Source organism: Saccopteryx bilineata, chromosome 2, assembly GCF_036850765.1.
Source record: "Saccopteryx bilineata isolate mSacBil1 chromosome 2, mSacBil1_pri_phased_curated, whole genome shotgun sequence".
NCBI classification, from domain to species: Eukaryota; Metazoa; Chordata; class Mammalia; order Chiroptera; family Emballonuridae; genus Saccopteryx; species Saccopteryx bilineata.
The window spans coordinates 328,762,166-328,906,344 of record NC_089491.1 but is presented as its reverse complement, the minus strand read 5'-3'; the positions used below and the strand labels follow the sequence as shown (position 1 = coordinate 328,906,344).

Genomic DNA, 144,179 nt, shown 5'->3' with positions numbered 1-144,179 from the left:
GTGTGCGTACCCTCCTGATAGTCGAATTAAGATCGAGAGTCCCACAAAAATAATAAGATTTTGATATATCTCTTTTATATCATTCTAACCAGAATATTCTTTTTGTGACAGAAACAGAGACAGAGAAAGGGGCATATAGGGACAGACAGACAGAAAGGGAGAGAGATGAGAAGCATCAATTCTTCATTGTGGCTCTTTAATCTTCATAGTTGTTCATTGATTGCTTTCTCATATGTGCCTTGACCAGGGGGCTACAGCAGAGCAAGTGACCCCTTGCTCGAGCCAGTGACCTTGGGTTCAAGTCAGTGACCTTTGGGCTCAAGCCAGCGACCCTGAGCTCAAGCCAAATGAGCCCGCACTCAAGCCAGCAACCTCGGGGTTTTGAACCTGGATCCTCTGTATCCCAGTCAAACGCTCTATCTACTGTGCCACCACCTGGTCAAGTAATCTAATCAGAATATTTTAAATGACTCAAACTTACATATATGCTGCTATTAAAATAGCAGATGTTTTGATTACAAAATTCTAGATAATTGAATAGAAGAGGAAATTCACTCTCCCTCCTCTGTCATGTGATCTTCCTTTGCTGGGCCTTTAGAATATTCTTAGTCTTCTTATGAAATAACCTAATCCCCCGTGAAGCCAAAGGAAAGAACCTGAACACTACATGGGCAATGAGTGTGAAAGTCCCATCTGCACTTTGGGGGCCCTGAACTGAACGTGTCCTAGTTGCCTGAGCTATATAGCCCCCCTCCCTGATTTCACAAGTAGTTATAAACAAGGGACATGGGCAGATTTTGACAAAATGCTTAATCCTTTATTTTTATTTTTGTATTTATTTATTTATTTATTTATTTATTTATTTATTTATTTTGAGAGGGTTGGGGGAGGGGGAAGTAAGGAAAGCTTCCCAGAAGGGGCAACATTTCAGCTCAAGCCAAGAGGGTGAAGTGGAAGCAGTCAGGAGTAAGATGGAACTTGTGTTCAGGGGCTGTTCTGCAGGTGTGAGGTCTCATTTCATTATATGATTATCCTACAATCTACATGAAGGTAAAGAATAAAGGTTTTCATGATCATCAAGAAATCACACACAAATTGAGAACTTACAATGTGCGAAACAGAAACGTGAGGGGATGTGCAGTGACCCCTAACACATGGGTTGCTCATTTGTGTTTCTGCATCCTGGGCTTGTCAGTTGCTCTCACCATCACCTGCCTGGATGTTCTATGCTTTGTAAGTTGTCATGGCCGCGAGGCAGCCCAGTGCTGAGGTTCTACCATGAATCGTGAGTTACGAGCTCTGTCTTTCCTGGCGCAGCCGGCTTTGTGCAGCGTGACCTTAAAGCCAGCCATTATCCTCATGTGCTCCGTGTTTGGCCAAAACGAAACCCAGAAGAGAGGCTGTTGATGGAGGACCATAATTTCAACTCTAGTCTAAGTCAGAACAACTCCAGGAGGACGGCTTTCCATCAGCGGCATCAGTTATTTTTTTCTACACAGACAGGGGGAAAAATATCTTGTTATTAAGAAAAAAATTCTTAAAGCCTTCATTTTATTTTTGATTACAATCCTAAATATTGGTAGAAGATGTTGATTTATATCTGCCAGAAGCTAGTAAGAGAACACAAGTCATCCATCTCTGGTCTCTGGTTGCCTTATAATGGGCTTGCAAACTCTCCCTCGCTCCAAAGGAAGCCTTAACTAGCCCCAGAGGCAGCGCGGGGCATGGGGAGGGGAATTACTTTCCTCCCACACTTCAGCCATGAAAGTAAAGACAAGAATCGGGTACAAGACAACAGCTGCCAGGTACTGGTTCTTTTTGTTGCTTTCTTGGTGATGAGGCTGGGGACAGGACAGAAAGGGACAGAAGAGAGGAAGGGCATTTTCCAACATGTACAAATTACTAGTTAAAATGAAATGGCCTTTTAGCATTCTTGGAAGTGGGCCACTGTAAAAGGAAAAAAAATAATCTGTTTTCCTTTCACTTTTGACATTGCAAATGAATATCCCTTTAGGAAAAGTGTACATGGAAACTCACAGAATTCATTGCACTGTTCATTCAATGTGACAGGAACGAAAATGATTCTCCAGAAAACAAGGCAGTATGAGTCGGATTATATATATATATTGTATTGCTCATAACCTAAATTTCTTCCAATGCCAGGCTGGTAATATCTGTTAACAAATATTTATTAAGCCCCCATTGTGTTTTGTGCTTAAAGTAGCTAGATGGAGCTGGGAGGGAGATTGGAATGAAGACAGAACTAATAAGACTCTATTTGGTATCAAGGCATCTACTGTTTTCTTCTAACTGGCAAGCATATATCAGTGCATTTTTTCAAGACCTGGCCTTTACTATAAAGGAGACAGTTAATCCAAAACAAAGATAAAATAACCCCTTCAAAAAATAAAAACAGAGCAACAAAAAACAGATAGGAATATAGAGATAAGATCTATGTACATGGATATTACCAGACAATATGTAGAAACCATTATCATGTATAAATAATGGCAGAAATCTGAGCAATTACTGATTAGAGAATTAATAATTTGGCATTGCAATTTATATTTTATAAAAAAGTCATAGGTGATGTTAAGTTCTACCCAGCTGTTAAGGGGTTACATCTTTAAAACTGATTTGGAAAAGGAGGGCACAGGGCTATTGAACTGAACTATAGAAAGTCATTTCTAAAGGACATTATTTCCCACAGCCATATATTCCAGTTTCCAGAGAGCAGATATAGTTTAGTCTGTTCTCCCAGTAGAAGTATTCATGAATCCCTTTAACTCTCAAAAGTGTACCAATTTAGATAAAAAAAAAATAGTATCTACTCCTGAATCATCATAACTATCATGAAGTGGTCTCAATTTGAGGAAGATGAATCACTTTGCATTTCAACTCAGTTGCTTTATTGAGCAACCACTACAGACTCAACAGTGATGATAATAACAACATCAGCAGTACAATACTAGGCACTTTATGTGCATTAGCTCATTTAATTTTCACAACAAACTTACAAGGTAAATACTCTTCTTGCATGTATATATTAAAACGGAAGTACAGAATACTAAGTAATTTGCCAAAGGTCACACAGGGAGTGAATGCTGACATTTGATTTTAGAACTTATTTTCTCAACTACTTCTGTTACCAATAAGTTTACTAATTTAATATTTAGGTTAGGAAGTATGACATAAGCACATTAAATAGATAAAAGAGAATAATCAATAAGAAACAAAATGGAATGTATTGTCTGTTTCCCAATGATTTTTCCATCCCACTATACTTGCAAGTTTGTGCATGGCCAGAGGCAAGAAGAGTGGCAGCAAATCAATAAAAGCTGGATAAATGAATTATCAAACACCATCATGGGCCCAGATAAGATGGATGGGAACTGGGCCACTATGCATATTATTCTGAGTTGGGGACTATGCATGTCTGGCTGATACATGAATTTATAATTCCACATCAGAACTACAGTGTAGAAGCAGACAGGCTGGGGATGGATTATTAGTGGATGAATGCCAGGATATCAAGAGTGGTGCATGTGAAATGGTGGTGAGAATAGCACTGGAGAGGCCAGCTGTGGAGTAATGTGTCACTCACGCTGAGCAGGTAGAATCAATAAAGAAGAAAAAATTGATGATAAGATGGTTTAATGGCAGACTCACAGAATGCTAAAAGATGTTCAGATGTTAAGGAGAACTAGGTTAAGGAGTTATTGACGACCCAAGTTGAGGAAACATCATTTTCAAGATGCTGGGTGTTAGGCACTGAATATTCATGTCCCCCAAAATTCTTATGTTGATGACCTAGCTCATTATGTGATGGTATTGGCAAGTGGTTCATTTGGGAAGTCATGAAGGTGGAGCCCTCATGAATGTAATTAGTGTCCTTATGAGAAGTGACACCACAGAGAAGATTATTTCCTCCATTGTATGAGGATAAAACAAGAGGATGACCAACTGCCAACTGGAAAGAGAGGCCTTGCCAGAACCCCGCCAGCTTGCCACCCTGATCTCAGACTTCCCAGCCTCCAGAACTGTGAAAACAAATGTCTGTTATTTAAGACACCTAAGCTATGGTACCCTTCTTCTTCTTTTTTTTTTTTTCTTCAAATGAGAGGAGGGTAGATAGAGAGACAAAGTCCCGCATGCACTCTGTCCAGGATCTACCTGGCAACCCCCATCTAGGGCCACAGCTCTGCCTATCTAGGGCCATGCTTGCAACCGAGCTACTTTTAGTGATGAGGCTCCACAGAGCTATCCTCAGCACCTGGGATGATGCACTCAAACCAATCAAGCCATGGCTGCGGGAGGCAAAGGGAGAGAGAAAGGGGAGTGAGAGGGGTGGAGAAGCAGATGGTCATTTCTCCTGTGTGCCCTGACCAGGAATCTAACCTGGGATATCCACATGCTGGCTCAACACTCTACCATTGAGCCAACCAGCCAGAGTCCTATGGTATTCTGTATAGCAGCTCAAGCTGACTTAAGCACCGGGGATGTGTCTGCCCTGGTAACATCCAATGTTTAGCTAGGGTGGCAAATGACTAATGTGGCATGAAGATGAATAACTTCCTCTGGTATAGAGAAAAAAGAATGCTTGCTTCATAAACATATTGTGGGATTATCAAAATTATGCATGTAAGTGTTTAGTTAGCACAGTTTTAGGCACTGAGTATATATATATACTAAGTGATTGTTTGAGAAATGCTACTGAGGTGTGTGATGTGTCGATATCAGGCTGTTGGATTTGCATGGAACATGGAGATGCCAGGTAAGAAAGGCAAAGAGGAAAAACCTAAATGAGTTAATGAGGACATGCTGAGGACAAAGGTGGGTGGGCCTAGCAAGACAGAGCAGTAGAGCAAGAAGGACAGACGAGATGGGGGCAGTAGCAATGACAGGGAAGAATTTAAACAAGTGGTTGCTTGGAAAATAGAGCAAAATCCTTTGGGAAGTTTGCTTCTTTCTTTCCTACCAGCTGTCATTCACTTTCTCAGAACTGCTTTGGGTAATACATTTGCCCCTTTAAATCCAAATTGTATGCATGTTGAATTATATATATCCTAATATGTAAACAGTGGAAACATGTATAATACGTTCGTTCAAAGAACAAACAAAGGAAGTGGCTTTTGTTCATTTATATTCCTCATTGTTTTCTGGATTTCCTTTGATCATCCTCTACTCTGTTTGCCATGGGATGTGGGGAATGTTCTTAATTATCCTCTTCAAAATGATGAAAGAGTTTCATATCGCAGGTGTTGACAGCAAACAAAACCGGTTTCAAGAAAGAAAGCTCCAGTCTGAAGACAAATGGATGTTTACAAAAGCAGCATAGGTTTTGCAAGGGTACTATACTCGGGCTGACAGGGAGAACAGAACGTGGCCTGCTCTGCAGGCCGGGTTTGGGACATTCGCTGTGAGGAATGGCTTCCATTCTGAATTCAACCAGAACATTAACTGATCGCCTCTCACCCTGTATCTGCTGCTACAGTACAGACCTCCTTCACTTAATTGGATTTTGAAAGATTCAGAAAGGGCGCACTCCTGATCTGAGCTGTTTTCCTTGATGACACGATTGGGTTTTACGTTAGCAGCCTAGAGCCGAAACCCATCAGCCAATCTGCAAGTGTGTGCCGCATCCCTACTATGCAGTAATCAGAGTTTTTCAACTGTCAGTTGGTCAGAAATCTCATGCTAGTCTGTGAAAGAGTTAACCACCCTGATGTTGTATGAAGATTCTAGATCCGATGATCTTAGTTGAATTTGCTTATGCTCGGGGTCATTTCTGCCTTAGCAGTCTCTGAAATAATTCTGCCATTTTTGCCATTTCTTGAGAGTGAAAAGGTTGAAAACCACTAGTGCAAGGTGCCTTCTAGGAGCGTACAATTGAATAAGGAGGCAAAACCTACCCACATGAAATAGTAGGAGAACTGTGAAGACCAAAATGGGTGGAGCTGACTTTCAGTGAAATAGAAACTCAGAAAAAAGAGAGATCAATATGGATCAAACAGCAACCGTCTATTATTATCAATCACTTTCATTACAACAGCAGTGACTATTTATTGAGCATTATGTGCTTACCACATGCCAGAGACTGTGCAAAGCACTTTGTGTGCTTCCTCTGATTCAGCCCTTACAACCACCCTTTTTATTATTCTCACTTACAAAGCAAAAGCAACACTCTCGTTATTCTCATTTTATAAATGAGGATACCATGTCTGGAAGTGGTTATGTAATGCAACCAAGGTCACAGCAAGGCCAGGATCCACTGAATATGAGTTTGTCTGACCCCAAACCAGTATGCACATTACCACAATATACGCTGCTGGATTTCTGTAGAGGGATGAGCACATGACGTTAGTCATTAAAAACGTAGGTAGATTCCAAAAGTCAAGAGAGAAGAGGGAGGGCATTTCAACAAGAGGAATAGTATATATATACCAATAGTACATATATATGTATGTATCATGAGACAAGAAGGAGCATGCCATGGGTAAGGTGCCATGGGAAAGAGCATGTGCAGAGCACAGGGTCAGTGCCGTGGAGGACCGCAAAGTCTTGGTGGATCTCCTTTGCATAACGCTGTGCTGGGAATCCATACAACCCGTGATGTAGAGCTCGACACTGGGTCAGACAGGCAGCAGGTGGCACCATTCAAGAAATGAGAATAATATTAAATAGCAAAAACTTTACATCAGGCTACATGGCCAAGGGCTCAGATACACAGGGTCAAAGTAGTAGAACAATACAAAGTAGCAGAATGAATACATGCATTCATTCACACCCTCCATTTATTCACAGTGTGGTGGTATCTGAGCATGTACTGTACTCACAGAATTACACTAGGCATGGTAAAAATGAAAAGGCAAAAGATTTATGCAATCTGAAGAGAAACCAGAGTATGGTATGGTGGACATTAAAGAGACAAACTGTTTAAGGCAGTTTGCAGTCTAGATAGGGGGTGACTTGAGCTGGAGTTGTTCAAGTATATTAGAATCCGGAGAAGGTATAGAGGAAGAGGATCTTTGAAAGAAGACTTACACTTTCTGAGTGGCCAGAAGGTTCAGTCAGAGAAATAGTGTATTCATTCATTGATTTAATAACTAGTTTTTGACATACATTGACATACAAGATTATATTAGTTTACAATATTATATTAGTACAATATAGTGATGAGACATTTATATACCTTACAAAGTGATCGCCCTGGTAAGTCTAGTACCCATCTGACACCATACAGAGTTGTTACAATATTATTGACTCTATTTCCTATTCTGTACTATTTCATAGCTGGCAATTAGTACTTCTTAATTCCTTTTACCTTTTACACCCAACCCTCTCCCCATCTAGTGACCTTCAATTTGTTTTCTGTATCTATGAGTCTGTTTCTGTTTCGTTAGCTCATTTATTTTCACAAAAATGGAAACATATAGTATTTGTTTTTCCATTTATTTCTTGAGCACATATATTATACTAGGTTTTGGGGGGAATAGAAACTCCTCATAAAACTTAGATGTGGGTAAAAAACAGATATTGATAAAAATGAGCTTAGAGACGAATGTGGACAGAAAGGGTCCAGTATATATTTTGAGCTGGAGAAATGTCAGAAAAGTTGAGTGTAGGCAATAAACTTAAGAAGCCAAGCCTGGGGGGATGACTTGCAAAAACTGAGGGAAATTGCTAGAAGGCATGGTTGTTGCAAACAGGAGCCATGACAGACATAGTGATGATAGCAAACAAGAAGTTAGATCACATAAGGAAAAAAAATAAACAAAAATTAAGTGGCTGGCAAAATGACTTCTCTGTAAAATAGGTTCCTATAATAAATCAATGCTCTGTGAATAAACTTTAAAGAAGTGTACCCAAAACCCAGAAATCTTGTGGTTTGGTGTTATATCAAAGAAAGAAGAGGGAGGAAGGAAGGAAGAAAGGAAGGAAGGAAAGAAAGAAATCATAGACTATGGCTTGGGTTTTCAGGAAATTTGGACTTTATAGAGAAACTGGGAAAATTAATGGTACTTACAACTAAAATTTCTGAGCCTGAAGGTTTGATTTCTGGAAATCAGTCCCATGTAAGAAGAGAATTTTTTTAAACCCGGAGGCAAGAAATAATTGACGTGTTGTTGAAAATAATGTATAACTTTGCAATCACCCTTCAGTGCCCACTGAATAAGAAGTGTTCATATAAAGAACTACAACTTTTAACTTTTCATGTCCCAACTTTAAGTTGAAAAATAAAGTAGTAAAGTGGTAGGACCTGCAGATTGCAAGCAACTCAAAGACAAAATAATATATAGTTTTATTGCTAGAGTCTCTGAAGTATTTATAAGGTTCATCAATATTTCAAAGGCAACTTCTCCTCTTTGAGCAACTTTAATGAGAGCAGAACTTTGTCCGTCGGTGTACTACTGAGTGCCTGAATTATTGTATTTCTGGCATGTACTAGGTACTCAAAACATGTGTGCTGACCATGAACAAATGAGCCAGGATCTACCTGGGATTGGAATATGGGCTTGACTAACCTGTGTTGTCAACGCCTCTTCATAGGAAGCTCAACATCTTGTTAGAATTTGAAGCAGATGAGAGCCATTTATTCAGTGTGTTATCAGCCCAAAGTCTGTGCTCTGGAGGCTTTGAAAGACCAAGATTCAAAACATCAGAGTGTGGAGAAAGAAAATATTAATTGATTGATAAGTTACCAACTGAGAATATAGGAACCCTAATAGTTCCTCAAATTCACCTTAAGAAAGTACAGAGCTCAGGCTTTTTTTTTTAATGTCAAGGGACTAGAAAATGGGAGAGGCTCTTTCATAAAGACTCAAGCTCCAAGCAGAATTCCTCCAATGATAAGCAGGACTAAAGCAGGAGCTATTAGCCTGAAGGCCTTGGGAAGAACACAGGCTTGAGCAAGATGGAGTAGAGGGACAGAGACTTTCACTGTCACAGGTGAAATGTAACTTTTACTCTCAGTTTCCACCTCAATGACTGTGAGTGTTTGGATTCAAAGTCCATCTGTTTGACCCTGCTCTACAATGTGTCTTCATCCACTTAGCATCACCTCCAGGAGGACTTGGGTCCCCAAGTAACTCAGATCTCCCACTAAGTTGAGGATGTCACCTTGAGAACCTTGGATTTTCTTTCTAGGTTTTCACTTGGGGAATCATTATAACAACCAATGAGTATTGAGAAGGTATTGTGTGCTGAAGCTGTCCAAAGTGTCCAACATTATGAAAACGGATTTCTGAAGGCACCTATTATATAGTAAACAGTTATTTTATTAAATTTGTAAAAATAAAATAATATAGCTGTTTTTATAAGCCATATTGACACAGGATATTAAGAAGCTTGAAAAATTCCTTGGCAAGTAGATTAGGGAAACTGAGACTGTGGAATAAACTGGCCAAACAATTTACAGCCTGATACAGAGCATCACCTCCTCCGAGATTACATCCAGGTCTCAATTGCATTTTAGCTCCAGGCCAGGTGGGTGCTACCCAGCATGCCAGGTGCAGTGCTTTAACTCACTTGTTTCTCTTTTCTTTTCTTTTTTAAGTGAGAGGAGTGGAGATAGAGAGACAGATTCCTGATGCATCCCCACTGGGATCCACCTAGCAAAACCCACCTGGGGTCGAAGCTGTGCCCATCTGGGGCCCTGCTGCAACCCAGCTATTTTTAATCCCTGAGGTGAGATTCCATGGAGCCATCCTCAGCACCTGGGGCCAACATGCTCGAATCAATCGAGCCATGGCTGTGGGAGGGGAAGAGAGAGAGAAAGAAGGGGGAAGGGGAGGGTAGGAGAAGCAGATGGTAGCTTCTCTTGTGTACCCTGACCGGGAATCAAACCTAGGACTTCCACACGCCGGGTCAACTCTCTACCACGGAACCAACTGGCCAGGGCCTTCACTCACTTGTTTCTTATAATAAACTCATGTGGTAAGAGCTACTGTTGTTGTTATTATTATTATTATTATTAATTTTGAGAATGAGAGTACAGAGGCCATAAGTGGAATGACTAGAATGTAAACCCCCAAAAACTTCAATTAAGGACCTAATGCTTCTGAGCTCCCAATTCCAATGTGAGTGTGTTGGGTGGGGGGGAGACGTGGTTCCCACCAATAAACAGTTCTCGAACCCCAGCTAGGTGTCTGATCATTCAACTCGATCCTGACACTATCTATGCAGAGATAGCATCAGATGCCACAGGTAATGGGTTAGTTCTTACGAGACTGTCCTCCACTCCTTCCCTTCAGACACCAGTAGTAGGTCCAGGCTGTCACCTGTGCTTCTAATCCACCGATTACAGATTGGAAGTTCCTAAGGTTCAATTAATTTATTAGAGTGGCTCACAGGACTCAGAGAAACATTTTACTTACTAGGTCCCCAGTTTATTGTAAAACAGTATAAATCGGGAACAGCCAGAGGGAAGAGGTGTGCAGGACCAGGTGTGTGGACGGGGCGAGGAGCTCTCTCCCTGCTCTCTGCGCGCACCCCTCTCCCCAACTCTCCACGCGTTCACCACCCCAGAAAGCTCTCTGGGCCTTGCCCTTCTAGCTTTTTAAAGAGGGCTTCATTACAGAGGCACCTTTATTGCTCTCATCACTTAGGAAATTCCCAAGGTTTTAGGATTTCTGTGCCAGATTTTAGGGCACAGAATAAATAAGTATTTCTTGTTATAGATCACGATATCATAGGACCTTTGCTCACCATAAAATTATACTAATGTGCAGTTGTGACACCTTCCACCCCTGCACTGTGGGTAATACTGTTGTGACTGCCTACTTTGTGCAGAAGCCAAGCTTAGAGATAACCCTAATGAAAAACAGGGAAGGAAGTCCATGGGGCAAAGCAAGCAGCAAACGCACCAGCCACAGAGCCAGGGAAGAGAACAGCAGGGTGGTGGAGGAGGCGGAAGTGGAGTCGCTCTTTCTCCCCATTGGCAGCTGAGGGACCTGCACAGGCAAACAGTGAGAACAAAGACCACACTGTTAGGAGCTGATAAACAGACAGAAGTTGAGAAATAAGAGACAGCAAAAATACTCTTCCGCGAACCTGAGAGATACAGGGTTGAGAGCAATAGAATGTTGATTTTGAAGGTTAATTCAAGGTTAGGGGAACATAAGGGTGAATTAAGCATGCATGCACCTAGATAGAGACTGATAACACCAAAAAGAGGTATTAAGTGGTGAGGCTTGGACCAGTGGTGAAGTTGTTTGCTTTAGAAAGAGAACATAGGTGTCTCCCACCAACATCAAAGAGAGGGATGCAGAGGTGGGGATACCGAGGCATTTTTGAAGTGAAGAGAATAAGGAATCTTTGTTTTCTGAATATAACCTTAATATTGAAGCTATGTTTTATGGATATAGTATTTACTATATATAATTTAGTTAAGAAAAATGAACAGCTCATCTTCAAAGAGACTGTACAATAAAATGCAAACAAAACACCAACAATAGAACTACCCACCCACATATGTTGAGACATTGTGCCATCAAATATTTCTTCTTGACTCTAAAAGAGTCTTCTCCTATTGCATCCTTTCCTTCGCACATGCAGGCCTTCTATCCAAATAAATAAGGGACATGAAGCCCTGTGCTGCCCTCTTTGCTTCCCTGAGAGACACCATCTCACTGTCTCTGTTAGCTTATTCCCCATTCACCTTTTATCGTGCTGCACTCTGACCTCCACCCTCACATCCCAGGAAAGTGCTCTCACACGAGTTCCCTCATGACCTCCACCCAAGGACACATCTAAGGACTAATGCCTTTTTCACTCACCCTGTTCTTGACCCCATTCTCTCTCGGGTTCTTCTCCCATCTCTCAGTTGGATCTGTCTCTTCTTTTTTTTTTTTTTTACAACTGTAAGTTCTTCAATTTAATAATACTCAAACCTCTCCTGTTCCCCTGTTCCCAGGGAAGAAAAGCGAAGATTCAAAGTAAACATGACGCTAGATGGTTTACCAGTATTCCTTCTAAGAAGACATACGGTAGTTTTAAAAAATAAATGATAGTGACAATGGAAAAGAAAACTGAAAAGCCAGTTTTCCTTGGAGTCCTACTGTAGACCACAATCTGAAACATTATACATATGTTATGAACATAATCTAAAAGAAGCAATCTTGAAGAGGAGCCTAATACAGTGGTCAGGGACAAGAAGAAGAGGGGAGAGTATTGGGATGATGAAAATTCAGATACCTTTCCATTAAATAAGGTAGATTTAAACTGCATAGGAACTAATAATAAAGCCATAAAATAAAGACACAGAAAGCAGGCTAATCCTCAGGGTCACTGTGTAGCTGAACTGATGACCATGGACAAGGCTCAAGAGTTTCAGGTTTGCCCAGGTTGGGTCAGAAGACATGATTAGGTTTGCAAGTCCACACCTGGTTATTGCCACAGTGGTCAGTAGGGGTCCCAAACTCCCTCTAACAAGTGACATATTTTGGATGGTGGACTCTTTTGAGAATCTGATGAAAGTCTTATTCTTTCTAGAAAAAAGCACCAATGAACATGGATACAAATTCAAGCACTTCACAGGTCCCTACTCTAAAATATGGAAATCTTCCTCTTCTGTAGGCAAGTGGGACACCCTGCACATTAACCTATTTATTAATATTTGTATTTTTAGGCCCTGGCCGGTTGGCTCAGCGGTAGAGCGTCGGCCTGGCATGTGGGGGACCTGGGTTCGATTTCCGGCCAGGGCACATAGGAGAAGCGCCCATTTGCTTCTCCACCCCCACTCCTTCCTCTCTGTCTCTCTCTTCCCTTCCCACAGCCAAGGTTCCATTGGAGCAAAGATGGCCCGGGCGCTGGGGATGGCTCCTTGGCCGCTGCCCCAGGCGCTAGAGTGGCTCTGGTCGCGGCAGAGCATCACCCCCTGGTAGGCAGAGCTTCACCCCTGGTGGGCGTGCCAGGTGGATCCCGTTCGGGCGCATGCGGGAGTCTGACTGTCTCTCCCCGTTTCCAGCTTCAGAAAAATACAAAAAAAAATTGTATTTTTAAAATAAGTTTTATTTATTGATTTTAGAGAAATAATAAAGAGAAAAGAGGGGAAAGGAGAAGGAAGCATCAACTTGTAGTAGTTGTTTTGTGTATGTGCTTTGCCTGGGCAAGCCCAGGGTTTTGAACCAGCAATGTCTGCATTCCAAGTCAATGCTTTATCCACATGTCAGGCTATTTATTTGTATTTTGGCTAGAAGTCTCCACTGATTAATTTTTTAAAATGTGCTGCTGAAACAAGCATGATTAAATGTGTTGTTTGTTCTTAGCATCAGTTTTGGAAAAACTAAACTTTATTCATTTTATCTTTTCTCCAAACACTATCCCACTCTGCTGTTATACATTTAGTACAGAATGAATGTGGGGTTGTTCTACGTGTGTCAACTTCAGTTCACAATAGGTCTCAATCTAATTTCTCCCTCACAACCAAACAAGTTTGGAAAACTCTCTATATAACTAAAATACTGTTACATTATCCAAGAGGATAAAAAGCATCTTGAATTTGTCAATAATAGGTCACTAGAGATTTTTCAATGTCACTTTTTAAAGAAGTCACTGTCTTTATTAAAACATTCCTTTTCTACTTATATCTGATATAATAGTAGTCTGGTGTTGACATGTACTTACTTCTGTTCCTATGATGTGCATTCATCTACTCTTTCATTCAAAAACTTTTTTGAGCACTCACTAAATGCTCAGTTTTATCCCAGGTACTAAGAATAAGACAATAAGACAAGTCTTATTTCAAAGGCTTGTGCCATCCTAGCCAAGATAGACATGTCAATAGATGGTAAGGATATGGTCTATCTGCAGAACCAAGATTAGTACTGAGGGCTGGCAACTCCAAACCTGAGTCACTTTCCATCATATCACAGTTAATATTTTGTTTGTTAGATTATTTAAATTGTATGCAGCTAAGTAGATTGTTCTGATACATCTAGAATCACTTGTCTAGGAGCACTTTGAAGTTAGTTGTTTGTTTTTATAAAAACGAGGGAATCAAAAGATGAGGAATGGATTTTCCCGGCCACATGACATAGTTGGGCAGCACTGTCTAGATGAAAGGAATCTATGAAGTCGGATTTTGTACAGAGCTGAAGGGAACTTATTTACTCAGTAACTGCTTCCAAGAGGAAATGAACACCTACACTCCCTAAGTTCACTTATGAAAAAGAGAGGTCTCTCACTGCCCAAATTCCACTGATGAAAAAGAAAATGTTTTGGGTTATCCAACACAGGTCCCAAGGAAGAAGTAGTCAATATATAGGAGTTATTTCTTCACTGCTCTAGGTCCTCGCTCTCTGGGCATCTGGCCAGGAGGGAAGGTGTGCCTGTCAATCAAAGTTGACTCTACAAGCCTCGGGAGCATGTTCATTGGTTGCCAGTGTACTGGAAGGGATGGAACAGACCAGGGCCATCATCTTCCCACAAGATATTCCCCAGAAATTTATAGAATGCCTGCATGAGTGGAAAAAATTCATTGCAGACATGTGACCAATAGCAATTCATTCTTCCTGTCACTTTTCCTTATAGTCCAGACTGGTTAGATTGTAATAGCTATCCTCACAAAATGAGGAATGTTATCTATAGATATTATACTATAGATAACAGAGAGAAATGTTATCTATAGATATTAAACTGGAACATAAATTATGTGTTTAAATAAGTAAGTAAATAAATAAATAAGCTGATAACTAGATAGAACTAAATGCCAGGAACAGTAACATATGATGACTTGTTGAAAATGTTAATTATTTAATATTTCTCCTTATCTATGTCTTAAATTTGCAAAATATAATACATACTATTCCACAAAAAAGAAGTAAAATATTTAAAAAAAATTTTTTTATTTTTATTTATTCATTTTTCGAGAGGAGAGGGAGAGACAGAGGGAGAAAGAGAGAGGAAAGACAGAGAGAGAGAAGGGAGGGAGGAACTGGAAGCATCAACTCCCATATGTGCCTTGACCAGGCAAGCCCAGGGTTTTGAACCAGTGACCTCAGAATTTCCAGGTCGGCGCTTTATCCACTACGCCACAGGTCAGGCCAGAAAGTAAAATATTTTTGAGTGAGAGTGAGCATCTTGAGCTCTTGAATGTAGGATTTTATGAATACCTGATTATCTCATTTAGTCAGTATTGTTAGAAAATAAAAGAATCCAAAAAGCTAATCTCTAGATTACTAAAAGCAAACTCTTTAAATGTCAAAGTATACATTCCTGTTTTCACTTTCACCATTCTTTACTAAAATCATCCTTCTTTTTCCCACTTCTAGTGGGAAGAAGATTAGCATTCTCTCTGTCTCTCAAGACAAGGTCCCTATGGCCCTATTATATCTCAGATCCCTTAATCTAATATGTCTTCTGGTTCTATAGATTTTAAGTTCATAGATTTTCAAGTTCTATAGATTTCTATAGATTTAAAGTTTACATATTCAGTTTAAAAATTTTTTTTTTGTTTATTGATTGATTTTAGAGAAAGAGAGAAGAAAGGGGAGAGAAAGAAAGAGAGGAAGAGTGGGGGAGAGAAAGAGAGAAACATTGATTTGCTGTTCCACTTATTTATGCATTCATTGGTCGATTCTTGTATGTGCCCTGACCGGGGGATGGAACCCACAACCTTGATGTATTGGGGTAAAGTTCTAACCAGCATAATAGCTACCTGGCCTGGGCTACGTATTTAGTTTTGATTCCTCTTCTCCATTTTCACAGGCATCAGAGTTCATGTATCACCTGAATTATTGCAGGATATTCTGAACTCTCTGCATGGTTGTTTGCTTCCAACTCATCATGAACTCTATTGCAAGATGAGGCAGCCATCTGCTGTGACAACGTAGCACCTTTGGGCCAGGCTTGCAATGTTTGGCAGATTTCCAACATTATGGAATCCACCTTCCTAAGGTAGAACCCAGAAATCTACCTTGTCTGGCTGTTGGTAGCTAGGGCACAAGGAGGGGACCTGAGCTCTATAATTAGGCTCGCCCACGCAACACATGCGTTCAGAAGTGCCTGGGGGAGAGCGGCTCTATGGGCATCCCCTTTTGCTGACAGAGGTTGTGGGAGGAAGTCTGATTCTGGCAATAGAATCACTATAGCATCCAGTGCAGTAAAGCCTCTCCTATGCAGTCAGGTCTGAGCATGATTTAGGGTTTCACTCTTCAAAGTAGCCTTAAGCCAAGTTCCTCTTTTCTCCCAGGGGTCCTGGGAATCACCTTGTATCCTTTCAGTAAAGTCAACCCCTAATAACTCCAGAGCAATCTTTCTGAAAGGTACACCTGAATGCTGGCTGCTACCACACCTTTTCTAACAAGAGTAGTATTTTGGCTTTCTTTTTTCTGGGTTTTCCATCTCTCTTTCTTCTTGTTCCTTCCCCTACTTACTCTTTCACTAAAAGAAAATGTTTCTAAAGGAAGTGTGATTTAATATATAGTTTTAGGGGTGGATAGATGATAGATAGATAGATAGATAGATAGATAGATAGATAGATAATAGAGAGATAGATGACTCAGGATAATATAATAGAAAAAAAAATCTGACCTTAAAAATTACAAGAGGCTGAAAGTTAACAATTAGAGACATTAAAATAAGCAATTGAGAAATGACATATAATGAGAGAATTCAACTAATTAAAAAATCTTAAGACTAGAAGATCTCCTTTCTAATTCAGCCTGAAGCTGTAGCCAGCATTGGCATTCTATATCTTTAAATCACTTTGAAAGTATTTATGCTTTAAATCTTCCAAAACTCAAAATCTTAGCATAGCCTATAGAGCCCAGTTACTACTTGACCCCACCTTCCTTCTCGCCTAGGGAGCCAATAAGAGGAATATTCTTTTACATCAAGAGGAGCAAGCATGTCGTGGGTGTTGTTTACTGCAAAGTGGGTCTATGAGCAAGATGTTTGGGACATGACTGGAGGACCACAGGGACTGGGGTGAGGCAAAGGGAAGGAGTGGCCACACAGGCATTGAGAGCAGGTGTGGGTGAAACAAAGCCACCAAAACGCTGAATGGGAAGAGACCCAAACTGAAATAGGAGTTCCATATTTTACAGAACTTTACAGTAAATGCTGATCGACTTGGTCATTGGAAAACACAAGACTGGTGAAAGGGGAAGATATAATGGCATGTGCTGCTTGTGGACTTCAACAAACCTCAAAGGGGTGCCCGTCGCCCAGCAGCAGTGGAGAGAGAGCCAAGAGAAAGGGCAAAGTCATCTGTTCGTAGGAGGCAGTTCAGGCCATGGCTGGGTAGCTCAGCTAGTTAGAGCACGGTCCGACATGCTGAGGTTGCAATTTCCATCCCTAGTCAGGGCACACCCAAGCATCAACTAGTGACGGCATGAATAAGTGGAACAACAAATTAATAATTCTTTCTCTCTCTCTGTCTCTCTCCTTTCCTCTCTAAAAATCACTAATAAAAAAAAGAAGGCAGTTCAAGTCATAACAGCAGATAAGAAGAGTCAAGAAATGTAACCAAAATAAGGTAGAAAGCTGTAAAATGCATTATGAATGACAAAGAAAATAATGCAAATGAGATAAAATAAAAGCAACAGAAAGTCAAACAATAGTTACATTAAAAAAAAAAAAAACAACTTTAAAAGGTTTTAAATCTAGTTAATCATTTATTGGTCATGCATGTCTTGTCTTTCCAGTGGAGAAAGTGCCCATCGCATGCCAAAGCAGTTGGTCCCTGGAGCACCCATTATCTTGGGTCGCTGAGTCATTTGCTCTCCGCCTTTCCAGCAAAAACAGCAGTCACACGTGCACACGTGCCCGAGCTCAATGCTTGTGCTTTGAACCTGGCTGTACACAGGATGTAGGTCAAAGGGCCTTGCTGCAAACCACCATACAAGACTTGTTTGGCTTTCATTTGTATAGTGATATTTTTGAAGAGTTTTCAAAGAGAGCTTCCTAAGAGTTCATTTGGGCAACTGCAAAGATTTCAGGCTAAAATCGGTTGAGTTGAATGATTCTACAGTTGAATTTCAATCTGTTGTTTCCCTCTTCTCTCCCCCTTCCCCCTTTTTCTTTTCTTTAACTTGAGTGACTTAGGCACAGATGTTTACTCTCTCTAAAGCCGCTGGTGACAGGGGCATTTCCTGGATCACCTAATTCAGATTCTCCCGCACAAGCTAGTTTCAAAGTACAGACTGACCCAAATCTGTCATCAAATTCACTGGCTGTCAGGCCCTGGCCGGTTGGCTCAGTGGTAGAGCATCAGCCTGGTGTGCGGGAGTCCCGGTTTCGATTCCCAGCCAGGGCACACAGGAGAGGCGCCCATTTGCTTCTCCACCCCTCCCCCTCTCCTTCCTCTCTGTCTCTCTCTTCCCCTCCCACAGCCGAGGCTCCATTGGAGCAAAGTTTGCCCAGGTGCTGAGGATGGCTCTGTGGCCTCTGCCTCAGGTGCTAGAATGGCTCTGATTGTGGCAGAGCAACGCCCCAGATGGACAGAGCATTGCCCCCTGGTGGGCAGAGCATCGCCCCCTGGTGGGCATGCCGGGTGGATCCCGGTAGGGCGCATGCGGGAGTCTGTCTGACTGCTTCCCCGTTTCCAACTTAAGAAAAAAAAAAATTCACTGGCTGTCTCTGTCTAAACCCTTCAGGTCACAGAGCCCTACTGATACTATGATAACTACTCACCCTGTGGAAACACTGTTTCAGGTCCTGGATGATATGGATGGCTAACACTGGGTAACGTCGGCATCACAAACTTTTTCCTGTAAAAAGTAAATTATTTTGTTTAGCATGATCTTAATGTATATTATTATATGTGCATATAATTGACATGATTTTAATGTATAGTATTTATAAGTAAGGAATGGATGTAGGATACACCGTTGAGATGTTTGTACCTTACACTTGCATTATAATGTGATGTTAAATTACAGTGGTATAGCAACGAGAGAGAAACATTTTCTTAGTGTGACCATGGCTTAAGTCCTTTCTCATTCATGAAGCTCAGTTGCTCATCTCTGATATAAGGGTTTGTATTAAAAGTTGGAAATGGTTGCTACTTCAGTTTGACTTCTCTAACATTTGTTTAATTCAGTACTACAATACTAAATGCACCCATAAGTGCACTAGCAAGGATCAGTCACAATAGATTCATTTTATATTCTAGAGATCTCTTTGCTACAATGTATAATAAACTGTGGTTCTCTTGGGATACAAGGATACTATTGACCCTTAAATTGGACATGCTTTGATGTTTTCTCTTAATTAATGGTAATAGCTTGTGCTGTGAGTCATCCATACTCTCTGTGATGTGTGGTTGGCTAGGTTTAGATTTATCCTATAAGTCACGGGACAAAGTTTTGTTTGAACCATAAACACAATCACACCCATGCCTTTAATTCTACTAGTGTCACAATGAATCAGTTGCCAACACTTAAATACAGAACATTTCACATAAAACAGTATATTTCTACATTTTTGAATAATCAGAAAAGCCCAATAACCTAGGACCTGTGGTATCTCATGCCAACAAACTGGTCCTGAGTGGGCCATCTACTCTAATTTTTACTGATGTCTCCAGCCTGCCTTCCCTCCTGTATCAGACAGTCTGGTATCTGAAGGCATTTATGTTTGCAATCCTTGCTGAAAGGGTTGTTTCATTTGTTACCCAGTAAAAGACACAGGCCTTAATTAAAGTGGTCCTTTCTGATGGAAGAGGCATGGATGTCTCAATTACTCTCACCACAAATGCATTTTTTTTCTCTTTTAGAGCATTAAGCCCTGTGGCCTAAGAATTAGCAAATCTATCAGGATCACAGATAGCATTCTTCTTTAATAGAAATAGTCTTGTTACTCAAAATAATATTTGAGTGACAAGACTCTCATTATGCCAAAAAAATAGATTACTTCAAGTGTTTGAAATTCTTAGTTAATCCTAAAATTCTGTGATCTCTGCGGGATTGCCAAAAGTCCTCTGTGCCATGAACTGGTCCACTCAGGTCAGCTTCCATTCCTTTCCCAATGTCATTCCCTCTGACCAGATCCCTCTCCCCAGAACACTCTCTCCACATCCTCCAAGTATATAAAAATCTTTATTTCTTGAAGCAGCTTGATTCTCAGTTGCTGCTCTGGCTGAAGGGACCACATGATGCAATTTGCCTGGGTCAGTCCCACAATAATTATTAACAGCATCCTTTTTATTCTCAAAACTGTCCAGGTTGAAACAATATAATATAGAGTTACCCTACCCCTGGCTATGCCAATTCATAACGATATCTATGTGATTATCCTAACACAAAACAGTCCAAGTTATAGAATTTAGCAATTACAATTTTCTTAATAACAGCCTTTCTTCTCTGAGTACAAAGATGGCTTTTTATCAACATCAAATTTAATAGACACCTCTACCTACCTACCTCCTCATAGGACTAACTTCTTTCTAATAATAGAGGCTTATCTCATGTTTGTTTAATTCAGTGCTTCTCAAAATGTGGTTCGCTAAAACCCTTACGGAGTGTCTGCGAAATCAAATCAGTATTTGTGATTTTCCCACTCATTCTCCCACAAGTATACAGTGGAGTTTTCTGGGTGACATGACGTGTCATATGGCAGTAGACTGTAGGCTGAACCCAACAGTTTTGATTCTCTACTGAGATTTACAAAAAAAATTGTGTAACACTACCACTAGTCTCACAATTATTTTGAAAGTAAATTTATATTTCTTTTTTTTTTATAATAATTTTATTTTTTTTTAATGGGGTGACATCAATAAATCAGGATACATATATTCAAAGATAACAAGTCCAGGTTATCTTGTCATTCAATTATGTTGCATACCCGTCACCCAAAGTCAGATTGTCCTCTGTCACCTTCTATCTTGTTTTCTTTGTGCCCCTCCCCCTCCCCCTTTCCTTCTCCCATTCCCCCCTCCCCCCGCCCCCCCCCCCCCCTAACCACCACACTCTTATCAATGTCTCTTAGTTTCACTTTTATGTCCCACCTACATATGGAATAATGCAGTTCCTGGTTTTTTCTGATTTACTTATTTCGCTTCGTATCATGTTATCAAGATCCCACCATTTTGCTGTAAATGTTCCGATGTCATCATTTCTTATGGCTGAGTAGTATTCCATAGTGTATATGTGCCACATCTTCTTTATCCAGTCATCTATTGACGGGCTTTTTGGTTGTTTCCATGTCCTGGCCACTGTGAACAATGCTGCAATAAACATGGGGCTGCATGTGTCTTTACGTATCAATGTTTCTGAGTTTTTGGGGTATATACCCAGTAGAGGGATTGCTGGGTCATAAGGTAGTTCTATTTGCAGTTTTTTGAGGAACCACCATACTTTCTCCCATAATGGTTGTACTACTTTACACTCCCACCAACAGTGGATGAGGGTTCCTTTTTCTCCACAGCCTGTCCAACATTTGCTATTACCTGTCTTGCTAATAATAGCTAATCGAACAGGTGTGAGGTGGTATCTCATTGCAGTTTTGATTTGCATTTCTCTAATAGCTAAAGAAGATGAGCATCTTTTCATATATCTGTTGGCCATTTGTATTTCTTCCTGGGAGAAGTGTCTGTTCATATCCTCTTCCCATTTTTTTATTGGATTGTTTGTTTGTTGTTGAGTTTTATGAGTTCTTTGTATATTTTGGATATTAGGCCCTTATCTGAGCTGTTGTTTGAAAATATCATTTCCCATTTAGTTGGCTTTGCTTTCTGTTTATTTTGTTATCAGTTTCTCTTGCTGAGCAAAAACTTCTTAGTCTGATGTAGTCCCATTCATTAATTTTTGCCTTCACTTCTCTTGCCTGTGGAGTCAAATTCATAAACTGCTCTTTAAAACCCAGGTCCATGAGTTGAGTACCTATGTCTTCTTCTATGTACTTAATTGTTTCAGGTCTTATGTTTAGATCTTTGATCCATTTTGAGTTAGTTTTAGTAAAAGGGGACAAACTGTAGTCCAGTTTCATTCTTTTGCATGTGGCTTTCCAGTTTTCCCAGCACCATTTATTGAAGAGGCTTTCTTTTCTCCATTGTGTGTTGTTGGCCCCTTTATCAAAAATTATTTGACTATATATATGTGGTTTTATTTCTGGACTTTCTATTCTGTTCCATTGGTCTGAGTGTCTATTTTTCTGCCAATACCATGCTGTTTTGATTGTCGTGGCCCTATAATAGAGTTTGAAGTCACGTATTATAATGCCCCCAGCTTCATTCTTTTTCTTTAGGATTGCTTTGGCTATTCGGGGTTTTTTATAGTTCCATATAAATCTGATGATTTTTTGCTCTATTTCTTTAAAAAACATCATTGGAAGTTTGATGGGAATTGCATTAAATTTGTATATTGCTTTGGGTAATATAGCCATCTTGATTATATTTATTCTTCCTAGCCAAGAACAAGGTATATTCTTCTATCTCATTATATCTTTTTCGATTTCCCTTAACAATGGTTTATAGTTTTCATTATATAAGTCCTTTACATTCTTTGTTATGTTTATTCCTAAGTATTTTATTTTTTTGTTGCAATCGTGAAGGGGATTATTCTTTTGAGTTCGTTCTCAGTTGTTTCATTGTTGGCATATAGAGAGGCTATTGACTTCTGTATGTTAATTTTGTATCCTGTGACCTTTCTGTATTGGCTTATTGTTTCTAGTAGTCTTTTTGTGGATTCTTTGGGGTTTTCGATGTATAGAATCATATCATCTGCAAAAAGGGATACCTTTACTTCTTCTTTTCCGATATGGATGCCTTTTATTTCTTTGTCTTTTCTGATTGCTCTGGCTAGAACCTCTAGTACCACATTAAATAAGAGTGGAGAGAGTGGACAACCCTGTCTTGTTCCTGATTTAAGGGAGAAAACCTTCAGTTTAGTGCCATTTAGTATGATGTTAGCTGATGGTTTATCATATATGGCCTTTATCATGTTGAGATATTTTCCTTCTATACCCATTTTGTTGAGAGTCTTAAACATAAAATTGTGTTGTATTTTATTGAAAGCCTTTTCTGCGTCTATTGATAAGATCATGTGGTTTTTGTTCTTTGTTTTGTTGATATGGTGTATTACGTTAACCGTTTTACGTATGTTGAACCATCCTTGAGATTCTGGGATGAATCCCACTTGATCATGATGTATTATTTTTTAATATGTTGTTGTATTCGATTTGCTAGTATTTTGTTTAGTATTTTAGCATCTGTATTCATTAGAGATATTGGTCTGTAGTTTTCTTTTTTTGTGCCATCCTTGCCTGGTTTTGGTATGAGGGTTATGTTGGCCTCATAAAATGTGTTTGGAAGTATTGCTTCTTCTTCAATTTTTTGGAAGACTTTGAGTAGAATAGGAATCAAGTCTTCTTTGAATGTTTGATAAAATTCGCTGGTATAGCCGTCAGGGCCTGGACTTCTATTTTTGGGGAGGTTTTTAATGTTTTTTTCTATTTCTTCTCTACTAATAGGTCTGTTTAGGCTTTCTGCTTCTTCTTGACTCAGTCTAGGAAGGTTGTATTGTTCTAGGAATTTATCCATTTCTTCTAGGTTGTTGAATTTAGTGGCATAAAGTTTGTCATAGTATTCTACAATAATTCTTTATATATCTACGGTGTTCATGGTGATTTCTCCTCTTTCATTTTGGATTTTGTTTTATATGAGTTCTTTCTTTTTTTTCCTTGGTAAGTCTTGCCAAGGGTTTGTCAATTTTGTTGATCTTTTCAAAGAACCAGCTCCTTGTTCTATTAATTTTTTCTATAGTTTTTCTGTTCTCTAATTCATTTATTTCTGCTCTGATTTTTATTATCTCCTTTCTTCAGCTGGTTTTGGGTTTTCTTTGTTCTTCTTTTTCTAGTTCCTTAAGGTGGGAAGTTAAGTGGTTCACTTGGGCTCTCTCTTGTTTGTTCATATATGCCTGAAGTGATATGAACTTCCCTCTTATCACTGCTTTTGCTGCATCCCATAGATTCTGATATGTCATACTGTTATTTTCATTAGTCTGTATATATCTTTTGATCTCTGCACTTATTTCTTCTTTGACCCATTCATTTTTTAAAAGTATGTTGTTTAGTTTCCACATTTTTGTGGGGGTTTTTTCCTCTTTTTTGCAGTTGAATTCTAGTTTCAAGGCTTTATGATCAGAAAATATGCTTGGTACAACTTCGATTTTTCTGAATTTGCTGATGTTGTTTTTGTGGCCCAACATATGGTCAATTCTTGAGAATGATCCATGTACACTGGAGAAAAATGTATACTCAGTCACTTTGGGATGAAATGTCCTGTAGATGTCTATCATATCCAGGTGCTCTAGTGTTTTGTTTAAGGCCACTATGTCTTTGTTGATTCTCTGTTTGGATGACCGATCTAGAGCCATCAGCGGTGTATTGAGGTCTCCAAGTATGATTGTATTTTTGTCAGTTTTTGTTTTAAGGTCAATAAGTAGCTGTCTTATATATTTTGGTGCTCCTTGGTTTGGTGCATATATATTAAGAATTATTATGTCTTCTTGATTCAGTGTCCCCTTAGCCATTATGAAATGGCCATTTTTGTCTCTGAGTACTTTTCCTGTCTTGTAGTCAGCATTATCCAATATGAGTATTGCTACACCTGCTTTTTTTTTGGATGTTATTTGCTTGGAGTATTGTTTTCCAGCCTTTCACTTTGAATTTGTTTTTATCCTTGTTACTTAGATGAGTTTCCTGTAGGCAGCATACAGTTGGATTTTCTTTTTTAATCCATTCTGCTACTCTGTGCCTTTTTATTGGTGAGTTTAATCCGTTTACATTTAGTGTAATTATTGATACTTGTGAGTTCCCTATTGCCATTTTATATCTTGCTTTCTGTTAGTTTTGTGTCTTGTTTGATCCTTCTCTTTCGTTTTTCTATCTTTTGTTTTTATTTGGTTGTATTCCATACATCTTTCGTCTGTTGCTATCTTTTTTATCTCATGTGCTTCTGTGGTGGTTTTTTCAATGGTGGTTACCTTTGAGTAATGAAAAGGGTCCCTACCCTGTTCATTGTAGCAAACTATTTTGTGAGTACTTTTGCACTCCATCGTCCTTTGCTATTGTTAATCTCCATCTTCTCCCCCCCCCCCTTTCTTTTTGTTGTTGTCATAGTTTAAATTTGGCTTTATTGTGTTCTTCTTGGAGCTTTTACTTGTGGCTCTGTTTTTTTTTTTTTTGTTCTTTGTATCTGATTGGAGAACCCCCTTTAGTAATTCCTGGAGTGGGGGTTTTCTGATGATAAATTCCCTCATCTTTTCTGTATCTGTGAATGTTTTTATTTCTCCTTCATATTTGAAGGATAGCTTTGATGGGTATAGTATTCGTGGCTGAAAGTTTCTCTCTTTCAGGACTTTAAATATTGGGGTCCACTCTCTTCTAGCTTGTAGAGTTTCTGCTGAGAAATCTGATGATAATCTAATGGGCCTTCCTTTATATGTTGTATTCTTCTTTTCCCTGGCTGCCTTGAGAATTTTTTCTTTGCTGTTGGTTTGTGTCAATTTCATTATGATATGCCTTGGAGTAGGTTTGTTGGGGTTAAGAAAACTCAGAGTTCTGTTTGCTTCTTGAACTTGAGGCTTTAGTTCTTTCCACAGGCTTGGGAAGTTCTCATCTATTATTTGTTTGAGTATGTTCTTCATTCCATTTTCTCTCTCTTCTCCCTCTGATATACCTATTATTCTTATGTTATTCTTTTTGATGGAGTCAGATAATTCTTGTAGGGCTATCTCGTTTTTTTTAATTTTTGAGTCTCTTTCTTCTTCTCTCTGTTGTGCCTCAAGTTGCTTGTCTTCTATTTCACTAATCCTCTCTTCTATCTGACCTGTTCTATTAGCTAAGCTTGTTACTTCATTTTTCAGCTCGTGAATTGAGTTTTTCATCTCTCTTTGATTTGTTTTTATAGTTTTAATTTCCTTGGATATATATTCTTTGTGTTCATTGAGTTGTTTTCTGAGCTCCCTAAATTGCCTTTCTGTGTTTTCTTGTATATCTTAGAGGATTTTTAGGATTTCTATCTTGAATTCTCAGTCATTTAGCTTCAAGGTTTCCAATATATTAAGTTTTTTCTCCATAGATTTTTCCTCATCTAGCTGTGTTACCTCTCTTTCTTTTGTATCCATGATATTTGATTTTCTCTTCCTTACTGGCATCTGAGGGTGGTTTTGTTGATAGTATTAATGAGATTTAATAAAGAATAAAAAGTTAAAAAAATGAAAAATCAAAAAGAGTTGTTTTTTTTAAAAAAATTAATAATGAAATAAAGAAAAATAAAATAAAATAAAAATTTTTTTAAAAGGAAATTATATCCCCCCTCCTTTTTTCCTCTCCTCTCCTCTCCCCTCTTTCTTGAGAAAAACTTGTGGTGAACTGTGAATTATAACAAACAATGCCTGTAATGGAGGGCCTGAATTGGGGAAAAGTAATAAAGGGGCAAAAAAAAAAGATAGAAAAAAGAAGGGGGTATGGACCCACAAAAAGCAAATAAGGAAAAAATTTGGGTCAAAAATAAAATGATTTGCTTTTAGTTGTTGGTTGACTAAGAGTTATGATGAGAGGAGTAAGAGGAAAACAGAAAAATGGGGGGGGGGGAATTAAAAAATTACTATTGTATTTAGTGGAACAAGAACTAGATAAAATGGAGAGCCAGGGATGGGAGCACTGCTAGTGAGTTAAAAAGGTGAAGTAGAAACCCCCCAAAATGCCACAAACATAAGTTTGAGTCCCAGATAAGATAATTTGTTTGTTATTGAGGTTTGAATGAGAGGAGATGTAAAGGAGAAAGGAAGAAACTAATATAGAGGGAGAAAAGAAAGAGAGAGAGAGAAAAAAGAGGGAACCACTAAAAGAAGAAAAAAGAAAAAAGAGGAGAGAGAGAGACAGAGCGAGTTAAGGGTTTTGGAATGCAACCCTCATAGAGAGAAAGGAAGAGGAGAGAAAAGATAATGGGAGATGTAACACTTATGGGTAGTGTAGTTCAAGGAGAGGAGAGAGTAAGACCGGCAGAGAGTTAATTGGCCAAATTAGAGGAGGAAAAAAAATATCAAGAATGAAGATAAGAGAAACAAACGAACAAATATAATAAAATGGAATAGGTTATAAAGTCTGCAGATTATTCTTGATTTTGAGAAGTTATCTTCTTGCTTTTTCTTTTCTCTCCCTCTTCCTGGTCGGTGACTCTGTACCCTGGGTTCTGCCCCTTTGGCACGCTCAGGTAGAGGTTTGCAGTTGATAAGACTCTATGGCGATGTCATGTATTGTGCTTTAGTCTCGTTGGCAGTCGAGGTTCATTAGCATTTATAGGCTCCGACAGTGAGAGAGTCCATGTTCCTGGAGCCTTTCTCCTAGTCTTTCCTTCCTCAATTAGTAGCCTGATAATCCAGCTATGGGGTTGCTGCTGCCTCTGCCTGGATAGTAAGAGGCTTAAAGAGCTGGCAACTCCCCACTCTATTTCCACTCAGCACAGGGCTCTGGGTAAGGCTCAGTCAGTCAGAGCTGCTAGCATAATCAGGCGGGGTTTCCGCCCACTCAAAGACATCTGGCTCTGACACTTTGTCCGGTAACGTAGGCTGGCGCCCACTTCCGAGGCGTTTGGAGGAAACTCTCACTCACTATCTGTGCACGTGGACCAGGATATCCGGCCAGCAGTCTCACGCTCTGAGTGAAACCCCCAACCTCATGGAAAAGTTTCTGCGTTGGAATTGGCTCTCGCTCCGTCCCCATGCGTGGCTTTTGCAAGGCGCTGGGGCGGCTCGAGATTCCGCTTTGGCCCACACAAAGGCCCCTGACTCAGCCCCTCTGTGCGATAACACGGGCGCACACTGCCGAGGCACTCGGAGGAATCTCTCGCTCACTATCTGCGCGCGCAGACCAGGATATGAGGCCGGTCACGTTTCCCTCTGAGTGAATCCCCTACCAGCATGGAAAAGTTTCACCGTTGGAATTAGTTCTCGCTCCCTCCCGTGCGCGGCTTTTCCAGGGTGCTGGGGCTGCCCAGAGATTCCGCTTTTGGCCCACAGAAAGGCCTCTGACTCTGCCTCTCTGTGGGGTAACATGGGCACCCACTCCCGGGGCTTAGAAAGAAATTTCTCGCCCACTATCTGCGTGCGCCGACCAGGAGATGGGGAAAAATGGCTGCCCTGCTTGTCTTTCTTTGTTTGGATTTGGCGCGAGTGTTAGCTTGTATTGCCTGGGTTGCCACAGGATTAATTTTTCCTTGGCTTGGATCTCCGTGCCACAGCCTGGTTCAGCCATTTGTGCCGCGGCCTGGATCTATTCACCCCCTTTGCCCGCCTCAGTTTCTATATTCACGGATCCCAGAGAAAGCCGCCCTGTTTAGGTTAGTGAGGAAGGCGGAGCATTTCTTACTCCCTATTTCCTTTGGGGTTTGGTTATATATTTAGCCAATTTTTCGCTCGACCATACCTTCGCGTGTATTGCAAAACATCTGGAGGCTCCAAGGATAGGTTTTTCTGTTTCTGGTTGAAGATCTTGTTGAGTTTTGGGGGAGATTTATCGGTATTGCTTCCTACCCCGCCATTACTCTGACGTCATCTCCAAATTTATGTTTCTTAAGAATGTTATTTATGTTAGCATCTACTTTCTGTCTGTGAGGAATTGCTCATCCTGGGCATGCAATATGTGGTCTTTTGTGTCTGGCTTCCTTTACTCGGCATAATGTTTGCAAGGTTAATCCATGTAGCATGTATCTGAATTTTACTTTTTATGACTGAATAATATTCCACTGTATGGACATACCACCTTTTGTTTATCCATTCATCATTAGATGGACATTTGGGTTGTTTCCAATTTTCAAAGATATTATGGAAAAAGATGCTAAGAGCATTTGTGTATAAATTTTTGAGTGCAGAGCTGTTTTTATTTCCCTTGGGTATACACCTAAGACTGGAATTTCTGTGTCATGTAGAAGCTCTGTGTTTAACTTTTAAGGACCTCCCAAACTGTTTTCTGGAGTGGCTGCACAATTTTACCTTCTTAACAACCATGTGTGAGGGTTCAATTTCTCTACATCATTCCTCACATTTGTTGTTGTCTTTTTTGATAACAAATAAAACAAAATTGTCTGTTTTGATAACAAACAATCAGCAGGGATTGTAAATACAAAGGCCTTCAGATACCATCATAGCCATCCTAGTGGATATGATTTACATATGTCTTTGATTTGCATTTGCTTGCTGTTCAATGAACTTGAGCATCTTTACATACGTATGCTGGTCATTTGTATATCTTCTTTACAGAGATGTCCATTCAAATCCTTTGCTCATTATAAAAATTGTCTTATTTGTCTTTTTAGTGTTGAATTGTAATAGTTTTTTAATATAGTCTAGATATTTGACCCTTATTGATAGATAATTTGCATATATTTCTCTCATTATGTGGGACACTTTTTCACTTTTTTAACAGTTTCTTTGAAACACAGAAGTTTTTAATTTTGATGATGTTCAATTTGTCTGGTTTTTCTTTGGTTGATTGTGTTTTTGGTGTCATAGCTAAAAAATCCAATGCCAAATCCAGGGTCCCAAAGATTTAAAGCAATGTTTCTTCTAAGAGTTTTATTTGTTTGTTTATTTGTTTATTTTAGAGAGAGACAAGAAGGGAGAGAGGTGAGAAGCATCAACTCATAGTTGCGACACTTTAGTTGTTTATTGAATGCTTCTTATATGTGCCTTGACCAGGGTCTCCAGCCAAGCCTATGATCCCTTGCTCAAGCCAGTGACCTTTAGCTCAAGCCAGTGACCATAGGATCATATCAATGATCATCCCATGCTCAAACTGACAACCTCGTGGTTTCAAACCTGGGACCTCAGCAATCCAGGTCAAGGCTATCCACTGAACCACTACTGGTCAGGCAAGAGTTTTATAATTTGAGTTCTTACACTTAGTTTTTTTTTTTTTTTTTTTATCTATTTTGAGTTAATTTTTGTATGAAGTGTGAGACAGGTCCAACTTTCTCATTTTTGCATGTGGATATAGTTGTTCAAGTTCCACTAAGTTGGAAAGACCCTTCTTGCCCTTGGTCCAAGTTAGTCTCTTTTTTTGAGAGAGAGAGAGGGGGGGGGACAGACAGGAAAAGACAGGAAAGGAGAGAGATAAGAAGCATCAATTCACTGTGGCATCTTAGTTGTTCATTTATTGCTTTCTTATATGTGCCTTGACTGGGGGGAGTGGTCCAGCTGACCCAGTGACCACTTGCTCAGTCTAGCAACCTTGGGCTTCAAGTCAGAGACTTTGGGGTTTCGAAACTGGGCCATCAGTGTCCCAGGCTGGCACTTTATTCACTGCACCACTGCCTGGTTATTTTGACTATTTGTGCCTTTCCCTCAAGTTCAAAGTGCATTTTTCCAGACAAAACAGTGTCTGCCAGGTAATTAGTGAAAACATTTGGCAAAGAAGTCAAATCTGAAAAACAGTTTACTTAATGTCTATGCAACCATCTTCCAGGATGAATGATTGTAGCAGGTTCCTGGGTCTATAAGGGGATGATGATTCTGTGTAAAATCGTCTTAAATTTTCCTCTATGCTAGCTATGTAGGTCAGATTTCCTGAGCTTCTATACAGCAAGGTGGCAAATCTATTGATTGCCTTTTTGAATTGACTTTGAATAATTTCTTTTATATTCTCAATATTACTTTTTTATTTTTAAGAGAAACAGCATCAAAGATTAGAAATCTCTAGATTTTTCTAGGAATTTTTGAGAATTCTACATTTATTGAAAGGAAAATTTTAATCTATGTACTGAGAAGAAATTTTGGAAATACAAGTAAGTCCTGGAATATAAACTGTAAATGCTGGAAGAGAGATGAGATTGTATAATGTAAATTTTTAAGGAGAGAATAAGGAAGCCTACAGGGATAAATTTATTTATCTAGGAGATGGTCATACAATCAGGCAGTGGAGAAAATGTGGTAGGAGGTTATAGTTAAGGTCTAGAAAAAGTTGAAAGATGAAAGGAACTCTCAAACTTTTAGTAACTATCCAGATATAATATTTCTTTGAGTATCTGTCTATGTAGTAAACAACTGGAGTGCTTCTCTCAATATGAAAGAGTTGACCTGTCAGCTCTCATGATACAGTCACTAACCAACAGGAAGTAGGTTAAGATGAAAAGAGGTACTATGTGGCTGTCAAACCAAGAGTGTATCACCATAAGAGACAAAAATCAAGCAGTAGTCATTTATTGTGCGGTGAGGACTCACAAACAGCTGCGTGGAATGTTTTACATATGGAGAGCATCTTGAAGTTGAGAGAGACTCAACTGGCCATTGAAAAACAAATTTTATATGAGGCCAAAGCTTAGAATAAAGCTCTAAGTGAAGGAAAATCAGATGCAGAGACTTGACGGTGTACCAGAACATAGGTTTTGCAGGGAGGAAGACTACAGGTTGTTTGCTGGGGGGAACCGCTTCACAGAAAAACATCCAATGTGAAGCAGGACAGTGCAGGAAGATGAGAACATAGGCTATAGGGCCTTTTAAATTATCTATGGCTACTGGGCAGGTTTTTTTTTTTCCAGAGTAGAGGGCCATTGATAGGTCCAAGCAGGAAAACAGTGCGGTCTCATTTATTTGAGAAGACCTCTCTGGCAGCCTTGTGGAAGATGCATCATGTGGTAGGTGTCAGGAGTGGAGACAGAGACCAGACAGGAGGCAGGAACAGGAAGAGATGGTGAGAGCCTGAACGGAAAGCACTGGTGGTGAAGATGGGGGAGGTTAGGGAAGCGGAGAGCATTACAAACAGTAAAATGGGGTGGCCTTGATGATGGGTGGAGTGAGGACTGGGAATGGGAAGACAAAGTCAAGATAATGCTTAGATCTCTGGTTGATGAGGACTGGGATTCTTACTGGTGTTACAACAGGGTGACCATACATTTCAGTTTGCCTAGGATTCTCCTAATTTTAACACTGAAAGTCCCATATCCCAGAAAACTCTCAGACCATGCACAGTATGCTTCCCAACAGCCTAATACACTGTCCCCTTAAGTCCCCACCACCAGGCACTTCCCTGGCCATGAAGCTATCAGCTCACACCCAAACTCTGTTAAGTTTCCTATTTTTTTTTTTTTTTTAAATAAGAGAGAGACAGACAGACTGGAAGAGAGCGAGATGAGAAGCATCAACTTGTAGTTGCGGCACTTTAGTTGTTCATTGATTGCTATCTCATATGTGCCTTGACGGGGAGGCGGGGGCTCCAACTGAGCCAGTGACCCCTTGCTCAAGCGACCTTGGGCTCAAGCCAGTGACCTTTGGGCTCAAGCTGGTGTCCATGGGATTTTGAACCTGGGTCCTCATCATCCCAGGTCGATGTTCTACCCGTTCTATCCACTGCACAATTGCCTAGTCAGGCACTAAGTTTCCTAACTTAATGCATCTGCACCGCAGTCTCAGTTCCTGCTCTAAGAACAAGGTTCTCACCTGAGCGGGACAGCTGTACTGACTGAAGTGTACTCAGCCAGGTTGCTTTAGCCTAGGGACACCTCCCAGCGGCAGCACCTTGTTTCCCACATTTTGGCAAGAAATAACCAACAAGACTAGCTATTCAGAAGTCACTGTAGCTCTTCTGTTTTGAGCTGTCCTCACCTTTAGAGCCTTATGCTTTGTGCCCTCCCACTAGACCCTCAATTATATGAAGTCAGAGTGAGCTGTGAGCCGGGAAAAGAGAATCAGCTTTGGAGTGAAACAGATCTGAATTGGATTTCATTTGAGTCACCTCAAGCAAGTTAGCTAACCTCTTGAAGCCTTATCTGTAAAAATCAGATTACTGTTGGAAATCAATATGACAAATACATGTAGAATGCTAGCCGTCAGGAATTTGATTTTTTTTTTCTTGGGTCTTTGGAATTTCAGGTGAGGCTTCCTCCCCTGAAGGAAGACTCTGAGTTCCAATCCTTTCAGCCTTTGTCTTTTCTGGTCCAGAGTCTGTCTTTCCCCAGCAGTCTCTGCTGAGATCCTTGAGTGGCTAATGCTGAGTCTATTGGGAGTAACATCCCAAGAGGAGAAAAGAGAAGAAAGTGACCAAGAGGAAGTACAGCCACCAGTGGTTTTGGGTACTGCTGGTTTCACACCTGTGCTTGATATCTGTTTATAGAGTCATGCATATGCATTTTCTTTCTAGAAAACAGTAATGTTTCTTGTCTTTGAATAATTATTGAAGGATAGTCCTCTTTCTTTGGGTAAATCAATGCTACAATAAGTAAAACTACTAACTTTTCTTCTCTAGAGAGATGCATATTTCAAAGTATAGAAGAAGACTTGGTTGGCGAAGTTGAAAAGAGCTGATATCTTAGGAAAAACTGTTTTTGTCTTTTTTGGTTTTTATATTATCCAAGGAGTGGAAAGGTAGATATAATCAGATATGTAATCAAAATTGCTGGTAAATTTAAACATTTTATAGGATTTGTGCACAAAAAGAGGAGACAGGTAAATGCCATTCTAATTTCAACAGTCAAACTTGTTGCTACTAACTGTACATCTGTGAGTTAAATGTCAGTCTTTTTAAAAATTTTTTATTTATTATTTATTTTTTTTTGTATTTTTCTGAAGGTGGAAACGGGGAGGCAGTCAGACAGACTCCCGCATGCGTCTGACTGGGATCCACCCGGCATGCCCACCAGGGGGCGATGCTCTGCCCCTCTGGGGCATCGCTCTGTTGCATTCTAGCGCCTGAGGCAGAGGCCATAGAGCCATCCTCAGCACCCGGGCCAACTTTGCTCCAATGGAGCCTTGGCTGCAGGAGGGGAAGAGAGAGACAAAGAGGAAGGAGAGGGGGAGGGGTGGAGAAGCAGATGAACGCTTCTCCTGTGTGCCCTGGCCGGGAATCGAACCCGGTACTCCTGCATGCCAGGCCGATGCTCTACCACTGAGCCATCCAGCCAGGGCCTAAATGTCAGTCTTGAATCAAAGTCTAGACTAGACTACTAAAAGGAGACCATTCAGTAGATGTGCGTGGATGATAGCATCCAAAAGCTACTTCCTATTGTAAGCATGTCAACTTGAAGGAAGGCATCTGGAGAAAGGAAACTGTGAAATGTGTCATCAATGATTTTGGATAGAAATATGAAAGGCACTGTCATTAAATATGTGTATAGCTTGTATGTGATGAATGACAAATGTCGTGACAATGTAAAGCATGTGTGAGAATTTGACAGAATGGAAATTACTAGGAAACTTCTGACATATATATCAGGATGACAGGATAGAGATCACCTAGCTATAGTACATAGAAAAAGATTTGGAATCTTTATTAGATAATAAGCTCAAACTATGACAGCAATGTAATGGAAAATACAAAAAAGTTTTTTAATGCAGCCTGCATTACTATAAGCAGCACATCCGGAACAAGACAGGTGATGGGCCAGTCCTGCTTCTCTCTACCAGACAGCGTCTGCAAGAGAGCTGAACTGAGAAGCCAAGCTGACATATAGAAAAATATTACTCCATATTCTTATTTACTTACTTACTTACTTATTTATTTATTTATTTACTTACTTATTTTTAAGTGAGAGCAGGGGAAATAGTGAGACAGACTCCTACATGTGCCATGACCGGGATCCACCTGGCAACCCATCTGGGGATGATGTTCAAATCAACAGAGCTAATTTTAGTGCCCGAGGCTGACATTTGGACCAACTGAGCCACTGGCTGCAGAAGGGGAAAAGGAAGTGAAGGGGGAGAAGGGAGGGTGAGAGAAGTAAATAGTTGCTTCTCTTGTGAGCCCTGACTGGGAATCAAACCCAAGTATCAGTACACTGGGCCAACTCTCTATCCGCTAAGCCAACTGGCCAGGGCCTTATTCCATGTTCTTTATCAGAGGAGTGTCCAGGATAGTAAGGAGTCTGAAAATTTGAGACACGAAGAATAATAGAAACAGATGGATAAGAGGAGACTTCAAAGACTTAAAGACTGTCATATGGAAGAGTAGTTTTATTTTTTATCCCAGTGATCCCCCAAAGCAGAATTAAATTAAAACAGTAAATGGAAGCTACAGAAAGACAGGTTTTGATTCAATGTCAAGGAAAAAATTTAAAGGAGAGGGGTGATTACTTAAATATAGAATGGGGGATGAGTCAACCATTATTAGAGGCATTCAAGAACAGACTGAGAATGAATGGACTTTTGGGCACAAGTATTTCATGGAGGAGGAACACTTTTTCCATTGATGTGAGAGAGGGGAGCGAGAGAAAGAAAGAGAAAAGCGAGCAAGAGAGAGAGAAAGAGAAGAAAAGCGAGTGAGAGAGAGAAGCATCAACTCATTGTTCCACTTAGATGTTCCATTTTTAGCTGTACACTCATTGTTTGCTTCTTGTATGTGCCCTGACCAGGATTGAACTCATGACCTCAGCGTGCCAGGATGCTCTATCCACTGAGCCACCTGGACAGGGCTGAACAATTTTTAAACCAGAGATTCTGTGATTCTCCCAAACTAGCGAATGACACATTAGGTCAAGACTCTTGCCATGAGAACTTATAATTAGTTATTTTGGGACTATGAAAATGGAAATTGTTATGAAAAATAACAGAGCAGTTGGAATTAATTGCCTTCCAGAGCCCATGTCTTTTGCTCTGCTAAACCGCTAGGAATTATATGCTGTGAGTGTACCGTCTTCCCCACTGGATGGCCATGTCAAGCTCCCTCGTGAAGGCACATTATCTTATTCACATCAATTCACTCACTAGATTTTTTACCTGAGTACACTCTTATTAGCCTCATTTTTTAAAAGCCTTCCAGAGTTCAAATGACTCCTCACCACTATCATTTTATACCATGTTTATCAATGCTAAATGTGTACAGTTAGCCATGTCCTCAGCATCTGTCAATCATATGGTCTAACTGTCAATTATATCAATGGAGAAGAATACCGTATATCTTCTGTAAATGTACCTCTGTGGCTCTGTGGTAAATAAAATGTACAAAAATGTGAGCATAAATAACTTGGAATAAATTTTGGGGTCTTTTAATAAGGTCATAAGTAGTCACAAGGAATATATTTCTTTCCCTTGATCAATGAATTTCCTCTATAAGTAACCATTCTGAACCCAAAACCATCAAGCCCAAATAATACAGAAACCAAGTGGTGAAGAATAGTGAATGTCGTAGCTATGCCAACAGAAAATTTCTGCCAGAGAGCAGCATAACTTTCTATGTTCATGTTTATGACAGATGGTCATTAGGTAAAAAGTAATTTCCAAAGAAGACGGGTCAGCTTGACAGTAAACTGCGTTGTGTCAATGTCACTTACTTTGCTTAAAATGAAATCACCATTAGAAACTATGTTAACATTTTATCTTTTCATTGTTATAAAAGACAAGAGATGTTCCAAGCTCAAAGTGACAATATTTTGGGTGGGAAAAATGGTGAGAGAAACACCTTTCTTTCTTTCTTTCTTTTTTCTGAGAGAGAAAAATGAACACATTTGTCTGCGAGCAAGAGTGAATTTGTGGCAGAACTGAGATTACCAGGGCAGATTTTTTTATATCACTCATTTCTTTACCCTGGCCTCTCTAGCTATACCCAAAAGCAGTTTCTGGCTGACTAATTTGAACTGTATAAAATTTACAAGAGGTGTGAACACTTGGATCAATGGGGATCACATGGCAGTTCTATATGATCTATTTTGGTGGATCCTTGGCTTCCATTTTTAAGAATCTTATAGTCATAGTGATCCTCTCAGAGCACCTTAAATTCTGGTCTACTTTCCCATCTGGATGCTGACAATAAGTGCTACATCCAAGAGTACTAGGCTACCCGTTAACCCCCTTAAAATTCTCATGAGAATCACAGTACCTTCTCATGTGTCCAAACCGCTGGCCTATGACTATTACACAAGGTGACTGAGCAGGGGAGTGAAGGATGAGCAGGGAAAGCAGCAGGAGTATACAGGGCTCCAGAAATTTTAAGGCTGCCTTATTCAATTTCCTTTTCTTATGGTGTGCTATATATTCCAGAATGTTCTTCCACTTCTCCCCTCCTTCCCAACATCCCTCCCCCTTCCATCCCTGAATATTCCTCTTTCATCTCCCAGAGGGCCGGAGATAAAGACATGGTCAGGCTTGTTCAAGGGAAAACATGCCCCCCACCCTGACGGAGGGTGTGAGCAGTTCTGTCTGCGCTCCTGGGCTTGGGTGTCCTGGCAACCCCTGCTTTTGCTGAAGGTGGGTCCCCTCATTTGGAATCTGTTTTGATCCTCAGTTCGTGGGAGTTCAGGTCTTCGCCTGTGTCATAGGACACAGTTCAATCTTCATCTGTTCGGTCAGTCATTTACTTTACAGCATTGGAAGAATGATTATTGAAGTTGTGGTTAATAATAAATGACAACAATTTAGGTGTTTAAGGACTTGTGCATGAACAATGGAGTCTCTAAGGTATATTATATTCTACCTTGGAAAAGAACTATTTTTTAAAGCTACTTTATCTAGGAATATTCTTTCTTTTTAATTAAATGTATCGGGGGTGATATTGGTTAATAGAATCATATAGGTTTCAAGTAGATAAAGACCGTATCCTTTATTTAAGGGAGTGAAAATGAAAGCTAATACAGTTAATTGATGAGGGCTTGGAAACTTCACTGTATACATTATCTGTGCATTTCACTTTCATCAAGAAGACTCATCACTTTTTTTAAAATTCTGTTTCTTAATTTTATTTTATATTTTGCTTTATATTTTAGAGAGGGGGTAGGGAGAGAGAGAGGAGGAGAGAGATGAGAAGTATCAACTTGTAGTTGTTTTACTTTAGTTGTTCACTGATTGATTCTCCTATGTACCTTGACCATGGAACTCAAGCCAAGCCAGTGACCCCTTGCTCAAGCTGGCAACCTCAGGGTTTCAAACTGTGGCCCTCAGAATCCTGGGCCAATGCTCAATCCACTGTGCCACCTCCAGTCAGGCAAGAAGATTTACCACCTTAAGAAATAGAGAAGCAAACAGGAAGACATTGAAAACATTAAACGGTGCCAAGGTAAATGACTCTGGATGCCAGTTAAAAAGAGGGGGAAATGATCTCATTTTTATAGTATTTAAAAGTGCTTTGGGCACAACTCACATAGGGCCCTCAAAGAGTAAACCTTCCACAGAGCGGTGTCTGGAAGTTATAGAACTTATGAAGGTAACCTGAATATGTAAGTGAGGGTTCACCATGAGTGAGCTTCAAAATTAGTGACTTGTCAAGGCTAAGAAACAAATGACTATCAGGAGAAAATCTGACTTAAATGTCTTGGCTCAATTATATCAACAATAGTAATCGACTAAACCTGACATACTTCTTGAACTCTAAAAACTATGAATGAAAGTAGGAGTGCCTAATTGAAGCAAATGCATGTCTTTTTTCTTTGTGTGTGTGTGTGTGTGTGTGTGTGTAAATTAGAGTTGACATTCAACAATGTATTTGTTTCAGGTATACATCACTGCGGTTAGACATTTACATACTTACAAAGTGATGCCCCCATTGATATGTCTAGTGCCCCTTTGACACCATTCATAGTAACTATAATATTATTGACTACTTATGTACAAATGCACCTGGCTGCTTTCACCAAAAGTAAAAGCACTGCAATTCTTCCCGCACCTTAGACAAAGTGTATACTGAATATGCACACTTCCTCATTTAAGTGTTTATGGACAATTTTGCAATGGAGCAAGTAGTCCCTCACTGAACAAGCCATATCTCTTTGCAAACTTGAAAACTTTATTGATGAACTGCTCTTGTAACCTATAATATATAAGCAATGAAGCTAATTGGTTTCCATTTATTTATATTTATAGTTAACTTTTCATTGAGTATTCACTTGTCCCTGGCACTTTGCTAGGGGCATAAGGGAAGGAAATTAATGTCCCCTGTATTCAAAGAGTTAGCAATCTTATTGAGGATGTAAGACTTACATGCATTATTAAAATAGCAAAATATATAAGTCAGTCTACTCACGGATCAAAATGTGCCTTACAGATACTAACTCAATGATTCTTATGTGTTAGTGCACATAAAACTGTGAGGAAAGCCAATGAAACATGAAGATTCCCAATCCACATGTTGATCTAATTTGGCAGAAAAAAAATCTGCATTTTTATCAAGCACTCAGATTATCCCTAATGCAGTTGAGCCAAGGATCCTCCTGAGTAGATGTGCAGAGACTCAGGAATTGGAGGTTTGGGCAAAGACTGGAATTGTCAGGATAAATTTACAGACAGCAGGAGATTTGAGATGACGCTGCAAGGTCTAACTTCAAGGATGAATGGAATTTAAAGACACAGAAAAGAAGGATATTCTTGGAAAAGGGAAAGGACTAGAGAAAAGCCCAATTTTGGGACTAAATGTGGCCTAAGAGAGGAACAGCAAGAAAATAAGCCTGAAAGAAACATCTAAGTTGGCCACATAAACACTGGTATCCAACTCCCTCATGTTGATGGTCCACACAACTTAAGCATCTTGGACAACCTAACCTCTTTAAGAAGGTAGCCAGAATATATAAAGAAAGAATCTTTCTTTTATGCTTAATCCTGAATTTCACATAAGTTATGTCTAATTATAAAGTTCCATGAACATTAAAAAAGCAAGCTCTAAGACCTTGGCTGGTTAGCTCAGTGGTAAAGCATCGGCCGAGCATACAGATGTCCCAGGTTTGATTCCAGGTCAGGGCACACAGGAGAAGTGACCATCTGCTTCTTCACTTCTCCCCTTCCTTCTTTTCTCTGCCTCTCTTTCCTTTCCTCCCACAGCTATGGTTCAGTTGGCTCAAGCACAGTGGCCCCTGGTGCTGAAGATGGCTCCATGGACCCTCTGCTTCGGGTGTTAAAAATAGCTCAGCTGGGAGCATGGGTTCCAAATGGGTAGAGCATCGGCCCCAGATGGAGGTCGCTAGGTGGATCCTGGTTAGGACGCCATGTGGGAGTCTGTTTCTCTATTTCCCCTCCCTTCCTTAAAGATAAAGCTAGCTAGATCACAGCTCATAACAGGAGGGTCCACAAGCCTTTGTCTGGTGAGAAATGGGGACCAGAGCAGGGAAACTAGGACACGGAAAGGAGGCCCTGAGAAATGTCAAGTGTTTTTTCTTTAGGCACTCCAGTTTGAATACTGTTGTTCCCCAGTATTCACTTTAAATTCCCCATTTCTATTGAATGTCTCTCTAAATGCCTTTTTATTTTTGATGTCATGTCACAAAGTAAAATTCTCTCAGACGAGAAAGTGAGGCTTATTGTGTCTTTACCAGGTGACTGAGGGAAATCTGACAACAGAAATGGTTTCTTCAGAAAATAGTTTTAAAAATGTAATTATGTAGAAAAATATAAGTATTGGAACTGCTTTGGATAATTCATTTCCTTTAATATGCTTTTAATTTTTATTTTATTCTTCTCAAATGAGAAGCAGGGGAGGCAGACAGACTCCTGCATATGCCCCAACAGAGATCCACCTGGCAAGACCCCTGAGGGGTGATGCTCTGCCCATCTGAGGCCATTGCTCCATTGCTCAGCAACCAAGCTATTTTATTGCCTGAGGTGAGGATATAGAGCCATCCTCAGCAACCAAGGCCAACTTGATCCAACTGAGCCATGGCTGCAGGAGGAAAAAAGAGGACTAGAGAAAGAGAGAGAAAGGAGAGGGGGAGAGGGGGAAGGGTGGAGAAGCTGATAGTTGCTTCTCCTGTGTGCCCTGATCAGAAATTGAACCTGGGACATCCACACACTGGGTCGATGCTCTACCGGCCAAGGTATTTAATGTGATTTTAAACACAATTTATTATTACTGCCTCTTTGTTGTTGCCCACTATTTTTTTTTTACTAATGTTATTTATAATTACCCTCTCTTTTTGTCTGAGAAATTCTAGATATAATGTGCCTTTCTGGTTTCAAGACATTTTCTGCTTACTATTATAATTTTCCTGAATCACTATATTTAGAAATTTAAACTTGTAGAGGAAAATAATGCTTTTTCATTTACATTAAAAATACAGTGAGTGCTGGTGAAAAGAATTCTTTTCCTTAACAGGAAAAGAAGGCAGAGTACATTAGTATGGAATTAGAGATAAGGTCCAAATGCTAACCATAGATTAGATAGAAGTGAAGTTATTTGTGGTGAAAGAAACAGATTATAAATTATAGAAGAAAATGTGTTTTGTTTATAACTAGGGCTGGGGACATAGTTATTGCTTAGTTGAGGTTTATTAGAGGATTAATTTACAACACAATAGGAAACACACCCAAGTCCCTAGCCCTGAGGAGTTTCAAACAGGTCCTTTGTGTTGCTGTCAAAACAGTCCCTATTGTCACAAGTGCACATGTGTGCATGCACACACCCTCGTGGTTCATTCCGTTGTGGTTATCTAGTCAGTATCAGCACAATAATATCAACTCAGTCTTGAAAAAGTCTTGCAGGGGGTTGCTTAGATAAGGCTTTAAGCAGGGGTCCCCAAACTTTTTACACAGGGGGCCAGTTCACTGTCCCTCAGACCGTTGGAGGGCTACCACATACAGTGCTCCTCTCACTGACTACCAATAAAAGAGGTGCCTCTTCCGGAAGTGCGGTGGGGTGGGGTGGGGTGGGTGGATAAATGGCCTCAGGGGGCCGCATGCGGCAGGGCTGTAGTTTGGGGACACCTGCTTTAAGGTAACTTTTGGTTTCTTATGAAAAGAGTCAACAGTGTCACAGAAACTTGCTTTCAAATTGTGAAGGAATCATTGGGCAACTGAGTGTGGTATCAGGGAGAATGAACGCTACTCGATTTTGGAAGCAGCATTACCTTTTCAGTGTGAGTCAAGGATTCCTGAATTAGAGAGGTCAGGAGTTCTTCTACGGGTCAAACTTCACGTGGCCAGTGGAGAAATTTGCCTCATACATTATCTGAGAAGTTCCCGAAAAATCCTGTGTACCAAAAACTTACCCCTGCAGCGAAATGCTTACTGTTGAAATTGCTTCTATTCACACATGGAAAATGTGCTTTCTCAGGAAAGGCACCAGAAACACCCAGTCAAGTATTGCTCGAGGCACCACCTAAGGGTGGTGCTTCTGTTGGGAAGCCCACAAGTCAGCGAACATCGAAAGGGGTAGGGGCCCTTCATGGTGGGCAAACTCAACCAGCCTTACTATTTTGTCTCCTCCTTGGAGATATACACTTGGCCAGTCTATGTTTCAGTTATTGTGAATACTGAAAACAGGGGGAAATAAAAAACAATTCTACCTTTCTAAAGCCATCCCAGCAAATGGTCTTTGATTTCTTGCAAATGTTTGGCTTATCACTTTATGTTAATTGCGACAGTAAAACAATAAAGACTGGGGTTTAATTTTAACTCTTGCCGGTCAGTCTAGGGCAATAGGGGAAGATGAGGAGCTGGAGAAATATTAATCTAGGCTGATTATTTAACTTCAGCTCTATTTTGAGAAGAACACTATGATAGATGCCCGCTCAAGACAATGAGTCTCTTCAGTTGTATTTGGGTTTATCGCCGGTTTCTCCTCATTCTTTTCACTCCATTGATTTTACTGCCCCTGCCAGTCATCCTCCAAAGCAAGGTAAGTGCCACTCTGGAGAACAAACTGGTGGATTTCCTGATTTATTTCATCGTCCTTTATTGTTGGCCCAGGTTTTAGTTCATTCTGGTATACTTCTAAGCATTTTTCTGTTTGCTTCTAAGTGTGGTCAGTGTATAACGCCCAGAATGACAAACTCAGTGCAGTGGCAATCTCTTAGTAAAATGACTTGAATCAGTACATACTTTGTGACTGCCTTCTCTGTGCCAGTCATGACGAATGTCACCGGCTGGTAAGAGGACAGGCGCCCTGCTTCGAGTCCCAGGTTGACCACTTACAAGCTGTGTGGCCTGGGTGAGTTACTCAAGCTCTCAGGGCCTCTGTTTTGTGAGAATCAAATCAGTGAGCACTTATCATCCCCAGAGCCTGGCACACAGGGAGTAGGGCGGCGTGGGTCTGCCTCGTGCGTTGCCTTCACAGCAGGTGCAACTCCCACGATGATGCCGTTTCTCTGAGTAGAGAGAAGCAAGGATTAATCAAGGCTATACCATTCCGGATTAAAAGAGAATCTCTGTCATTCTAATACCATGGGTCCAGCAGCCACCTGCAGAAGTTGGCCACCAAGCTGGGAATCCCTGAAAGAAAGCCATGGGAGCCAAAGAATTGTCGTTTTTGATTCTGCTGAGGTTCCTTCTACCTGCATAGCCGGCAAAGGGACCAGCCTCTGCTGCCCAAATGCAGGTCATCTGCTCTCAGGGCAACCGGCCAGCTGGGCATCCCCTTGCGTTGAGGCCTCCTGGTCCTTTGTGGAGGGAGGGGAGAACCCCATCCTCACTCCTATTGGTCCAACATTGTTCTGAACCCCCAGATTTATACAGAATTTCTAGTGAAAACAGCAGACACAGTCAATTGTTTTTGGTTGGGTTGGTTTTGTTTTGCAAATCCCGTCCGTGTGACTAATCCTGCTTCTCCTTCCTGCCCCTCCCACTCTCCTGGCTTTGAAGCTCTCCTCAGGAGTGTCCGGCATCCGTTAGAGCAGTGGTCCCCAACCCCCGGGCCTCGGACCTGTACAGGTCCATGGGCCATTTGGTACCAGTCCGCAGAGAAAGAATAAATACTTACATTATTTCCATTTTATTTATATTTAAGTCTGAACAATGTTTTATTTTTAAAAAATGACCCGATTCCCTCTGTTACATCCATCTAAGACTCACTCTTGACACTTGTCTCGGTCATGTGATACATTTATCCATCCCACCCTAAAGGTCAGTCTGTGAAAATATTTTCTGACATTAAATCGGTCCATGGCCCAAAAAAGGTTGGGGAACCACTGCTTTAGATGACAAATTGGAGTGTCAGACATGGGGCTGTAATTTGAATGCCCACCCTCTACCCTCTTTGAAGAGTTGTTACTTCACCTAGCATATATGACGTCTTCTCGTTCCAACCTGGTCCTGAGGTCCCCCACACCCAGCTGGATCCTACTGTGAACCCATCCCGGTTCCTAGACGGACCCCTGCTATCGTGTAAGATCTCTTTGTTAGTCTCGGCATAGGTCCTGACTGTCCAGCCGTGGAAATAGGAAACCACGCTTGTTAAGACAAACTCAGGCCACAGCTGCTTACCATCTGGGCTGCTTCTTTGACGTATAAACCCAGAACACTCAGACTATCATCCATCCTTTTCAGAGAAAACAAGTAAATAAATAAACAGCCATGACTTCAGCGCATGGTTCATTAACTGAAAAGTACATTCTTGCTAAGAAAGGCAGTCATTGATTTTTTCCAGGTGCTGTGATAAGAGGACATTACGTCTGTGGGGACACTAAGGGCCGGGCATTTAATGAACTGTGTTTCTCTTTCCTTTCTCTCTAATCAACTTATTTGTTAAAACTCAAGTAATGTTAACAAGAAGATTTTTTCCTAGTACAATAACAAAATTTCATTTTTTGGCTACTCTGAATGCATAATCATTTAATCAACTGCCCATTAAATTCAGAGTATTATTTTAACTGTTGCTCACAATGAAAGCAGAATTTTTTTCCCCCAGAGAATATGGGCCTTTGGAGGGTATAAAATTTAAGTAGAGACTTGCTTTGACACAAATCCAAACCAATTTATTAAAACTTAGGTTACCAAACTGGAGAACCTTACACTTCTAAACACACAGTAACAGAAAAACTAAAGATTCACACAAAACAAAATGTTAGTTTTGCTTTGTGGGAATAAAATAAATCTACATGATCTAGAACCAACAAGCAATAAATTATTGACTGGCGCTTTTATTTTTTTCAATTTCCTTCTAGTTATTGAGTTGTTTGTATACACCAGGGGTAGTCAACCTTTTTATACCTACCACCCACTTTTGTATCTCTGTTAGTAGTAAAATTTTCTAACCGTCCACCGGTTTCACAGTAATGGTGATTTATAAAGTATAGAAGTGACTTTACTTTATAAAATTTATAAAGCAGAGTTACAGCAAGTTAAAGCATATAATAATAATTACTTACCAAGTACTTTATGTCAGATTTTCACTAAGTTTGACAGAATAAATTTTTATAAAACAACTTACAATAGTTAAGTTAAATCTATCTTTTTATTTATACTTTGGTTGCTCCGCTACCGCCCACCATGAAAGCTTGAATGCTCACTAATGGGCGGTAGGGACCAGGTTGACTACCACTGGTCTAGACTGACCTTTAATTCCATCTCAGGTCAAAATGTGGCATCAATAATGAGAGCTCCTCAGTGGTTTTTTTAATGCAATGTTCAAAGAGGGAAAGAAGAAGTCCACTCTGAGGAGCTTGCTTCTGTTCCAAGCATTCTGCTGGTTGCTTTATCTAAATTATCTTATTTCAGTTATAAATAATAAGATAATCGCCTCTGTTCTATCACTCTCTCTTTCCATTTGAGGACAGTGATGCTCAAAGGCGTGGGACAACAAAGGTCACACGAATTTTGTAGAAACCAGATTTGAACTTGGGTTCTATCAGAACCCTTAATGGACCCTTCCACTGTGGTTTTCTTTTGGTCTTCTTGATATTTTATACTTTTGATGATTTACCCCCTATTTTGAAGAGTTACTTAGTGTGGCTTGATAATCATTTATCAACAGCTCGGGCATTTCTCTTCATGATGATGCTTAAAACAGGTCAGACCACAATACGCAATACTGTAACCATTTTCCCAATTGACCTCATGCTATCCAATATCTTTAAGAAAGAAAATTGCAGCGATTCTAGTCACTGGGGATGGGCCTTGCTAACCAGAGGAGAGGTTCAGGCTGTAATACAGAACATAAGGCATTTATTTTAGCAAATAATTTGCCATCAGGAGAGGCAGATTCAGGTAGCAACTCAAACTGTGCTCTGGAGAGAACAAAATGTAATTGTCATGCAAGTGAAGGATTGCTGACTAGGTTAACAGGAACTGGTTAGTTCCAACATGCAAAGAGGGGAGATGCAAATTACAAGGAGGAGGTAAAGTCCATGTCGCCGGCCGTTGTCATTCCAGGATGTTTATGACTGAGCCTTGAGCTGAGGTTAGCAACAGTTTAGCAACTTACTATAATAGCAGTTTTGAGAACTGAGGCACAAGTCTTGTTGGTCCCACTTCCTTAATAGTTTCCTGACTCTGTTTCAAAGCGATTCTCTTAGCAATACATATTCTACACTGCTCACAAAAATTAGGGGATCAGGGAACGTGCAGAAAGAACGTCCAGTGCTTCCAGCCCTTTGTATAGAGCATTTTCACCAATGAAATAAGTTGGTTTTGATTCTCATTTGCATAATTGAACAACTTTCTTTGACTTGTTTTTTGATATTCTGCAGTTCTTGTTTAATAAAAAAAATCAAATGTTTCTTTTTTTATCGCTTCATTTTCATTTTGAAATATCCGCTAATTTTTGTGAGCAGTATATTTTATTTTTTCGTTATCAGCCCATGAGAACTGAAGTAGCTGTTGGTCTTCTTATGTGTGTCATTTGAATCATGTCCCAGGGTGCTTCCCAGCTGTACAAGCTCTTGTCAGTATATGGTGTCCTCTTCCCTTCCATATTAAGTGTTCTCCATGAGTCACGGCATTCATTAAGTTGGTATCTTAATATTCTTAAGTTGGAAGAGACCTTAAAGCTGTGTGTTTTATTTTTCATGGAAATGATATTTTATAGCGAAGGAGAATATGCCTCACCCCAGAAGCTCATGGGCGTAAATTAAACAGAAACTGAAATTTAATCTTTTAGATTTTATTATTAGTCCAATTTTGCAGATTAGAAACAAAGACAGAAATAAGTAAATAGGTTGCCAAATGTGACTATTAAGATGTTTCTGTAACTGAGCTCAAGAGGTTGGCCACTTGAGGTGCTCTATTCTTAGTTTTTACTTATTTTATTCTTATTTTTTAAGTGAGAAGAGGAGAGAGGAGATAGACAGACTCCTGCATGTGCCCGAACTGAGATCCACCTAGCAACCCCTGTCTGGGGCCATTCTCAAATCAAACGAGCTATTTTTAGTACCTGAGGCCGGAACAACTGAGCTATCCTCAGTGCTGGGGTTGATGCTCAACAAATCTTCCCACTGGCTGGAAGAGCAAGAGGGAGAGAAGCAGACAGTTGCTTCTTTTGTGTGCCCTGACAGGGAATCAAACTTGGGATGTCCACATGCCGGGCCAATGCTCTATCCACTGAGCTAGCCAGCTATTCTAAAGTGAGCTGTGGTTGTGGCAAGGTAGTTTCATTTACTTATAGGGAGCTCTGTGTACCTGAAGGGAGACTTAGCCATTCCTTATATACATTGGCCAATTAGCTGTTGATTTCTTTTTTGGAGCTGGCTACACTTACCAGGTTGGGTTCCTATCTAGTTGATCCTGTTTAGAGCTGATCTGCAAAATACTGTGCTACATTTTAACATTTAGCAAGAATAGTATTTAGTAAGTACATTCCAGACAATTGAAGACTGAGAGGCCCATGTCCTACCTAACATATCCAACCAATATCTGTCCAACTCTAGAGCCAGTGATCTCAACCACAATTGAGTATCTGTATCTTATAACTTCCAGAGTGGTAATAAGTATACCCTTAATACATTGGTGCAAATGTCACTTTACTAATAGAATCTTATCTTTTTTATTGCTTAATGCTAAATCATCAGAAATGCTGTCTTTTTAATTGTTACCTAGATATCATGGTAGTTTTCCAATTAGTAGTTACTGATCAGTAAAACAAGCCTGTAATATGATTATTATTTATGTAAATATTTGAATGAAGTTAATAAGTACACTGGATTTTTCTCATTTCAGAAAGGAAATTTCTTAAATATTCCTAGATAAAAACTTGTTACAACTAGCTTAGGCTATGTTTCTAGTTCCAGTGGTATTCTCATGCAACACTGTTCTTCTGTGACTATTTCCAACATCTTGTTTATTGTTACTCTTCTCAGTACTCTGTGCTGTTTCTTCACTTCTTTTTCCAGTTCTTGGATTTTCTTTGCATTTCTATAATGAAACCAAAAGATAGAAAAGAAAGCCAGGTTTGTTTGAGGAGAAGTAAGAGAAGGATATTGTACAATGCTATTTTTTGTTTGTGGAGAACATTTCTTCCAGGTGTCTCCATCTGTCTAGTATCCATTAATTAGCAGCCACAGAGTCAGTAAGCAGCATTCTCTAGTTGACTAGTTGTAAATCCAAGACCTGATTTCAATTTTCTCTCCAGTATTTCTGGATTTCTCTAGAAAACATTTTACACCAAGAGAGACTTAAAAGAAGAGAATGTGAGAGTCAACATAGCAGGGCAGGACAAAGATGGGAAGAAGCCAAGCTCCATCCCTTAGCCCTAAACCCAGACAATTCATGTAAGAAAGTGATTCACCAGACGGCATGGCTCAGGGAGGGAGGAAATCCAGTGTGAAGGGCTGACTCTATTTCATCTGCTGTTCCCCTCACAATATATTCATTTTCAAGATCATCAATTTCCTAATTTGAGTAGAAATTATAATAAATAAAAGAAATGATACATAATGAGAGGCTTATGGTGCCGAATCTAAATAAACTAAACAGATGGGAGAAACACAGTGCTTGTAAAGAACTGTAAACTTTAAAGGGATAAAGGACCTACCTAGAAGTCTGATAAAGAAAATAAAAGTGGGTGGGAAGAGATTTAAAAATACTACAAGTGAAAGAAGAGGAAGGGGACAAATGCCAAAGAAACATAAAGAACTTACTTTTTTATTATTCTTGATTGATTTTTGGGAAACACAGAAAGGGAGAAAGAGAAGGAAGCATTTATTTTTTGCTCCACTTAGTTATATGTTCATTGGTCACCTCCATTATGTGCCCTAACTGGTGATCGAACCTGCAACCTTGGTGTTTTGGGATGATGCTCTAAAACCGACAGAGCTAATTAATCAGAGTCAAATAATAAAGAACTTTTAAAGGGCCAAATCAAATATTTTATTAGAAACATTTGACATCATTTTAAATGTTGCTTTAAAATATTGTAGGAATAAGCCCTGGCTGGTTTGCTCAGTGGTAGAGTGTTGGCCTGGTGTATAGGAGTCCTGGGTTTGATTCCCGGCCAGGGCACACAGGAGAAGCGCCCATCTGCTTCTCCACCCCTCCCCCTCTCCTTCCTCTCTGTCTCTCTCTTCCCCTCCCGCAGCCAAGGATCCATTGGAGCAAAGTTGGCCTGGGTGCTGAGGATGGCTCTGTGGCCTCTGCCTCAGGTGCTAGAATGGCTCTGGTTGCAACAGAGCGACGCCCCAGATGGGCAGAGCTTCGCCCCCTGGTGGGCATGCTGGGTGGATCCTGGTCGGGTACATGCGGGAGTCTGTCTGACTGCCTCCCCGTTTCCAACTGCAGAAAAATACAAAAAATAAAAAATAAATAAAATATTGTAGGAATATAAGATGAAGGGGGAAATGCCATAAACTCTAGGAAAGTGACTATTTTGAACACAAGAAAGCACCACAATGATGGAGGGCAAGAGAAAATAGAACTCGTGCTAACAGTAATGAGATAGATGAACAAAGCCAAAAAAAATCCAGATTTGATATATTTTTATCATATAAATATTTTCTTAGAAGTTGCTAAGCCCAAAGTGTTGTGCTAAAAACTATGAAATCTAAACAGAAGTCTAAATTAATGTTCATACCTTCAAGTAGCTCATACAATGGCTGAAAAGTCAATGGATACTAGGGCAAATATGACTCACACAAGAAGGCTGTGCAGTAATAAAAATCATGCTTGTGTTACAGATGTGTAATCAACAGGTGAATAAACCTTTAACAGTTCCACTTGCCCATGACCTGCTGCTCCTATTTTCTTTTCTTTTCTTTTTTTATTTAAGTAAGAGGAGAGGAGGAGAGACAGACTACCACATGTGCCCCGACCAGGATCTACCCACCAAACTCTCTCTGGGCCCATGCTCTGCCCACCTGGGGCCATGCTCACAACTGAGCTATTTTTAGCATCTGAGTCCAATGCACTAGAACCAATCGAGCCATGGTTGTGGGGGAGGAAGAGAGAGAGAGGGAAAGAGAAGAGGTAGGGGGAGGAGTGGAGTAGCAGATTGTCACTTCTCCTCTGTGTCCTGACTGGGAATCAAACCTGGGACATCCACATGCTGGGCTGATGCTCTACCACTGAGCCAACAGGCCAGGACCGCCTATTTTCTTTATCTTAAAGAATATGTCCAGTTGCTAGGCCTGAACCTAGGTATTGTCTCAATAGCTTTATCTTGGCTCCCATCACTCCATCTGTGTTGATTTACATCTTCTATCCCTGCTCCACCCATCTGCTTCCCCATCTTCTTTCTAGAAGGCCTTGCTTGCTTGAGGCTGACCTCATCTCTTTCTCTCATAGACCATGTTCACACTCTTCCTCCAAAGTCTTCTGCCAGAGTACTATTTTTAACATGCCAACCTGATCTTATCATACCCCTGGTCAGACTTCTTTAAGGGCTTCCTTATGCACACAGGGGGGAAATATCTAAACAAACATGCATATATTGATGGATCTTTAAAATTTTGCCATTTATTTGTCCTGACAATCCTCCCCCAAACCCCCAATACCTACCAGCCCCATTCAAATTTTCCACACTAGTAGTATTTCCCTCTTTGCAGTCCCTAGAATCCCCAAGATCAGTGCCTCTGTCTCTGCTCATGCAGCATCCTTTTCCTGGAATACCCTCTCCTTTACCCTGTTCTTGGAAGAGCAGCTCAGGCTGGTATGGAAACAGTCTCATCGTACTCGTTCTCATTGCATCACGGATACACTGGCCTCTATTAGAGTATACAGTGTATATATTCCACTTTGCTTTTATCCTTGCTTCCCATATAGACTGTAAATACCTAAAGAGTATGGAATATAGTATTTATTTTCTGTTTCTTCCAGCCCCGAACACAGTGACTGTCACATGGTAGATAGTTGATAATTCTGCTGAATAGATAGACTGATGATCTTTCATGATAGAAGGGTGTGGAGAATGAAGCCAGATCTTCTAGGAAGGCCGGGATGCAGGAGACAGGGGTAATAAAATGAAGCAACTTCAAACAGAGTGAAAAGAGCTACTAAGGGACAGACAAGGATGTTGGTGTAACGACAGCAGGGTGTGTCTTCCACCAGCTCTTCTTTTCCTTTCATAGTACATTTTTATTATATATTTAGTTTGGTCACAATAATAAATGTGAATGTCCACTATAAGCTTCATAATAACCATTAGAAATAGTCAATAAGTCAATATTATCATCCCTATTTTACAGATGAGTAGAGACTCAAAGAGGTTAAGTAATTTGCCCAGAGTCACGTAGTCTATAAAGGGAGAAGAAGGATTTAAACACAAGTCTGATTCTCAGTGCCGCCATTTGCATTGCTTATTTCATGGTCTTTATCGCCTATCTTTAGAAGTGTGTGCATGGGTTGCCTTGCTCTATTGTTCCTGCATTTGCAATTACCATAGTGTATTGTATATTGAGATGAGGCCCCCCTCTGCCTGGATTACTGAGCAAGACATAAACCTGGGTTGTTTAAACTGTTGAGATTTAGGGAGTTTTGCCACACTGTACCCTCATTCATTTACCATATTCTGAAAAATGCCCCAAGTGATTCTGTTGTGTTCCCTCGGCCCATTTCCTCATCACTAAAATGAACGGGGCTCTTAAAAGAGTTTGAAATGCTATCTGTGTGCATCAATGGCCTCAAATTTGCCTGGGATATGTATTTAAAACCACAGCCTCTGGGTGTGAAGTCCAGGATGCTGCAGACTCAATGTTTTGGAAGCAGTTAATTCCGTGGATTGCATTTTGGTCAAAGCCTAATGCACAATGCACTGTGTGGCTGGAGAACTAAAGGATCTATGGCTATTTCTAGTTCCACTGTGTGCATAGGGAGTAAAGATAGAACAGCTTCATTGCTAATTAGTTACAGAGATTAAATGAAAAGAAAGAGTTAAAAATTTCTCAGTAGCCTGAACTGTGGTGGTATAGTGAAGCATCCACCTGTAATGCTGAGGTCGCTGGTTCGAAACCCCAGGCTTGCCAAATCAAAGCACATATAAGAAGCAATTACTATGAGTTGATAGTTCCTGCTCCTCCTCCCCCCCCAAAATCAATAAGTAAAATCATAAAAAAAAATCCCAGTAATGGGCATAATCCAGCCACCAATTACCTTTCCCTGATCTCCATATGGGCTAAAAAGAAAAGGACCAGAAAGTGCTAGTTAATTTTTCTTGGCTTTGTAGTTTAGCCCCTTCTTACTCTCCATCTTCCCAGAGGAAGATATTTCCAGTCATTTCAAGCCTTGCTGTGTACATAGATTAGGTCTTGAGAAATCATTGCAGCATTATTGGTAGGTGTATTATGTACCAAGCAAAGCTTGTTACAGGCTCTGTCAAATAATGTGTTTTTCTTCTAACACAGATTTAGAATGCATGATTTTTTCCCTTTATTAATTTCTTTGTGTTCTCTTTAGAAAATCAACTGCAGCCAGTGGGGTTTGTGATTGGTCCCACCTACTCAAGCTGTGCTGAGAGATCATATTCATATACGTACTAAATCATCAGCCAAATTACTTCCTTGTATTAGTGTGTCATTAAAAACGGAGGGAAGGGTGAGAGAAAAAAACACCTCTGTATTTTAAAACCTAATTTATATTTCAATTCCATCTGGAGCTATAATTTAAAGTAGAACCAAGGTGATTTTTAAGTATAATCAGCCAAGATAATTTGACAGTCAGAACTTGGTGGAGGGGTGGGGGAGGGGCAGCCCTTCTCCAAACTGCCTCGTCATAGCTTCATGCGCCTTTTCCGCGTGTGCAGCAAGCTTCCTGGCAGTGTGGAGTTGAGGTGCTTAAGACAAGACATATAGTTTAAATGGGGCTTGGGGAAGTGGGAGAAATGTCAACTATGGGATATTCGCCAATGCAGGTAAAAATTTCCGTTCCAATTCTAGTTTATTGCCAAGAGACATGTTACCTCCAGGGAAAAAGGAAAGACATTCACCCATTGGAGTGAGGGTCAAGATTTCCAGTGCCAGACAGGTAGGAGAGAAAACAGAAAAGAAAACAAGGCAGAAGAAAGAAGTTTATAAGCTAAAGAACTTACGCCTAGCATAGTGACTGTTTTATATAGGGGTCACGATATAGGAATAAAAACAATTGTAGAAAGAATACAGAGAAGAAACATTTGTTTATTTATTAAATATTCCTGAGCATTTACTACATATTGGGCACTGTTTAAAGCATAGGAATAGAGCAGCAAATGAAATGAGGTACACTCTCAGGGAGTTTATGCTTGGGTTGAACCCCAACTTTACCTCCTACTAGCAATGTGATAACTGATCCTTAGTTCAGCATGGCATTTTGGAACCGCAAGTGTTGTATTTGGCATGTTGTAGGCATCATAAATGTCATTTTTTCGTACTCTTACTTAATCATAAGTCAGAAAAAATATTTGTTTTACTTGGAAAACATCTTCACCTTTTTTTTTTTTTTTTCTATTTTTCTGAAGCTGGAAACAGGGAGAGACAGTCAGACAGACTCCCGCATGCGCCCAACCGGGATCCACCCGGCACGCCCACCAGGGGGCGACGCTCTGCCCACCAGGGGGCGATGCTCTGCCCCTCCGTGGAGGGGCCGCTCTGTCGCGACCAGAGCCACTCTAGCGCCTGGGGCAGAGGCCAAGGAGCCATCCCCCAGCGCCCGGGCCATCTTTGCTCCAATGGAGCCTTGGCTGCGGGAGGGGAAGAGAGAGACAAAGAGGAAGGAGGTGGGGGGGGGGGTGGAGAAGCAGATGGGCGCTTCTCCTGTGTGCCCTGGCCGGGAATCGAACTCGGGACTTCTGCATGCCAGGCCGACGCTCTACCACTGAGCCAACCAGCCAGGGCCACATCTTCACCTTTTAAATAAGCTTTTCTATCTATAAAAGCTATGATCAGCAGTCTAAATAAATGTTATACAATCAGGACCCCCTTCCCACACACAAACTCCCTTCTCCACACTAACTTCAAAGCAAATAAAAATTTCTGTTGATCAGAATGGCTCAGAAAAGCAAACGAGTGGAGGGAAGGTAGGGAAGGTGGGGAAGGTGGGGAAGGTGGGGAAGGTGGGGAAGGTGGGAGACTGTGGTCTCAAGTGCTCTCACGTCATTCTGGGGTCAGAGTCGGGTTCAGTGTCACAAACTAAGGGCCAGAGAGAGGTTTTGTGCTGTCCTGGCAGGACAACACTTCAGACTGCCAAGGTAACATCTTCCAGACAGGGATCTAGGGACTAGTGGGAGGCAATTATAAAACTTCTAGATAAAGAATAAGGAGTACAGAAAGAAAAAACATAAAAGGGACAACTGCCACCCAGGATAAACCTGAAAATTAAACCTTAAGTTACAATAGGACAATTAGGAAAGACTGACAAGGAAATCAATACTGAGATGAAAACACTCTAAATAAAACAAAAATGTTAGGGAAATCAGTGAGAAAGATAATAAAATCCACAAAATAATAAACTATTTTTTACAAATAGAGATATGTTAACTAACCACTAACAAAATGGATGACATGGAAGAAATAGATAAATTTGTAGAAACATATAACCAATCAGATTAAATATAAAGAAATAGAAAACCTAAACAGTACTAATAATGAGAAAAGAGCTTGAATCAGTAATCAAAAACCTCCCAATTCATATGCAAAAATATGAAATGTGGCCCTGGGTGGTTGGCTCAATGGTAAAGCATCGGTCCTGGGTTTGATTCCCAGTCAAGGCACACAGGAGAAATGACCATCTGCTTCTCCACCCCTCTCCTCTTCCCATCTCGCTCTCTTCCCCTCCCACAATCATGGCTCAATTGGTTGGAATACATTGGCCCCGGGTGCTGAGGATGGCTTCATGGAACTTCTGCCTGAGGCTCTAAAAATAGTTTGGTTTCAAGCATGGCCTCCGATGGGCCGAGTATCGACACCAGACAGGGGTTGCCAGGTAGATCCCAGTCCAGGCTCTTGTGGGAATCTGTCTCTGTATCTCCTTTTCTCTCACTTGGAAAAAAAGAAGAAAAAAAAAAAGAAATGTACATAAGTGATTGAGGGAAGGCTCCACAGACAAGATATAAATCAAACTGCACATTGAGGGATGGGCAAGTTTTCAAAGTAAGTTATGAATCTAGCTTGGGCAGAAGGACACTACCTGGAAGCAAGTTTCTGTTTGAAAATTGAGTACAAAATTAAAGATAAAATGGAGGTCTGGAAGAAGTAGCCATTCTTCTCAAACTTTACCCTATAAAAGAGACCACTTCAGGAACTTGCTGGCCCTGATTCAAAATGTTGGGGGAAGGCCTGAGACTGTGCATATCTCACAGCTTGGGGCTCATGGGATCATGCTCATGTTTCTGGTCCATGGACCACTGAACAGGTTTACAGGGAAATTCAAATGAGCCATCTAAGTGTTGATTCTAGGATGCAAAAGCAAGATTTGTGAGGCAGAGCAAGTGGGAAGTGTTTTTCTTGTCAGAGATTTTACTTGGATGCATAGAAAGACCAGGCAGGTAAGAGAATACATGAAATGGAGTGGTGGTGTTGCACACAGAATCGAAAAATACACACCAGTCTCTAAAGGGCAAGCTTTTCTCAAGTCTGGGGAATTGTTGACATGGGAGAATCTGATCCCGAAGTTACCAAATTTCTTCATTTTCCATGAGAAGCCAGAAATGTCTGTCTTCTTTTTAATATGAAATCTGCTGGGTTTCAAATCCTGACTTCAAACATACACATACCATTGTGAGTCAAATAAATGGTGTTTTGTTGCTAGACTTTGCCATCAGCTTGCAATTTCTTCGTCTAAAGAGTCAAACTAGGTCAGAATTCAAGAGTCCACAATAGGGTCAGAGGCAGTGGTAGGTGGGGACCGACTGGTGTGACTGCCTGGTTGAATATTATGGACTAGAGTTCAGTGAAGGAGTGCATAATCAGACCAGAGGTCAGAACACAAATTTCAAGCTTGGTAACAAAGACTCTTTAAAAATAAAGTTGATATCAGGAAATAGTGGAGTGTTATTATGGTTAGACTGATGGTGACCTTGAATGCAAGAGGAGGATTTTGAATTGTTTTCAATCAACTACTGAAAATCACTGACTTGATTGTTTTAAATCAGGGCTGGGCCTGTTAAAATATGAAAGTATTCCAGGCAAGCAAATAATTTAATACTAGAAGTTTTGCTTTTTATTTCATCCTCCTCAAAGTTGCCCTAACTGAGCATGATTATGACTGTCTAGTTGAAGTAAATCCATGTTGAATTGAAATTTCACCCCTCATGGGATTATGTGTGGTGAATAGAATAGCACTGTTCTCTTTCCTTCTTCCTTCCTTCCTTCCTTCCTTCCTTCCTTCCCCTCTCTTTCCCTCTCCCTTTCTCTCTCTCTTTTTCTTTCTTTTCTTTTTCTCTCTCTCCCCCCCCTTCCTCCTTCCCTTCCTTCCTTTCTTTCTCTCTTTTTTATTTTTCTTTTGTTGTTTTAGCAGTCCCTTATGGGTGAGTGCTCCAGATTGAATGTCAGGAAGGCTAGCCCCTTAATCTGGCTTTATGCAAAGAAATGACAAAATCAAAGTGGGTTCTTAGAAGATGATCTGGTTTTGGAACAAGCTTGCCTGCTGTGAAAGAAGTGGGGTCAAGGCTGAAGGGCAGATTTGAGAGGGAAAATGATAGGAGGTAGAGGAGAGGACCAGGAGACTGATTGGTTGTGCCTGGAGAGCAAGGTAGTAAAAGGTCTCTTTTATCTTTGATATTGAGGTCCTTGATACCTTTCTATGGTAGAAAACATAAAGTCATCAAGAGGAGCTCTTAGGTTATTCTAGTAATAGAATTACCACGGTGAGTCAAATAAATGATCTTTTGTTGCTTGACTTGGCCATCGGCTTGCAACTACTTCATCTGATGAGTCAAACTAGGTCAGGATTCAAGAGTCCAAAATAGGGTCAGAGGCAGTGGTAGCTGGGGACCGACTGGTGTGACTGCCTGGTTGAATATTATGGACTAGAGTTCAGTGAAGTAATGCATGATGAGACCAGGGATCAGAGCACAAATTTCAAGCTTGGTAATGAAGACTTTTTTAAAAAAGAGAGTTGATATCAGGAAGTAGTAGGGTAAGTCTTATTATAGTTAAACTGATGGTGGCCTTGAAGGGTTATTCATGTGTGTTCTAAAAAGCAAGGCAGGTCATCTAAAGGGTAAGCATTTATCAAATCTGGAGAATTGTTGACATGAAAGAATCTGATCCCAATGTTACCAAATTCCTTAGATTTTCAGGAGAAGTGAGGAATGCCTATTTTCTTTTTAATGTGGAATCTGCTGGGGTTTAAATCCTGACTTCTATTAAACACACACACACCATAGTGAGCCTTTCTGAAAAGCAAGACAGAAGCTTCCTCACCTCTGTGTCAATGTCCCTGAGGGGCTAATGCAGTCTCACCCATGCTAAGTGAGTTGGCACTGTCCTCCTTTCTGTGAAACAAAGCACAGCAAAAAAGTTCTTCTAGGTTGATTTCCCCTTTAGTAGAAGGAAAGGAAGGCAGGCATGCCTGGGATCCAAACAACCCGGTTCCGAGGGATGCAATTCAAGGCAAGGGTCCTGCCCCAGGGACATTTCTACACTCTGAAAGAAAATGGACGTGCAGCATTTCATTAGCAAAGTAAAGGTGGGCAGCAGCATCCATATACATTGACAGGAGCTCAGAAAGTTAAATATATGTTGTTATCTGTTGAAGGAAATATGAAAGAAACTTGACGAATGAGGATTTGTTTTTTAATGTCTATGGTTTTTTCATGTGCATTTAGTTTTGGCTCTTGGAACCCCTACGAAATGAATTCACTGCCCAACTCAAAGCACAGAGGCCTTGGAGTTTCTTCCTACTTTCTCCGTGACATGGCTCCACTCACCAAATGTGGTTGTGATTTGAACAATGACTTCCCAGCCTCACTGTTTCACTGTGTGTTTTGCTCTTTCCAGGAAGCACAATGTGCCTACATACTCTTCATTGTCGCCGTATTTTGGCTTACAGAAGCTTTGCCTTTGTCCGTATCAGCTTTGCTGCCTGCCCTAATATTTCCATTGTTTGGGATCTTGCCTTCTAAGAAGGTAAGTTCTCTAGCAAATGTTTGTAATGATTAGATTCCATGTCTTGTGCTGATATTTACACAGAGAAAAGTTATATTTAAAGGTAGTGATAATCCTGTTAATAATGCTTCCACATAAGTCTTCCAAATTTCCAGTTGTATCTCTTCCCTTGAATTTAGCACATGTGTGTCAACCTTCAGGTGGACAAAACCAAACACAGGCTGTGGGTTCTTGGACTCTGTATGTCAGTAGAAGTGTGTGTTCTGTATCCCCAGGGTGACATCTACGTCTGATGCTTCTCTCCCAACAAAAGGGCCAATTCTTCCACAGCTGGCGTAAGCTTTTTGTGTTTAGCAGAATTCAGTCTCACACAGTGTTGGAAAGCAAATTTTGTTTTTAATGAAGAAGAAGCTTCCCCGTTTTCTTTTCCAGAAACCTGCCATCTCAAAATATAAAGCCAAATTAACTTCGCATGTATTTCTCTTTTGTTCTTGCTGAGAGGAGTTTATTCATGCTGGGGGGTGCTTCGTACCTTCATACAGTCTAAATGTACCCATCTGAAGAAAACGAGTTTAGTTTCCTATTAAAACCATGAAAGTCATTGAATCCAGAACATCTAGCTCCACGTGGTCTGCAGCCACCCAGCACACAGCAGCCTAAACCACAGCGGACACATTCTCAGGATAGGTGTCAAGATGCCAGTCCATGCAATTTCTCACCTTTGGGCTTCTTTCTTCTGCCAGGTTCCTATATTACTGTCATGAAGCTCATCTGTCTTATAATGTAGGTGAAGATTGTCCTTTAAATTTTTAAAAAATTTGTTGATTTTTAGAGAGAGAAAGAGAGAGAGAAACAGCAATGCTGTTCCACTTATTTCTGCATCCATTAGTTGATTTTTGTATTTGCCTTGACTAGGGATTGAACCTGCAACCATGGCGTATGGGAATGATGCTCTAACCCAGTGGTCCCCAACTCCCGGGCCGCGGACCAGTACCTGTCCGTGGGCCATTTGGTACTGGTCTGCAGATAAAGAATAAATAACTTACATTATTTCCATTTTATTTATTCAATATATCTAAGTCTGAACGATGTTTTATTTTTAAAAAATGACCAGATTCCCTGTTACATCTGTTTAAGACTCACTCTTGACACTTGTCTTGGATACGTGATACATTTATCCATCCCACCCTAAAGGCCAGTCCATGAAAATATTTTCTGACATTAAACCAGTCCATAGCCCAAAAAAGATTGGGGACCACTGCTCTAACCAATTGAGCTGCCAGGATAGGACCTGGAGATTTTTCTTTTTAACTAACCCATGATAAAGGGGTTTTTTTTGTTGTTGTTGTGTTTTTTTGTTTTGTTTTGTTTATTGTTGTGGGTTTTTTTTTTTCTGTGGGAGAAACTATTATTTTTTCCCTTATTTTCATCTTGCTCTTCCTTATTTTGGAGTCTTAAAAAAAATATTCTTTTTGCATTTTTATTGCATTTCTAATCTTTTCTGCTCCTCTTCATACTGCATCTTTTCCTCCCTCATAACCTTGACTCTTATCTTTCTAGACACCATTGATTTGGAGGAATGTAATTGGGGCTGCATGGTTAGTTCCTCTCACAGACAGAAGCTTTGCTGCCCACAGAATCCAGGAGCTATAAACTAAGGAGTTCTCAAATGTTCCAACGTGCTCTATGGCAAAGGAAATATAAAAGGAGTTGGTTAGTCTTAAAAAATAGAGTGTCAAAATAGTAACTCCTGTCTTGCTGGCTTGTGGGGTCCCACCGCCAGAGATAATTAAATTGATGGTCACATATTGATCTCTTATACTTTAATAATAATCAAACCAGCTAAATTCACATTTTATAAGAGCCTTAAACAGGAGCAAGATGAACTAGAATCATGGGGCATTTCTGTAGTAAGCAGGCTGGAGGGAGGAAGGCAGAAAAGAGTACCTGGAAGGCCTGGCTTTGTGGGAACTGACAAGAATGACTCTGCCTCTTTTTAGTACATGAAGGCCCCAAGAGAGGCAGCAGAATTCTAAGCTCCAGGGCCAGTTGCATTACTCAAGCTGCTGTTAGCTGTCCGAGTCCTTTACCCCTGAAGTGTCAGCCTCAAGCTAATTTAACAGTAAAGGAATCTTGGACTTAGAAGGAAGTTCTTCTGAGTCATTCTATCCTGGACAAGGATTCTCCTCCACAGTATCTCTTACAGGCGAGATCACTCAGGGGGTGCTTAAAGGCTTTCTCGCTGTGGGCGTGGAATACCGCAAAAGAATATCCAAACCATTTTTGAATAATTTTGACACTTAAGTGACTCAGCTTTATTGAGCCCAACTCTGAACCTCACTCAGTCACTTTGAGTCTTTAAACTTTTCTTGGACAGCTAAGATTCCACAAATAAGCCTCATCTTTCTTTCACAAGCTAGTGCTGCTTGGCTTTGAAAATAAATATTATCTCCTCTTTAAGTCTTCTCACCTCCAGTCTTTATGGTTTTCAGACCTTGACCCTACCACCTCAACCTCCACCATCACCACCATCTTCTTTTCTCTTGCTGAACCTACCTCTGGTTTGTCAGTGGCACCGAAGGATTAAATAGTTAATAAATGCAATGTGTCACATACTAAGCACTCAATACATGTTAGTCAATATTAATATTATTATTTGTACACTGACAAAAGTGAATAGATCACTTTAGAGATATTCTGGGGGTTTTTTTGTTTGTTTGTTTGTCTTTGTTTTTTAAAGATTTTATTTATTCATTATAGTGAGGAGAGAGAGAGAGAGAGGGAGAGAGAGAAGGGGGGAGGAGCAGGAAGCATCAACTCCCATATGTGCCTTGACCAGGCAAGCCCAGGGTTTTGAACTGGAAACCTCAGCATTTCCAGGTTGACGCTTTATCCACTGTGCCACCACAGGTCAGGCCTGGTTTGTTTGTTTTCTTTGCCCAGATAAGATTTTATTTTGAAAATTATTTGAAAGACAGTGAGGACTCAATAGATGTAAATTCTAAATTTCTACTCTGTCTAATCCCCACCATTGTCTCTGTCAAGCTAGAATGTTGCTTTCTTTGCTAATTTCTCTTTTTAGCTTCCTGGAGAAAAAAAAATCTTTTCCCAGAAACCATCGTGTGTGTGTGTGTGTGTGTGTGTGTGTGTGTGTGTGTGTGTGTAGAGTAGAGCTTTATTTCTAGAAAGTCACAAGTTTGTTGGAGATGGGTATTTTTTAAAACAACATCTAGTATATTTAATATGTTCACCAAAGTGGTCATGGCTCAGCCGGAGGTGTAGTGGTAAGGTTCTCTAGCATTTACTTATCATTTGCTGCAGGCAGAAATCCACAGGTGGGAGTAGCATCCAAGTGCACGGTCCTACACAAAGTCACCCTGTCTTTGTGGCATCAGTACTAACCATGGGTACCATTAAAGCTCACGCAGCATGGCCCTGCACCTGACCACAGTCTTAAATTTCTGCATGGTTCATGTTGTGACAGCAATGCCATAGGCTATTGGAAAGTGGTTTTTCATTTTCTTCCAGGTCATTTAATTCTGTTACATATAATGTCACTAAGTGAATATCATCTTGTCTGTCAAATTTATTAAGAAGTTGGTGGTCAGTTTTTGTGACAACTGCCTATCATCCCCAAAGCTACCCACGAGGTGTATACTTCCTCCACACTGAGCATGATTGGAAGAGGGTTTTATGGTGTGTGTGCAGGGGACCTCAGCTTTGCTGTAGGTTCCATCACAGTGTGCAAGCAGGTAGCCCATTATCTGTGTGCCTCAGGGCCATCATGTGACAAGCACCGGCTTCATCAGAACCCAGAATGGAGATGATGCCATCCCATCCTTTGGGGGGGGTCTCTGCTAATTTTCTTTACTGAACATACAGAAGGCCCTGGGGTCCCATTTGTTGGACAGACTGACCTCTGAGAAGTCTGGCTCTTTCCTCCAGAAGAGGGTGAGCTCAGATGAGGTCCCCTGTGGAATGCCACAGCCGCTCTCACAGTCCCTCAACCAGCAGAGGCATCCTGGGGGCCGGCACCTCTGCACACTCCCCACCCCCTCCTAGAAACACTCTGATGGTTGCAAAGTTAAAGTGAGTCCATCACGTCCCTTCTGCTGTTTCACCCTAAATTTGTTTTAAGCTTTATAACATTTTTCAGCTGTTAAACTTAACTGGAGCTTGAAACAAATCCAAGTCCTTAGGACTTTTAGTGGAGAAAATGGCTTTCTAGTCTTGTGATCCTCTGTCCAGACAGAACAACTGACCTTTTACTAGAAATAGCAGACCCAAGCTGCAAGATAAGGGCTAGAGATTTAATCAGAAGACCTGAGCTGAAAACCTGATATTCACCAATAGTTAACATGCCTGAGCCTGACCTTGTCTCATCTGTAAATGGGGAATGATAATGCCACACAATCCAAGGGTTATAACAATCAAATTAAATAATATATGTGAAACAATGGTTCAAACTAAGCATCAACTATTCTTAGGTGTCTTAATATTCACATTTAAAGTTTGTTTGATAGTGTTAAACTATCATTCCAGCCTACTGCAGCATTTTGGAATCTCAACTCTGCTATTAAAGTGAATAATATCTCTTTAATATCTTTATCTAAGTTAAGAGCCCTACACATCTCTCTTTGCTGCATAGTTTTAACCTTATTTTTTTTACTTATCAAGCGAGTGCTAAGTACCTATATCTAACTGAGCCCTTTGTTGAAAAGGAGAATATCAACAAGTATTGAATTCCCTCATCTGTTGAATAAAATTTGAAATGCTAAATATTTTGTGTGCCTAATGATATATCCCAAAATGGATTTATTATTATTATTAAAAAACATTTACATACAAATTTTAGATATATAAACACAAAGATGTACATTACAATAAGGTGTTATATTACATATTTACATAGTCATTTAATAAATATTTATGAGATAAGTCTCAGCCAGGCATGTTAGAATACATCAATGAATAAAAACCAACAAAAAGCCCCTGTCTTTCTGGGAGAAAAGAGACAAACAAACAACATGCCTTAATGAATAAGTAAATTACTTAGTGAGTTAGAAGGTAATTAGTGTTATGAAAAAAATGCAACAGGAGAATGAGGATCAAGAGAGGGCTGTATTTTTGGTTTGGTTTTGTTTTGTTTTAGTGAGAGAGAGAGAGACAGGGACAGACAGACAGGAAGGGAGAGAGATGAGAAGCATCAACTCACAGGTGTATCACCTTAGTTGTTCATTGATTACTTCTCATCCATGCCTTGACTGGGTCTCCAGCTGAGCCAGTGACCCATTGTTCAAGCCAATGACTTTAGGTTCAAGCCAGTGACTTTGGGCTTCAAGCCAGTGACATTTGGGCTTAAGTCAGTGACCATGGTGGTCATGTCTATCATTTCACGCTCAAGCCAGTGACCCCATGCTCAAGCCAGCAACCTTGAGATTTTGAACCTGGATCCTCAGCAGCTCTGGTTGATGCTCTATTTACTGCGCCACCAACTGGTCAAGCGAGGGATCTGTAGTTTTAAACAGAATTATTGGAGTAGACCTCACTGAGGTGTCCATACCTGAATTAGCCTCTTGGACATATGGGGAACAACCGTTGCTGAAGGGGAAACACCCAGTGCAGAGACCTTCAGGCAGGTTTATGTCTGCAGTATGATGGAAGCGGAATGAGTGAAGGAGAGAACGATGAAAGATGAGGTCAGAGAGATAATATGTTGAGAAACTGGATCATGTAGAGCCAAAGTAGGCCACAGGTTTTAACTTTGAACAAAGTAGAGCCTCTAAAGAGCTTTGAGTAGAAGTGTGATATGAAGGATTTTACTTTTACTGTGAAAGGATAACATGGGCTGCCATGTTGAGAAACAGGGTAGAAAGGCAACTGTTTCCTGGGAGGTTTTTTGCAATAATCCAGGTGAGGGGCCATGGTAGTTCAGACCAGGGATAGTAATGGGGATCTTGGATATATTATACCTATTTCTATTGATATATCTCATCAATAATATCCTGAATGATTTGCTGTGGCATATGAAAGAAGGAAAGGAATCTAGGAGCCTCATAGCATTTTATTTTTGAGTTTTTAGATATTTGTAGGAAGTTCAAATGGAAATGTCTAGTTGGATACACCAGTCTGGAACACAGAAGAATGATCTGTCTGAACATAAAGATCTTTGTATCATCAGCATTAATTCAACAAATTTGTATTGAATGTCTACTATATGCTAGACATTATTTTAGTCACATAAGGAGAGAAATTGAAATCATAAGATTCAACCACTGGATATATAAACAAGAAGACTACAGACAAAACCCTGATTGCACAAATATCTGCATTTAAGAAAAAGGCAAAAGAAGCCCTGGCCGGTTAGCTCAATTGGTTAGAGCTTTGTGCTGCAACACCAAGGTTGTGGGTTCAATCCCTGGTCACAGCACATACAGGAAACAACCAATGGATGCACAACTAAGTGAAACAACAAACGAATGCTTCTCTCTCTCTTTCTCTTCCTTTCATTCTCTGTTTCTCTAAATCAATCAAGCAATATTTTTGAAAAAGAGAAGAGAAGAAAATAATTTTCTGCAAGGACCAAGAAGAAAAATTTATAGAGGCAGGGATAAAACCAAGGAGCAAAAAATGGTTCACAAATGTGGAAACACTGGTAGAGTAAGAAATTGAAAGAATACTTATACTGAGAGTTAAGGCTGAAGAAGTAAGGAGAATAGAATTTTAGAAACAGAGTGTAGACAGTTGGGACTTCGGAGCTCTGTGACCATAGCTGATTCATTGATTCCCTTCCTCATGTATCCAATACTATTGACTGAACTCCTACTCCCTAGCAGGAATCTGCTAGGTGCCAAATACAGTGGCTAGCAAAACAGCATGTGTAGTGCAATAGAGAAGACATGTAACAAGCAGATAAACAGACAGTATTTACATATTGTGAAGTGCTGAGAAGAAAAGACATAGGGCTCTGCAATTATGTAAAATAGTCGTATCTACTTAGGAAAGTTTGATATTTGAGCATTAAAGAGTTGGGAGGCCCTGGCCGGTTGGCTCAGCGGTAGAGCGTCGGCCTAGCGTGCGGAGGACCCGGGTTCGATTCCCGGCCAGGGCACACAGGAGAAGCGCCCATTTGCTTCTCCACCCCTCCGCCGCGCTTTCCTCTCTGTCTCTCTCTTTCCCTCCCGCAGCCAAGGCTCCATTGGAGCAGAGATGGCCCGGGCGCTGGGCATGGCTCTGTGGCCTCTGCCTCAGGCGCTAGAGTGGCTCCGGTCGCAATATGGCGACGCCCAGGATGGGCAGAGCATCGCCCCCTGGGGGGCAGAGCACCGCCCCTGGTGGGCGTGCCGGGTGGATCCCGGTCGGGCGCATGCGGGAGTCTGTCTGACTGTCTCTCCCTGTTTCCAGCTTCAGAAAAATGAAAAAAAAAAAAAAAGAGTTGGGAGGAGGAAAACTGTGAAGCATTTATACTTATATCCCCTGCTCATATAGCACTTTTGGCACATGATCAATGCTTATTCAATGTTAGAGTAATTGATAAATGAAATAATAAGAAAATCAATGTAATTATTTACTTTCTATTATGCAATTACTACTAAATGTAAAGAGATAAATAAAAACTTTGAAAGCATGATGAATTGACTTTTCATAAAACATGAAAATATCCACTTGTCCACTTCTATGCAAGAATAATTTTTAATTTTTTCTTTTTTTTAAACCAAGCCCAAGCTTAGTAAGCTATATTAAAAATGCAGATGCAGTTTAAAATAGCAAAATCACCATGAGAATTGATTGTCCTATTTAAATGGTTTCATAACATTAGCATAGTTTTGTTCTAGTTCTTCCATTCTTTACCAGATATTATTCGATTTTTTTTCTAAAAAGGGATAATATAATCCTTTCTTTCAACACAGCCTTGTGATTCAGTTTAGCTAAGCATTTCTTAAAGTCAGTTCTAGAATATCAGTCCCATAAGGTACATCACTTCAAAAAAATTTTTTTAAGTTTCTACCATTAGATAAATTTGAAAAATGTGTTGTGTATGTAATCCCACCCTTTGGCAGTGAGAATATATGTTAATATTTAATGGGTTTTTTTATGAGGCTTACAGAAAAGAATATTCTAGTATTTCAAAGTTCTGATTTCTAAACTTATTTGACCACAAAATATATATATATAGTTTTAGAAAAATATTATATATCTGACATACTTCAAAGTATTCTTTGGTAAATACTGCAGCAAATGGTTTTCCAAAATGTCTGCACACTCCACTAAATCTAAATAGTGTTAGCTAAAAATGGCTTAAAATGTTGACCCCATTCAAGGGAATTTATTTTATTTTATTATTTTCTTAGGTGAGAGGAGGGGAGATAGTGAGGCATACTCCTGCATGCACCCTGACTGAGATCCACCCAGCAACCCCCATCTGGGGATGATGCTTGAATCAACCAAGCTATCCTTAGTGCCTGAAGTTGATGCGCTCGGACCAACCAAGCTAATCTCAGTGCCCAGGATGTGCTCCAACCAATCAAGCAACTGACTATGGGAGGGGAAGAGAGAGAAAGAAGGAGGAGAGGGAAGAAAGGAGAAGCAGATGGTTGCTTCTCCTGTGTGCCCTGACCATGAATTGAACCCGGGATATCCATACGCCTTGCCAATGCTCTATTCACTGAGCCAATATCCAAGGCTAAGGGTATTTATTTTACAATAAATAATTTTGAAGGTAAAACCATTTAAAATACAAATGGTAGTGAAGATATTGATGAGTTGGAAGCTTGACTCAGGACTTTCCCAAATCCCAGTCATTGACATTCTACGATAGGAGCATAAACCAATTAACCGCGGTTTACAGATGGAGAAGTTAAAGCATAGAAGGCCTTGTCTGATGTTACTCAGCTGTTTAAAAACCCGAAATCCTGGGTACTTTTTTTTTCTGTATATTATCCCTTAACACGACTATTCCTGGATAAGAATATAAAACATGTTTAAGTTTGTAGTCAAACACATGCACCTTTCTCTCAGCCAAGTAGAAAGATCAAAGAGCAATGAAATAATGCCTTTCTTGTGCAACGTTATTTCCTCCCCACCAACCTAAGTCATCGTGGTTTCATTGTAATTTCAGGTAGCATCTGCTTATTTCAAAGATTTTCACCTACTGCTAATTGGAGTCATCTGTTTAGCAACCTCAATAGAAAAATGGAATTTGCACAGAAGGATTGCTCTGAGAATGGTGATGATGTTGGGTGCAAACCCAGCTTGGTAAGCGCTGTTTTGCTGTTCAAGATTTCCTTTCGGATCATTCTTTGCATGTAGAGAAGATAACCAAAAAGTAATGCATAGCCAGGCGATCATTTGTGCTGCAGCATAGTTCATGACTTCTTTTTTCCCTCTGAAACATGTCAATGATATAGAGTGTATTTGAGTTTCAGGAAAAGAAACAACTTTCCTTTCACAGACAGTCTAATTACAGGGAGACTGCACACGATGCTCTCACCTTTTATGTACCATAGGAGTCAACGCTGAGGGAAGTCTTGAACCTCAACAGACAAGACTGATAGACTTCAGAGTAGCTTTCATATCATCTTGTTTATTTGGCTGATTAGACATTCAAGACTTGTTCAAGAGCATCTTTAATCCCAGGGAGGTGGTTAGGAACCAAAAACAAAGACATTATTGACAAAATACAAATATGTGCAGAAAAATTCCAAGGTGTAAATTTTTCTTTTTAAAGAAAACTGTTTTTAAAGGCACTGTTGCAAAGTGAAATAATCAATGAAGAAACTTCATCTGCAGAATGTGAACTCACTCGTTGGACTGATATTCCTCAATGAGATGATTTTCCCCCATTAAATTAATTGGCTATTTTAGTTTTAATTCCAGCTCCTAAGAATGTAGATATAAGCTTAAAAACAAAACAAAACAAAACAAAACAAAAAAACCTCCCCCGTTTCAAAATTATCTGCATAATGGAATTATGCTTTACAGCCTTGGATGGTTCTTCCCTCCTCATCTTTCTTTGAAAATGAAAAAATTGTATTGAAGTCTGTTGCATAATTCATTCCAGAGTATAAGCACATCTGTGTTTACCATTTATGGAGCAAATTGTTTTGTTAAATACAAAAAAAAAAATTAAATAGCTCAGATGAGACAAATTTAAAAAAAGTTTACTTAAGGCCCTGGCCGGTCGGCTCAGCGGTAGAGCGTCGGCCTGGCGTGCGGGGGACCCGGGTTCGATTCCCGGCCAGGGCACATAGGAGAAGCGCCCATTTACTTCTCCACTCCCCCTCCTTCCTCTTGTCTCTCTCTTCCCCTCCCGCAGCCAAGGCTCCATTGGAGCGGAGATGGCCTAGGCGCTGAGGATGGCTCCTTGGCCTCTGCCCCAGGCGCTAGAGTGGCTCTGGTCGTGGCAGAGCGACGCCCCAGAGGGGCAGAGCATCACGCCCTGGTGGGCAGAGCCTCGCCCCTGGTGGGCGTGCCAGGTGGATCCCGGTCGGGTACATGCGGGAGTCTGTCTGACTGTCTCTCCCGTTTCCAGCTTCAGAAAAATACAAAAAAAAAAATTAAAAAAAAGTTTACTTAAAAATATTAATATATGCATTAAGGGCATTTCATATCTTTAAGAGTGAAATGGTGTTCCATGCGTCTGGGGGCGTTATAGAAACGAGTCTCTTTTCCTCACCCCAGGGGATGGGGTCATGCACCTCACTGCGGAGCACTGTTCATTATGCTACTAAATGGCTTTTCAAAATAAGGCATTTTTTTTCATTTAATCATTTTATTTAACATTCATGCCTTTAGAACACTGTGCCAAACACTGGCAAGGCAACCTTTAAATGTCTATTTATTTATTCTAAGTAACTTGACAATTATTACAGTGATTGTGTAGAAAATAAGGCATTTTTATCACACAGAAACCTTAGCTGATCCCAACCATTTTTTATTCAAAGATTTTGTCTTGCCAATGCATTATGTTAAAAGTGTTTCTAGTTGTCTTTTATTTTTTTCTTGAATTTATCTGGGTGACATTGGTTAATAAATTATGTAGGTTTCAAGGGTACAATTCCACAATATACCATCTGTATGCTGTACTGTGTGTTCACCACCCCACGTCAAGTCTCTCTCCATCACCATTTATCCCCCCATACCTTCTTCTCATTTTATTTTTATTAAGAATCATTTCTTGTCTAAGCAGACTTCTAAAACATTTTCTTTTATTTTGCTTTTACACATAAGAAATATTCACCTTATCTAAAGTTGAAACTTGCAGTGTAAAATTTTTCTTGCAGATCTATTTTTAAAGGCAGTCAGCGAATTTAATAAATGGTTCTATATGGAAAGATGTGCTTCTGAATAATTTTTGGGGGACCACCTACTCAAAAAAGATCATATTTTATCCCAAGTATGATTTTGAAAACGTATAGACATGGTTCAGAATCCTATAATTTTAGTTATGTTATTTTTAAGGAAGAAGAGCTACTCTCTTTATAAAAGAAGACAATGTGATATATTCAGTCCTGACAACAGGCAGGAACGTCAGATTCAGGAGAGCATGAATAACAGAATCTACAGAAAATTCTGAAACCTCATTTTAGCCATTGATTTTAACCATTTCCTTCACCCACTACATATTAAACCCAAGAAGCGCACAAGTAAAAGGCAGATTTATAAATATTAGTCTTTCTCCTTGTCTTTTTGCCTCCTTGGCAACATACTAATAAACAGAGATATGACCAAAAGATAAAAGGAAGAATAAGCAATAGTAAATTCAAAAGTTGATTGCATCTTATCTTACTAGGATTTGAAGGTGTCCTCTATGAAGGGCATTCGAATATTGGCATAATATTAGAACCTGTTATACCGTCTCGCAACTCGCAGTCTAGTTATACATTTAATTATTATTCTCTTTTGGGAGAGAAGACTTTTGCGGTTTCCCGGGAGACAAATTTTGCTGGGACTCCACTTCTTACCTCTGTCACTTTGATTTCTATGGGCTGTGACTGTCCTCAGAGTTTGTCATCTGGGAGGAAACCTAACCTTCAATGTTTCGAAAAAAGAAATTCCCAACTCATAAACAGCATCCTTACAGTTCAGTAATAGAATAGTGAAGCTATGAGCACAGTTTATACTAAAAGTCCTCTCATTTCAGGCTGTCATTGGGATTCATGGTCTGTACCGCCTTCTTATCTATGTGGCTTAGCAATACCTCGACTACGGCCATGGTGATGCCCATCGTGGAGGCTGTGGTACAGCAGATCATCAGTGCTGAAGCACAGGTCAAGGGCAATCAGATGACTTATTTCAGTGGATCAACCAATCTCGGACTGGAAATGAACGGTATCACATGTAACTATGGCCACAGGGGGTCTAGTCATATGAGTAATAGGCATAAACTCAAGAATTCTGGGTTCTATTTTGAATGAACTGTCCCTATACGCATGATGTAAATTTAAAGTTCCTCTTTCTATATTTCCCAATATTTATACAAGGTAATTATGTCACCTAAATATTTACTTTAAATTAATGGTTGAATTGACTGTCTTAAGCAAAAGAAGAAGAGTGCCCTGTCCATCCCGCAGCCAGTCTAATGGAACTCTGTCTCGTATCTTTATCAGTAGACCTCCGGGTTACTCTTTTGTAATGAAATTATGTTCCTGCATAATATTGGAAATTTTTAATTCCTACGTTTTGTTTGGAATGAGCATCTCACTAATTCTGCCTCTGATAAACTGCTCTAATGCAGTGAAAAATGTTTAGGAATATTTGTATTTATAAAATATGTTATTGGCCCTGCCTAGTGGCTTAGTTGATAGAGCATAGGCCTGGTGTATTGACATCCCAGGTTTAATTCCTGGTCAGGGAACACAGAAGAAGCAACCATCTGCTTCTCCTTCTTCCCTCTTCTCTCTTTCTCCCCCTCCCGCAGACAGTGACTTGACTGGTTCAAGCATGGCTCTGGGCACTGAGGATAGCTCCATCACAGTGCAACAGCACCAGGCACTAAAAATAACTTGGTACTCAAGCATCAACCCCAGACAGAGTTGCCAGGTGGATCCTGGTCAAGGTGCATGCGGGAGTCTGCCTCATTGTTTCCTCTCCTCTCACCTATAAAAAGAAGTTATTGAGATGAATACTATGTCAGTCTGGGTAAAAAAAAAAAAATTTACTTTTCCAAAGTTAGAAGCAGGGAGGCAGTCAGACAGACTCCCACATGCACCCGACCGGGATCCACCCAGCATGCCCACCAGGGGTGATGCTCTGCCCATCTGGGACATTGCTCCATTGCTGCTGGAGCCATTCTAGCACTTGAAATGGAGGCCATGGAGCCATCCTCAGTGCCCGTGCCAACTTTGCTCCAATGGAGCCTTGGTTGCGGGAGAGGAAGAGAGAGATAGAGAGGAAGGAGGGGGGATGGAGAAGCAGATGGGTGCTTCTCCTGTGTGCCCTGGCCAGGAATCGAACCCAGGACTTACACACTCAGGGCCTACACTCTACCACTGAGCCAACCGGCCAGGGCCCTCAGTGAATTATTTTATTTTCTGTTTCTAGTAATGCTTCCATCACACACACACACACACACACACACACTGATAACCCTTCATTGAAATTATTTTTGTTTAATGTTTTGCAGAATGTGCTAATGGATATGAGACAAATGAGAAGAAAGAGAAAACAAAACCAGTTCTACGGTAAAGAATATTGACATTTTGATTAAGATTTTCCAAATTACATTTTAATAATATTATAAACTTATTTTATAAGTTTATATTATTATCAAAAAATATATTATCAATTTATTTTTCAGACACAGTAATGATGCAGCAAAAATTTCAAGCAAGATGGAGTTGGAAAAGGTACTTTAAGTTTGATTTTTTTCTAAATAATTATACATAAAATTTATTAGATCTATAGTTAGATATGTATGGATTTTAGAAACTCTTACTCGCTTCCTTGTCTACAAATTACTGTGCTTACCAAAGTCAAAGCACGGCGTAATGGTCCTCTTTTTCTTCTAAATACTTCAGTGTGTATTTTTTAAAAATCAAGAGCATTCTCTTACATAACAAGCACACAAATGTGTCAAAATCAGAAAATCAACATTGATAAAGCACTGTTATTAGACCCGTGGACCTCATTCAGAGGTCGCCCATTGTCCCACTTGTCCTCTGTAATAAGAATTTTTCAGGTCCAGGGTCAAACCAGTATCACCTGCTGCCTTTTGGTTACCATGTCTCTTCAACTTTCCTTCCCCTGGGTCAGTTTCCATCCACTTTTCTTTGCTCTTCTCCACTTTGACATTTGGAAGGAATGGGGTCAGTTACTTTGCAGAATGACCCTCGTTCTGGGTTCATCTGATACTTCATTATGTTCAGGTTATGCTTGGGTGGCAGTAACACTGTGTTCTTCTCATTAACCCTATCGGGCGGCAGGTAATTGTGACTTCTTCCCACATTGCTGATGTTAACTTTGATCAACAAGTCCTGGGCATATCCTCCAAGTTTGCAGTTTTCCCTTTTGTAATTAATAACCAACCTATGGGGAGGTTGTTTGAAGATTTGTGAATATACTCTTCCTTGTAGAAATTGATAACTCTAGCCTGAACCAAATTACTATAATGATTGTCAAATAAGTTATTTTTTTACCTCTGTCATTCCTTCTGCATTTATTAGTTAACACTTTAGTGTAAGAGTATTTGCTTTTCCCTTATTTATTATTTACTTCTGTCAATATAAACCTAGTGATTTTTATTTTATTCAGTGGGTTGTAATTCATTACTATCATTACTTATTTATTTTTTCTTCTTTTCCAAGTGAGGGAGAGAAGATAAAGAAACAGAGGCCCGATGTGCCTCAACTAGGATCCACCAAGAAAACTCCATCTGGGGTGATGCTTTGCCCATATGGGGCCATGCTCACAACTGAGCTATTTTTAGCACCTGAGATGGAAGCTCCATGGAGCCATCCTCAGTGCCCAGGGCCAATGCACTTGAATCAATCGAGCCATGGCTGCAGGAGGGGAAAAGAGAAAGAAACAGAGAGAGAGAGAGAGAGAAGGTGGTGGGAGGGGGCAAAGAGAGAAGCAGATGGTCACTTCTCCTGGGAGCCCTGGCTGAGAATTGAACCCAGTACATCCACATGCCAGGCCAAAGTTCTACCATTAAACTAATTGGCCAGGGCCTCATTACTTATTCTGATACTCAAATTGTCCCAGATATGGTCAGTAGGGGCTTCCTTCTTTAAGTTGGCCACCATTCTTCCTTGCGCACAGATGGTCCATGCTTCCTCTCCCAGCCCCAGCCCTGGATTCAGTCATCCTAAATACCCCTGGTTCTTTCAATGGGTTGTGATATTAGAACTCAAGATCTAGAAGCTGCCTCATTGTCAATGTGGTGTTGTTGCCAGGTCTTTTCAGTGGACACACTAGGAAAATTAGCTATTTCCTATCAATTCTTGCCTTTCCTCATCTTTTATTTGTAACTTTTCTCTCACTATCAGAAGCCTAGATCCCAACGAGATCATTCTATTTACTCCTTTGCTCAATTCTGTAATATACATAAATTTGCTTCAGAATTACTACACCCACACCACTGCTAACAATAAGCCTACTGACCTATTAAGTTAAATTTAACTGCTGTTTGTAGTTCTCTTGATCCTTTTATCTTCAGACTGTGGGTAGTGAAAGTACTCTATCTAGCTCAAAGCTACTTGGCTTCTTTTTTCTACTTTTCTTTAATGTGGTTGTTACCATTTGCTAATACAGGGGGTTGGAAAAAGTAGGTTTACAGTTGTAAGCATGCAAAACACCGTTTATTCTTGTATTATTTATTAATTATTGTATTATTTTCCATACGAACAACTGTAAACCTACTTTTGCCCACCCCTTTAGTTGAGTTTGTTTCTGCTTGTTTTCAACTCTGAAGTTAAAACAAAACAAAACAAAAAAAGACTTATTCATTTAAGTTTTGGTATTTTAATTATGATGTGTCTTGGTGTGGGCCTATTTGGGTTTATCTTGTTCAAAACTCTCTGTACTTCCTGGACTTGGAGATCTATTTCTTTCACCAGGCTGGGGAAGTTTTCTTTCTTTAAATAAGTTTCCTGTCCCCTTCTTCCTCTCTTCTCCTTCTGGCATCTCTGTGATTTTATTGTTGGTACACTTGTAGTGTCACAAAGTTCCCTTAAAGTATGCTCATTTAAATTTTTATTTTTTGCTGTTCTGATTGGCTGACTTTTAATTCTCCTTTTCTTCCAGATCACTGCCTTATTTTGAATCAACTTATCTGCTGTTGACTTTTCCTCGTGTATTTTTCATTTTAGTTACCATATTCTTAACTTCTGACTGGTTATTTTTTATGGTTTCTATCTCTTTGTTGAAGTTCTCACTGAGTCTATCTATTTTTCTCCAGAGTTCTTTGGGGTCCTTACAACCAGTGTTTCAAACCCCTTTTCTGATACATTTCTTGTGTCTGTTTCATTTAGTTCTTTTTCTGAAGTTTCGTCCTAGTCTTTCTTTTGGAACATATTTCTCTGTTTATTTTGGCTGTCTCTCTGTGTTTGTTTCTATGAATTAGGTGAAACAGCAACCTCCCCTAGTCTTGAAGGAGTGACCTTGTGTAGGACCTACCCCTCTGTAGACTGCAGAGCATTTTTGGGCAAAAGATAATTGGGGGCAAGCTTTGTTTGGGCCTGGAGCTGGAGCTGGAATGGGCATGGGCCAAGGGAAGTCTAGGAGGCAGGTTGCATGAGCTGTGTTGGCAGGACAATAAAGTCGTAGCTGAGTGGGCTCTATCTTCAGGTAGTCCTGGGGGCAGACGAGTCACATCACTACCTGAAGCAGAAGTGGGCGTGTCTGGCGGAAGTCTTGGGGACAAACGCCAGCTGGACAGGAGCTGTAGCTAGAGGGGGTGTGAAGCTGGGGACAGTCCCAGATGCCAGTTGCTCCTGCCAGAAGCTAGAGCTGGAGCAAACCAGAAGGAGACCTGGGACGAACGACATTGTGGGCAGTAGCTGTAGCAAGGCTGAGTGCAAAGCTGAGGAGTCCTGGGGGCAAGTAGCACCTGTGCAAATGCAGCCTTGGCAGGCTGGCTGGAACCTGGAGCTGGCGCAGGCTGCAGAGAGAGCCGGGATAAGCGGCAGATCCGCGATGGGCCTGGGGACTGGGCACTGGCACGGCATGGGACTGCAGCGAGAGCACCTGGATCGAGCTCCTGCCCTTGTGATCAAAGGGGAAGGGGAGGGCCACAGATGGCGCTCTGGTGGCAATGTGCTGGGTGTGGTGTCTACAGTGCAGTGTCTCCGGCTCTCGTACCCATTTCTGTGTGGTCTGCATTTTGTATGTCGTGCAAAATCTGCTCAGTAAGCTCTTAGTTCTTCAAGGAGAACGGCTCTGTCTGTAAGAGTAAATTTGATGTATTCTGGGAGGAGGCAAGCTCACCCTCCTTTTACCCTGCCATCCTGGACCGAAGGCTGTCAGTGTAATGGTTTCATAAGCCTTGGTGGATAGACCCAAATCACCATCCTGACAGAAAGCATTTCATGCTCTGAAAATTAGCATCATCATTTTCTCCATTTCCTAGGTTCTTGATGATGGCATTTAGCATATGTAGTTGAAAGAAATATAATTCCAGCCTCAGAATAGTGTTTCATTCTTTTTATTAAAATATCGCTGACCTGACAGCCTGATTTTCATTCAAGCCATCCTCATTTCTCCCAGTTTATGAACTTAGAGCTACTCCTATTCGTGTAGTCACAATCCAGTTATCTTTAGTGCCCCCATTGCCACTGAAAAATTCAATGCAGAATTCATGAGTTGCTACTGTCAAATGAAGATGAGAAAGCCATTGTAGCCATTCTATCAATAGTTATCAAAGGAAGGATGGAGACTCTTGTAACTATCCCATAGAATTTATTTCACTGGAATAAATCAATGTTAAAATGTTATACTAGGTTGTATTGGGAACAATATATAAAAAATAATATGGTTTTTTTTTGTAATCTAGCCCACTGAAAAATAATCTTGTATAGAAATAGTCCTAAGGTAACCATGGCATTAGGAATAGCAGGGTGAGGCATATGTTCCTTCCTCGGGCTGTAATGCATTACTACTAATTCAATAGGGAAAGAAAAACCCTCATTATTTACAGAAATCTTCAAGGAAAGAATGATTTCTATGTCAAGAGAAAATGAATACAAAGATATATTTTAAGCCACTAGTTAGAGTGTACAACGAGGGTTTTAAAGTTGAGAATTTAATATATATTTATGAAAACATCAGCTTTAGGGATAGAAGTAATTCTTTGAAAACAGGAACAACTAACCAATAGCCTTTTAAAACCATTATGAAAATTGGAAGCCTAAACAGAAACAATAACCTTGCACTCTGGAATTTTCTGTGGTCATCTTTAAACACTCAGTTCTCTGGCACGGTGCCTAAATTTCGGGTTAAGCTCCTTCAAATTGCTTTGACATCCAACACTGTCCTAAGTGTTATCAGAAGGTCCATTAATGAAAAGGCCTGCTCCTTACCCTAAGGCGCTCAGAGTCCAGTGTGGAATATCCACTTAACTAGCTCCATCTGGGCTTATTGCAGTGGGGAGTATGAGGTGAAGAGAGCTGGGTGTAGAAGGCAGGCCGCATACGCAGTCAGAAAAGTGGGTTCCATGCATGCAGGGACCCTGTCAACTCTGTTCACCATTCAATCCCCTGGCAGTCCCATTGCCAGGCACAGAGAAAGTATTTGATAGGTGTTTTTACTTATTAATTGATGAATGAGTGAGAAAAGGAAGAGGTATTCTATTCAGAGAATACAATGAAATAGAAAAACCAAGTACAGTATGTAGAGAACAAGGCTTTATTCAGGAGCCATCTCCTGCAGGTGCTAGAGATGTGTGTTGGTGTGGGGAGTGAAGCACATGGATAAATTGGGCCAGGTTACAGGTTTGTAACATGCAAAGGAGTTTAGTTCATCTCAGGGGAAACAGAGAGCTTCAAAGCTGAGGAAGCAATGTAAGTTCTGTCCTTCGAGGAGCTTACGGGGGCAACATTGGGAAGGGGGAGGGGATGAGGATGAACCTAAGTGGACTTTTTGATTAAGCAGACTTTGGGGATGAGAGACAGGGAGGTATAGAAGATGCTTCTGCTACAGTGGACTGGGGATTTATTGGTTCATCATGATGCTACTGATTGAGATGGGGAATAGGGAGGGGGAAATAAGCTTTCAAAAGAGAGAAGTAAGATACTTTGGGTGCATTTTAGGCAATAAAGACTGAGATTTGAATTTGGGAGAGAAGAGCAAGGCCTTTGAGTGATGAATCTATTTTTTTTTTCTAGAACCCAATGCATAAAAATTCAGCGTTATATAAAAAAATAAATAAAGGGAGATCTTTTTACTCTACGAAGTAGTCTTTATAAGAAATATCATGAAAGTATTTTACACATTGTGCATTTAAGGTACATTTATTTGATTTTTAATAATTATAAATCTCTTCTCAGGAATGAGCAGATTATATGGTTTGTGTTATGATTATAATAAAATTGCACCTGTTCTTGGCTAGGTTTTTACAGTAGGGAATTTAACACAAAATGATTATGTTGAAAAATCTGTGCCTATTTTATCTTGTTATAAAAAGAAGAAATATTTACATTTACAATGTTTTGGTTTATATTCTTCTTGAAATAGATGGCACATTCTATTGAATTAAAATAAATGCTGTGAGGTTTGGCTTTGAATTTGAACTACAAATTTTAAAAAAGGATTTAAACATTACTACTTCTGAGGGGGTATAGTTTCAAATAGATTTCAAAAACAAAAATAATAGGAGGGGTTAGATTTTGGGGGAATTGGCATCACTTTGCTGTGTTCCTCCTTAAAATATTAAGTTTGATTTCTAATGAAAATTACTACAATGTCATGCATTTGAATCACCATTTGCTTAGTAAAAAAAATTAAAGATTTTTGTTAAATTTAATTAAAATATTTTGCTAATATAATCAAATCAATCAAAGATGACCAATAAGCTTATTAATTCATCTTTTAGAATTATATGCTTACTTAACTTTTTAAACAAATACAGTATATATTTATCTCTAAAGGCAATAACATTCATACTGATTTATATAAAGTTATATATGTCACAAGCAGGAAGTTCCCAATAGTACAAAAAAATTAAGAATTATTCCCAAATAAGTTCTAAAGTTAATGATTATAGTAATATATATTTAAGAAATATATATTTAACATTTGCTCAGATATTACCTTCTTTATGAGGTCCACCCTAACCACCTATTTTTACTGTAGTCAATACATCCCTCCTCCTAATCCCCCTAAACCCACCCTGTTTTCCAAAGCATGGAAAACACCTTCTTACAAACTATACAATTTACCTAGTTTTTAATTTTTTTTAATTCTTTGTTTTCTCCACTAAAATCATGGTCCATTTGCTGATTTGTATCTCAAATATCTAGTTAATTGCCATAGAATAAGCATTTAGTAAATATTTTCTGAGTGAATGAATAAGTTGAGCAATATTTTTCTTAAATAATTACAATTAGATTAAAACAACTCATTCTGAATATAAACAATAGTAATAGAAGAATCAAATTGATAAAGGTTAAAGGTAAAACCATGTATCAGATTAATATCACTGTTTTACAGTTTTATTGAATTATAATTGCCACATAATATTGTGTATGTTTAAGGTGCATAACATGTTGGTTTGATACTCTTACATGTTGCAGAATGATTCCCACCATAGTGTTAACACCTCCTTCATGTTACATAATTAATTGTGTGTGTGTGTGTGTGTTGAAAACATTTAAGATCTACTGTCTTTAAAACCTTCAAGTATATAAGTATTATTATATTGTTGTTTTATAAGACAATGTATACCACTCACAAAATACTGTATTATAAGAACGTACTCATCTTATAACTGGAAGTTGTACCCTTTGAATAACATCTTCCTGTTGCCCCCACCCCCAGCCCCTGGTAACCATTGCTTTACTCCATTTCTAAGAGTTTGGCTTTTTTAGACTCGACATATAATGATAATGCAGTATTTGTCTTTCTCTGTCCTCTTAGAATAATGCTATTATAACGATTGCCATTCTAACAGCTGTGAGGTGATATGTCATTGTGGTTTTGATTTGCACGTAATACCTGATGATGAGTGATTTTGAGCACCCTTCCACGGATTGGTTGAGCATTAGTATATCTTCTCTGTGAAAATCTGGCTTTTGTTTTGTTTTGTTTTACTATTGAGGTGTTTGAGTTCTTTACATAGTTTGGATATTAACCGCTTATCAGATATATGATTTGCAAATCTTTTCTTCATCCCATAGGCTGCTTTCCCACTTTGTTGATGGTTTCTTTGCTGCAAAAGTTTTTTAGTCTGACGAGGTCCCACTTGTTAAGTTTTGCTTTTGTGCTTGTGCTTTTGGTGTCAGATCCAAAAAAAAAAAAAATCTTTGTCCAGACAATGTCAAAAAGCTTTCCCCCATGTTTTATTCTAGAAGCTTCCTGGTTTCATTTCATAGTTTAAGCTTATAACCCATTTCAAGTTGATTTCTGTGAGTAGTGTAAGATAAGGGTCCACTTTCATTCTTCTGCGTGTGCCTATCCAGTTTTCCCAACACCACGTATGGCAGAAACTATCTTTTCCATATTGAGTATTCTTGGCTTGCAAATATTAGTTGACCACATATGTGAGGGTTTATTTCTGAGCTCTTGATTCTGTTTTGTTGATCTATGTGTCTATTTTTATGCCAGTACCAACCTGTTTTGATTACCATAGCTTTTTAAATTTGAAGTCAGGACATGTGCTATCTCCAGCTTTGTTCTTTCTCAGGATTGTTTTGACTGTTTGGGAAGATTAATTTTATTTTTATGGAAAGAAAATAAAGGTTTAAAAATAAATTTATCAGCCCTAAAATTCTTGATAGAATGGCAAAATTCTGATCTAGATGATAATAACGAAGACAATTTTGCCATTGCTGCTGCTGCTACAGCTGATGGTGATAATCATGTGTTGGTTTTGAAGATGATGAGTAGTCAGTAGCTCCTATTCAGTAATTCCAGGAACTGATTAAGGAGGACTAATATCTAAGAGTCTGATTCCTATGAGCACACCTAGAAAAGTGATGTTATTTATTACCCGCCAGTTGCCATAATCCAAACAGTAGCAGGACTCTTTACTTATGCCAGAATAAAAATGGTGGGTAGATATATAGCCCTTAGATCCTGCAGTACTCCAAAAGTAGCTAAATCACTTTTAGAGAAGAAAAGCAGAGCAAGAAAAAAGGAACCCCCCCAAAAGGGACATGGGGCCATGTATTTGTCAGGTTCCAGGGGGGAAACAAAGACCAACTACCACTTATATTACATCCATGAGAAATTAATTCCAGGTATAAAAAACTTAATATTTTCATACCCCCCCAAAAAAAACCCAAGTTGCTAGATTTTCCCCTTTCTTATAAGCACTAGTATTTTTCAAAGATATACCCCAGAGTTTTTCACTAGTTCAATTTCTAAATTTTCAGCCATCCTCAAATAAAAGGAATTGAAAAATCAACATGCTTTTAATGAAAGGGCTGAGATCATTGTTTTCCTTTCATCCTATATCATTTGTAGTTCCCCAAGGGAAAAATTTCAAAGGAAAATTTTTGTGAATGAATTGAAATCTTGCTTTTAATTAGGTATTGTTTAGTTTTAAGATTAAAATTCTTATTCTTTAAAATTAAATCCTATAAGATAGGACTTATAAATGTTCTTTGAGAATACACAGAACCATATAACAGTAATAAGCATGGTTCAGAATATCAGAGATGAGAAGCATTAGTTCTTTTAAGTAAGACAATATCAGTTCTAGTATCTGGCCTGCAGATCAAACATGGAAAAAGGTATTTTAGGTAAGGCCAAACAGGTACTACAAACAAAAGTTAATTCTTGATTACTCTTTTCTTCCCCTAGACTGGGTGAAATTGTGTGGCAAAGCCAGCGTTAGCGCGGCTCAGTCCTCACCTGGCACAACCTAGCTGTCTCCTTTTCCTCATGCAGCCAAATCCTATGGTTTATAGAAAGGTGATGAGACATGCACACACATGTACACACACACACACAGACTACCCCACATTCTTTAGGAATCACAAGAGCAACACAAAGACAAGGGACAACAAATGCTGGTGAGAATGTAGAGAAAAGGGATCCCATGTAGGTTGATATAGTCACTATGGAAAACAGTGTGAAGGTTCCTCAAAAAATTTAAAAAAAAAAGAACTACCATCTGATTAAGCAACCCCACTTCTGGGTATTTATCTAAAGGAAATTAAATCACTATCTCAAAGATTTATATGCATAACATTACATAACATTATATGTAGCAATGTTTCTTGTAATATTATTCACACTAGCCAAGATATGAACACAATCTAAGTGTCCACCAAAGGATGAGTGGATAACAAGATGTGACATACATTTACAATGGAATATTACTCAGCCATGAGAAAGAAGGAAATTCTGTCATTTGTAATAACATGGATGAACCTTAAAAACATTATTCTAAGTGAAGTAAACCAGACAGAGAAAAGACAAATACTACATCGTATCATTTACATGTGTAATCTAAAACTAACTAACTAACTAAAGAAAGAAAGAAAGAAAACTCATAGAAACAATGATGAGACAAGTGGTTGCCAGGGGCTGGTGGATTAAATAAATAGGGAGAGGCTCATAATAGGATACAAACTTTTGTTTATAAAGTAAATAAGGTCTGAGCATCTAGTGTAAAATGTGGTGACTACAGTTGATAACACTATTGCATGGCTGAGACTACACTTAATAACACTATTGCATGGCTGAGACTACACTTGATAACACTATTGCATGGCTGAGACTACACTTGATAACACTATTGCATGGCTGAGATTGACGAGGGGAGTAGTACTTGAATATCTCAATAATTTAAAAAATATGGTATGTGAGATATGTGGGTGATGAATGTTTTATTGGCTTGATGGGGGTAATCTTTTTTTTTTTTAAAGACTTTATTCAATTTTTAGAGAAGAGAGAGAAAGAGAGAGAGAGAGAGAGAGAGAGAGAGAGAGAGAGAGAAGGGGGAGGAGCAGGAAGCATCAACTCCCATATGTGCCTTGACCAGGCAAGCTCAGGGTTTCAAACCAGTGACCTCAGTGTTTCAGGTCAACACTTTATCCACTGCGCCACCATCACAGGTTAGGCAATGGGGGTAATCTTTTAATAATGTATACATGTGTCAAATCACTATGATGCTCACTTTAAATATATTACAATTTTATTTGTCAATTATACCTGAATAAAGTTAAAATAAATTGTGGGATATTTAAAGTGTACATCATGGTGATTTAATGGATTCGTTATAAAAGGATTTCCCCATCTATATAGTTGATTGACATACACATCACCTCATTTATTTGTTTGTTTGTTTTGGTGAAAATTTTGAGTTCTACTCAAGTCTTGAGAGATTTCAGTCATGCAGAGTAGTATCAGCTGTAATGATCATGGTTTGCATTGGACCCTCAGTCGATGTTCAGCTCCGAGCTGGAAGTGTGGGGCCCTTGACTTGATCTTTTTGAACCTGGCAGTTCTCTGTGCCTCTAAGACCACAAAGTGAAGTTGAACTTTTAAAAGAAATCATAACTCATCTACTCATTAATCCAACTATGAGAACTTATTCCATTCAACTGAGAATTTAGAAGCCTCATTTTCAATAGTATTATATCAGGAGAAATGATTAAATTTCTGACATAGAATGGAAATCCAGTATGATCTGCAAAGGGTCTAAAGTGCAGGTAAATGCCTGGATATAGACAAGTGTTTAAAACCTAATCCATCTGAAATTCTGCCAGGTGTATTTTCTAAAACAAGAAAGAAGTGGGTGGCAACAGTTGTGACATAAATTCACTTTTGAATAAAGGTTTTATTTAACATTCATTAAGAAAGGGAACTGTAGAAGCAACCAGTAAACATCACCTCACTCCAGATTTCAATTTTTATTATAGTCAAAGCCTAACTCCATTGATGGCTATAATTAGCTGTGTTTCCACAAACATTTTGTCCTTAAAGAAATGATTGACTGTTGATGATATCTAGTCTTCATAAATCTTCATGCAAATAACATAAGCTCAGCCATGTTGGAAGCATCTGTACTTTCCTCTAATTATACAGTAAACCTCCCACACTAATGTATTCTAATACCGTATTTTGTTCTTAAAATCTCAGCAACGTTTTTCTATGCATCTTTCAATGGCATTTCTTAACAAGGAAATGCATTTATTTTGTCTCCAAATTGTTTTATATATATTAATTATGAAATATTTTATACTTATTTATAAAATGTAATAATAATTTTTAAGAAATAATAAAATGAGCAAAATGGGATATATCATACCTCAGCTTAAGAAATAGAATAGCCAGCCCTGGCTGGTTGGCTCAGTGGTAGAGCATTGGCCTGGCATGCAGGAGTCCTGGGTTCGATTCCCGGCCAGGGCACACAGGAGAAGCGCCCATCTGCTTCTCCACCCCTTCCCCTCTCCTTCCTCTCTGTCTCTCTCCCCCTCCCCCCACAGTCAAGGCTCCATTGGAGCAAAGTTGGCCCAGGCGCTGAGGATGGCTCCATGACCTCTGCCTCAGGCGCTAGAATGGCTCTGATTGTGGCAGAGCAACGCCCCAGATGGGCAGAGCATCGCCCCCTGGTGGGCATGCCAGGTGGATCCCGGTCGGGCACATGCAGGAGTCTGTCTGACTGCCTCCCCATTTCCAGCTTCAGAAAAATACAAAAGGGGGGGAAAAAAAGAAAGAAATAGAATAGCCAGAGGGAAATGAAAGGGGAGGGAAGGCAAAGAGGGTTGAATGGGGGTAGAGAAACTTTGTATGGGACCTGTGGGGGCATGATGTAGTATGTAGAGGGTGTTATATTGAGTGGGACATTTGAAACCATTAAAAATAAAAAAAATTTTTTTTCTTTTTTTTTTTATAATAAATTTTTATTAATGATAATGGGATGACATTAATAAATCAGGGTACATATATTCAAAGAAAACATGTCTAGGTTATTTTGTCATTAAATTATGTTGCAAACCCCTCGCCCAAAGTCAGATTGTCCTCGTCACCCTCTATCTAGTTCTCTGTGCCCCTCCCCCTCCCCCTAAATCTCTCCCTCCCTCCCTCCCATGTCCTCCCTCCCCCCCACCCTTGGTAACCACCACACTCTTGTCCATGTCTCTTAGTCTCATTTTTATGTTCCACCAATGTATGGAATCATGTAGTTCTTGTTTTTTTCTGATTTACTTATTTCACTCCTTATAATGTTATCAAGATCCCACCATTTTGCTGTAAATGATCTGATGTCATCATTTCTTATGGCTGAGTAGTATTCCATAGTGTATATGTGCCACATCTTCTATATCCAGTCTTCTAGTGAAGGGCTTTTTGGTTGTTTCCATGTCTTGGCCACTGTGAACAGTGCTGCAATGAACATGGGGCTACATGTGTCTTCACGTATCAATGTTCTGAGGTATATACCCAGTAGAGGGATTGCTGGGTCATAAGGTAGTTCTATTTGCAGTTTTTTGAGGAACCACCATACTTTCCTCCATAATGGTTGTACTACTTTACAGTCCCACCAACAGTGAATGAGGGTTCCTTTTTCTCCACAGCCTCTCCAACATTTGCTATTACCCGTCTTGTTGATAATAGCTAATCTAACAGGAGTGAGGTGGTATCTCATTGCAGTTTTGATTTGCATTTCTCTAATAACTAATGAAGCTGAGCATCTTTTCATATATCTGTTGGCCATTTGTATCTCTTCCTGGGAGAAGTGTCTGTTCATGTCCTCTTCCCATTTTTTTATTGGATTGTTTGTTTGTTTGTTGTTGAGTTTTATGAGTTCTTTGTAAATTTTGGATATTAGGCTCTTATCTGAGCTGTCGTTTGAAAATATCAGTTCCCATATAGTTGGCTGTCTGTTTATTTTGATATCAGTTTCTCTTGCTGAGCAAAAACTTTTAATTCTGATGTAGTCCCATTCATTTATCTTTGCCTTCACTTCTCTTGCCATTGGAGTCAAGTTCATAAAATGTTCTTTAAAACCCAGGTCCATGATTTTAGTACCTATGTCTTCTTCTATGTACTTTATTGTTTCAGGTCTTATATTTAGGTCTTTGATCCATTTTGAATTAATTTTAGTACATGGGGACAGGCTGTAGTCGAGTTTCATTCTTTTGCATGTGGCTTTCCAGTTTTCCCAACACCATTTGTTGAAGAGGCTTTCTTTTCTCCATTGTGTGTTGTTGGCCCCTTTATCAAAGATTATTTGACCATATATATGTGGTTTTATTTCTGGGCTTTCTATTCTGTTCCATTGGTCTGAGTGTCTATTTTTCTGCCAATACCATGCTGTTTTGATTATCGTGGCCCTATAATATAGGTTAAAGTCAGGTATTGTAATGCCCCCAGCTTCATTCTTTTTCCTTAGGATTGTTTTGGCTATTCGGGGTTTTTTATAGTTCCATATAAATCTGATGATTTTTTGTTCCATTTCTTTAAAAAATCTCATAGGGATTTTGATGGGAATTGCATTAAATTTGTATATTGCTTTGGGTAATATGGCCATTTTGATTATATTTATTCTTCCTATCCAAGAACAAGGAATATTTTTCCATCTCATTGTATCTTTTTCGATTTCCCTTAACAATGCTTTGTAATTTTCATTATATAGGTCCTTTACGTTCTTTGTTATGTTTATTCCTAGGTATTTTATTTTTTTTGTTGCAATCGTGAAGGGGATTATTTTTTTGAGTTCGTTTTCTAATATTTCATTGTTGGCATATAGAAAGGCTATGGACTTTTGTATGTTAATTTTGTATCCTGCGACCTTACTGTATTGGTTTATTGTTTCTAATAATCTTTTTGTGGAGTCCTTCGGGTTTTCGATGTATAGGATCATATCATCAGCAAAAAGTGATACCTTTACTTCTTCTTTTCCGATATGGATGCCTTTTATTTCTTTGTCTTGTCTGATTGCTCTGGCCAGAACTTCTAGCACCACGTTGAAGAAGAGTGGAGAGAGTGGACAACCCTGTCTTGTTCCTGATTTAAGGTAGAAAGTCCTCAGTTTTATGCCGTTTAATAGGATGTTGGCTGATGGTTTATCATATATGGCCTTTATCATGTTGAGATATTTTCCTTCTATACCCATTTTGTTGAGAGTCTTAAACATAAAATTGTGTTGTATTTTATCAAAAGCCTTTTCTGCATCTATTGATAAGATCATGTGGTTTTTGTTCTTTGTTTTGTTGATATGGTGTATTAAGTTAACCGTTTTGCGTATGTTGAACCATCCTTGAGATTCTGGGATGAATCCCACTTGATCATGATGTATTATTTTTTTAATATGTTGTTGTATTCGGTTTGCCAGTATTTTGTTTAGTATTTTAGCATCTGTATTCATTAGAGATATTGGTCTGTAGTTTTCTTTCTTTGTGCCATCCTTGCCTGGTTTTGGTATGAGGGTTATGTTGGCCTCATAAAATGTGTTTGGAAGTATTGCTTCTTCTTCAATTTTTTGGAAGACTTTGAGTAGAATAGGAACCAAGTCTTCTTTGAATGTTTGATAGAATTCACTAGTATAACCGTCTGGGCCTGGACTTTTATTTTTGGGGAGATTTTTAATAGTTTTTACTATTTCCTCCCTGCTGATTGGTCTGTTTAGGCTTTCTGCTTCTTCATGACTCATTCTAGGAAGGTTGTATTGTTCTAGGAATTTATCCATTTCTTCTAGATTGTTGTATTTGGTGGCATATAATTTTTCATAGTATTCTACAATAATTCTTTGTATATCTATGATGTCTGTGGTGATCTCTCCTCTTTCATTTTGGATTTTATTTATTTGAGTCCTGTGTCTTTTTTCCTTGGTGAGTCTTGCCAAGGGTTTGTCAATTTTGTTGATCTTTTCAAAGAACCAGCTCCTTGTTTTATTGATTTTTTCTATAGTTTTTGTGTTCTCTATTTCATTTATTTCTGCTCTGATTTTTATTATCTCCTTTCTTCGGCTGGTTTTGGGTTGTCTTTGTTCTTCTTTTTCTAGTTCCTTAAGGTGTGAAGTTAAGTGGTTTACTTCGGCTCTCTCTTGTTTGTTCATATAGGCCTGAAGTGATATGAACTTTCCTCTTATTACTACTTTTGCTGCATCCCAGAGATTCTGATATGTCGTATTTTCATTTTCATTTGTCTGTATATATCTTTTGATTTCTGCGCTTATTTCTTCTTTGACCCATTCATTTTTTAGAAGTATGTTGTTTAGTTTCCACATTTTTGTGGGTTTTTCCCCCTCTTTTTTGCAGTTGAATTCTAGTTTCAAGGCTTTATGATCAGAAAATATGCTTGGTACAATTTCAATTTTTCTAAATTTGCTGATATTGTCTTTGTGGCCCAACATATGGTCAATTCTTGAGAATGTTCCATGTACACTAGAGAAAAATGTATACTCTGTCGCTTTGGGATGAAGTGTCCTGTAGATGTCTATCATATCCAGGTGTTCTAGTATTTCGTTTAAGGCCACTATATCTTTATTGATTCTCTGTTTGAATGACCGATCTAGAGCCGTCAGCGGTGTATTGAGGTCTCCAAGTATGATTGTATTTTTGTTAGTTTTTGTTTTAAGGTCAATAAGTAGCTGTCTTATATATTTTGGTGCTCCTTGGTTTGGTGCATATATATTAAGGATTGTTATGTCTTCTTGATTCAACTTCCCCTTAATCATTATGAAATGACCATTTTTGTCTCTGAGTACTTTTTCTGTCTTGTAGTCAGCATTATTAGATATGAGTATTGCTACGCCTGCTTTTTTTTGGGTGTTGTTTGCTTGGAGTATTGTTTTCCAGCCTTTCACTTTGAATTTGTTTTTATCCTTGTTGCTTAGATGTGTTTCTTGTAGGCAGCATATAGTTGGATTTTCTTTTTTAATCCATTCTGCTACTCTGTGTCTTTTTATTGGTAAGTTTAATCCATTTACATTTAGTGTAATTATTGACACTTGTGGGTTCCCTACTGCCATTTTATAAATTGCTTTCTGTTAGTTTTGTATCTAGTTTGATTCTTCTCTTTTGTTTTTCTATCATTTGTTTTTGTTTGTTTCTGTTCCATACTTCTTTCCTCTGTTGCTACCTTTTTTAAGTCAAGTGTTTTTGTGGTGGTTTTTTTAAGGGTGTTTACCATTAAGTAATGAAAAGGGTACCTACCATATTCATTGTAGTACCCTATCTTATAAGTATTTCTGCACTTCATCATCCTTTGCTACTGTTAATCTCCATCCTCTCCCCCCTTTTTTTCCTTTGTTGTCACAGTTTAAGTTTGGTTTTATTGTGTTCTTGGTGGAGCTGTTACTTGTGGTGTTGTATTCTTTTGTTCTTTGAATCTGGTTGGAAAACCCCCTTTAGTATTTCCTGGAGTGGGGGCTTTCTGTTGATAAATTCTCTCATCTTTTCTGTATTTGTGAATGTTTTTATATCTCCTTCATACTTGAAGGATAGCTTTGATGGGTATAGTATTCTTGGCTGAAAGTTCCTCTCTTTCAGGGCTATAAATATTGGGGTCCACTCTCTTCTAGCTTGTAGAGTTTCTGCTGAGAAATCTGATGATAATCTAATAGGCCTTCCTTTATATGTTGTACTCTTCTTTTCCCTGGCTGCCTTGAGAATTTTTTCTTTGTCATTGGTTTGTGTCATCTTTATTATGATGTGCCTTGGAGTGGGTTTGTTGGGGTTAAGAAAACTTGGTGTTCTGTTTGCTTCTTGAATTTGAGGCTTTAGTTCCTTCCACAGGCTTGGGAAGTTCTCGTCTATTATTTGTTTGAGTATATTCTCCATTCCATTTTCTTTCTCTTCTCCCTCTGATATACCTATTATTCTTATGTTATTCTTTCTGATGGAGTCAGACAATTCCTGTAGGGCTTTCTCGTTTTTTATTATTTTTGAGTCTCTTTCTTCTTCTCTCTGTTGTGCCTCAAGTTGTTTGTCTTCTATTTCACTAATCCTATCTTCAATCTGGGCTGTTCTGTTAGCTAAGCTTGTTACCTCATTTTTCAGCTCATGAATTGAGTTTTTCATTTTTGTTTGATTTGTTTTTATAGTTTCAATTTCTTTGGTAATATATTCTTTGTGTTCATTGAGTTGTTTTCTGATCTCCCTATATTGCCTTTCTGTGTTTTCTTGTATATCTCTGAGTATTTTTAAGATTTCTATTTTAAATTCTCTGTCATTTAGCTCCAAGGCTTCCAATATGTTAAGTCTTTTCTCCATAGATTTTTCCACATCTATTTGTGTTACCTCTCTTTCTTTTGTATCCATAATATTCGATTTCCTCTTTCTTATCGGCATCTGAGGGTGGTCTTGTTGATAGCACTAATTAGAATTAATAAAGAGTAAAAAGTAAAAAAAAAAAAACACACACACACACACACACAAAAAACACACACACAAAAAAGGTAAAACAGCCCACAAAAAAAAACAGTAATAATTTATTATTTCCCCCTTTTTTCTCTCTTCTCTTTCCCTCCTCTCCCCTCCTCAGGGAAATATCGTGCCTATAATGGAGGGCCTGATTTGGGGTGAAGAGTTCAAGGGGCAAAAAAAAAGGGAGTAGGGACCTACTAAATGCAAAAAAAAAAAAAAAAAAGGAAGAAAATCTTAGACAAGCATAAGATGATTTGCTTGTAAGTGATGGTCAACTAAGAGATATAATGAGAGGGATAAGAGGGAACCAGAAAAAAGGACCAAAAAAGAATAATAAAGAAGAAAAAATAAAAATAATAAGTAAAAATCTGTTGTATTAAGTGGAGCGAAGACTAAATACAATGGAGACCTTGGGTTGGGAGGACCCAAAATGCCACAAAAATAAACAAACAAGAAAAAAAAAATAAAAACAAAAGCAAAAAAGAGAAATAAAGCCAAAAAAAAGCCTTGAGTCCCAAATTAATTTGTTCGTGATTGAGGGTTATATGGGAGGAAAGTAAAATGAGAAAAGAAAAAATGAATAGAAAGGAAAAAATAAGAAAAAGAGAAAAACGAAGGAAGAAATAAAATAGGAAGAGAAAAAAACAAAATAAAGCAAGACAAAAAAAAACAAAAGAGGAGAGAGTGAGAGTTAAGTGTTTTGGAGTATAACCTTAAAGGAGAGTGAGGATGAAGAAGAGAAATAAAATGCAACACTCATGGGTAGTGTAGTTCAAGAAAGGGGAAGCATAAGATGGGCAGAGAATAGAAGGACCAAGGTGGAGGAAATAAAGGCAATAAGATAGAAGAAACAAACAACAACAAAAAAAAAATTAGTGGATCAAGTTGTAAAGTCTGTGGATTTTTCTTGATTTTGAGAGGTTAACTTCTTCCTTTTTCTTTTCTCTCCCTCTTCCTGGTCGGTGACTCTGTACCCCAGGCTTTGCCCCTGTGTCACACTTAGGTAGGGATTTGCAGTTGATGGGATTCTATGGCAATGTCATATAATTGGCTTTAGTCTTGCTGGAAGTCAAGGCTTGTTGGCGTTTGCAGGGTCCAACGATGAGAGAGTTTGCTTTCCTGGATTCTCTTTCCTAGTCCCCCCTTTCTGAATTAGCAGCCTGGTGATCCAGCTATAAGGCTGCAACTGCTTCTGCCTGGGGAGTAAGAGGCTCAAAGAGCTGGGAAATCCCCACTCTATCCCCACTCAGTGCAAGGCTTTGGGAAAGGCTCTGAGAGTCAGGGCCTCCAGTGTAATCAGGCGGGGGTGGGAGTCAATTGTTGTCAAGGTGACTGTTCAGCGCCTAGCATTCAGTTGGACCTCTCAACCCAGGCTTTCCACACTTTGTAGCCTGTTTTTGCAGGGAAGAAGAGGCACTAGTCTCTGCTTGCGACTAGTGTAGTATAGACCTTATTATCTGCCAAGTCCTTCTTGTTAGCGTTTATCCCTGAATATGGAGGCTCTATCAATCAGAAGTTGCCCCCGCCCCTTTAGCAAGAGGCACTAAAAAATATCACGCCTCTTGTCTTGGATCGCTGAACTGAGAGAGATCTTATCAATTAGAACCGAGGGTGCGCAGATTTCATGGGTTAAGCTAATTTCAGTGATTGGGTCGCAGCTGTGCTTCCGAAGGTATTTTAGGCTGCCTGCGCGCGCCCCTCCCCCAACGCTTGATTGTTAGCTTGAATGGCTGGGTGAGGTGCCCCGCCCATGGAGAGAATCTCCCAAGCCTCTCCCGCTCGCCCCACCGCTGGCGGCTGGACCGCACCAGGCGCAGGATAATGGAGCACCCTGGGTGTGCGGGCCAGCAGGGCGCCCTGGGCGCGTGGAATGCCCAAGGCACGCGTGCGAATGGGGCGCTCCGGGCACCGGTGGCCAGCAACCCCCACTCGCAGTGTGCGGGCCGCTGGGAACGTCAGCGGTGCTCAACAGGACCAGGCGCACGCGCGCGGCTGCTCGGGGCGGCTCGCTGCGGCGGCGGCTCGTGGCGGCTGCTCGAGGTTCCCAAGTATGGGCTGACTCACCACAGGCGCACTTCCTCGCGGTTTGAAAGAACGTCCCTGTGGTAGATTCCTCCACACCCTCGTCTCTCAGATTCAAGTGATAACAGTCCTTTCGCTATCAGTTTGTGTGGAACTCCGGAATGCTCCGAGGATAAATTTTTCTGTTTCTAGTTGATAAATTTGTTGTGATTTAGGGGAGAGCTGTCGGACGCGCTGCTCATGGTGCCATTTCCGTGACGTCACTCTAAAAATAAAAATTTTAAGTTAAGGCAATGGCAAGTTGGCTTAGTGATAGAGTGTAGGCCTGGCATGTGGATGTCTGGAGTTTGACTCCTGGTCAGGGCACACAGGAGAAGTGACCATCTGCTTCTTTCCCCAGTATTTCTTCTGGATCTGTCTCAGTCTCTTTTCCATGCTTCCTAACATCTCATTTCTTCTCTGTCTTGCGGGACTACACTATGAAGAATAACTTCAGATCTCTCTACCAGTTCATTAATTTTCCCTTCGTTTATGTCTATATTGCTATTTAACCTACCCACTGAGTTTTTAAATTCAGTTATTTAAATTTTAATTTCTATAAATTTTTATTTATTTATTTATTAAGAGAGAGAGAGACAGACAGACAGACAGGAGGGGAGAGAGATGAGAAGCATCAACTCAGAGTTGCAACACCTTAGTTGTTCATCGACTGCTTTCTCATACGTGCCTTGACCAGAGGGCTCCAGATGAGCCAGTGACCTCTTGCTCAAGCCAGCAACCCTGGGCTCAAACCATTGATCTTGGGCTTCAAGCCAGTGACCAAGGGGTTATGTTTATGATCCCACACTCAAACCCATGACTTTGTGCTCAAGCTGGTGAACCAGCACTCAAGTCAGTGACCTCAGGGTTTCAAACCTGAGTCTTCAGTGTCCCAGGCCAATGCTCTATCCACTGTACCACTACTTGATCAGGCAATTCCTATAAATTCTATTTGTCTCTTTTTAAGATTTACTTGGTAATTTTTATAGTTTCTTTCTCCTTACTCATACTTTCCATCCTTTCTCTAACTATGTTAATCATAAATAAATTGACTTATATTTTGTATCTAACTGTAGTGTTTGAAGTTCTGTGGATCTTTCTCTTTGGCTTATTTTTGTTTCCTGTTGTTTCTTACTTTTGTTACCTTATTTTCTTGTATGCTTTGTGCTTTTAAATATTGAAATGTTCATTTTCCTTGAAACATCTATGGGAATTCCTCAAGTCCTGAGTTGCAGCTGCATGGAAGAGTTTTGAATTATATTACTGTTTTGTTGTTGTTGTTGTTGTTTTGGTTTTTTTGTATTTTTCTGAAGCTAGAAATGGGGAGAGACAGACAGACTCCCGCATGCGCCCGACCGGGATCCACCTGGCCCGCCCACCAGGGGGCGTCACTCTGCCCCTCTGGGGCGTTGCTCCGTTGTGACCAGAGCCACCCCAGTGCCCGGGGCAGAGGCCAAGGAGCCATCCCCAGCACCCAGGCCATCTTTGCTCCAATGGAGCCTCGGCTGTGGGAGGGGAAGAGAGAGACAGAGAGGAAGGAGAGGGGGAGGGGTGGAGAAGGAGATGGGCGCTTCTCCTGTGTGCCCTGACCGGGAATCGAACCCGGGACCCCTGCACGCCAGGCCGACGCTCTACCACTGAGCCAACCAGCGAGGGCCTTTTTTTTATTTTAATACACATACCAATTAAGGTTAAAAAATGCTCGTGGCTATGAGTTTTCAACACATATTATGTTTTCCCTGAAGTCAGCGTGAGATTTTCTTGCTGTCTACTTCAAAGGACACCAGCTTTGGGAGTGTTTTCCTGTCCGGTCCCCTGGACAGGATGGACTTGAGGTATCATCTGCTGTGTCCCACTCTGCCTGCACAAGAGTAAACTGAAACCCTCAGGTCACAAAGGTGCCTGTTCAGTCATTGAGATGCCACTTCCACTTTTTTGCGATTAAGGCTGATTTCTTACCTGTGTATCAGTTTAGTGTTACATTTTTAAAGACACTTTTAAATATTTTAAAGAATGGTTCATTTACCATGGAATTTGACTTATCATGTAGCTGGATAGAGAAACCTGCTACATTATTTAGATACTATTTCAGTCATTTTTACCACTATAGAAAAAGTAAGCTGTTTCCCGATATCAGATATATTTTTACTGTCTGCTCTTCACTAAAAAATTACAAGTGAAGCTTCTAAATATTTAACATTTAGAATAACATGATTTTGGCAAATAAATCTTGAATTAAATTGACTTTCAACATGGTTGAAAAAGTAGAATTTTTTTATGAAGAGTCCTCATGCCTGGAGTGTTAAATTTTTAATATCTATCTATTCATCATACTCGAATTATATAAATGACTATCCCATCTCACCCTATGCAACATAATTCTTTATTAACTACAGTGACTATGACTCACATTTCAAGGAGCTTTATAGATAACGTCAATTTTGTCACCACCTTCTCTGAGCTGTTCAAGTTGTTACTGATCACAGCCTCACCAGATCTTTATGAAGAGATTGTGTCAAGAGCAAAGGACTCTCCTCTTATATTTTCTGCTGTTTGCTTACTTATTCTCTTCATTCTTGTTTCTTTTCATAAATCACTTCCTGTAGAAATCATTTAGAGCCATGTGCCTATCATGAGAGAGTTGGCTTCATTAAAATGAGAAAGCATAACCTGTTAGCCACTTACCCAATACCCTGTAAACCCAATAAGCCGACAGCTGCAAAGAAGATAGGGCCAGTGTCAGCCCCTCTGCACACTGGGGGCTTTTCCTCTCCACTCCCCTTTTACCTACATCATTGTCCAATGAATTGACCGCCAAACTCTGTGCAACACTTACTAGTTAATGTTCACTTATTTCTTGGTCTTTTTTAAATGTTAAAAGAGAAATATTGCAGATTGAATAGGCCCATTTATCTTCACTCTATCCTGAATCTCTATTAAAACAAGAACAGATGAGCCTTTTAAGTCATAACTCACAATTAGCTAAATGTCAAGAGCAGAGAAGATAGCAGGAGCATTTTGGAAGCTGGAAAGTAAAAGAATGGGTGGGAAATGATCCAGTTAGCCCGCAGAAGTGGCATCCCAAGCCAGCAGTGAGGAATGACAATAACCCGATTTAAATGGCCGTAGCCTTCCAAGTTTCTAAAATGCTGAAAAGTAGGGGTAGGTAAAAAATACTTATGAAACAGTTAAATATCTAAATCTCTTCCCCAACTTAACATGAATACAACTGCTCCTCCCCCACCTAAGAGAAGTGTAGTCTTTAGACATGATGAAGCAGAGAGTAAGGAGAACAAGACACAGTTCAGGGCTGGGGAAAGGTTTCACAATGAAAATAAGGGCATTGAGTGACAGTTTATATGCTGAACAGTGAGAACCCTGACTTGGCACTCCACCTGCTCTGTTAACTAGGCCTACACCCTGGAGGTGTCAAAGGCAGGAGATTATAAATTTCTTCCTTAAAGGATACAATGCACACAAGAGATAAGATGAAAATATATAGCATTGGGTTTTCTCACAAAAAGGTCCAATCAGATGATAATGCACTGAAGCCTACAGTCAACATCAAATCCCAGCATTGGTCCAAGATGAGGTTGCCAGGTGAGTTCTGTTCGGGCACATGTGGCAGTCTGCTTCACTATGTCCCTTCCTCTTACCTAAAAGAGAGAGAAAGAGAGAGATTTCATAATACTGTGGGTGATGTGAAGACCCTAAAAGTTTCTGGAAATGGGGAAAAACAGATTCCTTAAAAAGGATAAAAATATAAATGGCTGAAGACTTCTCTATGGCAACACTTGAAACTCAGAGACACTAAGAAAAAAATACCTTCAAAATTCAGAGTGACATTTATTTCCAATCTATAAATCAATATTCATGAAACTATCAATGAAGTGAGAGGATAAACTAACATGTAGATAGCCCATTGCAGGTCTAGAGGGAAGAAAATAACCAGGTGTAGAGGCAGGAAGGCTCTGAAAGAGGTGTGTTCTCAACTATGGAGCTGTAGACTATTTGACATAGATTAGGTATCCTATCACTTAACTAGTCTGAGAAAAAAATCCAGTGATTTAGTGAAATGTATTTAGAAAACTAAACAATTAAGGAGGTGAGGAAAATGCAAAATAAGAAAAGTAGTATATAGCCAAATGCTAAGATGATAATAGACTTTAGACAACATTCTGAGCATTAAACTCTGCGATAAGTACTATCTAGCCATAATGAGAAGATGAATGAGACATGATATGTGTGAGTGTGTTTGGTGGAGAAGGCTGTGAAAGGAAGCTCACGTCACATTAACTGTAATGCCTACACCTTAGAAATCAAGGCGTAGTATCGTATGAATATTATTATGATAAGTGCAAATAAATATCCAATAAGAGCTAGAATATTTTAAAGTTGCTGTCTTTGGCAAGCAGAATGTGATTAGCAGGAACTAATATTTTGTGAAATTAGCCTTACATAATTATTTAAATATAAATAAGAACCCAAATGTTGTCATACCATATTCACCCAAATGAATTATTTTCTAGAGCGCTGTGGAGACCACTGGTTAAGGCCATGATTCACGTAGGTGTTTTTAGCCCCTGAGGTGGGAAATGCTGAACGTGGTCCTGGAATCTGCAGTCACTGCCGCCAGGTGGCAATAGTGAGTTACCTCTGGACTTGCAGAAGTTTTGTTTTGAAAGGTCCCTTGAACACCATCCCATGTGACGATGTAATAAGATTCTGAATTTGGTCATGTCCTAGACAAAATTTTTTAACCACTTAGGAGAATTTGTGGAACTCGTTCAAAGTCTAAGATTTTTTATGTGAAATACAAATGTCTGACACAATGAGGATTGAATACAAATACAATAGGTTACAATTGCCTGGATGAATGCGGTGTGAAATGCAATTAAATATCAAGTCTTAGATGTAGTTTTAAACACTCACATAGGTAAAAAAAAATGCTCTGGGAGGCGGGATGATAGAAGAAAAATTATCGAGAGTGAACTCATACATGGCTTCCCATTTCAATCTGCGGTCACCAGCTATGTCAAAACTGAGACTCATTCTGCTGTTCTGACAAGTTAGGCCTCTGTATCAGATAATATCTAAATATCTCTCTGCTGTAATAGTCTATGATTCTTTCATATATTAAAAAACTTTTTATGATTGTGGAAGATACAAAAAATATCCAGAAGGTAGTAGATATCCCTCCCCATAATCCCATTGTTAAAATTTTAACATATTTTATTTCAGTCTTATTTCTAGTTTCTAGGCACATTATATACATGTATGTGGAAAAAAGTCTCCATATATGTAATATATGTATGTGCATATATTTTTATTTTTAAAAATTACATCACTCTGTATATTGAGTTCCATGAAACATACCAGAAAAGCACGTCCACTCACAGTACATCCATGACAATGTGCCTTGGGTACCAGCACTGGAAACTTTTTCTGGCCAGTTCACCTCTGACTGTCTAGATATTTTGCTTCTCCTTCTTACTTTTTCTTTGGATTTTTTTTTCTCTCCTAAACTCTTAGGAGAAAACATCTCTCTCTCTCTCTCTCTCTCTCTCTCTCTCTCTCTCTCACACACACACACACACACACACACACACACACACACACACACTTTCTTTTCCACTTTTGAAGAATGTAGTCATTATCAGTCATTTTTTTGTTGTGCTGTTATCTGCAAATATATGCCGTGAGAGTCAAGGTCTTACTTTCTACCCCCAAAGACTGATTCCACCTCCCTCTTATGCTAGGGTCAAAGCCTTAGTCTCATATCAAAACTACTGCCCTGTGGAGCTGAAGACTAATCTGCTGAGGACCGTCCCGCATTCCACATTCCTTTCTGGAGCTCTTGTGCCATATTTGGCTCAATCAGCACCTCATCTCTGGCTCACTAAGCGCTCTATTTTCCTGCCCACTGCCCTCTACTGCTGGCCCCTTGGTCCTCAATCTTTACGCCTTATTACAGTATCATCTCTTTAACTAACTTAGCCTAGCAATCACCTGCCCTAAGCAAAAATAACACTAGAATTGACTGTGTGGGACTCACGTTGACTGGTTAGATAAAACCAGGAAAAAGTAGTGCACCCCATCCCACCTCCCAGACAACTCCACTTAAATGGGGATGGTGACATTAGTACTACACTGTACTACAGAATTTGAATTTATCTTAAGTTTTTAATCTGTGCCTAAGTTGTCTGTGTTATTTTCATAGACATCACCTAATGTGAATTAATGTATGTTTTAGAGATCTTTATAAAAGAAAAAAGTGTAGAAAATCCATAAGGGGTAAAGCATGGCAAATAAATTAATATTTTTTCTATTTTTATTTTTAATTTCATGTCTTCTGGTGCATTTCATCATTGTTATAGATGTATCTATATGCACATATTTGCCATTAAGTTTTTATATAAAGTAAATTTTTCCTTTGTATTTTTGAAAGTTTTAACGTGATAGTGGGAAATTATATACACATTACATCTTTAAATTTTTATTCTTATTATCAACTTAATAATATCCAATCTATACATTCCTTTCTGGCTTGTGTTTGAAGTGTTATAATAAAGTAATATTTAAACCTTAAATTTCACTCATAAAAATTTATAAACTTATTTTGCTATTTTATTTACTTACCATTTATTTTTCAAATTCTCAATGGAAACTTTTATCATAAAGAATACAAATCATTTTTATCTAAGAAATATAAGGCAAAGGAGACATTTGTAAATTAATTTATTTGGAGTAAAGAGTAGATACCCCTGGGAGAGATAACCTTTAAGTTAATTAGAAAGTAAAAGGCAAATTACAATTCAATTCACATGACCCTGTCGTGCTAAATGCCATTCAAATATCCAAATGGCTTTTAGTGAGAAGAAACATTTTTCCTATCATGAGTTCTCAAAAAGATCTTTCAGTTCCAATGTCACATTCAGCAGTGGAGTAGGGTGAGCCTCCTGTTTGTATATTTCTTAAATGCATCTAGACTTTTTTAGAAGACTGTAATGTGCAGAACAGATCTGAAATAGGCCAGAATTGATACAAGGAGGCCCACAGGGAGGCTATTACAGCAACCCACAGAGATGATGGTCTAAGTCTTAGACCAACACAGTAATGACAGCAGAAAAAAAACAGAGTCCAGAAACACTTAAGTAGATAAATTTGAGAGGGCTTGGTGGGATGAGAAAGAGAATGAATTCAGGGAGGACAAGCAATTTGGTGTAGTGGCTGAGCTCTACCTGCTTTTGTAATCTAAACCTGCCATTCCAGCTCTGTGACCTTGGTCAGTCATGTAACCTCTCTAGGCTTCTACTATGTCTTCATAGTAGAGTGAGACAATGACAATACTAACCTATTGTGTTGTGAGAATGACATGAATTTAATCACTTATTCAATTTTAACTTTAAATATGTTTATTACATGCTAAGCACACTGTGTTTGTAATTATGGGATAGAAGTAACTCAACAGCAGAGTTGGGAGAAGAAGCTGCGGTGAGGGAGCAGACTTCTCTGTCAGTAAGATGGTGAAGTGAGGCCCTTCCTAGCCCCGGGGAACTGCAGTACCAAGTCTTCCCATACTGCACTTACATAGGACTTGCAAAGGGAATGACTAAACATCAGTTTAGGTGCTTAAACTTAGCATTGAAAATTAAAGAAGGCTGACAAATAGTCTTCCTTTAGAACAAGTTGGAATACTTTCCCCAGTGCCCTCTAACCTGCATCACCAAGGAGGAGGGAACAGAAGAGCCTCCCACTTACCTCAAGATGGTGAGATGGAGAAACCACCACTTGGAGAACTTCAATCTATTCTTTTGACTTAGAAGAGGTCAATGCACTAGTATTTGACACACACTTGAAAAATTTGAAAGTGAAAGGCCATGACTGAATTTCCCTTACCTAAGGGAATTTCAGATGCACTTTTACTGCCTACAGGGAAGAGGTATCTATTTTCCATGGACCAAATGTCAGAAATATATGGGAGAAGTGGTGTTTGGGGTCATTTGAAAAACCAGCTTTCTCCAAGAGAATTTCTTGACAAGGCAAGTTGACCTAAGCTTGAAGAGATTTGAGTGGACCATCATATGCAGAAACCACAAGTGTGTCATAAACAATCATGTGAAAAAGATACATTATCTGCAAAGGAGAGACGTGACTCTAATGTTATTATTTCAGTGATTGAAATCTCTTAAGAATCCATAAAAGATCCTGACCAGGCAGTGGCACAGTTGATAAGAGTGTTGGCCTGGGATGATGAGGACCCAAGTTCAAAACCCTAAGGTCACTGACTTGAGTGCAGGCCTACCAGCTTGAGCACGGGGTTGCTGGCTTGAGCATGGGATCATAGACATGACCCCATGGTCACTGGCTTGAGCCCAAAGTTCACTGACTTGAAGCCCAAGGTTGCTGGCTTGAGCAAAGGGTCACTGGCTCATCTGAAGCCATCTGGTCAAGGCAAATATGAGAAAGCATTCAATGAACAATGAAGGTGCCAATACTGTGAGTTGATTCTTCTTATCACTGTTCATTCTTTTCTTTCTGTCTCTGTCTGTTCTCTCTTTCTCTCTCTCCTTAAAAAAAATCCATTTAAAGCCCATCAGATGTAGGAGTCATTTGGACCAGTCATCAAACCTACAGAGTACTAATGTCATGTCTTCATCATACCAGTCAAACAAGACCTCTCCTAATCCTCACCACCCCTCTCCTAGTCCTGTCCATCCTCTGCATAGGAAGGGTTTAGGAGTTGACACTAGCAAGTTATGGAAGGAACTGAAGCTAGAAGAGAGAAATAAAGCCAATCTCCTTTCGACTATGATCCTTACAGCAGGTGAGATCTAAGGGAGAAGGTTTGAGATCTTTACTATTCAATGGAGAACTGTATATTTCAACTACTCAAATGAGGTTGCTGTTTGTTTTAACTAAATGTGATTGAAAGACTGTATTAAACAAGTGACCAGAAAAGTTATAGATTCTGCCCCAGACTTCACCCCAGGGACAACAAAAATCAGACCAATAGGAAGTGTTAATATAGCTCACGGGCAAGAAAAGAAATGAAGTTGCTTTTGTCTTTCACCCTAAGAAGTCCTATTCTGAAACAAAATGCATGAGAATTAGTGATTCCCAAGACGGAGTCATTTGAGGATATGTTGCTGTCCAGAGTGGAGCTATAGGAGAGGGTGACTGAGATAGAAGAGTTAAAGGTTTCTGGAAATAAGGTTAAAAATAAAAAGATCTATAAGGCCAAGATATTGAAGGACTATTCATCAGCATGTGATAGTTATCCAGCCACCAATATAGGGAAACACTCCTAGAAGAATCTTAGGGATGTACCACCACGTAACACCAGGTCAGCAGAAAAACAGTAGAGAGATTTGGGAGTGATAGTGAGAAGGAAAGAACAGAAGAAAGGGTTGGTTCAGGAATAAGAAAGAAGCATGAGCAAATGAGTAAGACTGTGTTTGTAATATATCTCAGGGGTTTCAAGTTAAATATTTTTATTGTTACATTTCTATTGATGGAAAGATACATGCTGTACTACCAGGCTGTCATAGCAAAATACTATAGACGGGTGGCTTGAACAACATGAATTTATTTCTTATAGTTCTGGAAATAAATGTCTAAGATCAGGGTGCAGCAGGATTGTTATCTGGTGAGGGCTCTCTCCTTGGGTTGTGGGTGTCGCCTTCTTTGTGTTCTTAGATGGTGAAGAGAGATCAAGCTCTCTGTTATCTCCTCTTAAAAGAGCACTAATCCTATTAGACCAAGGCCCCACCATTATGATCTTATGTAACCCCAATTACCTCACAGAAGCTGCATCTCCAAATAGCATCACATTGCAGGGTAAGGCTTCAACATATGAAATTTGGAGAAACAAACATTCTATCTGTAACAAAGCTATTACTGCTTGTCATGACTGCAAATAGAGCTGTTCTCACAGTCCATTTTCTTGTTGGACAGAATGCAGTCACAAGAACCAAATACCGAACAAAGAAGGACCACATGATGTGTAAACTTATGTGTTTGTGCATTGCTTACTCATCTACCATTGGTGGGCTGACAACGATCACTGGTACTTCCACCAACTTGATCTTCGCTGAACATTTCAATACGTAAGTAATATACTGGATTAGTGACTTAATAATGGACAGCACACAACTGACCTAATTTAGAGACTCCATGGACAAAGATGCTGTATTGGGTTAATACTCTTCTGATCCCTATCAGGCTATTCATGGGTCTAGAGACCTTCCCTTCTACTGAGAATTAAGTATGTAGGACATAGTAAATTAACAGATGCCTACAGATTCCCCAGGTCAGCTCAGAAGAGATCATTTCTGGCTGACCATTCTAATCAAACAAGGAATATATTTTAATTACAAATAATACAGCAAATGGGAGAAGTAACAAAAAGGGATTATTTGTGTGGGACAGTTTATATAAGGTTTGGGAACTGGCATTTAAACTTAAATGATGAATGTCAAATAGTGGTACTAATTGTAAAAGGCATGGCTTTGAATTCAAAAAGATTTCAAGAATTAAGCAATTATAAGAAATGGCAGCTTGACCAGGCAGTGTCTGGCAGATAAAGTGTTAGCCTGGGACACTGAGGACCCAGGTTTGAAACCCCGAGGTCATCAGCTTAAGAGCAAATTTACCTGGCTTGAGTGTGAGCTCACCAGTTTGAGTATGGGATTGGTAGCTTGAGCGTGCAGTCATAGACATGACCCCATGGTAGCTGGCTTGAGCCCAAGGTCACTGGCTTAAAACCCAAGGCTGTTGACTTGAGCCCAAGGTCACTGGCTTGGGCAAGGGGTCACTGGTTTGACTGGAGCCTCCTGGTCAAGGCACATATGAGAAAGTGATCAATGAACAACTAAGGTGCTGCAATGAAGAATTGATGCTTCTCATCTCTCTCCCTTCCTGTCTGTCTGCTCCTCTCTCTCCCTCTCCCTTTCTCTCTCTCACTCATTTAAAAAAAAGAAAGGAAGAAAAAGAAATGGCAGTAATAAAGTATTCTAAGGACAGATGTATGACTCTAAATATAAGTTTGGAACTGAGTTATCACTCCATTGCAGAAATGAAGAACCTGTGGATATAGTCAGAGCATTTGGGCAAAATATTTTACAGTATTCAGTCACTTTCTTTGTGAATTTGAAATATAAAAAAGTACATTCCACTCCAAGAGTTAATTTTTTTCATATCTAACATAAGCAAAGTTTATATGATTATTGTGAGAATTAAATGAGACGACTCTTTAAAAATACTTGACATTATACTTGAAACAATAGTTTAAAACACCGTGCTTTAATGTGAGAACTCAAACTGATTCTGCTTCCAAGGTATATTTTTAAGTACGACTAGTACAAATTATTGTCAGAGTTCCAGGAAAGTGGGCACCACCGTGATACTCTGAAATAGGATTTAGGACCTTATCACAGAAAAATTTAGGTGCAAAGGCAAGGAAGGTATACTCGAAGAAGCGGACTCACAGACTATGTGTGAGCTTTCTAAAATTATTCTCTAAATGTTCTGTCTGCATAACTTTTCCAAGAAATCCAGGACTCAAATATATCACTCTCTGCTCTGGGAAGAATGAGAACTTTCATACCAAGAAAACTGGAATAGAAGTTAAGGGACCATACCACGGAGACCTCCACGTGCACATATGCTTCTATGAGTACACATTCATTGTGTATATTCAACAGGCGGCTTAGAAACGAACCTTTGAAAGACATTAGGCCTATGGTGAGGCATCTGAAATTCACAGTGCCAGAGAGCGTTTGCCCCCTAATTCAAGACAGGAAATGTGGCCCTGGCCGGTTGGCTCAGCGGTAGAGCGTCGGCCTGGCGTGCGGGGGGGCCCGGGTTCGATTCCCAGCCAGGGCACATAGGAGAAGCGCCCATTTGCTTCTCCCCCCCCCCCCCCCGCCTCCTTCCTCTCTGTCTTTCTTTTCCCCTCCCTCGGGCACATGCGGGAGTCTGTCTAACTGTCTCTCCCCGTTTCCAGCTTCAGAAAAATACAAAAAAAAAAAAAAAAAAAAAAAGACAGGAAATGTAAGCAGTCCCTTTCTGAAAGTAGATTTCTGTTCTTTGTCATGAATTCACCAAAGAAAGATTTTCCACATCTTAGTCTCTTTGGTAAATCTCTTCTAAGATTTAGATCAAATGTTTGGTTCATGGATGTTGATGTTAGAGAAATACTGCTTTCCACTATTCCCGTGAAGTTACTTAATACCATCAAAGGAATTCATATTGAGCTTACCCTTGGTTTTGGTTTTCTTGCATAATGTACTTACCAAATTTTCTTTCTTTTAGTTAACTGTTCCCTGGACTTTTTGAATGCCTTATTCTATTTGCAGCGACAGATTGAGAACATTGTAGTACTTTGAGCAAAACGTTTCAGTAACTATTTTTTCCTAATTGTCTAATCTTCTAATTCTCCTAGTCATGGGAATTTGGCCAGTATTCTTTAAATATAGAAAATGCTCAAAATGTATTTTAAATTTAGCAATAATTTTCCTTCAAGTTTGCTTTAACATTAGAAATTATATTAAAACTAAAAAATATATAAAAACTTCCGAGTATCCCCACTTGTTAAAAAATATTAGACTAGAAAGGGAACATTACCTTATGTGACAAAATATAATTGATATTAAACAAAGTAGATAGTTAATTAACTTTTTCTTAAATACAACAGCATATAAAAGCAATAATAAAATCAATGCATTCCGTTTCACTGGGAAAAGTTTCACAAACCTAAAACATTAGGAAAAAAATAGATGTATTTATTTTTTGCCCAGATGTTTGGAGTTGGAGAGAAATTGCCCTTTATTTCCAAATTCAGTACAATCATTTCAACTTTTCCTCTTGACACTGCTTGCATTCTTTTTGAGCAATATCAATGCATATTGGGTGTCACCCAGCTTCAAAGGGCACCTGTGCCCAAGAGCCAGTGATTTCCTACCATTGACATTTAAGGAAAAGCTCCATCTTAGAAATAAACTGTGGGAGGGAAATATTGGATAATGAATTTCAAAGCCCTATGTATCTATCCATCTATCATCTATCTATCTATCTATCTATCTTATATATTAAATATAATGTTTTTTGTTCTCTTTTGTACACACACAAAAAATAAGAACAATGAATTCTAAAAAAGCTAAACTCTATTTACTACAAATAAAAACAGACTTTCATTCACTCAGTCAATCAACAAATATTTGTTAAGGACTCTCAGTGTGCAAGACACTGTTTGGAAATCTTTTGGAGAATGCAAAAAATAAAACATACCAGAAGGAATAGTCCATCTAACTGTCTAGACAAAACACATCTATGTGAAAAGTATTAAAAAATTTAAAACATTATAACAATTATTTTATGACATCCAGGGGAGAAAGGTCAAGTGACATGAATTGAGCTCTTGTCAGATAATTACATATATTTTGTGTACACATGTCCTATATGTCCTTGCTATGGAAATGGTACATCACAGTGATTAAGAGCACAGTCTGGCCTGACCTGTGGTGGCGCAGTGGATAAAGTGTCGACCTGGGAATGCTGAGGTTGCCCGTTCAAAACCCTGGGCTTGTCTGGTCAAGGCATATATGGAAGTTGATGCTTTCTGCTTCTCCCCTTTCTCTCTCTCTCTCTCTCTCTCTCTCTCTAAAAAAACTAAATAAAGTTAAAAAAATTAAAAAAAAAAAAGAGCACAGCCTGAGGGTTTAAAATGTCTATGTTTAAATCAGAACTCTATTTACACCTATTTACAAACCAGGTGAACTTGGACAAATCTCTTTAAGCCTGTTATCTTGCCAGAAAAAAATAAAGATAATAATATCTATCCTTTTAAAGAGTTGTTTTGTGTTTTACATGAAAGAAATAGCACTTTGAATAGTGTGTAGCATAGCTCAATAAATGCTGGTGAGTTTTATTAGAGTCAAGACAGTTGAGGTTCAGTTTAGCAGAAAGACAACCAAACCAAGATCAGTCAAACCCTCAAAGTGTATCTCCCTAAAAACTAGTTCCCTAGAAACATAACTGAACATGTGTCCTGTAAGAGGACAGTAGCTGTAACTGCTACTTGATGTGGCGACACCCCTTTGATCACTAGGGGAAACTTGTCCTTACAACATGGTTCAGTCTTTAAAGAGGTAAACACCATACTTTTGAAGAAACAAATGCAAATAATTGATATAATTAAAGCACAAAAAGTCTGTAAAAGGATTTTGGGGAGGCATTGGAATAGTTTGTGTCTCTTTTTGCACAGTTTAGAATAGCATGTGCAGGCCTGACCTGTGGTGGCGCAGTGGATAAAGTGTCAACCTGGAAATGCTGAGGTTGCCGGTTCGAAACCCTGGGCTTGCCTGGTCAAGGCACATATGGGAGTTGATGCTTCCAGCTCCTCCCCCCTTCTCTCTCTCTGTCTCTCTCTCCTCTCTCTGTCTCTCTCTCCTCTCTAAAAATGAATAAAATTAAAAAAAAAAAAAAAAAGAATAGCATGTGCAGAGTGATTGGCATTCTATGAGTCTGAGGACAGGAGACCAATGAGGAGTCTATTACCAAGTGCTGACAAATGATAACAGGGCAGAACAGGCTAGCTGTGAGTGATGGGAGGACTTAGACCCAGGACACGGTACAGTCAGAAGTGGTGTTTTTACTGAGAGTCTGGTGGAGGTGTGGGATTATTATTATTTTTATTGATTGGTTGATTTTAGTGAGAGAAGAAGGGAGAGAGAGAGTCAGGAACATCAATCTGTTCCTGTATGTGCCCTGACTGGGTGTCCAACTGGCAACCTCTGTACTTTTGGCTGGTGCTCTAACCAACTGATCCATCTGGCGGAGGCTAGCATGAAATTAAAAACAAGAGTAGATGTAGATTTAGAGAACAGTTTCACAGTTGCCAGAGGGGAGGGTAAGGGGGGTCTAGGTGGAAAAGGTGACAGGATTGAGAAATACAAACTGGCAGTTACAAAATAGTCACAGGAGTGTCAAGTACAGCAGAGGGAATACAGTCAATAATATTGTAATAACTGTGTCTGGTGTCAGATGGGGCTAGATTTATCAGGATGATCACTTCATAAGTTATATAAATGTCTAGTCCCTGGGTTGTACACCTGAAACTAATATAACATTGGATGTCAACTGTAATTGAAAAATAAAATATTACAAGAATAGAAATGTTAGCCTTGGAAAAGAAGGACCTAGCCTCTTGACTGATGGTGATGAGTGGGAAGAAGAGAACACACAAAGACAGAAATTTCAAGTGGTGTAGTGTAGACTCCTCCCTCACTGCGCAGATGAGCAAGCTGATGCTCTGAGCACCTGAGTGATGATCACTAGTCAGCGAGGACCTGGGAGGGGACAGGAGGTGCCTGAGTCCCAGCGCTTCCCACGCTGCAGTCTCACTGCCTCACAGACCGTATGTGACAGGGCCCTGTTGGCAAAATTCTAACTCAAGATGCTCTTTTCCTCATCTAGATACACCTCTCCACTGACATATTCTTCCAATCATCACTCAATCCCTCCCATTACTAATACTGTTGTTAATAAACACCACTCTATAACCCATTTCTTCCTACACTGGTCATCGAAAGACAAGTTCTTTCTCCACTTGTGTGGATGCCATATTGAAACCCCTGTTCAGTTCCTCCCACACTGCCATTCCTGCCTCCTCTTGTCATAAACGTAGTCTGCTCCACACACACGCACAGCCACCACCCCTGACTGCAAGCTTATGAAGGCTTCATTCTTATTTTTCTTTTTGTCCACAAGGGGCACAGGTAGGAGATCAACAAACATTATGATTTTTACAAATTGATTTTCAAGAAAGAGTGAGATAAGGAGAGAGAGAGAGCAAAACATCAATTTGTTGTTCCACTTACTTATGATGCATTGGCTAACTCTTGTATGTGCCCTGACTGAGGATCGAACCCACAACCTTGGCATATCATGATGAGTTTCTTTTCTTTTTTCTTTTTTTTTCTTTTGACAGAGACAGAGAGAGAGTAAGAGAGAGGGACAGATAAGGACAGACAGACAGGAAGAGAGAGAGATGAGAAGCATCAATTATTGATTGTGGCACCTTAGTTGTTCATTGATTGCTTTCTCATATGTGCCTTGACTGTGGGCCTTCAGCAGACCGAGTGACCCCTTGCTCAAGCCAGCAACCTTGGGTTCAAGCTGGTGAACCTTGCTCAAACCAGATGAGCCAGTGCTCAAGCTGGTGACCTCGAGGTCTCAAACCTGGATCCTCTGTATCCCAGTCCGATGCTCTATCCACTGTGCCACCACCTGGTCAGGCTCATGATGACATTCTAACTACCTGAGCTACCTAGATAGGGCTGGAGATCAATAAACATTAGTTGAGACAAACTGTACCAAGGCATAAATAAATTGCTGATTGTTCTTGAGAATCATCTAAATAACTAAATAATTTTTATATTAAAATAAAGTTATTAAGGGAAATCTTATTAAGTATAATTACTGTTTTCACAAGAGTAGCTTTGATGCATCAATATTACTTAACAAATGCAACAGCTATTAGCCATATACAAAACCCACATCTACCAGACTAAGAATGGAAGGTTATCACAAGTAAAATTTCATAGCTTGCTGATTATTGAAGTAAGTTATTCAGTTCGTGGGTGTCAGCTGTGAAATACATGGGTATAAAAAGCAGCTTGGAAGGAAGTTGTATTATCAATGATTAGTACACTCGCTGTTGCTAATTATGTGTTAAATAATAACCATTACAGGTTCACAAACCAACAATGGTAAAAGAAGTGAGTTTATAGCTGCTCTAAGTACAAAGCCCACATCCTTAACTTCTTTTCTTGGCTAATTACAGAGGGAAAAGCTAAACCAGTAACCATAGCTACCTTCAGAAGTTACCATAATTTTCTCCTGCAAAAATGGGCAAGAGCTATTTCTCAGAAAGAATTTCTCTGGATACTGCAGAGTTTGGACTCAGACTTTGGTTCAGATTTCAGGCTGGCCATGTATTGGCTTAACTTCTGTGAACATCAGTTTTTTCATCTGTGAAATGGAGGCAGAACTCTAATTGAGGACATTATTGTGAAGATTGAACGGCCTAACACATATGGGGCTTTTAGCAAAGGGCCTGGCGCATAGGAAATTGTCAACAACGCTAGTGCTGTTGCTGCTGCTTCCACTTTTGTTATTACTGTTAGAAATCAATCCAGTTCATAAATAACAAGTAGTTAATATTTGAAAAGAAACCCGTGGAAGTACATAAATACAAACCTGAGAAGTGGCTTTGATGCAGAAATAATCAAAACAGCCATTAATCAAAAAGACAGTAATCACTGTGGACACTAGCTTACAGGGATCTCAGTGGCCCGCGTCTCTTTACAGGCTGTGTATTTCTATAGCTACATTTATTCTTTTGAGACCATTTTCATGCATTTCATTAGAATTATTCGTCATTTTGTAGTTGGTCATAAGATCGGCACTGACAACACTGTCCTCCGAAGTTTCAACGTTGGTAAGCGTGTGTGCTTTAGGTCAAGGCATGTCTCTGTTATGGAGTAGTCATTTCCATTGCTCCACAATGTCCCTAAAACATCAAATATGGGCTCTAGCCTCTGGATATTGTTCAGTATATATGGAATTTGCTATTTTCTCCTCAGAACTGCAGTTCAGAACACTAAGCTTTAATGAGAAAAGGTTGTGTTTTAAATGTTCTTCCTGGGTTAAAAATCCATTTTGACTGCACGGTCCCTGACCATGAGCAGTTTACCTTCTGGGACTCCATGTTATCCCGTGTAAAATAGAAATACAATAGTTTTCTCACAAGGTTTTGTTAGATCATCTGCTCATGCCTACACCCCCGCCTGCCCTCTGACACCTACAGTGCCCTCAGGGTGCATCCTGGTTCCTCTATCTCCATGGACTCCCAAAATGATCATGCTCATTCCCATGGTTTGTGAACCTGCCCATTATGTTTGGTAACTACCAATTTTACATCCCTAACCTGCTTTCTCCTCTCAGCTCCAGATTCATTCACCTCCTGCCCATCTTACTTGGCCACTTGGAACATTTCAACCTGATATGCCCACAGCAACATTCGGATCCACCAGCCCCTTACTCTTCTGCCAACCCATTCTTCCCTCAGACTTCATTTGAATAAATGGAACCTTGTCTCCATTTCCTACATGCTACCCCAAATATATCACAGTCTATTGCCTTCCATTTATCTGTACCACTACCAATCTAACTTCAGCTAAAATTGACTCTACTCCCACTCTCCCTGTTCCTGTGAAAAACTTCCTCTGTCTACTGATAGATTTCCTTATGTGTTTGTCTCTATTGCTATGTTATAAATTACGATCAGTTTAGTGGCTTAAAACAGCACAAATTTATTATTTCATAATTTCTGTGGGCCAGGGCAGGAGTCTAGGTATAGGTTAGCTGGGTCCTTTGCTCATGATTCACCAGCCTGCAAGCTGTCAGCTGAGCCTGTAATCCTTACAGAGGCTTGGGGTTCTATTCCAAGCTCATCCAGGTTGTTGACAGAATTCAGTTCCCTGTGTTTGATTACTGTAGTGCCCATTATTGGCTGACTGGTGGCGTGGGGTCGCTCTCAGCAACTACCAGCTACCTTGAGATACTTGCCACGTGCCTCCTTCCTTTGAGAACTTGGAAGCTTACTTCTTTAGGCTGGCAGGAAAAATCTCTTTTAAGGGCTCACCTGATTAAGCCAGGCCCACCCAAAATAACATTTCTTTTGATTAATGCAAAGTCAAATTGATAGGGACTTTTATTACTTCTGCAAGATCCCTTCACTTTTGACATAAAAGAACCTAATCACAGGAATGAAATCTCATCATAGTCACAAGTTCTATCCACCCAGGAAGGGAGAGGATTATACAAGGCATGTACACCAGGGGCATAAATCTGGGGGGTTCTCTTGGAACTCTGGCTATCACACTTTGGCTTCTACTCTTGTTCCCTTCAGTGCTGAGAATTCACCTAGCTAACATGTTTTATTTAAATCACAACTGTACTCAGACTTTTAATTTATATATATATTTCTGAAGTGAAAAAGTAGGGAGGCAGAGAGACAGACTCCAACATGTGCCTGACATGGATCCACCCAGTATGCCCACTAGGGAGTGATGCTGCTCGGCCCATCTGGGGCATTGCTCTGTTGCAACTGGAGCCATTCTAGTGCCTGAGACAGAGGCCATGGAGCCATCCTCAGCACTCAGGTCAATTTTGCTCCAATGGAGCCTTGGCTGCAGGAGGGGAAGAGAGAGATAGAGAGAAAGGAGAGGGGGAAGGGTGGAGAAGCAGATGGGAACTTCTCTTCTGTGCTCTGGCCAGGAATCAACCCTGAGATTTCCACACGCCAGGTTGATGCTCTACCGCTGAGCCAACCAGCCAGGGCTATATTTAGACTTTTAATTAGGTCATGTCACTAATTTATTTAACATGTTCCAACAACTCCTAATCCCATTTGTACTACTATTCAAAATCCTTCTGATAAGCTACAAGGTATTCTATGATATGACCCCTTCTGACTACGTCTTGGGCATTATTTCATGTCACTATAACCTCAGTACACTACCCACAGCCGCAATGGCCCTTTGTCTAATCCTCAAACATTCCAAATTCATTCCTGCTTCAGGGCCTTGGTACTTGCTATTTCCTGTCTATAATGTTGTTTCCCAGTTATTTACATGACTAGATATTTCTTGCCATATAGATCTCACTTCAAATATTATCTTCATTGAGCATATTCTGTAAAATTACTCCCTCTCCCTGATAATTTTTATTAAATTATTTTCTCTTAATTTTGGATTCATTATATGCTTACCTGTTTAATGCCTGTGTCCCTCAATTAAATATAAACTTTAAGAGAGTCTGAACCATGTCTGTCTAATTCACCACTATACCCCCAATAGCTAGGAGAGCAGAAGAGTGCCCTGCACATGGTAGACACCCAAAACATAGTGTCAGCTGAAGGAAGAGTATCTAATCAGAATTAAATGTACTTATATAGATCACAATGGAAGAAATCTATATTTGTTCGAAACAGATAATTGCATTCACTTCACTTTTAGGGTATAAGGAAGTGGGAAAAGAGACACCACAGTCAAACTAATCCCTTAGAATATGCCTTTCATTCTATTTCCATCCAAAGTATGGTATATATTTACTCTGGGTAGAAGTGTAAGGGTTGTAATAATGGAAGTCAATGTCCTATATGCTGTTTACTCCCTGACCACTGAAGACAAACAAACAAACACATAGAGTTTAGCTTTGTCAGGCTTCCATTTTTCTAAATGAACTATCCTTCCATGCAAAAATTCTGAAAAGCTCCTTTTCAGCCAACAAATCTCACAGGTTTCTTTCTGGTGTGTAGAGGTAACAGCACAGCCTGATTTCAAGGTATGAGCCACAGATGGTGGAAAATGAAATTGGGTTTGGGGTATTCTTTTGACCCTGACCCAAGTAGCATTTCTAAATGTCTTTTGGCTGAACATGATAACACAGGCCATCGACCTGTGACACAAGTCTAATAAATTAATGGGAAATAAGTTTAGGCCTTTCCCCCCTTATTTTATCTCCCAACTGAAAACAACAAATTATTATTATTATTATTTTAAGCAAGCAATTCTCAGTAGAGCCTGTGGACATAAAAAGCATCTTTGCATTCATCAATTTTTTGTATTTACTAGCACTTCTTATTTATCATTTGTCACTTTCTAATGCATAAACATGTAAGCTAATCCTTGGATCCCTTCAAGGTAGATAAAAATCACCCTCATGTTGCCGATGATATGGCCTAGGGAGAGCAGCAACTTTCATATGCTCAAAGAAATTATAGAAATCGTTAGATGTCTAGAGTTTCAAAACTTTATTTTTCAAAATAAGTCTTTGCATGCCTGACTAGGCAGTGGTGCAGTGGATAGAGTGTCAGACTAGGATGCAGAGGACCCAGGTTCAAAACCCTGAGGTTACTGGCTTGAGAGCAGGCTCAACCGGCTTGAGCGTGGGGTCGCTGGCTGGAGCATGAGATCATAGACATGACCCCATGGTTGCTAGCTTGAGCCCAAAGGTCACTGGCTTGAAGTCCAAAGTCGCTGGCATGAGACTAAGGTCACTGGCTTGAGCAAGGGGTCACTTGCTCTGCTATAGCCCCCCGCCCCTGGTCAAAACACATATGAGAAACCAATCAACGAACAACTAAGATGCCAAAGCAAAGAATTAATTGATGCTTCTCATCTCTCTCCCTTCCTGTCTGTCTGTCCCTATTTGTCCCTCTCTCTCACTCTCTCTGTCTCTGTCAAAAAAAGAAAGTCTCTGCATGACTTAAGAACTATCCTAAATTAAAGAAGGCTCTAAAATACATAAATGTGGCTTATGTTGATCATGAAATATTTTGTTTGCTTACTTGATCTTTTTTATTTTATTTTATTATTTTATTTTATTTATTTATTTTTATTTTTCTGAAGCTGGAAACAGTGAGACAGTCAGACAGACTCCCGCATGCGCCCGACCAGGATCCACCCAGTATGCCCACCAAGGGGCAATGTTCTGCCCCTATGGGGCATTGCTCTGCTGCATCCAGAGCCACTCTAGCACCTGAGGCAGAGGCCACAGAGCCATCTTCAGCGCCCGGGCCATCCTTGCTCCAATGGAGCCTCGGCTGCGGGAGGGGAAGAGAGACACAGAGAGGAAGGAGAGGGGGAGGGGTGGAGAAGCAGATGGGCGCTTCCCCTGTGTGCCCCAGCCGAGAATCAAACCCCGGGACTCCTGCATGCCAGGCCGACGCTCTACCGCTGAGCCAACCAGCCAGGGCACTACTTGATCTTTTTTAAACAATACAATACAGATATGATGTGACTTAGAATTTAAGTCTTATTTCTATAAAGTTCTCTATATTTGTGATTTCAAAAATAATAAAAATACACTAAAGTTGTTTTTATTAATTCTGTATAGTTTTTGTATTTTCAAAATTTCCAGTTTTGTCTTTATGTTCCTGCTTTAGGGAAAAAAAAAAGCCAACTGTTTCTCATATTTCTTATTTTTCCCCATCCCCACCAACAACCATAAAATAGATAACTATATGAAAATTTATTTGGAATTTAGATTACATTTTGAAACAATGAAAGTTAGGTTACCGAAGAAACTGTGTTTGCACCTGACCTTCTTTTGCTGTTGCTATTATTTTGTTATTATGTGAGCTAAAAAGCTGAAAGTAACTAGGCGAGATAAAGGAAGAGTTGATGTTTTTACACCAAACTTTTAATTAATTTTTATCTGGCCCAAATTTATTCCATTTGACTGACCCCCCAGAGCACTGTCTAATTCTAGGAAGAAAGGACTGGTATTTGTCTGGTGTGATGGTTGCAGTCGCTTTGGGGCAGAAGAAACAAATGTGGGCTGGATCCCAGTCCCTTCCCAGGCGCTTGGGGTGCCCGCTTCCAGGGTGCAATGGTAATGGACATCTGGTTCTGTTCAGTTCATTTTAACCAGTTCCCAAGCCTGCTTATCCATCTTTCCTCACTCCTACATTCATGATTGGAGAACTAACAAAGAAACATACACATGCAAACATGTTTCTCGTGCATTTAACGAGTAACAGGTCCCTGTGAGATGTTCCTTCACAAGCATGTCCTGACAGACTGAGTCAAGGAAAAAAACTCGTAACATACCCACTCTTGAGTTTGTGGGAAGTAGCAATAATTATGCAGTTAAGAATCAAGAGCTAAGGAGAAACACTAACCTCTATTCTTTTTTAAAAATTATTTTTATTGATTCATTTTAATAAGACAGAAAAAGAAGCATTCCTTTATTGTGCGTTTAGTTGTGTATTCATTGCTCCCTTCCCGTATGTGCGTTAACCTAGGATCGAACCCGCAACCTTGGTGTTTCAGGACAACGCTCTAACCAGCCACGGCCTAACCTCAACGGTGGATATTCCTGAACACCCCCAGACTCCCCTTTGGTTGGCATCACAGGAGAGATGTGTACTGCCGCTTCCCATTGACCTTTGGGAGGTCACTTGTCTCCCCTGTGAACACTTTCCCGTGTTTTCACACAGGCGCTACCCTGAGTGTCGATGCATCAACTTTGGATCCTGGTTCATGATGTCCTTCCCACTTGCCATTATTATTTTACTGTTGTCCTGGATCTGGCTGCAGTGGCTCTTCCTGGGATTCAAGTAAGTAAATTGTCCCCGTTTGACAGATAAATGAAGGTGTCCAGGTTCCAAGTTCTCAGGTCCTCACATATGCTCTTCCCCATTTCATGAAGCTACATTTCTGCATTTCTCTTCCACACAAAACTGACATATATGAACATGTATTTTAGGAATAGTCTAGAATACCGTGTAAGCAACGTTGACTGGGAAGAGAATTTGTGGGAAGCAGACTCCATCTTGGTTTCTTGTGAGTCTTAAACCAATAACTTGATAATAGGCCAGAAAAGCATATGGAGCTCATTATGATGAAGGTGAAATTTTAAGAAGTTTTGCCCCTCCTCTTGATTTAGTATGGGGATTTCCCCACGTTATTGAGTTACTTTAAACTATAATATGCAGGGCTTCCTGCTTTACCGTAGCACCAAACCAATATGTCCTTGGAAAACTAAGGATCTGAGCATGTGCTCTGTGCAGAGAACCTTGGATTTGAAATCAGGAAGTCAGGGACAAAGTCATGGCTTCTCCAAGCCAGACGAGTGCCCTTTGCATGTCTTGATCCAGTCTCAGTCTCAGCATCTTCAACTGTAAAAAGATAGAATTTAAATGAAAAAAAGCCTGGCCAGGCAGTAGTACAATGAATAGAGAGTCAGCCTGGCACGCTGAGGACCCAAGTTCGAAATTCCAAAGTCACTGGCTTGAGTGTGGGGTCATAGACATGATCTCTTGGTTGCTGGCTTGAGCCCAAAGGTCACTGGCTTGAGCAAAGGATCACTGGATCAGCTGGAGCCCCCCAGTCAAGGCACATGTAAGAAAGCAATCAATGAACAACTAAAGTGATGCAGCTACAAGTTGATGCTGCTCTGCTTTCTTCCTTCCTCTCAGTCTGTCTGTCTGTCTCTCTCACTAAAAACAAAACAAAACAAAACACTGGAAAATCAGTAACATCACTTCTAGTACGGTAATTCCAACACCTTCAGGCCCAATATAGAAGCCTTTCAATAAAGAGCCATTAAAATACCAGATGTATGTATTCAAGAAGAATTTGGAAAGGACTGAAGTTGGTGATTCATCAGTACCAATGAGTTACCTGACTTTAGTGACAGCTTAGTATTTTGAAGTGCTTCACAAAAAAAACCCCAGATGTAACAACACTCCAGAACAAGAAGGTTAAGGCTGGATGTCAATCCTTGAGGACTTTTTCCCCTGAAAAATAAAGCAATTCAAGTTCATTCTTTTAGGGTTTTATTTAAATAATTCCAACGACCAGTGACTAAAAGGGCATGTTATCCACCACGCAGATGAAACTGACACCTGCTCTTTGTACTTCCCCTGAAAAGCAGAACGTCGCGATGGGGTGCTGGTCCATTTTCCAAGTCTAGCCGTAGAAGGACGGACCCTTTCCCCCTCCATTCTGCTTCCTGGTTTCCCTCCAGAACTGCTGCAGTGTTATTAGTAGTGGGGAGACAGTAATGATGATTTTTTTTTAAATCTATATGGCCAGATTGTGGGAGCAGTGTGTGGCCATGCTCCTGCTGACGCAAATGTGTGGAATGTCACTGACTTCAGCAGGTGGGCATCAGAGGGGGACAGGCCAGCTGCACACTAAATGCCCCTTCTTGAAAATCAAGCCTTCGGGGGGTCTACTCCATTGTCCAGGTAGCAATGCAGTCCGCAGGGGACAAAAAGCCCAAAGCAACAGAGAAAGCATCCGCTCACAAACCCACAGCTGTTTCCTCCTTTTATGGCTACATTTATAAAACACGTGTGCAGCTGTTGTCATTATTTGGAAATGGCCTCTCCATTTTAAAAGGAGAAATTAAAAAGATAAAAGGGAGAAGTGTTAAAATATGTTCTCTAGGAGGAAAAAAGAAATCGTATGAAATGCATATATTAGGCAAAGTCCATAAATCACAACCGGTGGCATGTTTCAGCAGTCCCCTTGCTGTTCCTGCAGGTTAGACATCGCACAGCTTCGTGCTCTGGCTCATTTTTCAGCGTCCTGTTCAGTCTGCCAGGGTGTCCAACTCCAGAGGTTTGAGATCAACAAACAGAAATGATGAGCCACTCCCTTGGCAGGCCACCATACATTTTGATTATTGTGTCGGCTGTTAACACAGTTAACATTCATGTTATAAATGACCCCAACATACTTGGGAAGAGGAGGCTCATCTGTCAGTGCCACCAACTTATTTATGTGGAAAGGCTGATGCCTTGTCACGTGCTTCATCGGTTCCTTTGTGAAGGCATTAACCCTCATTTATAGCAAAGCCAATTTGGCTCTTAACTATTTATGGTCCCCAACCCAAGTGACAAAATGCAAATGCAGTCTACAGGGTGGGAAACATTTCTAAGGAGATTCATTTATTTTCTTTGACTCTCCTTTTCTATTCTACAGATGGATCTCAAGTTGGTCCATGGATAAGTTTCTTATACTAGCATTTACATGTGACAAGGGGTAAAACACAGGCACTAGTCAGTAATTTAACTGACTGTTAATGCAACAACACCCACCTTATGATGTTCAGGGTTGGAGTACATGCAGGAGAGTGATTAAATGTGTAGGATGGCTGACTTAAGAGCTGAGGAAAAGCTGACTTAAGAGCTGCTTCAAAAGCAATAGTCCAAATAAGTTTGAGTACCAGTTACGGAAAAATACGTAAGTGAATCAGTAAACTATGTCTTTGTGTGATGATAACCATCACACCACCTAAATCTTCCTATTTATTCCCTCATATATATTGATGTTTACCCCAACACTTTTACAGAAGAAAATGCTCCTGCTTTAATTCTTTTTAAAACTGCTTTATCAAGGTTGGCTTGACATCGAATGAGATTCTATGTCATTCTTTTTTTTTTCTTTCCGAAGTGAGAAGCTGGTAGGCAGAGAGACAGACTCCCACACACACCTGAATGGGATGCACCCAGCATACCCACTAGAGGGCGATGCTCTGCCCATCTGGGGCATTGCTCCTTTGCAACTGGAGCCATTCTAGCGCCTAAGGTGGAGGTCATGGAGAAGCAGATGGGCGCTTCTCCTGCGTTCCCTGGCTGGGAATGGAACCTGGGACTTCCATACGCTGGGCCAATGCTCTACCACTGAGCAAACTGGCCAGGGCTTGAGCTGTAAATTCTTAATGTATTCAAAACCTGATGTGTTTGGGAATATATACCCAGGAAACCATCATTAACAGCAATGCTCGACCTTATCCAGCATCTCCTGTGCCCTTTGCTTTTCAGTTTTTTTCTTTTTTCCTTTCATGGTAAGAGCACTTAGCATAAGACCTACCTGCTTAGCAAAATTTTAAGTATACAATACAGTATTGTTAACTGTAAGCTCCATTCCAGAACTTACTTATTTTGCATAACTGAAATTTTGACCCTGTGACTAACACTGCCCCATTTCCCCTCCTTTTAACCCCCTTGGAAACCACTAATTTTACTCTCTGTTCTATGTGTTTGACGATTTTAGATTCCACATGTAAGTGAGATGACACAGCATTTTTCTGGCTTATTTCACTGTAGCATAATGTCCTTTGAGTTCATCTATGTTGTAGCATGTATCAATACTTTATTCCCTTTTATGGGTAAATAATGTTTCATTGCATGTATACACCACTATATCCATTTGTCTGTCTGTGGACAGTTAAGTAGTCTCAATACCTTGACCATTGTGAATTATGCAGCAATAAACATGTGCATGCAGAGATCTTTTTGAGACCTGGATTTCAATTCCTTTGATTATATATTCAGAAGAGTTTTTATACCTATATGTAATGTAATCTAACTGAGCTACTCATAGACATTCCAGGAGATAACCTATAAGAATCTAGGCATTTTCCATTTGTTTTTCCCTCAAAAATAGGGATTTTGTTTTTAAATCTAGGTGTAGAGCATTACTTTACCAGAAACTGTTCAAAGTTTTGAAGGCCTTGGACTTCAGGATAGAAAAATTAGTCTCACCAAGGAAAAGGGTCACTAAAATTGCAGCTAAAGGAATAAGAAACTGGCAGTCACTATTGGAAATAAGTTGAGAATTATCTATTGGAGGCTATCAGGAAAGAAGAAGGAAAGAAACTTGAAGAAAAAATGTAATAGCATTGGTTTTAGTTTGGAGACTGGATCCCGTTTGGACTATGTCCATAATCAGTGTATGTGACTTTTCTGCCCTCGTGTATATTTTGAATTTAGCACATTTTGTGAAAATTGATGGGTCTGACATCCTACTGTCTCAAAAATTTGACAAAGGTACTTTTGAGTTGGTGAATCAAGCATCTGCTGTGTGTGCCAGTGTCTAGCCAGTGTCTAGAGATATCGGGCCAAAGAAAACATCTATGAAACTCTTCTTTCCCTCAAATAACTAGCTACATAGTAAGATAAAACTCACTCATGTGGAACAATGAACAATCAAGATAGCCAATAAGTACATATAGTAAAATATATAACAGGTATATAATTAAGTGTTAAATTAAAGATGAGTGGAACATGGCAAAATTTTAAGGGTGTAGGAGGTCTTGAAAAAGGAAGAGATCTGTGGAAGTTATGGAAAATACAGAAGATATGGAAAATATGGAACAAAAATTAAGCATTGAAAATTGAGCAAACCAGGCAAAAACAGAAATGAGGGGAGAAGGCATTTAAAAAGAGATGGAGGTACAGGCAAAGATCACAGATTTCTTTTTTTTTTAATTTTTAAAATTCATTTTAGAGAAGGGGAAGAGAGAGAGAGAGAGAGAAGGGGAGAGAAACAGCAAGCATCAACTCCCATATGTGTCTTGACCAGGCAAGTCTGGGATTTGAAACTCTAGACCTCAGCATTCCAAGTCGATGCCTTATCCACTGCACCACCATAGGCCACATACAGATATCCATTATTAGCAGGGAGATTTGTAATCTATGAAGCTTTCATTACAAATATTTTCTATGAAAGGTGAATCCTTTGCTTAACTGGATTAATCACTCTTTTCAGTTTTAAGGAGATGTTTACATGTGGCAAGACCAAGACAGTCGAACAAAAGGCTTGTGAAGAAGTGATTAAACAAGAATATCTAAAACTTGGTCCAATAAGGTGAGATTGATGATGTGTGTGCATGTGTGCAAGTGGTCACACACATGCACACATGTACTGCTTATACTACAAGTATTTATTAAAGGCAAAAAGCACATAACTGTCTGTAATGTATTTATAACACTTGAAAGGGCCCCAAGTAGCTGACCTGTATGAATATTCTAACCTCAACATGACAAAATTCATACTTTTTCTAAATAAAATTTACCATATAGAATGACAAGAAGCTGAAAGATCCATCAGTGAATCAAGTCCTTTTCTTTCTATTTTTTTTCTTTTTCCAAGTGAGAGAAGAGGAGATAGAGAGACAGACTCCCACATGCGCCACAACTGGGATCCACCTGGCAACCCCCGTCTGGGGCCAATGCTCTGCCCATCTGGGGCCATGCTCACAAATGAACTATTTTTGGCACCTGAAGCAGAGGCTCCACAGAGCCATTCTTAATACCAGGGCCAACGCACTCAAACCAATTGAGCCATGGCTGCAATAGAGGAAGAGAGAGAGAGAAGAGGGAGGAGATGGGGGGGGGGGGCGGGGGAGAAGGAGATAGTCTCTTCTCTTGTGTGCCCTGACTGAGAATTGAACCCGGGACATCCATCCAGGGCTGACGCTCTACCACTTAGCCAACCAGCCAGGGCCTCAAATCCTTTTTTAACTGCACTGATTTTCCCAAATTATTGACACGTCCAGATTTCAGTGTTTAGCGTTCGGGTAAGATCCTCCTGATAATAGCTTGGGAGTTTCTACAAATGCCCTGACTGAGAAAATAAATGAAAGGATTGAACTTTTTCCACAGGTATCAGGAAATTGTCACCTTGGTCCTCTTCACTGTAATGGCCCTGCTATGGTTTAGCCGAGAACCTGGCTTTGCTTCTGGTTGGTCTGCACTTTTTTCTGAGTAAGTGTTTGTGTTACATTTGTTAACCCTTCCTGTGTTTTCCTCTGCTCTTCTCCTAAGTGATCCCTTTAACTTTGATTATATGAAATTTTCTTCTTTCCACTGAAAAGATTTTTTAAAATTCTAATCCTTTCAGGAAAAAAAAATGAAAAAGAATGCAATCTTAGCTAAGACCTCGGACCAGATAATCAAACTTCCACATAACTAAAAATCAGGCTCCTATAGACAAAACTATTTTAATCCTTATGAAATTAAAAATATAATCTGCAAGAGAGTTATGTTCTGTGGTAGGTAGGAGTGTTAATTTTGGAGCCACACTCCTTGGATTCTGTTCCTGCCTCTTTCACTTCCTTTGGGAAGGTTGTGTTTCTGAATCTCTTCATCTGCAAAATTGAGCTAATAATAACAATTAGAATAGTGTGGCCCTTCTCCCCAAACAAGGTGCAGTATAAATGTTTATTATATAAAATGTCACTTGATGCTTTTTAATACCCTGGCAGGAATTCATATTCTGTGATTTTTCTCAACTTAATTATTTTTTTTTACTTCTATGGTGTATTATTTATTTGGTTCAGTATGTTGTCTTTTTCTCTCTGTATGTCTATTAAACACTAATTCACCATAAATGCATGCCTGTCCCTATTTTGCAGATAAATAATTTCTAATTAAGTAATAAATCTGATTTTACAAACTAATGTTAGAAGCTGGGTCAGAGTTAATTTCATCTCTCAGGGTCTGATATCCCAGCAGTCATTGCTGAGTCATATGAAACGAGGGGGCAGAGTGTAGCCTACTGTTCTAAATTAAGGACCATCCTACATGTCATTATAAATACTTTGGCTTTCAGATTTGTGTTCCCAATCCATCTTTTACTGAAGTAATCTGGCTCCTAAATTCAGCAGATCTCCAATTTGAACTTCCTGTCTCATATCCCCCAGCAAGAACCCGTGTATTTGGGGCAGAAATCAAAATTGTTGGAGCCAAAAATATTTTTTCCACATAAGATAAAAAAATTCCTTTTTTTTTTTTTTTTAAAACCCAAGCCTTCTGGTTAAACAGGCATTGCCAGCGCTTTTTAAAGGTGCAAAATCCGAGTCCAAATTCCTTGTGAGCACACAAGTGTAGTGAGCAGGGTGGCAGCAGTTTTCAAAGAGTCGCCTCAGCTTTCTGAACTTTTTCCCTTAAGGCGAAACTGTTTGTTTTAAGAAGTCTAAATAAAAGACAGCCACCGATTATTTAACGCAAGCTATTTAAAGCAAACTATTGTTTCAGGTTTGATGGTGCTATGTAGCTTTGTAATAGGACCTAAAAATTACTGTTTCTCCTTTTTAAAATCTAATTCGTACCATCCTAGGTAAGGCGAGTCTTTACTAAACACCGGTATGTAAAAACAAAATGAAATCAAACAATAGCTAATAAAAACTAGGCAGAAATCACAACAGAAAATTCAATATAATCAGTTTCTAATTTCTATTACTTACAGGAGGAAAATGTAATGCCGAGATGTTTTGTTTGTAGTAGAAAAACAGTATATTTGCAATGGGCAGGTTCACCTGTTACCTAGAATTGTGAGAGAAAACAATAGGAAGAAGGATGGAAGAGTTGAGAGAGGGGGAGATTTAAAGATATAAATAAGCCTGACCTGTGGTGGCGCAGTGGATAAAGCATCGACCTGGAAATGCTGAGGTCGCCGGTTCAAAACCCTGGGCTTGCCTGGTCAAGGCACATTTGGGAGTTGATGCTTCCTGCTCCTCCCCCTTCTCTCTCTCTGTTTCTCTCTCTCTCTCCCTCTCTCTCCTTTCTAAAAAAAAATGAATAAATAAAATAAAAATTAAAATAAAAAAAGATATAAATAAAAACAAATCAAATTATATAACCTTAATATTTTTTTAATACTGAGTCAGCCTAAATTAGTTTATAATAAACTAAAAATAAAATAATAACAGTTTTAAAAATCTTCTGAAAGTAAATTATGTCAGTATTTATGGCTTGATTTTACTTTATGTATATATTCTGGAGAAAAATATATTTGTAATGTAGTGGTTTTAGGCATTTAGATGTTCCAAAGCTAGACTGACAGATCAAGAGTTAGAGCTCCCACCTAATGCTTGCATTCCATCTGTTTGAACTTGGACTGAATCCAATCTGTCTTTTCATAAAAACAAAATCAGATTACATGATGCCTGACCTAATTTGGCAGAATCCAACTAAAACTTATAAGTGAAATAAAAGAAATAAGGAACAATGAAATAATAAATATTGGTTAAAGTTATTAAATAAATTACACCATAGTAGCTTTTTTACCCAACAATGAAATAAAGAAAAAATATATGTTTTAGGGAAAACCAGCTGCTTTCTGAAATTGTCAGATTAGATAAAAGAATACATTTCCTTGATCATTTATTTTGCCTAAATAAATTACCAGAGTAGAGAGCACATATAATATATATGCATTGCTGAGTTACAAAGTAGCAAAATAACGTTTTGGATGTAAGGATTTCTTCTTGGAATCCAAAGATTCAACTAGTTAAATATTGCTGACTTTTAAACCTGAATTCTAATTATTGATGCCTGTGTCATTCATATCTAATCTCCAGGTGCTTCTTTATTGTTGAGGCTTCTGGGAACCTGTCTTACTTCCTGGAACGGCCTTGTGATTCTGAGACCCCATCTGTTCCTGAATCACTCTTAATTTGAACACTGATCACTTATGAGCATATCATAAGCCATTCTAATAATTAATATCCTTGATTAAGTTTCATAGGGTGTAAAGCATTAAATGGGTTGACTTCATCTGTATGATATGGCTAGGGCTTATAATCATGGAAGCAGATGTTATTGCTTAGAAAAACAAATCATTCACTTTCACCACTTACGAGTTTTCAAGGACTCTAGAAACATCTATGCCTTGCCACAATTCAGTACCAGGATGTTGTAAATCAATTATACAAGGCTTTGCAATTGCTTCAACATCAATTCTCTGCCAATATAATTAAAAGAAATAATTCAAAGAAAAATTTGTTTACCAGATCTGTAAGCTTTATCTAAAAGGGAAAGTTGCCATGTTGGCCAAGTAGGTCAGCAGGTGTACACGTGGTTTTGAAAATGAAGAGAAGAATAAGGAAACAATGGGAACGTGGTCTGAGCTTTACAGTTCCGCTAGATTATTTAATGGGAAATTCATAGATTTTAGAGCACATTATCCAGAATGGACATACCACAACACCATTGCTATCTGTATGCTCTTAGCCTAGTCAGTTCATGTTTAGTTCCCACAATTCTGGTTGCCGTTGGTTAATGTGCACGTTTGTCCTTTTTCAGGTATCCTGGCTTTGTCACAGACTCAACTGTTGCCTTACTTATAGGACTCCTATTCTTTCTTATCCCAGCTAACAAGTTGACTAAAACTACATCTACAGGAAGACTTGGTTGAGTATTCTTTATCATTCTGTATTAATTTGATGAAGAGCAAAAAATACACAAAATTCCCCTAGTTTCAGTCAGCACTCAGAACAGAAGGCCTGGATGTGTTGACACATACCCGGTCTGCACACGGCAAGCCCTATGCAGGCAGTACCCACCCTTCTATGACAGGGAGGATCATCTTACTTTGCAGAAGTGAGAAATAGGTTTCCTTATGCTCCATGGTAGGAACTCTACTATGAGTGATACTGTTTCATCTGTGATAAGCCCACTTTCCCTCCAATGATCAGGATTACTCTTACTATTGGCAAACATAGGAACAAGAACTGAGAAGTCATTATTTCATGATAAGCCCTTGGTACTAAATGCTGAGTATCTACAAAGGTGAGGAGTTTCAAGGGAAAGAGGACTTACAGCCTCATAGTAGTCTTGAAGCAAATGCAAATCAACCCTACAGGAGCCCATAACCTACTGTGACAATTGAAAAAACAGGTATTTAGTGGGAGCTCTCATAACACAGACATATATAAAGTCATGTGTCTTTTTAACTCATGGACTAAGACACATGCATGTGTATGTGAGCATACTCCCCTCTAAACACACACACACACACACACACACACACACACTTCTTAAACACATCCATGTTTGTTCTTTATACTAAAACACCATCATTTTGGAAGTCAGATTTCTATGTTGTTAATGTGTGACAAATGGTTTAAAATTTTCTGGTAATAGTCTTGTAGAGTTGTGGGGTTTTTATTATAGATTTTTCTTTTCTTTCTTCTTTTCCCACTTTTTTTTCTGGGATGGAACTGGGACTCATGCTCTTAGATTGGCCCACCTGACTCCCTGAGTCCGAACCAATAAATGACTAATGAGTCAGACTTCTAGACCCTGACAAATGTAAACAGCACAGCATAGAATAAATGCCTTTTGTTCTTCCTGGAGACTAGAACATCTCAAAGTATGTTATAAGGAGATATTGCAGGACAGAGTGACAATTCTTTGAGACCCTGAGAAACTCTGACCATTGCAACCAAAGCCCCCTGGCTGGTAGGGCAAGTGTGGAGGACCAGTGCTTGACTTGACAACCCCACCCCCCACATCTGAACCTCCCTGGAGAGAGCCTTGCCCTTATCTGCTGTTCTCTTTCTTCTCATTCTTCCCTGATAGACTCATTCACAGTGGGGTTAAAAATGACAACTAAGGCCCTGGCCGGTTGGCTCAGCGGTAGAGCGTCGGCCTGGCATGCGGGGGACCCGGGTTTGATTCCCGGCCAGGGCACATAGGAGAAGCGCCCATTTGCTTCTCCACCCCCCCCCCCTTCTTCCTCTCTGTCTCTCTCTTCCCCTCCCGCAGCCAAGGCTCCATTGGAGCAAAGATGGCCCGGGCGCTGGGGATGGCTCCTTGGCCTCTGCCCCAGGCGCTAGAGTGGCTCTGGTCACGGCAGAGCAACGCCCGGAAGGGCAGAGCATCACCCCCTGGTGGGCAGAGCATCGCCCCTGGTGGGCGTGCCGGGTGGATCCCGGTCGGGCGCATGCGGGAGTCTGTCTGACTGTATCTCCCCGTTTCCAGCTTCAGGAAAAAAAAAAATGACAGCTAAGACATATGCTAAATTTTTTTATGAAAGGTCCATTTCAAAGATGTTTGATTTTTAGCAAGATATATGACCTTCATTTAGGTAAGAAATAGCAAAATTTCAGTCAGCAGTGAAAGTCGGTTTGGTTAGGTTTTGGGAAAAAGGATAGAAAGGAAGCTTATTAGTCACCTTAGAATCTCCCCATGTAGAAGGCTGCCTGTTACACGTAAGTGTTGAGTGGGCCTAATGTGTTCATGGGAGACCTTATTCCTCAGAAAAATCTATGAAGCCATCAGGACCCAAATATCAAGAGAAATCTTTAAGATAATTGCTGTAGAAGCATTTTAGGGGTCTCATGAATGATATTTAAATGTTTTAACCTAAACTTTGAATCACTGTAAACTGGAATTTTGATGAATATATTATGACCCCCGCATAATTTGAAAAAATAAAGTATTCAGATAAATACTAGTGAACAATAATGTTACACTGATGCTATGTGAACCATTGGACTATCACAGACATTTTACATAGCAAAAAATAGTAAAGTCTGATACACCGTGTTACTCATAGTAGGCAAAGATGTTAGTGGAATCAAATGAATGAATGAATGAATGAAGGAAGGAAGGAAGAAATGAATGAATGAATGAATAGCATTATAAATGACGATGTTACAATATATCTAAATTTACTCTGTAAAATAATCTAAAGGATTTCTCCAAGTTCTGACTTTTTTGAAGTACATAATATAATGTTCCACCTAGACCCAGTGGAAATTGCTCCAAGTCCAGATCAAACCCCCTAACTAAACACAACAGAAGAGTATTAAAAACTTCTTGTGAGATGGTTATCATGATCATGAAGAAAAATGTCATATTAGCGTATTTTAAGCAGTGTGTAACACGAGGGTTTTTGTTTTGCAGTTGCTTTTGATTACACTCCACTGATTACTTGGAAAGAGTTCCAGTCCTTCATGCCCTGGGACATAGCCATTCTGGTTGGTGGAGGGTTTGCCTTGGCAGATGGCTGTGAGGTAATACCCTGTGTTTAAGATATTTAACAATTAAGTAAAGTGTTCCCAAGGAGAACACAGAGACATGCAAGCTCTTGGTATATTCCGCTTCATCCTATCATTTTAATGACCCATGTTTCAATAGCCACTCAGTAAGTACCTCACACAGATGAGGCAGAGTTCAGAATTCAAAACGTTTTACAGGCTACAAGCATACCGCATCATTTTTCATGATGTACCAGCATGTCAAAAGAAATAAAACAAAGATTAGAATTTTTAATTCGTGAAATAGTGTTAAAAGAATAGCTTAGTAAGAAAAAACATAAAAATCATATGGACGGTGACTCATTGAAATTTTTTTTTGTTTATATTTTTACCTTATTTCATGATGAATTTGAGTAGTTCTCAGAAGTCTCTGCAATATTTCATGGTTCAAATGTTGTCAAAGGAGGAGAATAAAAAATATTAATACTTTATTACATTATTTATTACACATTAAGTATATTAAATATACTGAATATACATTTAGTGAGTCAAATCTTAAGAGAATTTCACATAACCATGCTTAATATTGTATTACATCTATATTTTAGGGAGAAGTATGAAGATTAGAGTTGGCTATTTCTTTGGCCTATCTATCCAGTTGATACAAAAATTAGGAGATATTTTACTGCTTCATATTCATTTTGAAATATCCCCTAATTTTTGTGAGCAGCATATAAAGTAGAAACCGGGAAGGTCATTGTCCCCTGAAATTGTCTGGGTCATTACAGGGTTGCTTCAAAAATTAGATAAATATCCACTACTCTTGGACATATTAAAGACCTTTCCTTTCTGGATTTTATGGCCTTCTGTGAAACACTCAAAGCTCACAGATGTTCCATTGTCTTATTCTGTCATCAAAGTAAAAAGGATGGCGAGAGAGATGTCATGTCTAGGCTTTTAGTTCCTGGGAAGTTAAACTTTTTATATTTCTCAAGGCAAAACACAACCTGTTCTGTTTTCTTCTTTATAACCTATAGGGAGGTTGGTTTTTGCTTCTGAGTTTATTGTCAATTTTTCTGCACTGTATTTGGACACTGAGCTTTCAGCAATAAGATTTAGTAATAACTGTAATTCTGAGTGCCCTGACAAAGTTGTTTTCAGTCTAGATTTGGCTTGCCTTGTGGACTGCTCAAATATAAATGAGAGAAATATAAGACAAATACACTTTTCTACTAGTCCTGCAGTAATGAGATCTGGCTTTTCAGAATCAATAGCTTCCTTTCCTATGCCTGCTCGTTTGAATCAGGAGGAAATCTGAATCAGCAGTTTATCTCTCCTTCCCAGAATATCAGTCTGGATTGGTCACTCAAATTGGTTTTAAAAGCATTGGCCAGACCCTAGTCTAGCAAAGTCTATGGACTCTATCTGATGCAGTAGGCTGTCTCACTGGAAGAACCGGGAAACTACAAAAGGGGGTCTAGTTTACTATGAAAATTCTAGTACTACATAAACTCAGATTTCTGTGGGGTACCAGAATAACCCTACCCGAGTGGTGAAGTCAAAGCGACAAGCTCCAAAAATCTGGTTTTGGGTAAATATACCCCTAGAAACTGGATTTACAAAGATATGGAGATAATGAATTAAAAAAATTTTTTTTCTTTCCTTCTAAGTGGGAACCATGAGATTGCAGATACTAAATCATTTACCTCATTGCAATGACCTCTTTCTTAAATGTCCCTTGATGTGTTCTAACATGATAGAACTCTCACAAGCTGGTAGGTAGTTTCAAATTCTTATCAGGGAATAACCCCCCTCTTTTTTTTTCACACATCCCTCAAACTTTTCTCTTGATTTAACTAAATGTGAAAATTAAGAAAAAGTGTAATTTTGAAAAATCGCCATAAGTATCTAAACATAGCTCTAAATAACTAATAGCGGTTGAAAGTTTTTATCTCTATAGAAAACTTCTTAGGAATGGTGAGAGGTAGACCACAAGGACAGCTCTTTTCTTGAAACCCTATAGTACTACTTGACTTGTTAAAATGTGCACATACATTAATTAGACAGCATTAAAAACTTAATTGAAAAATGAAGGAGACAATTCAAACTCCCTAAATTTTGGTAAGGTTGAAATAAGAATAATTGAGAGCTTCTCCATGTCTAAGCTACCTAGATCTAGCGAACCACAAGAAAATATGAGATTAAAATTATATTTTAGACACTGAGTTTTTAAAGCAAATAAAGCATTTTATAAATTTAAATTGTGTCTATTAAAATGGGTTCTTAATGAATAACATCTATTACAAAATTGTTTGTTTGTTTTTTAGCATTCAGGACTATCTAAGTGGGTAGGAAATAAATTATCTCCTCTGGGATCATTACCACTGTGGCTAATAATACTGATATCTTCTTTGCTCGTCACATCGTTAACAGAGGTAGCCAGCAATCCTGCTACCATCACTCTCCTTCTCCCAATATTAGCTCCATTGGTGAGTATCTCATTTATCCCATTTAAACTCTTCATCCAAAGAACTTTGTTGGCCCTTCTATTGTGATTTAGAATCATTTTGAGCCTGAACGGTCCTCCTGGAAGTGACTCATAGAGTGGTCCTTATTTACAGTAATACCTTTTAGGAGACCCCAACTCGGAACTCTTGCACATTTAGGAAGCAGGACTTTAACCACTTATCTTCTCTCCATCCAGATTTTTCATTTGCAGATAAATGGGAGGGTCAACCTAGATCCTTTCTAAACTCGGAGACTTCGGAATTCAGTTTCCTGGCCCATTTAGTATGGACACTTCTTCCTCCAGAAGATTATTTCTGGATTTCTGAGAAGTGCTTCATATAAATGATTTGCAAATGACTTTGAAAATCTAGGCTTGGACTTCAGGCTTCAAGCTTAAATATCTTAGACACAGTTCTCTACCTGCCTAGGGAAGATTTTTCAAAGGTAAGAGGCAGATTGGCAAGAATAGAGAGAGAAAGACTGTCTTCCCTGCTTCTTCACATCTAGCTAGCAATGACAAGAACTAGCTTTAAGGAAATGTTTTTCTTGTTGGGACAGATGGGTTTGGTGAGAGCAGAGCATTTTAAATTAAAGATTGCCTTCCTGAAATTTCTCTGCCACCAGCTCAAGGGGTATATGAGCTGGCATTCTTGAGCTGCTGCTTCAAATTAGAAAAGAAATGTTGGGAGTTTAAATTGGCAAGATATTATTTTGGTTCTTCTTTTTTCTGGTTTTTATTTCTCAACACAGAGAAGTTAAAATTTTATGTGATAAATTAAGAATCATAATCATTCTTCTTCTGTGATGATCCCTAAGCAAATTTGAAATTATATATGTCCCAGAGGCAGTAAAGTTAATGGATTGATGAGAAGCTTTGGAGTCAGAGGGATCTGAGACCCTACCTGGGCTCTATTGCTTCCCAGCTATGTGTTTGACAAGTTACTTTAGACTTCCTGGGCCACAGTTTCTTCATCTGTTATTTGGAGTGGCTATACTAGCCATCTCATAAGATCATTATGAAAATTAAGTTATATATATCTATATATCTATATCTATATATATATGAAAACTCTGCATATATTATATATAAACACATATATTTTATATAAATATATAAACACTTAGCATAGCACTTATGCTGAGCACCTATGCATAGCACCTATAAATAATAAACAGTTGCTGTTTTTATTAAGTTTCTAATATATATGATATTTCATTATCACAATAAACTGAGTTATAATACTTAAGTAGGCATTAATCACCACATATACAAGAGGAAGAGACATTTTTCTGAGGAATATTCTTCAAGTTATAACTGTATTTAGATATAATTTTATGTCTTTAGGTTTCAACCTGCTTCTGGGAAAGTGTATTATTATGGTTTTGTTCATTTGGATGCTTGGTTCATCTCAGAATTTTATTTAGACTTGTTTTTATTTTTTCCAACAGGCTGAAGCCATTCATGTGAACCCTCTTTATATTTTGCTTCCTACTACTCTGTGTACTTCATTTGCATTCCTTCTACCAGTAGCAAACCCGCCGAATGCTATCGCTTTCTCCTATGGCCATCTAAAAGTTATCGACATGGTACGTTAGCCGAACAGATACTCTCAGGTTCAGTGGCCACTTTCTGTGATGTCTTACATTCTCTCTCCTTCTACACACGAACCACCTACTATGAGGGGCACGATTTGAGTTCTGCTTCTGGAAATGATGGTGTGGTCATAGGGTCGTTTGTAGGAGCAATAACTAGAAGCAAACATGTCATTGGATCAGGAATAAAAGATAATGAATGGATCAGTAATGTCCCAGCAGAAGGAAAAGAGCATAAAATATGCTCAACACAATGGTTTCAACTTATATGTCAAGATCAGCTCTAACTTGACCTAGGCAAAGGAAGTAATGGGGTTAAAGAAATTGAGCAATCAGGCACTGTCATTTGCTATCACAAATATTTATGCGACTGATATTTTCTCTGGATAGACATGAGGTTCAGTGCCCGACTGATGAAAAGTCATCTTTCTTGTTCTGATTAATAGCAACACCTGAAGTGAATGCACAAGCAATGGTAGAAAACATAAGTGATAAAACATGCGCATTTTTACAAAGATGAAAGTAGCAACGGTTCAGAACTAGCTTGAGAATAGTCTAGTCTCCCCCTCAATTTTGATTGCCAGCTTCCAAACCCAAACCAACAAGAATATAACCGAGGTAAATTCTGCAAGCTTGCCATAGAAATGCAAGATCAAGTTACCGTAAGTCCCAGCTCCCTTGCCTCCCCACACAGATTGCTAAAGCCCTGCAAGGTAAAAATTCTGGGAATGCTCCTATGCAGAAATCATGTAATATCATTTTGGTAAAGAAAAATGTGTATAACATAAGGTATGTCCTATATATGTGAATCAAAAAAAAAATAAAAACAAGGTTCTGGGATAAATGAGAGTGGCTTGTGGGGACAGGAAAGGGGACCTCAGTACGGATCTCTGCTAGGTGTCCTCCTTTTACTGTGGGGCTGCATGTTTTAATACAAAGAATGCAAAATATGCAGCTTTCTGTGTAAAAAGCCAGATATTAACTGTTTGAAGCTCTGTGGGCCATACAGCCTTTGTCACAACTACCCAACTCTGCCATTTTATCATGAAAGCAGTCAACAACAACATGTAAACAAGTGAGTGTGGTTGTAGTGCCACAAAACTGTATGTACAAAAATAGTTCATGGGCAGTAGTGTACCTACCTCTCTTTTAGTGGAAAGGAAGCAACTTTGAGATTGTATAATGGACACCAGAATGGTGTCCAGATTGTATAAAGGACACCACTCTGAATGATGTCAGAGCTAGAAAAATGGACACTCTAAGAAAGATGAATAGAAGTGGCATTATTAAATCTCAATAAGAGAATACTGAAGGGTAAACTATTAATATTGACTATGTAGAATCCAGATATCATAAAGTGACCAGAACCTTATCCATTAAAATACAAAGCCACAAAACTCAAATTTTGAAGCTTATGTTGTTGTTTTTTTAATTGATTTTTTTAGAGAGAAAGAAAGAGAGAAAGAGAGAAACATCGATTTGGTGTTTCACATATTTACCCATTCACTGGTTGCTTCTTGTATGTGCCCTGACCAGGGATCAAACTGGCAATGTTTTGCATATCAGGACAATGTGCAGTTCAACTGAGCTACCCAGCCTGGGTTCAAGTTTTGATATTTAACACGAAATGGCTGATTTTTAAAGGGGTTTTATTCTAATCAGAATAACTTCAGCAGATTCATAAGAGGAACCTCTCTGAGACTCTTCAGGTAAATGGCATTTAGTTGGGGACAGATTCTCTTTTAACCTGAAAGGAAGAACTTCTTGTTTTATGAAATCATCAGTTTATGCTAATAATCTAGTATGCATGTGAATCTGACAGGTGCCTTCTCTAATGATATTCCCGTTTTCTGGTAGGTTTTCTACTCAGGAGACTGACATTTATGCTCTTTCCTGTTCAAGGTTAAAGCTGGACTTGGTGTCAACGTTGTGGGGGTTGCTGTGGTGATGCTTGGCATGTGCACCTGGATCGTGCCCATGTTTGACCTTAATACCTACCCTTCCTGGGCTTCTGCAGTTAGTAATCAGACCATGCCATGACAAGCACAAATGCTCTGACCATCCTGTGGTGAGTTTTGGGATCCATTAAGAATTAGCTGCAGAATTTAACTCTGGAAACTGATGACACATGTAAATCAGTCCCGGTGTGACTGCTGCAGTTCCAGAGAACACCTGAAACCTGCCGGCATAACTCAGAGTCCACCTTTCCTTTGAGATACAGCTGAAGAATTTCCAAACGTCTTTGTCAAGAAGCCAACGGTCATGATTTTGCTCAACAACCACGTGCATCCTGCTTCCTCGTACAAATTATTTATAACTTAACCTTCAAAGAGATTAGGTCATTTGCTTAATCTTTCAGTGTAGGTTCGATGTAACATTTGAAATGTCAGTTTATTATTTGAGAAACTTTCCATGAAGCTATTAGTAGAAAATAAAATGTACAAGGTAATAGGATGTTTGGAAAAATTATTTCTGTAGTGTCGTTCAGGGAGATTTTTTGAAAAACAAAAGCTGTAGTCATCAGGTGGTACAAAAGCAAAGTTTAATCTAAATAAATGTGAAGCCACTAAACAACATAACACTCATCATAAGGACAAATTCCTATTTGACCTTATGGTTAGAGTAATATAATTCATACAGTGCACTGAGAAATACATTTTGTAGTCATATGATTTGCACCATTAGGACAGTATAGTTAGAAAAGAAATCTCAACACCATTAAACTATTAACCCACCATGTGCCATGGTATTGTTTTACCAATTTTTGCTAATAGGTTTTAATAAGTAATTGTAATGCTGGTGGTCAGGCCAGGCAGCTTCGCATTGGATTTGTCAGAGGGTAGAGGAATTGTGGAGCTGGAAAGAGTTGGCCCATTCCCATTTATTGGATTCTCGTAGGGGTGGGTGAGCAAACAGGCAGAGGCAAACTTCTCAGGGTGGCAGGTGAGCAAACAGGAAAACCATCCCTTGCAGTGGCGGGAAGTAATCTGTGCCAAGGGAAGGTCCCTGTAGCCTTCCATAGGCTACACGCATGTGGCTCTGCCACGTGCTCACACACTAATCATGCAAAGGGCAAGCAAGCCTAACACAGCTGTAATCCCAACAGTAATATTGGCTAAAAGTATTCCTCCTTACCTCACAGGCTGCAAAGGAAAGAACAAAGCTTCAGATACCAAGTAAGGTGAAAACAGGGCCCACATTTGAAAGGAAGGAAGTCTGAATTAGAGATGCTGACAGGCACAGAGGCAGCTGGGTGAGTAAAGGGTAGACATGTGCCAGTAAAGCCTTCTGAGTACCTCGGTGGACGGACAAACAAGCATTTAGTGAAATTGCAGCTATTATCTAGATAAGATCAATTCCTAAGTAAAATACTGGGATTTAAAGTGACAAAGATTTCTAGTTAACATTAAGTAAGGATCAAGATAATAACAAAAACAAGATCTACCACGGAGTGGGAGGACAAAGCATTGTCTATCTGATCATTATTAAAGTTGCCTTTTTTGAAACTTTCAAAGACAGTATGGAACTCTCAAACTAACAGAGCTTAGGATCTCAATGACAATGCAAATTTGGCACAGTCTAATTTCTTCTTCAAGAGACTCTTAGCCAAAATCTCACTGAAGCCTTAGACAAGCAAATTTTGTTTAAGTCAGAAAGGTTACTCTTAGACCACCTCGGCAGAGATTTCCAAAGAACCATTTAATTTTGACCCAATGTCTCCTTAGATGAGTGAGGACGCTGGAGGAAAAACAATGAACAGAATATGCATGTTAAAAAAATAAGCCTCCCCTTACAGAACTCAGCAGCACACAAAGAAAACAGGAAAACTGTACACAACAGTGGTTTTCAACCTTTTTACACTTGGAAACTGGTGAAAATTAGAGAACTATTTTAGGGACCACGTAAGGCAAAAATCACCCTGAACATAAGCAAACTCGACTAAGATTATTGGGTCTAACTAAAATCTTCATACAGCATCAGGATAGTTAACTTTTTCATGGACCGGCACAAAATTTTCGGTGGACTGGTCCATGGACATGCAGTTGAAAAAAACTGGCATACAATACAAAAAAAAAAAAAAAAAAGCTCAATATCTTATTGGAATAATGTGGCACACTGGCATTGAATAAGCCTCCCCCTCCACTAAATGATTCTCATCATTAGTGTTCACTTCAGGGATGCTTAGGTAGTTCAACCCCCGCCCCATGTTGTCAGGGCTCCCTGGAGCATTCTCTGCAGGGTTGTGGATGAACCCAGACAGCCTTAGTTCTGCACACCTGCTGAGCTGAACCAACCCTCTGACCTCCCGTCAGCAGCACATCCAAGGCCGGGCCACTGAGTCAGACTTCAGACTTTATGCCTCTGTGCTTATTGTTCTGTAAAAAATGTATCTATTAAAGGCTATCAAAATACTCAGAAATGTCATGCAGCCTCTCCTTTATTCAAATAAAATGGATGTGATCTTGTATCCATGTAATAGCCAGCCTTTCCATTCTTTTTCTTTCTTGTTTATTCTAATTGCTGCAGTCGGTCTTTTTTTATATGGTGCACCTTTCTTTCCTGACATGTCTCTTTTTAGGGCCTTCAAATGTGCTTGGAGTCTTCAGAGGAGTCAGATACTGCATTTGTTAGAGTCTCTAAGAATAGTGGCTTTTTACAGTCTCCTACATAAAGACATTACAAATATATAGCTTTCTACATGGACTCTATGTTCTATGACCCAGGAATAAATTTTCAAATAAAGCTTGAAAATAAGCTTATGTTTCATGCAATGGTTTTCCAACTTCAAGTTATGCTGAAAGAGAGTGAGGGAGAATTTTGGTAGAAAAAGCTTAGGGCGGAAGAGAAGAAATGTTCTGAAGACAGCATGTTTGATTCCCCTAAACATGATGGCCACAAAATCTTTTAGTTTGAATACCCCAATTCCTCAATTTTTTATCTTTTAGATATTGGGCTTCCAGACTAGTTTCCAGGAGTATTCCTTCCCTCATATTTCTAGAGATTGGTTCCTTAAATGAATAATAAATAATGATGGGTTATTCCTCAGGTGCTTGGAAGTCTGATTTGACACAGTCCTTGTTATTCCTCTCCGTAAACTTTTCATCTCCATCTCAGCTGGAAAAGTAACTACTTTCTGTCAGAATGGGGGTTCCACAGGGAGTGAGTAGTCTTGTCATCAGGGCATGTGGTAGGTCTCTCTGGATTGTCTTTATCCTCCTCCATAGAGAACCTACCCGTGGCTCCTTCTCAGAATTTGAACAGGGCCAGAACCCATCATTAGAACTGGAACATAACATTCTCTTATTACTAAAACTGTCATCAAGATTATATGTGAAATTTCACGTGCTTGATAATTTACACTTCAGTCCAAAGCCAGCTTTAGAGTTCATATATTTCTGAAATCTAGTGTTACTTACAGTTACTAACTAGTTTGTCTCAGAGCGAGAACTGTGAATGTTATAAAAAATCCCTGTCTTCCCACGGAGACAGAAGTCTCATTGGCCACACTATATATCTCCTACATCTATTTTCTTTATTGTCATACATTCACTTGACAAAAGAAGGTAAACAAAGAAAAAAAAACTACACACAATTCCCTAAAGTGCTTTTGAGCATTTCCTTAGTAACTGGCCTTTTAAAATATAACATGAGTCAAGTACTTTACAAAATAAAAAGCAAGTTTTCCACAAAGAGTATTCTTAACTAGTAATCCTTGCTGTATTTCTTGGAAAAACCTATATGGAAAGCAGAGATGCTAACTAACAGGCAAGTATGAGTTGCTATAAGTTGCCTCTTATGCAACCTCCCTTGAATCTATTCTCCAAATATTATGGATATCAAATCATTATTCAGGTGGCTCTATATATTAACTAAAAGCATTTAAGGAAGTTTAAAATAGTTCTTCATAACCATGGATCATTGTAATAAGCATTCCTGTCACTCTTAGGGGAAAAAGAAATCAAAATCAACAATGGGTTTCTGGAAGATTCTGTCAACTCTTAGAGGTTTAGATGTCACTTCCAAGCTATACCTAAACTTTGGTGAGCTGAAGAAAGGAATGCAGGACTGATATTGAGTCTCATTTTCCTCTTCCTTTTTTTCTTCCTCACACTCCATCTGTTTTTTGTTCTTACTATCTGAATGACTGACAGAATTGCTTTTTAAAGCACTCAGAATGTCAGCGTGTGAATTGAAAGACGAATCACAACATAATTGCATGTTCTCAAGGAATTTTCACATTGTTCATTTTTATTATAATCTGATTAAGTGTCTCCTAAGAGGCAAAGCAACAATATCTGAAATTATCAAAGCAATCATCGCCAACATATCTTCGAACTTCTCCATGAAGAAATGTCAGCTTGTAAATTAGGAGGTTTTCCAAAAGTTTCTTGTTAATATTTTCTAATTACTCTTTTTATTCCCTTAGAGTAGAAAATATAACAAATGATTTAAGAGTGCCCTCTGTCTCTCAAGTATTGTTCTAAATTCCTGTAAGAGTATGTACAAAAATTCTAGGAAGAGTTAGAAAACCAGGTACTTCCCCTTCTTCAGAGGTTCGAATCAGTAGGCTAGTAGGCTGATTCAACCCAATGTTCAAAGCATTATCTGTTTGTCTGTTTGTTTTGAGAGAGGAAGGGAGAGAGAGACAGGAGCATTGAGTTGCTCTTATATGTGCTCTGACCAGAAAATCGACCTGGCAACATCCACGCTCCATGAGGATGCTCCAACCAACTGAGTTATACAGCCAGGGTACAAAGCATTCTTCGAAACAAGATCTTGTGATGGGTTCTAGGAGTTCATGACAATGCATCATTGTAATAAACATTCTTGTCATGCTTAGGGAGAAAAGATCAAAATCAATGATGGGCTTCTGGAAAAGACTATTTAGTCCACGTTTTCACATATTGGATAAATATGAGTACATAAAGTTCTTTGATATGAAAAGCTCATTAATCAGTTGGATCTAGAGTAGGTCTGACCATGTTGTTGGTTTGAGTGTTTGAGTGGAGTGTGAAAGCCTGGGAGAGGGAAAGCAAAGTGAAGAGGGACTTATTGAAAAAGCAATAGGAAGGTTTTGTACAATTGTATTAAAATATTATTGAAATGCCTTTGCACTTAGGTGGTTTTCCAGAATGTTATTGTTTAATTTAAGATTAGTAAAGTAAAATATAAGAATTAAGAGCATGATTTCAGAATAAGAAATACCAGGTCTTAAATATTACCATTTTCTAGTTGCATAACTTTGACCCAGTTATTTAACTCTTTGACCCCCAGTTTCTTGTCTGTTCAATGTCATAATAGTGCTTAACTATTGTCCAATTTCATTACCAAGGATAGACTACTCTTATGTGAATTGAGTATCTTTCCAATTTTTTTATTCTCTAGAATCATTTCTATTAGATATGGATTGTTTTTCTTCCGAAATATCAGAGAAATTGACTACATAAATATCTGAAAAATTCTCCTAAGATTTAGTATGAAAATTCTCAAATAAACAATAAAATTGACAAAACTTTAGGAAATACCCCTACCACCTAGATCAAGGGTCCCCAAACTACGGCCTGAGGGCCACATGCGGCCCCCTGAGGCCATTTATCTGGCCCCGCCGCACCTCCGGAAGGGGCACCACCATCTCATTAGCCAAAAGCAGGCCCATAGTTCCCATTGAAATACTGGTCAGTTTGTTGATTTAAATTTACTTGTTCTTTATTTTAAATATTGTATTTGTTCCCATTTTGTTTTTTTTTACTTTAAAATACGATATGTGCAGTGTGCATAGGGATTTGTTCATAGTTTTTTTTATAGTCCAGCTCTCCAACAGTCTGAGGGACAGTGAACTGGCCCCCTGTGTAAAAAGTTTGGGGACCCCTGACCTAGATTCTGCCATTTATTACATATCTGTCTGTCTATCCTTTTGTCCAACTAGATTTTTGCTTAGTATGTAGACTTTACATATTGATTCTACTTTAGTGTTATAAATCAATTCAAATTTTAAAAAAATTTGTTATTAAGTTCACCTTAGTTTTCAAATTATTAGAATAAATTTTTAATATGATTCTTATTATTTTATTTACTGTATTTGTAACTATACCTCATGTCTCTATTATTTACAGACTGATTGATCATGAACTAGTTTACAGAACAAGTCTCAAGAAATTAAAATAAATCAATTTTATGCAGTCTTTTCTCCTCACAGTGCAATGAAATTAGTAGCTAATAGTGAAAAAATAGTTCATAATAACCTCATATGTTTAGACTTTTTTTAAAAAAACACTTCTAATAAATTTTAATACAATGCAAGTTATATATTTTGTATGTATGTTACATATATTCTATATGTTACTTGCCAGTAACATCTTTAGGTTCTCAACACTTATTGCTGTCAATTAATTTGTAGTTATAGTCAATATGCATTTTCTTTTCTACTACATTTCAGCTCTTGTTTTGTGTGCTTTAATAAGATTCTAGTTTTATTCTTATAGGTCCCATGCTGGTTCTTGTTTTTGATGTTATCGTTAGCAAATACTTTTCTTTTTTATATATATTTTTAACATTATTATTATTATTATTATTATTATTTTGCATGTGTCTTCACATACCAACATTTTTTGTTTGTTTTTATTATTTTTTTATTAATTTTAATGGGGTGACATTGATAAATCAGGGTACATATGTTCAGAGAAAACATCTCCAGATTATTTTGACATTTGATTATGTTGCATACCCCTCACCCAAAGTCAAATTGTCTTCTGTCACCTTCTATCTGGTTTTCTTTGTGCCCCTCACCTCCCCTCACCTCTCTCTCTCCTCCCCCCCCCCAGTTACCATAACATTCTTGTCCATGTCTCTGAGTCTCATTTTTATGTCCCATCTATGTATGGATTCATATAGTCCTTAGTTTTTTCTGATTTACTTATTTTTACTTATTTCACTCAGTATAATGTTATCCACGGGCAAGTGAAATAAAAGACAGGATAAACAAATGGGACTATATCAAACTAAAAAGCTTTTCACAGCTAAAGACAATAAGAACAGAATAAAAAGACAAACTACACAATGGGAGAACAGATTCGACAATACGTCTGATAAGGGGTTAATAACCAAAATGTATAAAGAACTTGTAAAACTCAACACCAGGAAGACAAACAATCCAATCAAAAAATGGGCGAAAGAAATGAATAGACACTTCTCCAAAGAGGACATACAGATGGCCAATAGGCATATAAAAAAATGCTCAACATCACTAATCATTAGAGAAATGCAAATTAAAACCACAATGAGATATCATCTCACACCAGTCAGAATGGCGCTCATCAACAAAACAACATTGAATAAGTGCTGGCAAGGATGTGGGAAAAAAGAACCCTTCTGCACTGCTGGTGGGAATGCAGACTAGTGCAGCCACTGTGGAAAACAGTATGGAGATTCCTCAAAAAATTAAAAATCGAACTGCCTTTTGACCCAGCTATCCCACTTTTAGGAATATACCCTAAGAACACCATAGCACTGTTCCAAAAGGAGAAATGCACCCTCATGTTTATGGCAGCATTGTTCATAATAGTGAAGATCTGGAAACAGCCCAAGTGTCCATCAGTGGATGAGTAGATTAAAAAGCACTGGTACATATATACTATGAAATAGTACTCAGCCATAAGAAATAATGACATCGGATCATTTACAACAGCATGGATGGACCTTGATAACATTATACTGAGCAGAGCAAATACTTTTCAACTGCACTCCTCTCTTTGTGGAAATCCAAACAATGTTCAACTGACCCACAATAATCAGTGCATACTTTCCTTCATTTGTTTCAACATGGTTAAAAGCTGTTGTCTCGTATGTTCTTGCTGGGAGATGGCATGTGTCGCTGATTTTCTTACTCAGATTTTTTTTTTTCTATTTAGGTTACTTACTTTCTGACTCTGAAAAGGGGTTGCTTGAAGAGCATTTGCTGAACACAGTGAGCGACAGCTGCACAGTCCCATTGCAGGCACTGATGCTATAGAACAGCAATATATATTCCTTGTCTACATAAATGGGTTTTCCCTAATATTCAGAATCAGCAAGAGGAGAACTTCTGTGCTAACATCCTTCACTACGGTTCCTTTATTCAGTTATGCTTCCTTCACGCCATTAGTTGCAAGATACTTATTTCATTCAAAGCTGTAATGGGCCCTAGCACTGATAGTAACAGTAGCTTATACAGAGTTTGTCATGCCGAATGCTTGCTTCTGGGAGATTTACCTGTATTTCCTCACATATTTTGGGTGTGGCTATTTTATTTCACAGTCGTCATAGGAACATTTTTAACTCTCTTCTCATAATGTGATATAGTTGATGTTTGTCCCACTTATTTTTTTGAGGGCAAAAAAGTCATTAGAGTTCAGATTCAACATCAGCAGGGTTAGTTAGAAACAAGTTTTCAGTGTGTTCCTCTTGCCCTTACGGTTAAAATTAAGATTGTTGTAACATATTAGGTTAGCATAATTTCAGTTATTATTTGCATAGGCTATGGGAAAATACGCGAAGTCAACCAAATGTAATTTATTAGTTGGCCTTTAATACACTTAAAGTCTCTGCATTGACTGTAAAAAGTTATAAATAATTCTCGCAATTTTTAAATTAGTTTCTTCTCCGTCCATTTGGTACCGTTTACTAAAGCTCATATCCACTGCATTTGCATTCTGTTCGTGGTAAAACAGACAGGGGAAAGTACATATATAATCTCATTTACTCTTCAGAAGCAAGATCTGGTCTTATTCCTGCAAGCTGAGATCGCCACTAGATGATTGTTTCCTAATGCTGCTAATTAGATACTTGCACCTTCTTTTTTTAGCTGCATGACATATCAACAGGTTCAAGAACCAAGATATGAAAACAAACAAAAAAAGAACGAAGATATGCAGGATTTTAACCCTCTTCTGAGTCAAATTCTTTAGGCTTGCTCTTAGTTTTCTCTAGTCTGGGCAAAAGCTTTTTCATTCTGATCACTACAGAGATAAGTGTTTGCCCTCCACTGGGATCTACCCTACTTCCATTTCATAAAGCGTGGTGAAGAGGACAGGTCCCTCACCCAATCAAACAAAACACCAGGCCTTTTTCATGCACTAGGATCTCTTGTCCTAGGAGATTCTGATTTCTGTTATACATTTGCTCACTTCAAAAAACTAGCTTACTAGTTAGCCTTTGAATGTCTTTCCATATCCCATCAGCATAAATCAGGGTTCTCAAAACCAGCACTATTGACATTTTAGAGCTCTTCCATTGTGAGGAGCTGTTATGTGCTTTGTAGGATGTTGGCAGCATCCCTGGCCCTTAACCCTCTAGATACCAGTAGCAAGCATCTTCCATTTGTGACAACCCAAAACATCTCTGGACCTTGTCAAATGTCAATATTAATATTTAATATTATATTTATTTGTAATTATAGGTAATATTAATCTAATTGACAGAAAATAAGTAATTGCAGAAAAGAGTGGCTATTATAACAAAGTGTGGTAGAACTTTTAAGTAATTGATCAGATTGACAAAAATATTAAGTAATTCGGTCCATGGGAAAAATGTTAATGTGACCAAGAACATTGCGTCATAGCTATCAGGGCACACCAGCGAGCTGTCAGGTGCTTGAATGACAGTGGCTGAGATGCACCACTCTTTCTTTCCTTCAGGAAATCTGGAATGATTATTCTAGAAATAGTGTGAGAGGCTGAGATTTGCAAAAATGAAAACAAAATAAGATAAGAACAGTCTTTTTCCAGAAGTTCTGGGTTCAATTCCCGGCCGGGACACACAGGAGAGGCGCCCATCTGCTTCTCCACCCCTCCCCCTCTCCTTCCTCTCTGTCTCTCTCTTCCCCTCCCGCAGCCGAGGCTCCATTGGAGCAAAGATGGCCCGGGTGCTGGGGATGGCTCCTTGGCCTCTGCCCGAGGCGCTAGGGTGGCTCTGGTTGCAACAGAGCGACGCCCCGGAGGGGCAGAGCATCGTCCCCTGGTGGGCAGAGCGTCGCCCCTGGTGGGTGTGCCGGGTGGATCCCGGTCGGGCGCATGCGGGAGTCTGTCTGACTGTCTCTCCCCGTTTCCAACTTCAGAAAAATACAAAAAAAAAAAAAAAAAAGAAAGAAAGAAAAAAAAAAACAGTCTTTTTCTTCAGATAAAATGGTGGTTGACAATACAATTTTTCCAAAGATATAATCTCGATAAACTCAAGACAGATGTAGTATGAACTGGACTTTGAATCAAAGTTTAATTCTAGATTTTTTCATTTTCTCAATTTTTGTCAAACTATTGTGTACTTTTTCAGGTGTCAATAAAAAATAAAATTTCACTGCCTTTAGTAAGTGAAAGAAATATTTTTGTCAACGTTCAAATGTTGTTTAGTAAGTTGTTTTGAATTTTCTGTTGTTCAAAATAAATGAATAAAATCTCGTCAGTAAAAATTTTAAGGATATGTTTTTGTGTCTCAATGAACATGATTTGAAGTTGGTTCATGTTTGTACATGTTTCTTTGACAAGGTATTTTCCTTAACAAGATATATAATATATATAATGACATGATAATACACATATTTCATTCATGTATAAAGAACATAGAAAGTTTTCATAAAATGTTTCATAAACTTTATATTTAGAATAGTTTTAGATTCACAGAAAATTGTGAAGATAGTATAATATATAGAGTTCTCGTATGTTTGGGGACCAGTTTCACCTATTATGGAAAGACACCTTTTACTGTGGTGCATTTGTTGTAATTAATGAACCAATATTGGTACATTATTATTTTTTTTTTTTTTCATTTTTCTGAAGCTGGAAACAGGGAGAGACAGTCAGACAGACTCCCGCATGCGCCCGACCGGGATCCACCCGGCACGCCCACCATGGGGCGACGCTCTGCCCACCAGGGGGCGATGCTCTGCCCCTCCGGGGCGTCGCCATGTTGGCGACCAGAGCCACTCTAGCGCCTGAGGCAGAGGCCACAGAGCCATCCCCAGCGCCCGGGCCATCTTTGCTCCAATGGAGCCTTGGCTGCGGGAGGGGAAGAGAGAGACAGAGAGGAAAGCACGGCGGAGGGGTGGAGAAGCAAATGGGCGCTTCTCCTGTGTGCTCTGGCCGGGAATCGAACCCGGGTCCTCCGCACGCTAGGCCGACGCTCTACCGCTGAGCCAACCGGCCAGGGTGGTACATTATTATTAATTCAAGTTCGTTTGGTCAGGTTTCCTTAGCTTTCAGACTATACCCTTGCTCTGGTTCAGCATTCAGCATCGCATGCAAAGACCACAGTTACATTAGGTTGTCAGGTATCCATAGGCTCCTCTTGGCCAGCAGTGTTTCAGACTTCCTTGTTTTGATGATTGTCACAGTTTGAAGAGTATTGGGTCAGGCATTTTGTAGATGTCACTGTTG

General features: G+C 39.4%; 1 protein-coding gene and 1 pseudogene across 1 annotated transcript; one reads left to right on the top strand and one right to left on the bottom strand.

Moving 5' to 3' along the window:
- The first annotated feature begins 42,270 nt into the window (after positions 1–42,270).
- Positions 42,271–138,503, top strand: SLC13A1 (solute carrier family 13 member 1). Its single transcript, XM_066262192.1, has 15 exons — positions 42,271–42,462; positions 57,896–58,024; positions 67,122–67,258; positions 70,146–70,333; positions 71,628–71,685; positions 71,802–71,850; positions 101,497–101,648; positions 114,611–114,730; positions 119,676–119,774; positions 120,572–120,673; positions 123,995–124,101; positions 126,602–126,711; positions 129,003–129,164; positions 130,633–130,770; positions 132,679–138,503. The coding sequence occupies exons 1-15, from the start codon at positions 42,364–42,366 to the stop codon at positions 132,814–132,816; spliced, it is 1,788 nt and encodes a 595-aa protein (XP_066118289.1). The 5' UTR covers positions 42,271–42,363; the 3' UTR covers positions 132,817–138,503.
- On the bottom strand, positions 61,193–62,023 carry LOC136324539 (protein N-terminal asparagine amidohydrolase pseudogene; annotated as a pseudogene).
- Positions 138,504–144,179: the final 5,676 nt, after the last annotated feature.

Bases quoted from the DNA above. Each gene is read 5' to 3' on its own strand.
- SLC13A1 (XM_066262192.1), top strand. From the start codon at position 42,364: ATGAGTCTCTTCAGTTGTATTTGGGTTTATCGCCGGTTTCTCCTCATT. The intron at 42,463-57,895 runs GTAAGTGCCACT...TGCTCTTTCCAG, and splicing joins CAGTCATCCTCCAAAGCAAG to GAAGCACAATGTGCCTACAT. The intron at 71,851-101,496 runs GTACTTTAAGTT...CTTGTTGGACAG, and splicing joins GCAAGATGGAGTTGGAAAAG to AATGCAGTCACAAGAACCAA.